Raw genomic sequence first — 127,183 nt, forward strand, 5'->3', positions numbered from 1 at the left:
ACACAGTGGTGTTTGCACTTTGGAATACCAGTGGGAATAATTAAGTTATTCTAGGGAGCATTCTTACCCTATTTTGCCCTATTCCACACCTCTGCCATCTTGTTTTAATGTCTGGAAATGTATAATGGGAAATTTCTTTTGGCTTTAATTATTATGGCCTTGTCTGCACTAAAATGAAACTATCTGAGGGAGGTAACTCAGGTACAATGTTATCAATTTACATCTTTATCTGAGTATATGAATCAGTAGTTAGTTTCATTTCAGACTTCTCTGAAAGCAGGTTTTTATAAGGAGAAGGGACTGGGTCCCTCAAGGGGTACAAAAGGCACAAGGTTATAAACTCAGAAAACAATTTCAAAATCTCATCGTGTGCTAGCACTACCTGCTTGGCTCAACACCAAGAGAAATGGCACTCAGGAGAGACATAAAAACGCATATCCCCCCTCTTTGTATCTCTTTACTGTGTCTTTTTACTATGCTTCTCATACACAACTGAACTGGTCAGACAGACATTATGAAATCAGGTTTATAAACTACTCTTTGGCTCCATAAATGAATGGTGTAACCAGTTATGGTGAAAGATGAAAGCAATATTGGGGTCCATTTTGCTGCAGCAGTTTTCATCTGGGACTTCACCACCACCAGCACTAGCCCGGAGAGAGTCTGGAAATGTGTTAGGGGTGGGCGTGTTTGTGACAATGATCAGTGATCAAGCCATGGTGATCTTTATCTCAGGCACCTCATTACTCTTTGCCTGCACTAGTTTTTGTCAGGGCCCCTCAGTCAACCCTCACAGGTATGACTAACTTTGAATCTTGGGAAGAAGATGTGGTATCTTGATCCATTTCCTTCCAGAAAGATCCCAAGCTCCTTAAACAAATGTGTCAACCCCTGCTCCAGCAAACTTCATGCTCCGTTTATCAATAGTTTCTTTTCTTTAAAAAAAAGAAAAGTTAAGTTCCTCCTCACTGAACACCCCAGAATATACATAAGCTATTATAACACACTGCAGTAAGTGCTGTAACATGTTTTGGTGCTCAGTACAGAAGTAATGATAACAAAACCAGAATAACAAGGATGGGTATGATGTAGTAGGGCTTACTATATTTTAATGTGCCTGGCATGCCACTCAGCACTTTATGTACTTCATCTATTTTAATACACATCCCAACCTTACATGGGGGTACTATTAGGATTCTCATTTTACAAACAAACAAACAAAACCTCAAGCTTAGACAAGATAAATAACTTGTGATACAGTGTCACAGGTTTTGTTCCCAAAGAAGCAGACTCTGAAATGGAGATTAGTACACAGGAGGTTATTAGGCAGTAGAGTATAAATACTCTGCAATTTACAATGGGGTTGTATCCCAATAAATCCATCATAAGTTAAAAATGCATTATATACACCTAACCTACCAAACATCATAGCTTAGCCTGGCCTGCCTTCAACATGCTCAGAACAATTAGCTTAGCCTACAAGTTGGGCAAAATCATCTAAAACAAAGCCTATTTTATAATAATAAAGTGTTCATGTCACATAAATCACTTAATTTATTGAATACTGTCCTGAAAGTGAAAAACAGGGTGGTTTTTGTATGGATTCTCAAAGTATAGTTTCTACTGAATGCATATTATTTTCACACCTCTGTAAAGGCAAGAAATCGTAAGTGGAACCATGGTAAGTCAGGAACCATCTGTACTCTGGGATCAGTCCCTGAGGAGGGGAGGGAGAGGGAGCACGGTGACAAAGAAGGAGAAGCTGGGCTCTCATGCAGCCTCGGCAAAGGCCTCAGCAGGCCCCATGTTCCTGGAACTCTGAAGCTGGGGCAGCGCTTCAGAATTGTCTGAGTTGGGGCGAGGGAGCACTTCAACAGTCACCAGGTGCAGGCTACCCCAGGAAGATGACACGGCCTCGATCAAGGTCACTCTCTTTAGCTGAAGCAGTTCTGAAAGAGACTGGCAGCTAAGAGCTGTTTCCACTCCCAGCAGCTGACAAAATAAGTCCTTCACTCTTGCAGCAGGATCTGCGTGGCACATCACAGCATCCACCACGTAGATTTATTTACTACGGTTTATGTCTATTGGCCCAGGATGTTAAAGAATTGCTGTTAGGAAGAAAATTATTTTATTTTGTTTAGAACAGCTTCTTTGGTTATAAAAGGAGAGGCCCCTCCAAATTCATATAAATGAAAATGAAGTAAGACAAAGAAAGCACTAAATTGCCCCACATAATACAGAAGCGGGACTGTGGGATTGTCCCCTGCAGCTTGGGAGGTTGTAAGGACCCTGGAGACTCATAGAGGAGGCGGAAAAGAAAGTTCCCCGCCACACAGCAGCAGGTGACAGCTGGGGTGTGGATTGCCTATGAGGATCCCACGTGCGGTTGACCACGAATCTAAAACGTCAAATATTTAACTTTAGATTGTTCACTATGCTAATGTACTGTTTGGTGATCCCCCTCCGTTATTCTGAAAACTTCAGGAAACATTCTCCACACAGCATATTTTTATTAGTGGTACTTTGGAGGACCATGGAAGAAGTGAGCCTCTGCCTACTGAGAAGCAAAGAATCAAGCCAGATCAATGAAAATTCAAAATGTGGGAAGTCGCAAGCCTCCTTGAAAACCCTTGGAAATGGTGGGAAGGGCATTGAGCCCCTCTGTTGGGATAGGAATCCATTCAATGTGTTTGGCTATGAAAGGAAAGGGTTAGCCTCAGAAATATTCAGCTTATACTTTCACAAAAGAAAATATGATAAGCTTTGCTTGGGAATATCAAGGAAGTATTCCAGAGAGGAAAAAGACAGATGACCCGGGTAGTGGAGGATGGGTAGGAGCTTTTTAGGCAAACAGAGACAGAACAGGTGGGATAAAAATGCATGCCAGGTGGTGGAAACAATATGTGTAAAGACCCGAGATATCGACACTATGTCAAAAACTCCAGTGAATCTGGAGCATAGACTATCAAAAAAGGAATAAGTGAAGCTCATCTTTCTGGAACATAAATTTTACATAAGGATTTGAGGGGAAGGACATTCTTTTTAGATTAAAACAAACATGGCAGTGTTTTTGCAGTAGAATATAAAAGTTGCATGATTTTTTAAATTAAAAGAATAAGGTTTCAAATCGATGTCCTGATTGATTCCGGCAGGTCTTGCCACATTCTCTGCCTTCTGCTATGAAACTCTAATGCAGATGCTGAGAAGTTTCAAACAGAAGAGTAAGATGATCAGCAATAACATTTAGTTTTGTATTATTCATAGTTCATGTGTTTTAATTTTATATTCCCCCCTCCTCCCAAAATTGTGTTTATAATTAGGAAGAGGGTGGAGAGAGAGAGAGACAATGACAAGAAAAAGAGGGAGACAGAGAACCATGTGGGCCTCATGGGACATCTTTCCCTTGGTAAAGTTTCCATTAGGTTTGTCTTTGGTTTGCTTGGCCCCCAACTTTGTTGCCTGACAATCTGGGTTTTATTGGGTCACCATTTCATCCATGGTTGAGTAGATCCTAGAGGACTGAATCATACTAACTAAACCAAAAGATTTTTTACAAACCTATTGACAATGCATATTAGCTGCTTGTGCTGCCATAAAAACTACCATAGACTGGGTGGCTTAAACAATAGAAATTGTTATTTTCTCACTGTTTTGGAGTCTGGAAGTCCAAGATCAGGGTTTTAGTATGGTCAGGTTCTGGTGAGGTCTCTCTTCCTGGCTTGCAGATAACCATTTTCTCGCTATGTCCTCATATGGCTTTTTTTTGGTGCATGCATTTGGAAAATGAGATCTCTCTCTCTCTCTCTCTCTCTCTCTCTCTCTCTCTCTCTCTCTCTCTCTCGCTTCTTATAAGACCACTGATCCACATCATGAGGGCTCCACCCTCATGACCTAATCTAACCCTAATTATCTGCCAAAGGCCTTATCTCAAAATATGATCAAATTGGGTGTTAAGACTTCAACATGTGAATTGAAGGGTGGGGGATACAAGCATACAGCCCACAACGCAATATATTCAACACGAAGGAGAAATACATTCTCCTACTAGCTGAGATTCTTGTATTTTTTCCTCTAAATATTTGGAGAGTCCTCCAAATGAGGATGTATAAAGATCGTTCCTTCATACCAACCGATGGAGATTGTTTCTTCCTCTCAAAACAAGGATTATTAATATTATAACTGCTGTTCTTAGGCAAAGTAGGCCCTTAGTCACATTGTCCTTTCCTGTAAGATGTTCATATGTTTGATCAGAAGGAAGATGAGTAACATACAAATTCCTGCCCGAATTGCCTTTGTTTAAAAATCCTAATTCCTCAAATATTTTGGAGAAGATTTACCATTTGGTTCAAATTCTAATGGACTCTGGATAGGGTCCATGGTAGCACTGCAATGGTGCAGTCTAATGGAAGTAGGAAGTGGAGAGATTGTAATAACTTCTCAGAGAAAAGTCCAAAAAAGAGTTGGGACTCTTCCTCCTTTTTCTGGAGATCTAGCTCAGAAATTCCCTACAAAAGCTTAGGTGTTGGTCTGGGCTTCCCTTCTGTTGTCTACCTGCAAATAAGAGTGGGCCTAGGCTAGTTCTAAGCTTCAGATACTGAGGACACTGAGACAACCTTTGGACAAAGGGTTGAAAGCATCATAGGTGTTATAGTTTGGGCATTGCATTCGAAAGGGAATATAGCCAGCTTCCAGTCAAGATGGCAGAATAGACAGTCCCCAGCATCACTCTCTCCCACATATCAACCAATTTACAACTATAAAAAAGAAACAACAGCCAAGCTGGGGCTGCTAGAGCTCAGGGGAAGAGGAGAAGAAACCTACAGAGTGCAAGTGCATGGAGGTGGGAGAAGCCACAATGAGAGAAAGAAAAAAATGCTTCAACCATTTCATGCCACAGCCACATTTAAGGCTAGAGCTGCTGAGTGCACAGAGCAGGAGCCAGCAAAAGCCACAGCTGTGCCCTTTGGATGGAGTTACTTGGAGACAGCAGGGGAGAAGAGGGCCTTGGTGGCCCCCAGGCCAGCAAGACCACTAATAGGGTTCCCATGGACCCATGCAGGAGTGAAGAGCAAGAACAGCTGAAAAATGGGAGCCATTCAGAGGCCAGTGAGTCATCGCAAGGGACCAGCACACAGCCTGTCCCATGGGAAGTGTTTGGAACACAGGCAGTGGGGGAGACAGGCCCACTGGGAAAACACTGGGGCACAGAAAGGACAACAGATCTGCCCCCCAATCAGCACAGGACCACTCAGAGGAGACTGGTCAGGAATATAGAATTGCATGGGGTGCAGTTTGATGAAAAGACTCTGGCCCAGATCAGAGTTTCTATACAACCCAAGTTTACCAGATCTCTGGAGAGCTAGAAGGACCTATAAAGTCAACCATTATAATCTGAGCAGCACAAAAAGCCCTCCCTAGGGAATCAGCAGCAAAGCAGCAATTTAGCTCAACCACAGAGATCAAGTACTGGTCCCAACAGGAAGTTCCCCCACTTTAGAAGTAAGCAAAGGACAAAAAATTAGCTCCTGCCAAGGCACACTGTCAGTGCCTCAGGGGCCTCCCAGGGACCTGAGGCATGGATCTTGGGACCAGACCCCCTTCCCACAACCAGGCACAGTGCCAGTGCCAAGGAGCATGCCAAAAACATCACCTCTGTGTGGGTGGCCCACCACAGCCACCACAGTAACCATGGATGCCACAAAAGTGGCTAGATGCCATAACTACCAGGCAGATGGTCCACCAGCCACTGGAGTGCATAGATATGAGAGTCACCAGCAGAGACCAAGGAAAAGAAGAGGATGTTTCTCTCCACAAAGTGCATTTCAGAGTGACAGAAGAAGCAGCTGCTCTACAATAATATTGAGGGACCTGATCACACCTCTCAGCATAGGACAGATCATCTAGGCAACAAATCAACAGAGTAACCATTACTCTTTCAGAAGGAGAGAAGAAATCTAGGGTAATTAGAGGGGGAGGGGGGTGGGAGAGAGGGATCGGGAGAGATTGGACGAGGGGCATGAAGAATAAGTACAATTTGTAACAATATATATGCTAGTAATATTGATTTGATCAACATTATCTCAATGTAGAAACCCCAAAATATGAATAATTATGATTCAATAATTTTTTTTTAAAGAAAGGGAATATAAAAGCATATGCAACCCTTCACTCGATTTCTGTCTCTTTATGTCCTAAATTTTCTCCTGTGGGAATTTAAAGAATCAAAGTATGCTTGAAGGCATGCATGGGAGGGATCTATAATTTGGGCAGATCCTGACACACCTTTGTTCCCCTGTCCTTAAGAAGACAAATTATGCATTCACATGTTTGTGTGGTGAACATAGAATCACAGCCAAGGGAATAGCATGGATATGTGACAAATTTCCCTCAAACTACAGCAGAGGGGATGACTATACCTGCTTCACTAAGTGGCTTACATTCTAGGTGTGCTAGATACAAGAAGGCTCTTCCCACAGCCCAATAAATGCTAACACTTCCCACTTTTTTGGCCTTCTCTTTCTAAACGGCATGGAAACTAGTGCCTTCTGTTATAAAATTTCTTTAGGGGAGTTAAAGTAAATTAGAGCACATATTCTTTCATATTAATGGCATTTTAATTTCAGCAGTGAGATTTAGGGAATTTCATAGCCCGGTGAACCATGAGGGTGCCATTTTCTGCCCTTTCCTTCAAATTCTGGAGGCTTCTCATGGAGCAACTACAGTTGACTGAACTCTTTGCCAAGCTTCTGACTAATGCTGTTTTACATAATAGATGAAAGTACACAAAACATGGTAGTTTCTCAATAATTAAATGCCTGTTGATTAATTGATACTTGATGGGTGATATGGCAAATGGAATTGTCTTTTAGATGAAACAACCTCTTAATAAGGTCCTTCAATAATTAAATCCCCTTGGCTAATGCCCAAGACCCTCCCAACACTGAGCAGAACACACAGCTTTTATTGAGGTCCTAGAATGTTCACACTGAGATGTCTTTGTCCTTCCCCACAATTAGCAGCTCTGTGAAGGGCAATGGAATAACTATCTGGGTGCCCCTTGACACTGAGAGACCTAAAAACTTTTTTTTCTTTCCTCTAAAATCTACTGTGATCAAAGAAGACTTAAGGGTGTCAAGAGGAAAAATAAGCTAACACAATTTGTATTGAATTTTGAAAAATCTTTCCCTGTAGCCATGGGTTACTGGATAAGAAAACACTAAACAAGTCCCTTCGGGGATATTACATGATGGTATTCAATTTTATATCCTGCCTCCTGCATTGGGGATTTCTTCAAGATATGGACAGGCTCTGAGAGACAGATTTACATAAATAGAAACATTGCTCAGTGATGAGATTACCCTTGGCTATAAGGCAAAATTATTTCTAAATATATCATGGCATTTTAAAAAAAATGATTTCTGGTTTCAGTGCTATAAGAAAGCAGCATAAGTATTTTCAAGATTACCTGTGATGCTCCAAAGAATCACATATGAAATTATTTCAGATACAGAAGGGAAATGTAATGATGAACACACTGTATTTACCTTTTTGACAAAACCACCAAATTCTCTCCCACACTCCCACCCTCACTCCCCTACCAGACCTAAGTGCAACACAAGGAATCTAGAAGAGGTAGTTTTGATTTCTTGCTGCAAGAGATGTGGAAGAGACACTTTACATGATTAGTTAAAAATTCCCTTCTTTGGGAAGTAGGCTTCTATGTAACTCTAAAAGCAGAACTCCCTCTGTTAGCAGGCTACGTACTTAATTAAGGTCTGAACTGTCAATGTTCAATATGCAAATTATACGCTTAAGAACACTGATTATAATTTTTAATCTATCACTCTGCTGGATATGGTACCTTCTGGATATATAATTACATAACCAAAGAATCTTAAAATACTCTCAGGTTGCCTTTTCCCTGTCATGTCACATCATTCATGTAGTTAACATAATTTGGGGCTGTATAACCACAAAAACATACTGGGACTTCTTCCCCATCTATGCCAGAAATATTCAGACACAACCCTAATTCTTCATCTGAAATAGTCATCTTTTTTTTTTTTTTTCTTTCATCTAAAGAGTTCTTTTTTTTTTTTTCCACAAGGCAGAATAATGTCCCCAGAGGCCTCAGAGCTATAAGATGAATTCCTCCCCTAGTGAGAACAGAAGAGAGGAAGACTGGCCCGGAGAGACGAGAACATCTTATCTCGAGTCTAGACTATGACCCCTGGAAATTTCAGAATGCCAGCTCTCACAGTGCCTAGGATTTAAAAACAAGCATAAATGTAAAAAGGACACTTAGCAGGTTTCACACTTCCCCCGGTCCCAGGCAATATATATTTCAGACAAGCCAGGATTCCTGTATTCATATTAACCATTTTGTATCACATCTCTTATGGAACCAGCAATACAGCTTTTTAACCAGAAATCAACATGCAGCTCAGCCATCACTACCCCTGTAACACTCTGACGCTTCAATCCTTCCATGAACATTTCACAGAAGGAAGGGACATTCTCTTGACTCAAAAAGCCACCCAGGGAGACCAGGCAGAAACCTGTGCCTCAGCAGGTGGGAGCAGCGGGGCCAGCCCGCCTCACCTCAGGCCTTCCTTGTGCTTCCCTGGTGGGCATGATGGAGGTCCACCTCCTGGGTGGTTTCAACTGAAGCTTCAGAGGGAGAGGGACTCAGTCTCCAGCTGCTTCACTGGCCACAATGGCAAAAGGGAGCAAGGACTCACACAGGCCCACCTATGACCCACCTTGGGACTCACAGAAATTCTTCCAGAGGGAAGCTGTGCAAGGAGACTCTTGTGTGAACACAGGAGGGAAGGAGACCCTTTGGGTGGGCTCTGGGCTCAAGGGGGTGCCTCTTTCCCCACACTGCTGAAGCCCAGAACACTTAGCTTCCATGGGTAAGTACAAAACAGGAGAGAGAAATGAGGTGGGGAGACCAGGAGGTTGAGGCAGTCAGGGGAGGCGTAAGAGGAGATGAGGTTAAGCTGGGGGAAGAAAGGCAAGGAGGGGTGGCTCGTCAGACTGACTCGGGGGACAGGGGTGCCAGGGAGAGAAAGCAGTTCACACAAAGGCCCAGAGGAACACAACCAGAGTCAGTTTGGAGAAGAGAAGATGGGTTCGTGTAGCTGGAGCCATGGTGGCCAAATAGAGGAGAGGGCATCTCCAGGGAGCCCTGAAAGCCATTGCACAGATGCTGGACTTTTCTGTCAGACCCAGGAAGACACTACCAGGTTTAAACAGTGACTCAGCCTCATAAGGTTTGCATTTGGGAAAGATCACAATGGCAGTATGGCGGAGCAGAGACTGGAGGAGGACCAACCTGGAGTCGGGGAGTCTGTTTAACTTTCCAGAGAAAAGAGGAAGGTGGTCTTTGCTAAGGCAGTGACAGTGGGGACAGAGAAAAGGAGGCTACTAAAGGAAAACTTCCTCCAAGCAGGAGAAATCAAAACCACATCTTACCTTGGTATAATACTTGATGCTTTCAGAACTCACATCCAGCTCAATTAATCTTCACACAAACCCACCAAGGCAAGCAGAGCCCACAGTGTTGACTCAGAGTAGAAAGTTCCCTCCCAAGGAGACTCCATATGCCCAAGTCAGTGCTCTGCCCACTATACACAATGAATGATACTAATGAGTCTGAGTTCTGTGAAGCTGATATCTGTACTCGGAGAGGATGCATGTGATTTGAGAGAAATCCCACTTGCAAGGAGATCAAGTCAAGGAAGAGGAATTCTCAAGGAAAGAAGAGTTCTTTCTGATGGCCAGAATATAATACCATTCTGAGAGCCATTTTTAGAATAGCTAAATAACCAAAAAAAAAAAAAAAAAAAATTACATGAGAAATGTATTTTTGAGTATTTTTAATTTTTACATATTATATTATTTTATGTTTTCTCTTCTATATTTTAACAGACAGGGGCTATTTTTACCCAAATATGTGATTTGGAGAATTATGTTTATATTTCACTACCCCTAAGAACATCTGGTAGATATATAAAAGGTGAATTAACTTCTTAAATACTGAAAGGGGGAATCTACATACCTGTGTCTCTTTGGAATAAGCAATATTAAGATAGTTAAATACAATAATATGTGGTCTATCTACCAAATATTTGCATATACTGTAATGGAATAGTTCTGTATTCAGCCAATTAAGTGAGTGTGTTTTACACTATAAATAGCCAGAGACAGCATGCCTTAGAGGAGTAAACAGTAAAGATTTTTATAGCAAATACATGATCTTTGAAGAAGAAAATCCCTACTCTCCTGGCAGTGACCAAAAAGGAAAAACATAAGGGCATTTTCTACAAAGGAGACCTCCAGGTGACTGCTCTAATGTGGTTACCAGAAACTCATTGAATCCTGGAAGGTTATCCAGCCACATCTGTGCTAACCAGTAACATGTTTCTTTATCCACAGTTTGAGATCCCCAAACATAAGACCATTAGTGAAAAAAGCAAGAGAAGATGCCAAGATAATGTTTGAGAGATAGTATCTGTGAGCAGCTGGTTGCTGTCAAACTAGAACCTGGATATAAGACAAATCCTTTCCCAAGGACCGGCCAAATTCTTTTATCTTGTCTGAACACTGTGGAATTGACAATCACAATATATAAAAGTGAATTTTTTGTACCCTGTTCTTCCTCAGACTTTCTCACCTTCATAAATGTCACTTTGGTCCTGGTGCTCATTTTCATAAGCATCCCTTCGTCTTCACATTCAATCCATTACCAAGTCTCAAATTCATCTAGGAATCTCAAACCACCCCTCTCGCCCTAGCTCATGACACCGTGCCATCATGTCAACTGGGGAGCTGCAGGAGCCCACTGCTAGTCCCCCCACTTCCACTTTCTCCTTCTCTACCTTTGTTCACACAGTAGCTAGAATAATCTTTAAATGCAAATCAGAAATTAAATTTGCAATTAATTTTTCTCAGTAGTGTCCCTTTGCTCCTAACCCGCACACGGTCTCATGCCCTATGCTGTCTTACATGTGATCTGGCCCCTGCTCCTTCTCCAACTGACCTCACATGCTCTTTCCTGCATGCATTTCTCTGCAGAGACACTACCTTTCATTCCATAAATACACCAATCAGTTTCTCTCCTTAGGGTCTTAGCACATGATGTTCCTTTTGCCTGAAATGCTCAGGTCCCTGGTCTTCACCATACTTCTACCTCTTATTGAAGGTAGCTAAACTAAAATATCCAGCTTTTCCTGACCCCTCAATCTAAACTTTGGCATTCTTTCTCAGTGCATGTGTTTCTCTTTCTTGGCACTCACAGCAATTTGAATGGACCACATTTGTTATGTGTTTACCTTTTGAATGTCAATGTTGTCCACTATACTGTAATATCCGTGGAGCAGACACCAGGTGTGTCTGGCTGGTTTACCTCTTTATCCCCAGCACCCAGCCCAATGTCTAATACATAGTAGGTACTCAGAAGCTACTTGTTGAATGTGTAGATGAATAGAGAAGCAGAAACTAAGGCTTAGGGATATATATTTTTTTTTTCTATACAGAGTTTTGATATAAAAAGCACTGGTACTTAATTCAACATTTTTAAGATTAGCAGAATATAGAGAAATATTATATAGTTGAGTTAAACAGGTTTGTATTCAAATATTCCTGTACCACTTAGTGACCATATAACTCGGGGAAGATTCTTCTCTCTCTGCATCTTGGGTTTCTAACCTGTGTAATATGAATGATGTGACTTATCTCATAGTTGAAGATGCTTTCTATTTTTTTCTTACAACTTTATTGTACTTTCTAATTTTTCTACTGTTAGAATCAGGAAAGAGCAATAGTATTATTTTAGAAAGTGCCTATCTTGCAAATTTATTGTGAAGATTATTGTCTACTAACATGTGATTCAGACACTGTATTGATTATGTATACTGAGTACCAAGCCACTCTCAAAACTTGGTGACTTAACAGTATTGATTATTTCTCTGTGGCTCTGGAATTCAAGAGTGGCACAGCTGGGTAGTTGTGGCTCAGGTCTTCCGTGAGGTTCAGTCAGATGCCCCAGGGCTGCAGTCATCTGACTGGGGCAAGAGGATACACTCCCAGGGCGGCACACTTACATGGCCGAGAAGTTGGTGCTGGCTATTGGTTAGGGGCCTCAGCTGCTCCTTTTGTAGAGATACTTGAGTATCCTCACAGACTAGCAGCTGGCTTTCCCCATGGCAAGAAATCCAAGAGACCAAAGCAGAAGCTGCAATGCCTCTTGTAAGCCAGCCTCAGAAGTCATACATTGTCACTTCCACTCTATTCTATTGGTCACATAGTCAGCCCTTGTTCACTGTGAGGGGAGACCACTAAAGGGCCCGAGCACTGGGAGGCACGGATCACTTAGGACATTTGAGAAGCTAACCATCACAGATCAGGGACTCTCACATTTTCACTTTTCTCCTCACATTATATGCATAAATTCCATCACTACGTATAGTATTGGCAGCTACTAATTGTGATACGTTTGTTTCTTTTTAGCCCTGGACTCTTGTCACTCTGCCTCTGATAGAGCAAAACATGTATTTTGTATATTTTCAAAGATGTGTCTAAATCAACGTCATATAATTTAGATAATGGTTTCTTCTTTAATTTGCTTTGTTTAACTCAGCATGCCACCATTTTTTTTTTTATTTTTTTTTTTATTTTTTTTTTTTATTTTTTTTTTTTAATTTTATTTTGTCGATATACATTGTAGCTGATTAATGCTCCCCATCACCAAAACCTCCCTCCCTTCTCCCTCCCCCCCTCCCCCCCAACAATGTCCTTTCTGTTTGTTTGTTGTATCAACTTCAAATAATTGTGGTTGTTATATCTTCTTCCTCCCCCCCCCCGTTTTGTGTGTGTATGTGTGTATGTGTGTGTGTGAATTTATATATTAATTTTTAGCTCCCTCCAATAAGTGAGAACATGTGGTATTTCTCTTTCTGTGCCTGACTTGTTTCACTTAATATAATTCTCTCAAGGTCCATCCATGTTGTTGCAAATAGCATGCCACCATTTTTGTTCACATTACAACGTAATGACTAAACCAAATTCATCATTTGGTGATGATGCTGATTATGATGATGGGCATGATTACTCCTCTCTGATCACTACTAACTGATTTCAGTCCAGACAAAGGTGATTTCACAAATAATACCTTTGTAACTGCTAATCTAATGCAGAAGCTGAAAAGGGGAATGCATGTGCCTGGGACAGAAAAGCCAACTGCAATCTAGAAGCCTAATGCCCAGTCCCACACCCAGTGACATGTCATTGACTAAAACACTCGAGCTTTCTACTTCTTCTTTATTCCTCTTACTAAATAACGTTGACAATAATGGTCCCCATCTCACAAGCACAAACAGAAGTGTCTGTAAGCTAAACACACAAAACACCAGATTGTCCCTGAGGAGGGGAACTATCTCTGAGAAATAAATGAGAAGGGCATTTGTAGTGTACATTCTTTTATATCATCTGGATTTTACACCATTGAATGTATATCTAGTCAACATCCAAAAAAAAGCTTAAAATTCTTGGACCAACTCAACTATCCATCAATAGAAGACTGGATAAATGGTCCACCCAGAAAATAGAGTCCTATTCAGCTAAAAAAGAAATGAGGTATGAATAGATATTTTATGTACTACTATGAAATGATCTCTGAGATATATTCTTAGGTGAAAAAGCAAGGTGTAGAAACGTGTGCTTAGGGGGAAGGAGGGCATAGGGTGACGGTGACAGGGATGGAAGCTAGACTTCTTTAAATACTTGCAGATTTGACTTTGAAACCACATAAATATTTTGCATAATTATAAAATAATTTTAATTTAAAAAGTGATTTCTGAAACTTTAAAGTGAACTAGAACAAATGAACCTAACTGTGTGTCCAATTGGTGGCACAACTATGTGATGAAGGACTCTTTCAAGTGATTTCCACACAGAAGAATTCCCAGCACTGGCTTTCATGAGCATCTCTTCCCAGCTCTGCCTCAGCGACATCAAGCTGGTAGCTTGAGAGTGGCCACAGTGGGGGTGTTTACACACAGGAAATCAGCAAATGCTACGATCAGCTTTTTGTCTGAATCAGTTTTGTTGTTGTATTATTAGTTTGTTTTCAGAGTACTGATTGTTAAACATTTACTAGAACACCACTGAATTTAACTGCACATACCTAAGGACAAAAATAATTACAAAACAAAATTACCACAAATTAGCTTCAGTAATCATAGTGTTGGTAGCTGTGCTGGAATTGTTCTGAGATTATTTTGTGCATAGTATGGGATAAACAAATGAGTAATTATGTTGCTATTGTTAAGAACTGGGAATTTAGAGAGTGAGAGAAAAAAGATACAAATGTAAGATGTACATTAAGTAAAAATCCTGAGTACTGAATTTCAATTGGAAGTGTCAGTATGAACACAAAATGGATTTTATTGTATCTAACATAATCGCAGGTATGGAATTAGCAAAAATCCAAACTGTGGGGATTCTAGGACAAACTACACAATTTCTTTTACAAAAACAACAACGTATCACAAGAAAAATAAAAAGTAATGGAAGAAGGTATCTGTTGATTAAAAGAGGCTTAAAAGATATTTAACCAATCTCATCACATGAACTTTTTTGGATCCTGATTCATTTAAAAAGGGGGGTGGAGGATGGGGAAGAGAGAAAGCCTGTGAGCAAGACAGAATTCCTAAGACAACTAAGGAAATATGAAGAATAACTGGATATCTGATATTATTACGGAATTTCAGTCGATTTTCAGGGGTGTGATTATTGTGTATTATTGTGTGTATTATAATTATTTTTAACAGCATAGTCTTTGTCTTCTATAAATGCACACTGAAACATGTACATATAAAATTATGTTAATAATATAACATGTCTATAATTTGTTTCAAAATAATCAGTAGTAGAGGAATGAGAGAAGTTACAGAAAAACAAAACTGGTCATGAACCAATCATTGTTCAAACTTAGTGATAGATACATGGGAGGTCAACACAATTATTTGTCTCTTTTTGTATACACTGGAAATTTTTTCTTAAAATTTTTTTAAAGATTAAGATTCCTATACCCCTATGTCTGCTAGATTTTGCATTCCTTGAGGTGTTTTTTAATAAAGAATTTTTTAAACTGACTTTTGTTACTGTGGGTGTCTTTTTTACTATCATCGTCATCTACAAAAAATCATTTACTAAGTATCTCATGTGTGGGCCTCAATTTAACAAAATTCACATATCACCAAAGCATAGACATGAAATCATATTGAATTAGTTAGGGGGGAAAAATCAACTTAATAGAGTCATTTTATAGACCAAAAGACTTTGGCAGCTTTTAGTGAAATGCTTAATTAGGAACCACAAACACTTCCCAAACAATAAGCAATCAGAACTTCTTAAAAAGTCAGAAGCCTCTAAAAGAGTTATTGCTGCCATATAACATTATATAGGCCCATATGGAAAGATTCTGAAGAACATCTGGAGTCCAAGTACATTGGTTACAGGTGAGCAAACAAAGCCTCAATAAAGCCACGGAACAGACAAAACACGTTGATTGACCAGAGGGGCCCTTTTATGAATAGCCCATTAGAAGCAGCGATAGACAGCACTCCTACCCACCACACATTTCTCAAGGAAAGGAAGACACATAGAAGTACAATGAGGTGTCAGCCAAACCATCACCATTTGCTGCTGGTGCAAAATATCCTTTCCCAATTCAGACAGACAGCAAATATTTAACAAGGAAAGAAGAGAAGCAGGTGCAGTATTTGAACCTTTGGTAACAACTCCTCACATTATTTTGAGTCATCGGTGGGACATTTAGGTCAGTGACCTCCAGACACAGCTGGTGTTTTTAATCTTTATAAAAAGTTGGAGGCATTTTAAGATGGGATCTATCCCTGGTTCCTGGCCCCAGAGTTCCAACCAAATAAAAATATATACACTGTGGCAAGTTGGCGGTGTGAAACCTCAGCCATCAGCCAAAGTAAGTACAATAAGTAAACCCTGAAAAGTGTCCTGAAGCCAGACTTCAGGTGAGATCAGCAAGGTGTTGACTTTGGATCTCCTACTTGGTGTCCTTAAAGCTTCAAGTCACTGAAGGAGCACAGTTTTCTGCGTGGCTCTAAGCCAGTGTCCTTGCAAATGTGTCCACTGGGCCCCCTGAACCAGAACCACTCTGAGGTGTTGCTAAATGCAGACCTCCTAAATCATCACGGTGACTGCAACTAGGGAATCTGCATTTTAAACAAACTCCCTAGCTTCTATTTATACCCACTCAAATTTGAGAACCACTGAACTAGGCCATGACTGAACAGTAAATGTTATCACAGACCTCAAAATGTCCAAAAGCAGAAGCAAACACTTATTATTTTTCCTTTATATAAAGTGTACATGAAATCATTTCCTAATCACATTTTGTATCTACAAAACTTGGTAAAGAGTTGGGGCTAAGAGAAGGGGGAATATTCAGAGTCAGAGATTCTAATTCTCTGTCCTCTAGCTAGAGTTTTTATTTTTCTACTCTTTGAGTCATCCAGATTAAGTGTTTGTATTAACAAAAATGTTAATTTCATCAGGACAGAGACCAACCCATCATTTTTGTTAATTATCTACGATATAGAGGATATCTAACCATCTAGGACAAGAGCACATTCATGTCACCTAGTGTGGAAAGAGTAAATCTCATTTAGAATAGTGGGCAAGAGCTGGGTTCAAGTTCCACTTATCAGCTGTGTGACTTTAGATCATTTACCTAACCTTTCGGAGCATGTCCTTCATGTTTAAATTGACAACAATGATAATATCTACCAGGATGTTGTGAGGACCAAATGAAGTACTGTGTCTTAGTTCATTCAGGCTGCTATAATAAAGTACTGTAGACTGGGTGGCTTATAAACAATAGAAATTCATCTCTCACAATTCTGGAAGCTGGGAAGTCCAAGATCAAGGCACTGGCAGATGCAATGTCTGGTATGGGCTCAATTCTTCATAGACAGCTTCTTCTCACTCAAACTCCACATGGCAGAAGGGGTGAGGGGTCTCTCTCAAGCCTCTTTTATAAGGACACCAATCCCATTCATGAGGGCTCTGCCTCCATGACCTCATCACCTCCCAAAGACCCCACCTCCTAATATCACCACTGTGGGGGTTGGGATTTCAACATATGAATTTGGCGGGGGACAGAAATATTCAGACCATAGCACACTATGTGTTAAAAAAAAAAAAAAAAAAGACCTTTTGAAATCTGCCAAACAAAAATTGAGCATAAATTGTCATAAATATTCATTCACCCAACAGCATTCAATCATATAACTAATACTGAGCATCTACTACGTGCAGACACTATGCTGGTAGACACTGGGCTAATTCCATCCAAATAGATCAAAAAGAAGACTTACATAACTGACAGGCAGGGAGGGATCCTCCCTCTAAAAGGGGTCTTTAGAAAGGGGATTGGAGAGAATTACTGAGTTGGGAGAGGCACAAACTAAATATTATTTGTTCTATGCATCCCACGGGGAGGACACTCAATATAGAATAAATTGTCCCCTGAAATTACTTATCTTTAGGACACTGAAAATTCTATGGGAAATTCTGGATCAAGGTCTCTACTTGTAGAGATTTGTAGGGATCCAGCTTTTTTAAATCAGCAAGCAGCTAGAAGAAGAAACTATGGAGTGTCTTTCCCGCACTGATTTAGTGATTTAAAAGAAGGCCAGCACTTTCTTCCCACCAGTTCTCAGTTAGCAGGTTTTCCCAACTTTTAAAAACCGACTGGGCTGTACTTCTGTTTGCAGGAACGGGTCAGTGCCAGTGTGTGGCTGCCCTCTTGCTCTCCTTCGGTAGGTGGATGTGACTTACCTGGGAGGACTCCGGGACCCAGTGCAGGCTGCTGCAGTCCCCGGCTCTCGCCGTTCCATATCTTTCCTTCACCCTCCTTCAACCCTCCCCTAGAGCCTGTATTCTGAGACTCTCTGGCAGAGGAAGAGAACTGATAAATCACCAACATGATTTTAATTTAGTATATGTTACCCCTCAAAAGAATGTATTCCTAATGACGGAGTTTCAGGAAGGAATTTCTAAGGGAAGGAGAGATGACTTGGGTTCCCCAATCACATCCATGAGCGACTAAACTCCCAACCCCACACCTACCAGCCACGCTTTTGGCCATCACACCCTTGGCCAAGTTTGGTGCACAGTCATCTAGCAGTGCTGTGCAGCCATGCATGGCTGTGTCATAGGTGACAACCGTTATAACAGCTGTGGTCATTTCTTTCTTCAGGAAGAGCCAAAATTCGCCATCTTCCCTGGGTGCCCCCCCCGCCCCACCCCCCACACTCCCCAATTGTTTCCTGATGAGGAATTACTTTGGGTTTCCTAAAATTAAGAATGTCATAATGGATTGGGCCTCTCACGAGGGAGGGAGGCACTGAGAGTGTAATATTTGTCCCAGGACAATGGCCAAAGTCTCTTTCCCTTGGGAATTTCTCCAAATTCCCTCACTTATTTCAAAGCCTTGCTGCTACCTCCCCTTCCCGGGGGGTCTATCCTGAGCCACCCTACTGAAAGCCACACCTGCTCCTCACCTCTTGCCCGAACTCCTAATCCCCTTCTTCTTCCTGCCATAACATTTATCACTGTTTAAGACACTACAAAATCTACTCACTTATTGTGTCTACTACTTATTGTGTGATCATATGTTTCTTCTCCCACTGGCTGTAAGCTTTGTGAGGGCAGAAATGCTTATTTTGCTCACCACTACAAGCCAAGTGCCTAGAAGTGTGCTTGACACATAGTGGGCACTCCATACGTGGTTGCTGGATGAATGTATGTTACTGGTGGCTAATAAGTACATTTAAAAGGCCCAGTTGTTGACTAAAGGAGAGGTGAAGAGAAGGGAGGATCTACTCTCTCCTGGGCACTGCACGGGCATTCACATATATCAATACACCATCCGTCACAGAGTTTCTAGAACAGGGCCCTGTAACCAACAAGTCCCAACCTAACAGTCAATTAGGTTGGCATCCAACAGGAGAGCTAGAACGTACCTTCTCACCAAGACTCCTGGGAATTCCTACAGAATTATTGAAATATTGCCTGAGAGAAATATTGCCTGACCACAGACTTATATCCTATGTGCTTCTGTCTACCATATTATCCCCAGTTCATTATGGAAATCTTTAGGGTTTTCAGAAACTAAAAGCAGCTCCTCATCAGGAAGCAACTGATGCCCAACCCCTGGCCTAGGACACAGTTCATGAGTCTATCACCACCTGTCATAAAGGCACATAAATCAAACGTGTGTCTGGCTATTAAAACTGCATTAGAAATAATATATGTGAGCAAATGTAGCCTGTGAGTCAGGAGCCCACTTTCTGGAAAAATCATTGGCGCAGAACAAGGGACTAGCTTTGGCCTCTGTATCTCACCAGGCTTTAGTCAACCCCAATCACTCAAATCGTGCTTGTCTCCCATAATCTAAAATGGTAGCATCAGCACTTTGTATGCTCCTGTCTGCTGAGTTGGAAGGGAAGCCTCTCGTGGAAAAAAATTCTGGAAGAGCACATGCCAACTCATTAACAGCAGTTACCTCTGGGGGATAAGATTGTAGAAAGGAAGCAGAGGATGCTTTTAAATTCATGCACTTCTGAATTTTATAAATTTGTCAAAACAAGCATGTGCTACCTTTGTGATTTAAAAAAATCAATCATGCATCTTTTTTGTTATGAGCTCTATGTTGGAGGATAAAAGTAAGTTTCTCAAACAGATGACTATGTGGAAATTCTCAGTCAGAGGCAATTCCAACTTGTTCCAGTGGGAAGCATGAAAAAATCTCATCGGGCTGGTAGACACCAATGCTACATCACCTCAGGAACCAGATGGGGCTGCACACTTGGGATTCTCTGTATTCCTCTAGCCTCTGTGGAGGAAGTGTTCACCCATGCTCTGGAAGGCAGTCTGTAGTGTCCTCTGTAAGTCTGCCTGCCCAAGACCTGGGCTACTCACAGGCTCTTTCAAATGATTCCTTGTTGAATCTCCCGGAATTCTGCTGAACAAACTGGTTTAAACCCTTGAGCCCTGTTCCAGTGGCATACAGCAAAGGGATTTATGAGAAGCTGTGTCTGGAGACAAGAGGAAAATATTGGGTAATTAGAGCAGCCTCACGCAGAGGCTGTCTGTGGTGTGTAACATCTCAGAGAGTTGGGCAAAGAGCTGGGCAGAGAGCCGGGTCATGTTACCCGGACTCAACAGAACCACAGTGTGCTCCATTCATAAAACCATGCCCATGGCCCAGAGCCAGGAGAGGCTCCATGCCAAGGGCACCTTTTCCAAAATGTGGCAACTCAGATGTATAACCAGAAAGAGTCCACATTTCCCTGTGGTCAGTGTCTGAGACACTGGAAAAGAAGCAAGGCTGGCATTACACAATGACTTTCAGAGTTGGAAGGGACTATGGGGTGTATTCAGAGGGTGATTTCAAACTGGCTTCACAGAGCCCCAGGGGACAGAGCCGGCATCTCAGGAGACAAGGGTGAAGCCCAGGGTGGCTGTGGGCCAGTGGCTCTGGCTTCATCAAGAGTTGTTTACCACTTATCCATTTTATATTTGGCTTCTTGCCTGTGGATGCCAGACAACCTGTGGTCCAATCTCAGCATGGAGTCAGGTTCAAAGAAACAGCTGTCCATCAAAAAAATATAATCAAAAGCAATTCAAATCTAAACTCAGTCTCAAAAGAAAAAGCCCAAGGGGTGGAGTATATATTTAATGCACATCAAGATATCTTTAAAATCCATTACTCCCAATCTCTGCCGTTCTCAATATCCTTCACACAGATGGCAGCTGCTTCCTGAAATCTTACTGTCCTTCCTCCTCTCACAGCCAGACCAAAAGCTTTGCAGGACATCCAGCTTGCGTGGCTCATCCACCTCTCCCCTCCCTTCTCTGGCTCAGTTCTCCATTATGTAGCTCAGCTGAGCCTCTCTGGCTTCATTGATGGGGTTTTCTTTTCCCCCTTGTTTGCTCCGAGTTTTCCCTACACAGGAAAGCCCAGACACTGGTGTAGAGAATCTGAATCCTTAGCAGGCAGGGAAAATGCAGAAGTCTGTGAATCCTAATCCAGTGGTCATTTCTTCCTTGTTGCATTGAGGTCCCACAAAAAAATTCACTTATAAAAGTTTGCCACTGATCTCGTCCATCCTAAATGTAGTCTCTTAGAAAATTCTAACTGGTAACCATTCTGCCTCTTCACATCTGGTGACAAGGAGTTTGTTACTTTACAAAGCAATATACATACATTGTAGCCAGGTTTCATTTGCAGACATTCTTCCTTAGTCAGAATTTTCATAGGGTTTGAGGTCTGGCCAAAAGTCCTTCTGCTTAAAAATATTTCTCTTCATCCACCAGCAGAAATGTCTCAATGTCTGCAACTCCCACATTGTGTTCCCAAGGACTGGCTAAATATAAACATATTCTCTAAAACAGGTAAACCCTTCAGTCACTAACACCAGCCTTATTCTTTGAATTCATTTCTCAAATTAGCTAGCCAGGCAACCAGTGATACCTTGAGACATTGCATTAGGAGTAAAGAGGGAAAACATTCCAAAGTACAAAGTGACCAGAAGGCAAGGTCCACAGAGGACACACAGCAAAGTAGTTTTCCAGAGGGGCTGGAGCAGCAGGAATGGCAGATCCAGAGACAGGCAGGGTCAGAGACCCACTGCCCAGCCCTCAACTCCCAGAGTAACAGGCCTTGAGCCTCCAGACACGACCATCCCAGAATCCTCGAGCTGTCTCTGTCAGTGAGCACTGTGGTTGCAGATGTGTTTTTGGAGTGGCACACCTCCTGAGGGCATGTACTCAGCAAACGCTCACGACACAACAAACTCACTAACTTTTCTCCATTCTGTAACAGCTCCACCTTGGTTGGTAGCACTTAACAGTTCTGTAACACCTCTCCTACCTGACATCACAAAGCCGCACTGCTGAATCCTTTCATTCAGGGCTTTCTAAATACCGGTAAATGAATGAATGAATGAATAACTTAATGTTTTTATGACCCAGCAGGGGACGTTGTGAGAATTTACAAATAGAGGTTCCCTTTGGTGACACGTGTTCAACAGCAGCAACAACAGCATAGCAACAGCTAATACATGGTGAAGTTAATGCTCATTAGATGCCTGTCCTAGAGCCCTTTCTGACCCCAGTAACAGGGGACATTCATTATTTTTGTCCCATCCACATCCATTTCCTTTCTTCTGGTTTTCCTCTGGGGATTGTCAATCAAGATACTTGGTCCTCTTCTGGCCAGGAGATGGGCTTATGGCCCAGTCGGGCCACTCATGCCTCCGTCCCCCAGGAATTTTCATCTTGAGCCAAGAGAGCCAAGAATAGACATAGCTGGAGCAAATGTCTCCAGAAGGCTGTGCCCTGCAGAACTTAAGCTGGCCAATTGTTTAAGAGGCAGCACACGGCCCGAGATTGGACACAGCTCTACCACTCATTATCCATGTGACTGTGGGCTACTTAACTGAAGGTTACTTATCTCTGCCTTGGTTTCCCTTTCTGTATAAAAGCAATATGCAGTGCCCATCAGGGGTCTTCCTAGGTTCAAATAAATATTCTGACTCACAAGACAGCTATAGGCCATGGATTTGGCATCAGTTTACTCAGAAACATATCAGACGTTCTTCTTCAACACAGGAGCCTTTATAGTGGTCCACATAGAAGGATTTACGCATAAGGAGCTAAGATCCACATCAGGTGGCAATTGCTCTGGCTTAGAAACCTCATGCCCTTTCCTCTCCCATGACAGCTAGCAGTTCTTACAGCAATTCCATAGGCATAGCTTTCCTGTTCCCCCATAAGGACATGCCAACTACAAGAGTCAGAGAAGCCCAAAACTATAGCTTCCTAACAGGCATTTATAGTTCTTCCAGTCTAGGAGAAACTTACCAATCAGGGGTCATTTTCTCCATAAGTGATGCTGCCTAGCATCATAGTTGACACATATCATCATAACTGGTTTCCAGAGTCACAGCTGGGCAGTTAACGGAAGGTCAGATTGTCATGCTGCAGGGAAATTAGGTTTTGTTAACTCTTTCACAGGATAATAATGATATCCAACTTATAGCATTGTTTTGAGGAGCACATGAATTAGTGCATGTCAAGGTCTTAGAACAAGGGCTGGAACATAGTAAGCACTCAATAAATATTAGCTAGCGTTATTGTAAATTTCTGGAGTTGCCTGAGTTTTCTCTTCTTTGATCTGATAATTCAGTTATTTCTTCAATTCTCTTAGCTACCTCTAATCCTTCTAGTAAATTGAAATTTTGCTTAAGTTCATCAGAGTACCTTTCTACTGCAGCATATCAGCTCTGATTACCCTGGAGTAGCCAGAGGAGGAGGAACCTGTCTGAACCAGGTAGTCTAACCCAACCTGACTCTTGGGGCCTCTGAATTCTAAAATTACCACATGAGAATCTGAAACTTCCAGTGTCCCGCTGGCCCAGAGTAACATGAGACCTGAAGCAGATGTGGCTTCCAGGCCAGAGCTACAGTGACTGGGTCGTCAAGGAAAAAGCCATGTTACTCCATGTCCCTTGGTTTATGATTTTACGTCACTGCATTTATTAGTGACTTAAGGAAAGAATGTCATCAGCGTGCACAGGTTTGAGCAGGGTGACATCAGAGAAGGTAAGTTGTTAAAACAGCTAACGATGGAGCAGGGAATAAAAACTCAACACGCTTTTATCCCTGTGTGATCTTGGCTAGAACAAAGACCTCAATCCAGGGAGGAGCAGGTTACAGCAAATCTGTCCCTAACGGAGAAGCACTAGACATGGCGTGTTCATTGCTTTCTGCATGTCACTTGGTGAAGAGGAATGACGGTATCAGCAAATCTTGTTCCCCTCCGTTTCACTGAGGTAACCGTCTGGTGTCAAGACAGGATGAATCACTTTCAGGCATTTCTCCTCTTGTTTCCTTTTTGTGGTCATGGTGTCTGGTTTTCTGAAGTGTTAATCCCTCCAGTTGTCCCAGCTTCCCCAAGTCCCTTACCTCCAGCACCCTGGGTCAGGTGTGGCCTCCAACTTCCTGCTTCTGATGCTCTAACACAAGCAGAATGAACACCAAGGTGGCTTTCCTGTCCTGGGGTGCAAGGAACACTGCCTTAGAAGACGACTTCTTTAGAAAAGCTGAAAGGAGATGGAGACACAGATACAAAGACAAATGTCCGTCTTAATGTGGGCTGATGCCTCCCGCCATCTTCCCTTCAGAAGGTGGGAAGGCAGCCCCTGCAGCCCCTGCCCGTGCCCCCCTGGGCTCCGCTTCCCTGTGCTGCTCTCCAGATGCCACTCGATTCCTTCACACGTGACACTACCCATGCTGCTCGTCACCTACTTTAAGTCAAGATTATTCCCTTCCCCTTTTCACATAAATGCCTATCTCACCCTCTCTAAATGCAAAACACTCATGCAATCATAAATCCGATGTGCTATTTTTATTATTTCCTTAACAAACACTTACAGAACTCCTAGAACGGACCAGACTCTAAGCTAAGGGCTTTGGAAATATTAACTAACTCCTCACAACACTATGAGGTAGGGGCTGCTATTATCCTTGTTTTACAGATTAGGAAACTGAGGCTTCGATTAATGAGTAAATAATCATAAAGTAAGCAGTAGAATTGGAATCGGAATCCAGGTACGATGGCTCTGGAACTTGAGTTTAACCTGAGCTAACCATTAGGCTATTCTGCCCACCCCATTTTTAAATTAGATTAAAATCAAAATCAAAATCAAAATATTAACATTTCCATTTTTATTAATAGACTACCTAAAATCATCCCATGCCCCACCAGTGGTATATACCACACTTTGAGAAACACCAGCTGAGTGGAAAGGAAGACTTAATTTGAAGACTTAATTTCAGTTCCTTTTCTACTATTTACTGACTATGTGACCTTCAGCAAATTTTTTGACCAGTTTCAGTATCCCAAGGTGTTGACTACAGACAAGAATCCCTACGTCTCTCACAGGTGTTTGGAGAGACTAAGGAAATCATACCATTGGAAGTGCTTTGGGAAATACCATTGCCGCAAGTCAACTTCATTCCCTCTGATGATGAATAAGTGTTTAGAATTAAGGAAGCAGTGCCCCTGGTTTTTCATTACAAGCAGCCCTTGCTGGTTGGAAAATCTTTCAAATAAAAAGTAGATCCTTATGTTCCTTTGTGCTAGAGGTTGTTGCTGCTGCCACCAATCCAAAATAAATTACTTCATGAAGTCAGATCTGTTTATATTATTCCACTACCTGATGACTTCCTGCGTATAACATTCAAATATGAGCATCTCAGCCAAAGGCCTAGAAAGCCATTTCCCCCCCACTTTACACTTAGCCATGCTAAACATCTGCTTTTCTTGGCCACCTGAGTTGATGAGTTTCACTCTGCACCACGGTGAGGTCCAGGTGTCAAGCGAGGACCCAGACAGCTTCTTCCCTCCATGCCTCAAGAGGGGTCTGGGTTTATAGCCCCCTTCCCCCTGCAAGAGCTCGTGGTGAGGAAACCACTGCAGCTGGCCTTTATTACACTCAATCAACAGCCATGACATTTTTTTGAAGGTAGCAGGCAGGGCTGAAAGTTGCATTCTCGAATTTTCAGCCAGGTTGAAGCTGTGGCCATCTGGAAGGATGGATATGAATATAAACCTTGATGAGGGATCTTTGGTTTCTCCTTCTTTGGGAGCTCCTGCAACCTGAAAATTCCTTGAGTCCTCACCCTGGGAGTAATGTGATTTCTAGACTGAGCCTGCGAGTGTGGGCAAGGATCTGATCTCAGCTCATTTCTGCTCCTCTTCACTATCAATATAAAACGAGAATAAATGATGTAATGCTTGTGGGGTTTTGATATCCTTGTAGGAACAGTAATCTATAATTAATTAGTGAAACTCATATCACAGATGCCTTTTAGGGGGTTTCCTACCTGATTCCAGCAACCCTTCAGTATCGAAAGATTTCTTTTGAGTGCTTTCCACTTTTTTACTTTGTAGAACACTTCTCAGTGTAAGAGATAACTTCATCTGATAACTGGCCATGGTGAGAGGAGAGGCAAGATCGAGAGGAAAGAAACACCTCTGATAAGAAGGAAACATCTAAATCTCACATGGCTCATCTCTGTACCTTTGTCGGCCAAACCAGACTCTCCCCACAAGTAAAGAAAGCAACTCTCCTGAAATGATACAATTTGTATTTTGGAGACCAAATCTTATTAAGGAAATGATTCAACACATGATGCTGCTGCACCCACACACTGATTCCCAGGTGCTGCCCTTTACAGCTTTTGTATTTAAAAACATGGGGGTCTTGGTGCCTCAGCAGCACCTCCCAGGATGGTAGTACAAATGGGAAGTGGACCAAGAGCACAAGATGACATTCTTTCCTGAAATAAGATTTGCACACAGGTTACTGTCTCCTGACATGTCTCCGTGCTCAGAGTCGGACCCCGCCAGCAGTTTTCCTAAGACATCTCCTAAGCTGTCTATCGAACAAGCACAGATCACTTTTTTTTTTTTTAATGGTCCTGGTTGACTACAAATAATTTAGCTGCTTGGGATTTTCCCTTCTGTTATCCCTTTATTGCAGGACTTATTTTAAAACTGCATTTTAAAGCCTGTCTCTCCCAACATTTCCAATGCCACTTGTTTTCAGTACTGCGTTCTGTGCTCCCAAGCTTACGGGACCAGACATCTTGCTGTGGCTCAAACCATCAGTCTGTATATTCAGATCCACTATAATTTACCAGAGATGACTGTTCCAGTCCCTGTGTTAAGTGCTTTCACATGCACTATCCCACTTGATTCCCAAAAGTCAGACAACCAGAACACCTCCATTTGACAAACAGGAAAGCCCAGACATGTAGAGGTCACAAACCTAGTGGCAGTTGATTTTACACCTGGGTCCTCTCCAAGTCCTGGACTCTTTCTATTAGATAAACCCCTTCAACTCCTCTTCCCTCTGCTCTGAGCTCTCTCAATCGGCCTCACTGATTACCCACTCTCCTCTTTCTCAGCAGTACACTCCCTTGCCACCCAGGGTCTGGAGCCCAACTCCAGGCTCCACCACAGCTTTTCCCCCTGCATCTTGTATTTTCTACTTTCCATTGACACCCTCCTCCTTTCTTATCACAGCCAAATTCCTGAAAAGCCAACTCCACTCTTCCTGTTGCTTAATTTTAATCTGCTCAGCATTCTCTTAAAGCTGCCCACCAAAAGGACAACTTCAATACACTGCTGGTCTATCCCTTTATTTTTACCACATTCTGATTCCATCTGGACCTCAGATAAACAAGCATATGCTAATGTTCATGCAACTGTGTATGCCCAAAGGATATCTGTATCCAAATACACATTTTCAACATCAAATCTTTCCAAGCACTCTACTAAACATTTTTCCAGGTTTTTGTTTTCCTTTTAATTGCTAAACAATTTGTGCTACCTGGAAGTAAGAACTATGTCCTCTTGTTTTCAAGAGCAAGACTTAAGATACTCATATAATCAAATTCAAATCACATACAAGATTGTATTCAAGCCATTTCTACCAAATGGAATCAACTGCATTCATTCTCTCAACACTGAAGCCCCCGTGACTTCAAGGAACAGGAGCAGCAGGTAAAAAAAACCCACATCATCTAGGCAGCAGCATCTTTTTTGAAAGTTGGTTAATATCACAAAAAAGCCCCACTTTCAATAGACGGAAGAGAGATGGAAAGAAGAAATTGTTCACTCTGTCAAAAGCCTGGGCCAACTGGGTCGGCAGGAGTGTAAGAGAAGAAACACTCTGATGCACTGCTGGTGTGAGTGTGAAGATACAGCCACCCGAAAACACGCCACGTTAGCATACGGATTATTTTGAACTAAGGGTAATTGAGAACCAGCAGACATAGGAAAAGCTCTTTACCGCCCCAAAACTGCCTAAAAATAGGATATAAATGTCTCCTTTTGTAAAGGAAATTTCCATTTGTAAAGATGTCTCAAAGCAGGTAGAGAGCTACTCCCAGAGACAGCTCTAATCACCTGAGAGTCTCGTATCTGCATAACAAAACAACCTTTATTTACCATACATTTTCTCCCAAGGCATCATCCCATAATTTGCCTTTCTTCCCAAGAGCCCAAAACCCTTTTTTCTTGTTTACCTAAGGATATGTAAACCTCACAAGCCACTTCTTTGAGCCAAGCTTTTCTTTGTGAACTCCTGTACGTAAGTATGTAATTAAAACTTTTTTCTCTTGTTAATCTGTCTTTTATCAGTTTGATTCATAGGCCCCAGCCATAGAACCTAGGAGGGCAGACAGAAAAGAATTATTTATCTCCCCAACAAGTGTCAATTTCTTTGGAGGATTTTTTGTCAATACATATCAAAATTTAAAATGTACATACTCTTTGACCCAGCAATTCTATTCTTTTGGAACTGTTTCCACACATTTATTCATATCTATACATGAAGAAATGTGTGTTAAAATATTTGTTGTGACATTAAAAATAAGGCAACTAAATACCATATAAAATGATATCCAAGAGAAGATATGCAAAAAAGCAAAATGCAGAACAGTACGTATAATGTGCTAATATTTATAGAGGTGGGGAAACACATGTACACACACACATATACTTACATGTGTGTTTCAAAAAGACAATAGAAACACAAACACACACACACATATATTTGGATTTGAAAAGACTGCCTCTGGCAGCTTATATCAAAAATTACTACTAGCTGTTGTCTTTGGAGAGAGGAATTAGTGGTTGTGGACCTGGGGTGAGAAGGAAACTTATTTCCCTCTATATGATTATGTATAAACTTTGCCCTGTGCAGTATAAGAAAGGAAAAAATAATTTTCTCTCTACCATCTCTAATTCTTAGCTGGGACTCCCTATAACAAAAGGCAGATTAACAAGAGGAAAACAAACAGAAGTTTAATGACTAGTACTGCTCCTACATACATAGGAGATACTCAAGGAAGTTTCAAAGAATAAATCTCAAAAGATCTCAAAGAGTTATCTCAGACTTCAGGCTTAAATACCCTTGTCCCTTGAAATAAAGAAAGAAAGATATGAGAAAGCCCTGATTATGAGGAGGTGGTCAAGAAAAGCACAGTAAATAAGAGCAAAGTTTGTTATACAGATTTAAGTCAATGCTTTTTCATCACTAAGAGTCTCCAGTGATTTAGTCAGTCCTCTGTTCCTGGTGCACAGAGAGAGGCACACTCACAAGTGAAGATTTCCTTTATAGAAGTAAATTTCTCTTACAGAGGGGCAACTGCTACCCTCCATCTCTTGTGTCTGCAGTTTATAAAAATAACCAGCTCAAAATAATCCTTATGCCAAAGAGGCATATTTTAGGGTGAGGCATATTTATTCTGTTCTCCAGGAGTTGTAATTTGGGGTGGCATGTCCTGAACCCCATCAATGTATTAAAAATTATAATTTTTTTTAAAATAGGGTTAATTTTAATACTTTTTTCCCCGTTCAAAGAATTGGCTCAAGATTTGAGAGGTATGGGTGGGCCAACTCTGAATTGATATGTTTCAGCCACTGGTCTAGGATAAAAGAGGATTTTCTCTTGCCTGTCACTGGTTTTGAGTTTCACTGTTTCCACAACTCTAAATGAAGTGTTACCATAAAAAAAAAAAAAGGCACAAGTGACTTAACCCACACACAAGAACCAGTCTCATTAGCTCATGTTCACACCTCTTAGGTCAAACCATGGTACCATGGTTATCAATTATAATGGGCAAGATTGCAAGGAACAATCTCACTACTCCGTGAAATATTTTTCTGTCATACAGGTCTCAGAATACAAGCAATAGGCTTCACCAGCTATGGCCCAGTCCATTTCTACACATGGTTAGGAGGAGGCATCTTTAGGTTGGTAACACTAAGCCAGTACTGCTCAGTTATTTCAGCTATCCCCTCAGCCTCTCTGCTGCAAGTTTATGTACCACTGCAAGTCTAGTCCTTCCATTCGCCTCTCAGAATACCTTTGCTGTCCTCTCTCAGGAGCCCCTCTGACCTGGCATCCTCTCAGCAGTCAACCTCACACCCCAGGCAAGAAGGGGAAATTCCAGTGATCATGATTCCCCCAGACATTTAGGAAGCACCCAGAAGACAGCCATTAGCAGACATTCTGGAGCTTCAGGCAGTTCTGATCTTTGTAACAATCGTCATTGGAGAGGTGATTTTACAGCAGCCACTGTTGTCAAGTGGAAATAAATTTTTCATAATAAGAATAACAGCAGTGGACTGACACTTTGGCTCTTCCAGAACAGACATCCCGGGATTTTCCAGCATTACAGTTCTATCTGTTCAAGCAAAAGTTGATGTTTCCACCTCACCAGGGAACACTTTAGCCCTTAATCTCTTTTACAAGCAACAGAGGACTTGAGGGCCAAATGATAGCTGAAGACCTGGCCATTGCCACGTAGCCTGTGAAAGAGCGACCACCAGGGAAATGAGACCCTTCTCCATGTCTCTGTTTTCCTCACTAGTCTTCCTTTCCAACTTTCCTATAGGTGTGGTGAATCTGAACACATAATTCTCAGAAACTACAACTCCCACTTTCTCCAGGTGCCAAACAATCTTAGAATGCTAAGATGCTTTCAATTATGCACTCTCCCATCTCCACTTCAGCTCCTGGCATTGATCAAGGAAAGGAGACAGTTCCACTTACTCTCCTCAGTCTTGTTCATGCACTATCGAGACTCCCCTATGGGACGAGAAATACTTCCCAGCACACAATGTGAATTTATATCTCTACACACCTAATATACTGACTACTCCTGAATCCTCATGCAGTTTGAAGGAGGACATAATGCAGGCAAAACCTGAAATGATTTTAGCCTGATTTTTTTCCATGAAACAGGGACTTATAAATCACTCCATGTGTCAAATGCTGCCCTTTTTCCTTGATTCAGTAATCACTCTCTTAGTAACGTGGGAGATCTAAACCAGACATTTGTATCTACCATGGGCACTGTCTGGGTTATTTATTTAATTCAGCTGAGAATTTGGAGTGTTATGTTCCATTAATTCACCAACGACCCGTTTTAAATTAATGATTCTGAGCCAACTTCTTTTTGAGATACTGGACTTGATATAAATACAATGCAGTAGGAAATAATTCTCTATTTTGGCTTAACTTTGTTATTGTGCTTACTAGTCCCATAAGAAAATAACTTCTCAAATGCTCTCAAGCTTCACAGACATATTTTTGTCTGTATGTTTCCTCGGAAAGGAAATCAAGTTTGTGGTTCATTTTCCTACTTTAAATTAATAGCAAGAAGATGATCCTAAGCCAATTCTAAAACCCCAGCTACTCTGAATTAAAGGTAAAATTATGAAATTACTTTTAATCACAAATTATGTTTGGCTTTTGAACTATCTCCAATGCACAGATATAATGCAGCAACATGTTGTGTTTAAAACTTTTTAATGGTTTTAAAAGATTTGTGTTGTCTTCCCTCCTTTCCTTCAGACCAAATTGTTCAGGTTCTATGATGCTAAGACCTGGAGTCAAACTAACTACTGTTATTTATCATTTGATTTTCAAAAATTCAAATGCAAGGACAGAATAAAAAGCTCCCCACCAATGTTTGCCTACTAGAAAAAGAGAAAAAAATGAGTAAGCAGATAGAGCTCTGTGGATCAAAGCAATAATCTGTGCTAAATGCCCCATATACAAGGTAAATTCTCAAGGGTCACCTTTCAACCCAAGCCTGGAAGTTGATTTTGTATATGACTACTAATGGGATTCATGACCTCATGACTCAGAAATACCGAGCTTCTTTGGGAACATTGGTTTTCCCAGCTAAGTATGTCTCCATCTCTAAAAAGCATACATTTCTTTTCTGTTTTTACCTCTTAATTTCAAATGGCCTCTTTTCATCGGAGCTATGACTTTGCAGATGTATTCATTTTTTCCCATCTTTGTGCGAATGCTCTGATGAAAATGTTAAAAGATAATCTTAGCCCACAATAAAATTTTTTAAAGTTTTTTTTTTTTTTTTTTTGAGCAGACAGTGAGTCATGAATTGGGCCGCTCCAGACTGCAGACAATGGGAATCCACCAAAGGGGCTCAAGGGGAAAGCTTTCATAGGCTGGGCTCAGAAGCAGGGCAAAGAAAGTATTTGGTTGGATAAAGCAGAGCAGTAGTCTTATTCGGATCATTCCAGTGGGAAGGCCCTACTTAGCAATTAGTTGGTGGTTCTCGTTGGTTCATCTTAACTTTCATTTTCTTAGAACATGACCTTTTACAGTCAGTTGGGTTTCGATTTGCTTACACAGGAGCCACCTCAGTCTAACGGTTTCCTAATTAGTTATTATAATACAAGGAAAGAAAGCATGCTCTCAGAAAACCATTGCTGTAGAGTTTCTGAGCATTCTTCTCTCATACTGCTCCTTTCACTTAGAAGACTCTCCTCTCCCCGTCCCCCATATTGAAGTTCCTCCCACTCTCCAATTCAGATGAAGGGCTGTTCTAATGACACTTCTTTTTTCCCTGGTACATAGCAAAGAGCCAACCTCATATGCACTCGAAGAACTGTGTAAGAGCGATGCTATGTTTTTGCTCTTGAAGGAGATCTAAGTTTTAACCTTTCAAGACTTTCATGTACCACAGGATGTAGCTCAGGGTATGGCAGAGGCTAAACAAGATGAAACTTAGGCTACTGCTTGGTCTAAATCTTAGCTATAGCTGTGATCTCAGGGGAGGTGCACGTACCCATGCAATGTGGCCAACATTTGCCTCCTTTTTCTCTCCCCTCATCCTAAATGCTACCCACAAACATTTCATCCTGGCTTGTTAAAGTTGTTTGAAAAAACAGTTAAAGACCAGTTTCTTTTCTTTAAAATATACTCTGTTGCCTGAAAAAAAAGTGCTACTATTAGATAATCAAACATATACAGGTATAGGCAAAAAAATACAAAAGTCTTTGAAATGGACCAAAAGATTACAAGGTGTCTTCAATGGAAAACTAAGCATTGTCTAATTCCAGGTTATTTGATTCTATGAGGCCTCTGTGCCTTCACTGGTTTCAAGCTGCTTTACAACTCTGTAAGTTGTAGATAACTGATAGCAATGCAAGCAATTTTTTTAAGTTTATTTATTTATTAATATATGTTTTTTACATTCTATGATGTTGTGGAGCAGTTGGGGGGGAAGGGGAGAAGGGAAGGGAGAAGGAAATAGGGTGGGAGGAGGAAGAAACATGGGTGGTGGGGTTGAGGTCTGTGGCACCCCCCTCATTCCTGCATGGGAGACCAGGGAGCTTCCAGTGGTGGCTTGGTCATTGCTGGGCTGGGTGCAGATGTCAGGGGGGTGCGGCTGAAGCCCTCATCCCTGACCACCCAGCCTGGGAGTCTGGGGTGCTTCTTGCAGCAGCTCTGTGGTCATCACTGGGTTGGTTGCGGGTGTCAAGGGGCATGGCTGATGTCCCCAGCCCTCCCACCTCCCTGGCTTGGTAGTAGCCCAGGGGAGTTCTGGTCCTTCTAGGTTTTACAGGTGTTCTTTGTTGACCTTTACTAGTTAATATCAAACTTTGTCTCTGGTCTGTGGATATTTTGTTTTTTCTTTCAGTTCTGTATTGGATTATTTGCTGTTCCTACCACTTAAACTCTGCTCTGGAACTAATTTGTTGTCCTTTGCTTAACTTCTAAAATGGTGGAACTTCCTGTTGAGACCAGCACTTGAGCTCTGTGGTTGAGCTAAATTGTTGCTTTGCTGTTTCCCTGGGGAAGGTTTTACATGCAGCTCTGTTTTTAATGGTTGACTTTATAGGTGCTTCCAGGTCTCATGAGATCTGGTACACCTGGGTTGTATAGAAACTCTGGTCTGGGCTTGAGTCTTTTCAGCAAACTGCACCCCCTGCAGTTCTATATCCCTGACCAGTCTCCTCTGAGTGGCCCTACACTGATTGGGGTGCAGATCAGCTGTCCTTGCTGTGCCCCACTGTTCTCCTAGTGAGCCCATATCCCCCACTGCCCGTGCTCCAAAAATTTTCCATGTCATGGGCCATGTGCAGGTCCCTTGCAATTTATTCACCGGCCCCTGAGTGGCTCCTTTTTTTCAGTCTTTATGGCTCCTTGTTCCTATATGGATCCACAGGAACCCTGTTAGTGATTTTGCTGGCCTGGGGGCCACCAAGGCCCTCTTCTCCCCTGCCACCTCCAAGCAACTCCATCTGAAGGGCACAGCTGCAGCTTTTGCCAGCTCCTGCTCTGTTTGTTCAGCAGCTCCAGCCCCAAAGTGGCCATGGCATGAAATGGTCAGAGCAGCTTTTTCTTTCTCTCATCGTGGCTTCTCCTGCCTTCATGCACTCCATAGGTCTCTCCTTCTCCTCCTCTGAGGTCTAGCAGCTCCAGCTTAGCTGTCATTGCTTTTTAACAGTTGTAAATTGGTTTATTTGTGGGAGAGAGTGATGCTGGGGACTGTCTATTCCACCATCTTGACTGGAAGCCAGTAATGCAAACCATTTTTGTCCATAGACATGCAAATGAATTTTTTCCCTGAAAACATAATTGGCTTTTGTCCCCCACTGTGGAATGAGCCACTTTTGCATCTACTTGTAAATTTATTGCAGCATTACTTGCTGGCTCTTTAAATTCTCCCTTGAACCAGTTGTAGCGTCTTACTGATTCCCTCATTAATTAATAATTTAAATAAACTCTCTGTGGCTCACTCGGGAGAGTGCAGTGCTGATAACACCAAGGCCACGGGTTCGGATCCTATATAGGGATGGCCTGTTCGCTCACTGGCTGAGCGTGGTGCTGACAACACCAAGTCAAGGGTTAGGATCCCCTTACCGGTCATCTTTTTAAAAATAAATAAATAAATAAAATCTCTTACACATATTCATCTTATATCTGAATTTATGATTATATTCTATTTTTAAAATTATCCTTTAACTTAAGAAATCCAGAGGACAGTACAAAATTGTTCTATCTTTTCCTCATTGAGGAATCTGCAGAGTAGTCCATCTCAGGTGGGCACCAAAGAGCCCCTCCCCTCTACTCTCTCTTCTCACCCCTAAAGTTTTCTCAGTCTTTTTAGCCATTTACCCTTATTACAGATTCTCAGCCAGCCAGTTCCATATGAAGGGAGGAGAGAAGAATATTCTGATGCTTTAGTTCCCTCACAATGTAAGCTACAAGAAAAATAAATCTTTCTGTTGCTGGTACTAATGACCCATCAGACTGAAACTCCATTGTGTTATACTAATTCTAATAATCACGGACCCCTTCAAGAAGGGGATTGGGGTGGGGGTAAAGGGTGGCTAAAACACCATTCTGCCACTCTGTATTGGCTTTCTTCTCTTATTAAAACAGTGTGTTGCTAAGCTGTCTTTCCATTGGTAAGGACTTTCCATCCCATATCTTTCATGGCTCAAAACCAGTTCAGTTCAGTTCATTAATTGAACATTTACTATATGGTAGGTATATAGTCCGTTTCTATTGCTTATAACAAAGTACCTGGAACTGCATAATTTGTAAAGAAACAATATTTATAGCTTACAGCTTTGGAGGCTGGGAAGTCCAAAGTCCAGGGAACACATCTGGTGAGGTGACTCTATAGCAATGCAGTGTGTCACATGGTGAGAATGGCAGAGCAGAGAGAGTGCAAATTCCTCACTCCTTCTCTCCTTTTAAAGCCCTCAGAAGCACACCCATGACCACCATTAAACTATCAACTTATTAACCCATTTACTAAGACATGGTCCTCACAATCTAATCACTTCTTCACAGTCCCACCCTCTTAACATTTCCACAGTGGGGACCAAGCCTCCAACACATGAAAGTCTGGGGGATACAATTCAATTCATAATAGTAGACATTGTTCTATTTGCTGGGAACTCATAGACCTCAAAGATCTCAGTTTTGAAATGATCACTTTTACATAAATGAATAGTTATAATATGCTGTAGCCATGAAACACTTAATAAACCTGTACATTTTCAGGACAACTGTCATAAAGGAAATTTCCAGTCTGTGGCTAGTTAACACAACTAAAGCCTCAACAGAACACTCAATCTGAGGGACATTCACTTGCCCCACCCCCACCCCTCTAAGCTGTCCTCTAAGCTCTTTTTTTTGTTTCTTATTTTTTGTTCTTATTGGCAGCTGGCTGTAGGATCAAACCCTAGACCTTGGTGTTATCAGCACCACGCTGTAACCAATTGAGCTAACCCGCCAGCTCATCCTTGACTTCTTTGTCATCAAGTTTGAATAAACCCAATCATCTCCAGACCAGAACCTATCTGAAAACAAAACAGTAGAGATCGGATATCTCAGATGGCTGGTTATCAGGTTACTACTGACAATCCAGAAAATGTCAATGCTTACTTTGGCTTTCAAGTTGACGATTCATGAAATACGGAGTTAAGAAAGCTATCTTGATGAGAATTCAAGTGATTGGGACACTCTTCATTCAGACTCAACAGTTGGGGTGCTGTTCTGCTTGGGGGTTCCTTCCTAAAGTGAAATAGGCCATTCATTTCCCTGACCTCCAGGAAGCTTCCAGAGTTTGTCATGTTTTATGAGTAATTTTTAAAGTGCATGCTAGAGCTCGCTCACTTTACAACTGCTGAGTCTCCTCTAAGCTTTTAAACTTTCTATTTCATTACAGTACAAACAACTCTACAAGCAGGCCTCCTGCTTCTCCCCTCAGGCTGTGCGGAATTATTCATACTCAAGGTCTGAAGAGGAACATCAGCATGAAGGAAAAACAGACTAAGGAGTGAAAACAAATTAGCAATCCAAACAGCCTCTCCCTGCCTGTCACTGGAAGACCTGTGGCGGCTCCTTCCAGAGTCAAGGGGTTTTTCTGAGTCAAAGATTAAAGGATACATTTTCAGGACCCAGAGAACTGAAACTCTGTGAAATGTATATTCACCCAAGGCGACCAGGACAAGGCACTCATTTGAAGAACCAGGGTGTGCCTTAAACCTCTCCTGAGTCTACAAAGCCAGATCAGCCTGGTGTGGATGTTTGGAATTCTGTACCCACTGGGTCTTTCATGTTTTCCTTTATGCTTGGGTAGGGGAGAACAAAAGGAAAAGAAAGGAAAGAAAGAAAGAAGAAAGATAAGTCATTAAGCTACCTTTGGGATTGTTGTAAGCCTTACTTGAAAGCAGTATTCTCAACTAGGGTGGTTTTGCCCCAGAATGAAACATTTGGCAATGTCTGAAGATATTTTTGATCATCACAAGTGGGAGTGGGAGGTGCTACTGGCATCTAGTGTGCGGGAAACGAGGAGAGACACTGCTAAACATCCTACAATGCACCAGACAGCCCCCACAACAAAGAATTGCCTGTTCCAAAGTGTCATTAGTGCTAAGGCTGAGAAACCCTGCCTTTGTGTGATTGAGCAGTGAAAATAAAAGTCTGAGAAAGCTTCTGTGTGTGTGTGTGTGTGTGTGTGTGTGTCCTTCTCTGTCTCACGACATACACTTACACATACACACACACACACCCACAGAGCTGGCTTCATGGGCGTGAAACCTGTGCATTTGCACAGGGCCGCACACTTTTGCTTGAAATAATCCTCTGCTGTTGCCATCTTGAAATTCTCAGTAATTTTGAACAAGAGGCCCCATATTTTCATTTTGCCCTGAGCCCTGCAAATTATGTAGCTGGGCCTCTGGGCAAATACATGTACACGAGAGCTTCAGCCATTTAGTGGAGCAGAACCATGTGTCCCTAACACTCCACTCCTCAGCCGTGGGTGTTCTTGTTCTGTCTTTGAAGCCCCCTTTTGGATTATGGCAGAGCTGAAGCTGGAAAATATACCCATGTCATGGATTTCAATGTGCCTGCAGATTTTCTTCTTGCCTATCAAAATGTCTAGAAAATTCACACAGCGCACCAAGTGGCAGTCAGTGGATTGTGTGACATAAACAAACATTTTCCCAAAGACCCTGGAAAGAAGCTGCAGAGGCTGCAGAGTGATTTTTTCCTGCAAGGGCAGTAGGGCTCCCCTCTGATAACACTTGCAGAGATGACAGAAATAATCCAGGGCAAGGATCTTAGCACCTGTAATCAGATAACATCCACTTTCACAACTGTCCTCTTCTTGCAAGTCTTTTTTCATATAATGTTCTGTCTTGTTAACAAACCTATGAATATGCTGAAAATCTCTTGATAAAAAGCCAGCGAGGTAGGAAACATCAGTCTGCTTCTTGTTAATCACTTTAAATCTACTAGCATAGGCCCATCAGCAACAATTTCTTGAGCAATTGTGAAGGGATGTAACACCCTATTCACAATCTTGTTCACATTTCCAAACGGATCCCTTAAAATGTCCTGTGTGTGGAGAGACACAGACCTCTCGGTGCACCAAAAGCAGCACATAAGTGAATTATCTGTGATGCTTACACGAAAAAAACAACAAGAACAACAAATACAGTTTATGAATACTGTATGAGGAACCCTGCCTAAAAGATCCAGGTCCCCTCGGTGGGGAACTGCATAAATGTGTCTCTGCTGCCATCTTCTGTCGGCCCATCAGCCCAGACATCCATAACATCTGCCGCTTGGGAATCTCCCTGAGCGTTTTAGAACTTCAATTACAAAATAAATAGGCTTTGGAAAAAAAAAATTAAAGCACACATCAGAGTCACTGCCGTGTTAGTAAACAGTTGAGAACATCGATAATAATTTTCAAGTTTGCAGGCAATTCAACCTAAAATGGTACACACAGGGCAGAATTTATCACTGTAGTCTTTGAGCAGAAAGACTTGACTGAAAGGTGCCCCTTCCGGGACCTATGCAAGGACTTGGGGAAGTTTAAGGGGGAGAGTCAACAAGCTCTGATCATAACAGCTCAAGTTCTTTAGAAGTCTTTGTTCCTATGAGGAAAAGAAGTCCAAAGCTCTGAGCCTGATTTTCCAGGTAAAGTAGAAATAGGGTCATCCTTTCTTAGGTATCATTTGAGATACGTCTGTTTCTCCTTTCCCTTTTGTTCATAGCAACACAAACCAGATTTGCAATAATTGTGATGATGGTGATGATGTAGATTCCACAAAGGCAGAGACATTATTCTATTCACTGCTGTATTCCCACGACTAAACAGTGGTTCATAGCAGATACTTGAAATAGATATGTTTAACAATAGAACAGTCATAGCTGTCATTTATTGATGACATATTTCATGCCAAGTCCCTAACAGTTCTTATCTCATTTAATCTTTACACTTAGGGCTGCCTGGTCAGCTGTGGGTTAACCAGCACCATGTTCTAACCAACAGCTGACCAGGCAGCCCCTAGATCTGTTTTGATGGAACACCAAGAGTCTTTCCGCCACCAATAATTAAAGAATTCATTGACGCTGACTGTATTTCTACTTTACCTGGATCTTTGATTTCCCCTTTTCCTGCACCACACCCAAAATCCAAATCCATCAGCAATACCTGTCCACTACATATGTAAAATATATCAAATTTTGCCCATTTTGACTCAGAAATACCAGATTAAAAAAACAAAAGCAAAAACAAACACAAACAAATGAAAAACATTTGCCCATTTATCCTCATCCTCACTGCTCCCACCCCAGTCCAAATCACCACCCTTTCTCATTCCTAACTGATCCTGATTCCATTCTTGCCATTCTCCAATCCATTCCAAATACATTGCAAGAGTTGTTGTTTTAAAATGTAAATGAGCTCGTGGCTGTCCCCGGCACACACCCCTTCGGTGGCTGCCCACCGCAGGGACAGAACGTCTGCACTTCACCATGGCCTCGGGCACACTGCTCATGGCCCATTACATACTCTGGACACAAGACTCTCCCTTCTGTCCCCCAGTTATGTATGCCCTACCACCTCTGGGCCCTGGCATTTGCTGTTCCCTCTGGCTGGGCCACTTCTCCTTCAAATCTTTGCGTGACTGGCTGTCACTCACCCTTAGGTCTCAACTCACATGGCCCCTCTCAGAGAAGACACCCCTGACCGCCCTGTACAGAGGGGCCCCATTCTCTTTCACTTTATCTTACCCGAGTGTTCATTTTAAAGCAAGTATCGTAAATTGTACTTACCTGGTTTATTCATCTACTCTTGTCTTGCCTGTCTTACCCATCAGAAACCGGATTTCGTGTTTTATTTTTTATTCAAACTGTAAACTTTTGCTTTCAATGGAAGAGTAAATAAAGATCCATAGAAATTTCTGTATTTTGTGATTGGTTAAAGAAGGAATCAGCAAAAGAGATTTTAAAAGAGCTGTGTTCCTGAAAATTTCCCTGGTAGAAAAATTCATGATCATGAGAAAAACATGATTATAGCATCCCAGTGAACCTATGAAAGACCTTACAAATATTTATATATTTACTGAACAACAACCAAAACAATGGCCTACAAAACAAAGACAATATCAGTAATATCTTATAGAACTTGAATTCATAATATTGGGTATAATGCAATTAATTTCCCCAATTATTATCCTATTTTGAATTCAACATTTTAAGATCCCCCTCATAAATAATTCTAAAGAGAAGCTTATAAATTTGCTCCGCTTTATGTGCAGATAATAAAATTAAAGAAGCATTTTTCTTCTGGTGTGGTTCTCCATCAAAAGTTGGATGTTTTTCCAAAACTAAATGTCTCAGAGTCCTTGAGTCACTTTTCCCAAGTCATGATTCAAAGAGGCTAGCAATTCATGTATATTTGTCCAAAATTTTTACTTTTGCAGAAAAAGAATATAGAGTATGGTAGAGTCAATTGATTCAGCATAACAATGAGAAATGTTACCCACACTTCAATGAAATGAGCTGCAGGCAATGAACGATGGGTGAAATGAAGAAGTTGGGCTGATGTCCTGGAGGATTCAGATCTATAACTGCCCAAGTCCTTGTTTTTCATCCCTCCACCATGCTAAGCCACGCTCTCTAGCTGCTGACTCAGGAGGTCTAGAGGGAGGCCTAGAGATCTGTACGTTTGCCACTCCAAAAGCATTCTGACATGAAGTCAGGGTTGAAAAACAGAGATGTAGGCTAGGCCAGGCACTGTGAAAAGATCAGGTCACAGGAATACAAAGATGACCAGCATCTGGTGCTACCCTAGAGGAGGTCTTCTTATCTGGGGACTGGGGGATCAGTAATATAAACATGTATTTCAATGCAATATGATAAATGCTCTGAGCACTTTGCTATAAGAGGACAGAGATAGAGATGTCTCCAAGTCTGAGTCATATCTATTCTGGAAGGATCAGGGAATTTTGAGGACTAAAATGGAGCAAGGGATCTCCAATTTTATTTGCAATTTTCTGTTTCCAAATAAATTTTTAGTGATCTGTTTTTGAAAGAGATATTTCCTTTACTACCCATTAACAAATCATTGAGAGTCTGAAATGGTCCTAAATGGCTCAAGTCTCTTTAGTGCTTGATTCACTAAAATAACAATAATAATGAAAGAAAGCTAAAAGGAACTCACAAGTTTTATAAAATGACAACTCAGACCTATATCCTATGAGAAGGGAGACCAACGTTCCATGGCTTTCTGTGGCCCAAGTTGTGGGGTTGCCTGCAGCTGCTACAGGAGGAATGTAAGACTTTAATAAAGGTTGTGGCTCTTTTGCATTATATCTTAAGTTTTCGGTTTTTTGTTTTGTTCTTTGGGATCTGAACCCTTGCCCAAGGTATTATCAGTACCACACTCTAACCAAGTTTGTTAACTGGCCAGCCCTAGGGACTTTAACAAAAGTGAGGAGTGTAGATAGTTTTGAAGATAAAATGTGACTAACACTAGAGAACATGAGTTAGTACAGTTTTGGTTTTAAAATATTCAGTTTCTCTGAATGTTTTGAGATGTTCAGGGAAATTCTTATGGGGTGTTTCCAAATTGGAAATGCAAGGTGGAAAGAACCTATACTCTCTTTGTCATTTACAATATCCAGTTGTGTGCCAGTTTATAGCATTCAAGGAATTTCAAATATATTCTGGTGGTTTTAAATTCCTCTGTAGAATAAAGTACCTTAATATGCACACACTTGCAATATACACAGCTATTATAAATCTAGCTATAACTACATATAACTAAAAAATTATTCTCTCTTTAGAAGATTCCTGCAAATATGTTTCAAAAGCTTTTGAAAATGTTCATGTAAGGCTGGTCTTCAAAAGAGAATATAGCTTTCAGATATGCACACAGATCTGGTGGAAATCAAGTGTCATAGAAACATTTTTTGTAAATAAAGATTTGAATTATATTATACAATTAGCAGTAGGGATTTGGGCAGCTGCTTAATCTCTCTGATCCTCAGTGTTACTATCTACGAAGTGGAGATGGTAAAATCTAAGAGGAAGATTGAGCAGTGATTATGTAAACTTTGGTAGTTTTTAAAGGGGTGGGCATATGGAGCTCGCTTTACTAGTCTTTCTAGTTTTCTGTTAAATTTATGCCAAAGTAAAAGGGTTTGTTTGTTTGTTTGTTTGTTTGTTTGTTTGTTTGTTTTTTAAAGTAAAAAACCAGTAACAACTCCAACAACCCGGAATGCAGTACAGGCAGCCATTGGGCATATCTCTTATTATAATATTCAAATAAATACCGAAGACAAAAACAGTTTGGTATGCGATAAAACTAAAGGAACAAGTTAGCCTGAGCGAAGCTTGAATTTTTCCTTGGACAGAACCTCACAGGTTCAAAAATTATCTTATTTACAGACCTCTAGTCTGAGCTGACCTTTCTCCTTCAAGAAATTTTCCTGCCCTATCCTGTTCCCATTTTCTGCCAATCGTCAAATGTTCTCAAAAAGACAACCTCTGAAATTTATCAAAAAACTTTTAAAAATTTTCTAAGGCAATCATTAAACGACAGAAATAGAACTTTGTATATTGACTCAGGCGTTTAAAAAATTGACCCACCTGACAAGAGACTGGGAGAAATCTGGAAACGGACGGACACCAGAGTGAGTCAACAGCGGCATCTGGTGTTCAGTCGGGAAACTGCAACGCCCCTCGATGGGGCTAGGAGGATGTTTGTGATTTTAAGATGCAAATCAGGAGCATTTATCAACCGACTGAGACAGTTAAGACGTATTTTCTTGAGTCTTTGTGGGGCTGCTTCCACAGACGTTCACAGGAAAGGACACAGGTTGTCCTAATTGCAGAGAGACCGAGCATCACGCAGCCTTGGAGCACATCACGACCCCCAGCTCCGCCTCCCCACCAGCCCAAGCTCAGGGCAGGACTAACTGCCTTAAGAGTTCCAGCAGGAGAGAAGCCCTCCGCGATTGTTACTTCTCTGGAAGGAAACTGAATAGATTGCATTAATTTGGGGAAACAATCCTGGTTTTGCATTAACTTTTTCCCAGACGTCCTGACTGTTCAATAAATAGTGAATTCTGGGGGAAACTACTTAAACCTACAGTCTGCTTCCCATTTCCTCCGGTTCCCCATTGGCGAATTCAACCAACAGCTGATGGAAAATATTTTTCAAAATAGAAAATAATAATATAACAATAAAAATGATACGAATTTTAAAACAATATAGTATAACAACTATTTACTCAGCATTTACATAGTATTAGGTACTATAAGTCATCTAGAGATGATTTAAAGTACATGGCAAGGAGGATATGAGTAGGTTATATGCAGATACCACGCAATTGTCTGTGAGGAATTTGAGCATCCTTGGATTTTGGTACCAGGGGCGGGGGTCCTGGAACCCATCAACACAGATACCCAGGGATGACTTCCTACAATCCATAAATGAGGGGGTGGCTTTTTATGCCAGTAATTTTCACCATTTTTTCCCCAGCAGTGGAACTCCTTAGAGGAAAAAATGAAGTATTTGGAATGACAATGTTTCAAAGAATAGATAAATATAGATAAGCCGTAGCTTCTCTATTTAAAGCAGGGCTAGTGTAGAAAAACTAGATCCCCAGCCACCCTTCTCTGGCCCCTCGTCCCCTCGCTTTCCCTCGGCCCTTCCCCGTGCCCCAACTCCACACCAAACCCAGCTCCCGAGGCTTTTCTGCTGAGCCCCAGGTCCTCCCAACACAAGGCTTTTAAACTTGCATCTGTTTTTTGTAGGTGACCATTGACAGAAAGGCACCCGTGGACCTGGGCAAAGGATATAAGGTACTTTAATGTAGATAAAGAGGTAGGTGCGCTAACCTGGAAAGCTGCAAGAAGCAGGAGGCTCTGCAGCATTTTTCCAGTTGGAAAGATAAGCTCCCCTTGATTTCTGTACTCATGATGGTGACCAACCCTCCTCCTCAGCCCTTTGCTGATAACACCACATTTTTGGAGAAGGATGCCACTGGATCCTTTGAAAGCTCTCTTGGTCGCTCTTCCAGAGATTTTATACCCCCTGGTCCCTCTTGAGGGCTACCCACCTGTCTGCCCATAGGTTAAAAAAAATAACTAGGGACAATGCCAGGAGCTCATGAAGGCTTACTGAAAGGAGTCACTGGTTAGTATCCCAAGGCCAATTTTTCAGGAGCAACATGCCCCTGACAGTCCTGTCCTTCAGGCCGGTCTGTGACATATTTCTAAAACTTTGGACCTTGGAGTGTTCTCTGTAATTATTCATTCATTCTCGTCTTCATTTACCAAGAAAGCATAATTGAGCATCTTCCAAGCCAACCGAGCCAAAAGACCAGCATCTTTATGGTTGGAAACTACTTCTTTCCCTAGATTATAAAAATAATGGCATTTTTCTGAACAAAAAATACTGGAAGCCACCCCTTATGGCTAAAATGTCATTTGTATGGTTTATCAGAAAATGAAATAAAGAAAATTCTTCTCAGTCTCCTTCACTTAGTAACTGTATGTGACAGATGTATTAGCATTCTTACTCAAAGCGTATTAATCATCGCTAACACTGAGCAATTGCTACAAAAAAGGCTTTCTTTTTAATACTTCATCTTAGGATTTCTCAACCTCAATGCATTGATATTTTAGGCTGGACAATTCTCTTGTTGTGGGAGCCTGTTCTGTGCATGGCAGGATGTTCAGCAGAATCTCTGGCCTCCACCCACTAGATGCCACCTGCTTCCTCCACCCCCCCACCCCACCCCCCGTTGTGACAACTGAAAACATCTCCAAACACAACCAAATGTCTCTGGCCAAAACTGTCCCCCTCTTCCTTGTCAAGAATCACTGCTTTATACAAATTAATTACATAATTCTTATAAAAATCCCTACAGATTAGTCTTATTTCTACTATTTTGCAGTTAAAGAAACCAAAGCACAAAGCATTGTGTAAATTCCTCAGTTTTATACAACTAAGCTCATTTTAGAGCCCTGCAGTCCAGCTCTGGGAGAATCTATGCTCTCAGCCACTCTGCTACATCCACCTCTTGATTCCTGGGCCCAGTTTATTGACCAGGATCAACAAAACTCCCAGAAGAACCGGTCATTTCCCTGGTACAGAAACTGCCTTCTGAGGACGTACTGCCTCTTCCAGAGGCCTGTATAGTAAAAAGAAAAACAAGAGTTAAGTTAGATCTTTTTCAACTTTGCCCTTGTGTGTGACGCTATATTTCTCAGGACATGTCAGTTTAGAGTTTACCATAAAGTTTCAAGAGCAGTCACAAAATAAAACCTCTCTAGCTTCATCTGAACTTGCTGTGGAATTCCACCCCTCCACCCTTAAATTCCTTCCAAAATCTTTGGGGTCCTGATGTACTCAGGGACTACAGCTGGAGCCACTACAAGTGGGATTTCAGTGGGTGTTGTCTATAGTGATCAGTTTCTATGTATCAGGTCATTTAAGCTTGATAACGAGTATTTTACCCATTTCACTACAGAGGAAACTGAAGGTTAAAGTGGTTAAATAACTTGTCCAAGGTCACTCACATCATTACTCAGGGTTGTCTAGAGAAATAGAACCAGTAGGACACAAACACACACACACACACACACCCACACACCCACACACACACACACGGTCTTCAAAAAGTTCATGGAAAGATTCATATTGCCTTTTAATTCTTTCTTTCCACAAACTTTTTGAAGTACACTCGTGTGTGGGGCGGGTGTGAGGGTGTGAAGGGAGAGAGAGACAGAGATCTTAAGGCATTGGCTCACATGATGGTGGGGGTGGCAAATTCAAAGTCCACAGGGCAAGCCAGCAAGCTGGAGACTTAGGTAAGAATTGGTGTTAGATTCTTGAGTGCAAATTCTGAAAGACAGCAGGCTAGAATATCAGGCAGGATTGCTATGTTGCAGTCTAGAGGAGAATCTCCTTTTTTTTGAGAAACCTTCTAAGGCCTTCAACTGATTAGACGAGGCCCACCACATTAGGAGGGTCTTCTGCTTTACTCAAAGTCTACTGATTAATATGTGAATCACATTTACAAAATATCTTCACAGCAACATCTAGACTAGTGTTTGACCAAACCACTGGGCACCATAGCCTAGCCCAGTTGACACATAAAATTAACATCATTACACCCACCTTGTTAGTGGCAAAGTTGAGAACTGAATGGCAAAGACTGTGCTTTTAACCACTAAGATAGACTCTCCCCCTTGGACACCCATGGTGTCACCAGTCTTTGGGGTACAACTGTAACTCTTTATGCCTGGAACAGCAACAAGCATGCCAAAGTGATGGCCCCTGCTGTAGAGGCACCAACAGTACACAGAGGGCTCATTCTTATGCCATGATCACCGCCACTGGTGCCAAGACTGAGCATCTCCCAGAGTCCCACAGGGGGCACAGGAAACAGCCTGTTTAGTCTTTTCCTGTTCTTTTTGCATCTCTTTACTTTCAGAGTCAAATGTGAGCCCTCAGTGGCAAAGGTGAAGGAAAATGTCAACGACAAACACAGTGCTCGGCTCAGAAGCCTCCGCTCCATCATTAGTCTCCTGTTCTTGAGTCAAGTTCCGTCTCCTCATTCTCTCACCCCTTAGACAACAAGCTTTCCCATTCACTCATTCTCTCAGCCAATGTGTACTTAATATCTTCCTTATGGCAGCCACTCCATTAGGCACTGGGAATAATAAAATAATGAGCAAAGATAGATGCAGTGCCTGCCTGCTTTGTGGAGCTTGCAATTTATGGAATAGACAACTATTCATCTACTAATCATACAAATAGGTGCAAGATCACAGGTTTGTCAAGAACCATGGAAGAAAACTGCATGAAACTATAAGATTACGTATATTATGGGGACAGGATTTGGGCCTTTTTCCTAGGAAAATTCCTGTAAGCAGGAAGGGACATGCATTTTTAGAAGATTACTTTTGCCATTAAAAAAAATAGACGGGAAGGATGAAGGAAGGGTATGACACTATTTGCGGAATATAAATCGTCGTCAGTGGCAGTGCTACTGACACAGCTGCAGCTGGTGCCTGCTCATAGCCATTTCCCCCCCTGCCTACTCATGGGATTCTGTTTTATTCAAGGTGGTTATGGGCCCAGTTAAAATTACTCACCTTCCCAGACTCCCTTTCAGTCATGGCTGGCCTAGTGACCCAGTTCTGGCCAAACACATCTGTAAGTAGAACTCTTTTTTAAAGTCACACAGGCACAGCTAACATATCCTTAGGTCCTTTGCCCTTCCCTGGATGTAGATGCTATGTCTGGAAGGATAGCAGCCCTGTTGGAGCCATGAGGGTAAAGTCACAAGCTGAGGAGGAGGAGCAGGAAGCAAGATCTCTCCCAGATTATACAGTTGATCCATGGACTGTCCAATTCCCAGACTTCTTATTGTATAAGATAAATAAGCCTCTTATGTGTAGGGTTTTCTGTTACTCACAGCTGAACCCAATCTTTACTTTACCCTGTAGTCTCTCAGACATCTTCAGACATGACTGAATACTATAGTGAACACAACATTTCATCTTTCTCCAAATGTGCTCCAGAGATCACCTGCACTGAAATCTCCTGGTGCGGGGTGTTAAAGCTGCAGAGTCTCTCAGCCAGGTGATTGAGGTCAATATCATCATACTAAGTCATGCTGATAACATGTACCTGTGATACAATGTGATGAAAATGACACTTTACTTCTGTGGTCTTCCTCCCAGTCTAATTATGAGAAAAATGTCAGACAAATCCCATCTGAGATACATCTGACAAAATACTTGACTAGTATTTCTCAAAAACATGGAAAGTCTGAGACACTATGATGTCCAGAAGGAGGCTAAGGAGACATGATAATTAAATGTAGTATAGTATTCTGGATGGGACCCTGGAACAGAAAAGGGACATTGGGTTAAAACTAAGGAAATATAAAAGAAACTATGGGTTTTAGTTAATAATGTGTCATATTAGTTCACTAGATGTGACAAACATACCATATTCATACAAGATGTTAGAATGTGGAAAACTAGGTGAGGGGTATATGAAAACTTTGTGTACTATCTCTGAAATTTTTCTATTTTAATTTGGGTTAAGGGAGGAATTCGTAAAGGGCTGCAAAAAACAATTGCATCGCATAATGTTGAATATACTGATTATCCTGATTTGAGCATTACGTATTGCACACAGGTATTGATATTCAACACTGTACCCCACAGATATGTGCAATCAACTGTTACAATAAAAATAAACAAAATAAAATAAAGTCTATTAAAATGCGTATTTCCAGGCCTTGTGATAGTACTACAGAATCAGAATATCTTGAGTGGGACTCAGGTACCTGCATATTTAACAAGACTCCCAGGTTCGAAAGCTACTAGTGTAGGCCTACCTGGAACTCCTGCTACACTGGGAAGGCCAGACCCTTCTGGCCATCTGCTCAGCTGCAACAAAGAAAGGTGCAAAACCTTCAACAGAGAGGAATGTTCAGAATACCTAAGAATGGATATTCAGCTTCTAGAATAAAGCAGGCAGTTCCTTTTTTTGTTTGTTTTTTTGTTGACACCAAATGCCTTTGGACAGAAATCACCAGTTCAATGTTTTGCTCCAAAATTGGATTTGAACCTCTGCAGTTTTGATGCTAATAAAGTTACCTCTAATAAAGTATCTGGACTGCATTTTTACTCTTCCATTATTAACAAAGACATTTGATGATTTAATTTTTCTTACATCTTGGCTTCCACTGTTACCACCATATCTCTTGGAGTAAAAGAGTAACAAAACCAATATTTACAAAATTTTTCCATGGCTCTATGGACATTTTTCATCAGGCTTAAAAGAGTGAAACAACTATTTTTGTGTAACAGATTTTTGCCATGATATGAAAAAAGCAGCCATTCATTACTTGAATTAAGATATATTAGGAAAAAATCATATTGCAAAATGGAACAATGACACACAGCACCAGAGAAAGAGAGCATGGTGACGTGGAAAGATTATACTAGAGATCAGAGTCACAGGTAGTGGACCCTACTGCAGTTACTTACTAGCTGTGTGACTTTGGACAGGTAACTTGAACTCAACATCCATATTAGCAAAATGAGTGGTTAGGAATAGATGACTTATAAGATTCATCCGAGCTCTGGAATTTTTTTTTTTTTTTTTTTTTTGTCGTTTTTTCGTGACCGGCACTCAGCCAGTGAGTGCACCGGTCATTCCTATATAGGATCCGAACCCGCGGCGGGAGCGTCGCCGCGCTCCCAGCGCAGCACTCTACCGAGTGCGCCACGGGCTCGGCCCCGAGCTCTGGAATTTTGACTACAGAATCTCAAAGCCAGGAGTTAGTCTTGGACCCCATATCATAGTATTAAGACTTATATTTGTAAACTCAAAATAATTCATAACTAATAATTTAGTAACTAATCATAAAATGTAAATGTACAACTTGAGCAGTCTTAATCCCTGAGAATTATATCCCACAATGTGAATTAAAGAGACTCGGCCAGTGTCAAAGTCTATTTAAAGATGCCTTTCAATCCATTTTACCTCTATTACAGATGCTCCCATGTGAGACAGTGAGAGACCCAAGAATAAAGCTGAAGACCAGCAGAGAAAAGAAAGGCCCCATAAAACAGATGTTTTAAACATGAAGCAGGTGTTGATGTTTATTAAATATCTGGCTGCTGCATAGACTGACATTGCTAAAATTTCAAAGTAAGTTTCTCTCCATAGGCAAGGGACAAAGAAAACAGACAAATCACAAAAGAAATAAAAGTGGTAAATAAGCATATGGAATAGTGTTCAACCTAACTAATAAACAGATATACAAATTAAATCAACAGGCAGGTACCATTTTTTTTCTTTGACAATTTTTTGACTGGTATATATCCCAATGATGACAAAGATACAGTGAAATTATATTCTCCATCACTTCTAGGTGATAGCACAAATTGGTACAAGCCTTTTGGAAAATATTTGAGGACATGCAAAAAGAATGATTTAAATATTCACGCCCTTTGATTCTGAAATTCCACTAAAAACACAGGTCAAAGCAAAGCAACATGCTTGAAGATGTTCATGGCAGAGAAAAATTGGAAACAACCTCTAAATGTCCAAAAATAGATAAGATCGTAAAATTTGCTATATCTACTCAATTAAATAGTATGCAGCTTTGTAAAAATGATGTTCTCACAGGCTGCTTAGTAACAGAAAATATTCATGACCTGTGAAATGTGGTAATCTGTCAGTTCATGTGTATGTCTTTAGCTTACGCAATGTTTTAAAATTTTTAATTTAGTAACCAACATTTTTAAATTGAAAACTTACATAAAAATCATGTTTGGCTCTACTCAAAAAATCAGAATAACTGGCAAAATTGAGCCCTGATGCATGACAATCATTTGCAGCTGAGTAGTAACCATTCCTCCTAAGACAAGAAACACGTAATCCTCTTAGAGCCACAGTCCTTACCTAGTGGCCCTTGGAGGTGTTTGAGTACATAACCTCTGACCTAAATTTGAAAATCAGGACATGAAATTCTACATATAAACTTCAAATATGCACATGAAAAGGAGTGATGTCTCCCAAACTACTATGAATGGCTGCATTTGAGTTCTAGTACTATAGTTGGTTTTCTTTTCTTTTTTCTGTTTTAAAGTGTTCTGCATTACTTTTATATTTTAAAAATGGGTTAGAAATTGACCTAAGCCTTCTCCAGAAAGCTGTACATGCTCTTAATCAGCACCCAATATATGGTACTGTTTCTCCCATAGCCAGGATTCACGAGTTGAGGAATCAAGGGGTGGAAATGGGAGTGGCACCACTCACCATTACCCCTAGTGACCCATGGGCAAAATTTTTGCTTCCTGTTCCTGCAACTTTATGCTCTGCCAGCCTAGAGGTCTTAGTTCCAGAGGGAAGAATGCTTCCACCAGGAGACACAACGATGATTCCATGGAAGTGCAAGTTAAGGCTGCCACCCAGCCACTTTGGGCTCTTTATTCCTCTGAATCAACAGGCTAAGAAGGAAGTTACAGTGTTGGCTGGGGTGAGTGATCTGGACTACCAAGGGGAAGTTGGACTACTAGTTCATAATGCAGGTAAAGAAGATGTATGTCTGAAGTACAGGGGATCCCGTAGGGCATCTCTTAGTACTACCATGCCCTGTGATTAAGGTCAACAGGAAATTACAACAACTCAATCCAGGCAAGAGTACTAATGGCCCACACTCTTCAGGGATGAGGGTTTGGGTCACCCACTGGGTAAAGAACCACAACTAGCCAAGGTGCTTGCTGAAGGCAAAGGGAATATAGAATGGGTAGTACAAGAGGGTGGTTATAAATACCAGCTATGGCCATGTGATCAGTTACAGAAACAAGGATTATAGTTTTCCTCCCTACTTTGTTAAGAATATGTCTGTGAGTGCATGTGCGTGTACTTACTGAATGTATGTTAAGCAATTATCTTTCTTTTTGTTCTTCTTATTCTTTATAACGTAACATAAGATTTATTGACTTTCTATCAGTATTTAAATATTGTTAACTTTACATCACAGTATTTGTATTTAAGTCATGGGGTGTCAGGAAAAGAGTAAACATCACCTAAGGACTTAACATCGCTCCTCTTCTGGGAAAGGAGTTAACGTGTTTTGGTTGTACTCAGCATAGTTGCATCATGTTAGGTGGGACTATTTCTTTGTTATTGTCTCATTTGGAGATAAGTATGGTTTAGGAGATATGTATGAACACCAAGTTGACAAGGGGTGGTTAATTTTCAGTGTCAGCTTGACTAAATTAAGGAATCCCTAGAAACCTGATAAAGCGTTATTTGGGGGAGTATCTGTGAGGGTATTTCTAGAAGAGATTAGCACGTGAGCTCGAGTAGATTAGTGGGAAAGATCCATCCTCAATGTGGGTGGATACATTCAATCTGCTGGAAGCCCAGAGAGAAAAAAAAAGGAAAGGCAAATCTTTTTCTCTCTATTCACTGGAGCTGGAACACACTCTTCTCTCCTGTCTGAGAACATCAGAATTTGAGACTCTTCAGCCCTTGGGTTCCAGGATTTACACGAGAGGCATCTCCAGGCTCTCAGGCCTTTGGCCTTGGACCGAAAATTGCACCATCTGCTTCCCTGAGCCTGAGGCTTTAGGACTTGGACTGAGCCACGCTACCAGCATTCAGTTTGCAGATGGCCTATTATGGGACTTCTCAGCCCTCATAATCATGTGAACCAATCCCCCAATAAATCCTCTCTCGTATATGGGAAAAAAAGAAATTCACCTGAGCCAATTGTACCTTTCAGCAAAGAGCCAGTCTTTTGGTAAATATTAGCAATCTTCAGCAACAGAAGGGGAAGGGGAAGGCCACATACTTCTTCCCCATATTCTTTCAACCAGATGATATGTTGCCATGAAAGCAAGCCTTAACCCAAATTCTTCTAAACATACAACACTTACTAGCCAGAAATTATACATTTGCTTCCTGTAATCCCTGATAAGTCCCCCTTTCTGTTCTCAGGCACACAATATCAAAATAAAAGTTCAAATGAAACTTGGAAGCTTTATTCTTAGGCAGACTCAACAATATTTCGATAACAAGATCAGGTAACATATTGTCAGGTCTGTGAAGCAGACAGATAAAGAACAAACGGAGCTCTGGGCCTTGAGCATTGCTGGGATTCTTCCTAAAAAATCAGTGGTGACCAGGTAATCTTTCTAGGTAACCACTTATCTTGACTACTACTCATTTCTTAAATGGAAAATTATTCCTAACACCCTTTATGTATTAATGAACTTTCTGGTGTAAATTTTGATAATGATAATTGAGACAATTAAACAATCATTTCTGGAAAGTGGATTCCTGATTAGGATACTTCAAATGCCAACCACATGTCTCTAGGATACATGATAAAGTTCAGTTACACATATGCGTATTTTACACTACTAATGCTGAGGAATTTTTAAAGTAAATTGCTACCTAAAAACTACAGCTGTAGGTTTTTGAAAAAGTAATAATGTATAGGTCTATGCTTTCTCTAGCTATTATAAATATCAATTTTATATTTGTTTTTCTAATACTGTTCTCAGCAAATAATATAGGAATATAGATAAATGATATCAAATGAACCCCACTTAGCTAATAAGTGATCAAAGTATGAGACCCAAACTAAGATCCGGTTCCCTGACTCCGTTCTCCCCAACCCAGTGTTCTACAACTGTATATTAAGAGACTTGGAAATTGGGAACCCAAGTGTCCATTTGCAGTATATTAAAACAAAAGATGGAAGAATAGTCTGGAAGCTAATATCACTTGTTGAAACATTGTAAATAAAAAGTTCAAAGTGGTGGGTCACTTTCATTCTGCGCATGGTAGTGATTTGGCAATTATGAGAGTGCACTCCTTTTAGTGCAACTTTATTAAATTTAAACGTATTTCTTGTGATGTTAGTAATAGACAATCAATGGTCTTAGGAAATGAATGAAAGGAAGCCAGGTTTGTGCCATGATCCCTCTCTGATCATTGGAAAGGGACCAGGTAAACTAGTTTCCACTGCTGTCAATACACTTCTCTTCCGACAGTTACTGCCTTTAAACAGGTAACTCTTAGGGAAACGTATAATTAATGTCTTAACTAAGGAAAAGAAACTTTAATGATGGTCTTTAGAAACCACTTCACCACTTACGTTAAATAAATTTACGGATAATAATACCTACCTAAGAAAACATTTTTTAAAATAATGTCCTAACTAACATAAAAGATAAATATATATTTTAAATGATTCACAATCAAATAATATTACTTCAATAGATAAATGCTCTGCAATAATTATGAATGTGATACTTATAAATGCAGACTTGGGTATTGTACTAGTGACTCAGATGCTGTCCCAATTGGGTTCCCTGGGGAAAAGATTCTGAAATGGAGATTGGCATGCAAGAAGTTTAGGAGCAAATACATATGGAGCAGAAAGGGAAGGCAGGCTTGGGGAAAGAGAGAAGTTTTACTGAGATGTAGTCACGACAAAGGCCTCAGCCAATCTAATGGGGAGCTCTGCAGCTGGGATAACCCTTTATACCCTGCATCAATGAACTAGTCAGTCGATGGAGGATGCCCCCAGGGAGGGGAGTAAGCTGGGACAAAGTGCTCTCATCAGCAAGCTGGGACAAAGTGCTCTCATCAGCCGATGGCAATTCCCAGAGAGGAACTCAGCTGAGAGGTCAGACACCAGTACTGCCAGTGGCTATGGGATGAGTACGTCCCCTCCCAAGGGGAACAGGCCTGAGCAGTGCACCACATCATCTGCTACAGTCCACCCCGTGTGCTGCTTATATCCATTGGCTTTTCACAGCTAGTTCTGGGAGAGGCCCCTCCAAGATTCTGGTACTTCTTTTCCAGAGGAGAATAACACAAAGAAGGTTAGTAGAACAACATACAGTCCCACTGCTGCAGCTCATCTCCAGGCCACACCTATCTCTCTTCCAGATTCCTGACCAGCACTCCTCAAAACTATCAAGGTCTTCGAAAGCGAGGAAAGCCTGAGAAACTCTCATAGTCAAGAGGAGCTCAAAGGAACGTGATGACGAAATGCAATGTGGTGTCCTGGATGGGATCCTGGAACAAAATAAAAATGCTAGGTAGAAACTAAGGATATCCACATAAACTACGAGCTTTAGCTAATAATAACGTATCACTATTGGTTCATTAGATATAACAAATGTACAATGATACTAAGGTAAGATGTTAATAATAGGGGAAATTTGGTGTGAGATATGTGGGAACTCTGTACTATCTTTTCAATTTTTCAATAAATCTAAAGCTATCCTAAAATTAAAAGTTTATTTAAAAAAAATAACAGGAGAAACATTGGGATTGTTGTTAGGTTAAACCTTATGATTTACTAGGTTTGACACAACCCAGCTCATGAGATACAGATTTTGCCATGTGGCAGTTTGGTCCTCCATGGTTAGATGCTCCATCTCTACTAAAGCCCAGTAGCAAGCCAAAAGCCTGGTTGTTTTTCTCCCAAAATGATGTGTAATTCTCCCCTGCAAATGGCATGGCCTTGCTCTAGAACCCTGGGGGTCTGTGTTGTCATTCTCCTATTGGGACTTTTATAAATTCCTACAGCATCTTTTCTCATCACCAAGACTTTTAATACCATAGTGCTACAGTTTGGATATATTTGCCCCTCCAAAACTCGTATTGACATTAGATCCCTAATGTGGCAGTGTTGGGGGAGGGGGGCCTAGTGAAAGGTGTTTGGGTCATGGAAGCAGATCCTTCATGAACAGATTAATTCCCTTCCTGGGGAGTGAGTGAGCTCTCATGAGAATGGATTAGTTCCCACAAGAACAGGTTGTTAATAAAAGCCTGGCACCCAGTCCCCTTCCTCTCTTGCTCCCTCTCTCACTATGTGATCTCCTTGCCCACAATTGGCTGCCCTTCCACTTTCTGCCATGAGTGGCAGCAGCTTGAGATTCACACCAGATGCAGTTGTGCCAGAATCATGAGCCAAATAAACCTCTTTTTTTAATTTAAATTACCCAGTTTCAGGTATTCTGTTATGGCAATACAAAAACGGACTAATACACATAGAGTCCGTAGGGTCCTGTGACCCAAGTGGCAGGCCACTTGGCCTTAGCCTGGAGAAGTTTTGGAACCCTTTCCTGCCCTGGACCTCACTTAGGACTGGCAGTTTTTCACGTCACCCAGTTTTATGGGATGCAACAGTATTTTCTGGTGAGAACATGAAAAGATATACCAAGCATTCTCCTAGTGTCTTAGTTGTATAAGATGCTCAACCTTCCCTTTGAAGGGCATGTTCCAGCATGTACCAGACTCCTGGACCCCTAAAATCTTCCATGAAGTGACATCCCTAAGACTTTGTAAGATTTATCTCTCATCCTCTAAAGTGCATCTTTGACAAAGGTCTCCAATGCATTTGCCACTGCACTCACTCATCTGATCTAATGTTATTGATATGGAGAACCAATGTGATATTCTGCAGAATGTTCTGATGGTCCACGTCTTTTTGGACTATATTATAACAGAGGGTGGAAGAATTTACATAGCTCAGGGCCAGCCCGTGGCTCACTTGGGAGAGCGTGCTGCTGACAACACCAAGTCAAAGGTTAAGATCCCCTTACTGGTCATCTTTAAAAAAAAAAAAAAAAGAATTTACATAGCTCTGTAGCATTGTAAATATATATACGTATCTACACCCATCATGAATATACTCTTGTCCCATCCCAAGTGAATACAAACAGTTTCTGATCTACCTTTCTAATAGGTATGGAAAGAACACATTTGTCAGATCGATGGCCACATGCGATGTAGCTGAGTCTATATTAATCTATTCTAGCCAAGATCCTTCACCTGGTACAGCAGCAACAATTAGGGTTACTACTTAGTAGTGTTTTTAATAGTCCACTTTTATCCCCTAGTATCTGTCTAGTTATTGTAAGGGTCAGAGTGGTGAATTAAATGGAATTATGACAGGGATCAACACCCCTGCATCGTTTAGGTCTTTAAGGGTAGTGCTAATCTCTGCCATCCCCCTTGGGATGAAATACTGATTTTGGTTTACTGTCTTAGCCAGGGGATGGACTAGTTTCAGAGGCATCCACCTGACTTTTCCTTTAAGATAGTTCTTAATCCAGAAATATTGGTTCTCTCAAACCCCAAGTATGTTCAGTCCAATTATTCATTCTGGAAGTGGAGAGACGACCATTGGGTAGACCCATGAATTCAGTAGACCTACTGTGAGTAAGACCCGTGGGAGAACTCTGTTTATTATCTGAGTCCCATATGCCCCCACTCTAAAAGATGAATGATAATGATACTTTTGTCTCTGAGTGTCAGTGTCAACCTGCACCTTGTATCCCATGGTCCTCAGAGTATTTGTGTACTCCCATTCCCCAGTGTACAGTTATCCCGGTAAATAACCAGGAGGGAATCACTGCCATATACACTTGCAGTGGTGTCTAATGTCCTTCTTGGAGAATCTAGCCTTTTCTTCAGTCGGTTGTTTCTGGGTTTGAAAAAGAGCCAAGGTCTGGATACTTGGCAAGAGATTATAACCTTTTATTAAGGTGGCTGTGCCCTATCTCCTAATCATCACCCTTAAGAGCTTCCGATGGCACAGCCTGAGCAATACTCTCATTGTTCACCCACCCACTTTGCCCTTGGGAATGCCAGGTTCCATTAACCACCTCCAAATCTCTCTGCAGGTATCCTTCACACCTGGCCCCTTCGTTACGATGGCTGTATCCACTTTGTTTCTGACAGTGAAGGGCTGCCACGGGGCCTGTCTTCTGCAACCGTTGCTATCATGAGCCAACTTCTGTCACAGCACCTGGCCTGCAGAGCTACCACTGGGCCTCTCAGAGATACAGATGCCCCTCACCAATGCATTTATTATCACTTTGGTAAATGTGTCCTCTGTTGCTTCCTGGGAGTCCTTCACCCTTAAGAAAACTAACATTTTTTTGATCTGTTCAATAATATCCATGAAATGGGAAATCAGGTGTTTGATCTGCTAAAGGGTTTTCCCCCTGGTGCACATTAAAATAAATAACTATTAATATAAAAACTTCCTTCCACCACCTGAAGTCATCCTGCATACCCAGATGAACCTCTGGGAAGTACTAACGTAGCCAACAGGGAGATGATTAAAAGTAGGAAAACCCTCGAGCCCCCTACATATCCATGGCTCCTGGTCTTGCTGAGCACATTGTGACTTCTGAATGGTCACTTCACAGTCCCACCCTTTGACTGGCTTTAGGATGATGTGAGATCCTTAAACCCACCCATCTCTCAGCTTCTCTCCCTTTAATTTACAGGGATTATGGATAGAATACCTGTTTTTTCATGTTTGCCAGAAATGTAACACACATTCAACTTAAAAGTAAATACAGAAGCCTTTTATTCCTTGGAAGAAAAATTTCCTGCATAATTCCATGTCTTTTAATAATCACAGAAATAACGTTATCCTTATTCATTACCAAAAATAAAGACTATGGTAACTTAGTAATTTATACTCCATAGATGCAAACAATATCATCTATTCTGACATCAAAAAAGGCATAAAAACAAAACACAAATTCTGAGTAAGAGATCAAAACAATACAACATTGAAGATTTTTTGTTTGTTTTATTGTTCATTTCACTGCCTGTATGTTTATCTTCCAAGAGCACACAGAAATAAGGAAAAATATCTGCAGGCTAATTTTAAACAACATGAGACAGGGATTAAGCACTAATATAAAAAATAAAACTTTCAGCCTACTTATTAAAGTAGAAAGAATTTTCCTGAAACATGTCAGTTAAATTGGTCTGCAATGCATTAATAAACGAAGAACACGTATCTCTTCTAGGACGTATTTTAAACATTGTGTACACTACTGAAAAGCTAATCAGGATATGAAAATTTTCAAGTCACAATCCCCTGGACAGACTAGATACAAGTTAGTTTTTAACTTGAAGTCAGAGTGCAAAATCTGTAAAAAATAAAAATATTGCCATTGTTATCAGCAATCTACTGATAAATCCCACAAGTCTTTAAAGTCTTTTCAGTAAAATAAACCATGATCTTGGGGCAAGCTCTTTGCTTACATGGCAAGTAACTTTTGAAGCCAGATTCCTCAATTTGTGGACAGAAGCAAGCTGCATGGGCAGCATTGCTGCATTTTAAAATTGTCCTCAGAATGGAAGAAAGTCCTGAATGATCTTCTTCACTCCAACACTGCCTGCACAGCTAGAAGTCTGCATGAGAGATCCCTGGGCAGGTGTAACTATCAGCTGATGAAGCCGGAAACAGATTTAAGACAAGAGAAGGAAGGAGAGGTCAAACGTTTCAATTTACAGATGCCATCCCGAAAAAATGTCAAGGGCTTTTGGACTAGAAATGGACAACATGCAAAAATGAGGTAACCAGATATCAATAATATTGAGAATTTAAGATGCATGTACCCCAAAGGAAGACAGAACTTTTTACACGTAGCTGCAGTAAGTTCTGCTTCAGGTGATTTTATTTGGAACTCACTTGAGAGCAGCAGTCCTAGACATGCCTATTGTGTATTACATCTATTCTTCTAAATAATCATCACCGATACTCAGAAGGATGCCCCTGACATCCTCCGAGGTCCTGCAGGTTCTTCCAAATCAAAAAGAGGTCACGTAATGCTAATATTATTTGGGGGTTAGCCTATATTTAATAATAATTATTTTTAAATGGGTAATCCATTTTGGGGCTCAATGATTACTCTATTAACCATATTGTTTTATTAACTAAACCATCCAACTCTCCCAATAGGGTTAGTGATTGGAGCTTATTGTACAATCACAACCAAAATTGGGACAATGGGCTCTTGGAATTTAATTGCCTAGATGAACTATCCCACTGACCATCTTTTTAACTTTTTTTCTAGATGTGAGATCACTAGGGTGTTTCAGTGCAACTTGAACATTTCATAGAGTAAGGTCCTCATGAAGACCTTGATTTTGTAGGAGTCAGAATCATTTTTCACTTAGCAAGCCCTCTCTTCTTCTCGCTCCCTCTCTTCTACACGCAACTGTCTAACTTTGGTTGGCTGTGGAGTCCCAATGGAAGAATTCTGGTTCTGCCTCGCAGCCTCTCCTCTATGGACTTGGAAATGGAAGGTAGTGTGGTTCTTTGTGGTCATCTGCCAGGCATGGGACACCAGGCTTCTTGGGATAGGTCTGACTAGCAATTTTAAAGAACTCTTCTGCAGCATCAAGAGCAATGAGACGGTCCTGCCAAAAAAATTTCAAAAGTTGCTAAGTTGGAAACCAATCCTAGTAGATGGGAAAATCAATGTAACAACAACAAATCCACCCTAGAAATAATAATGAGTGAGTAAAACATTTATTAAATTTTGCTCAACAAATTTAGAGATATGCCTTAATCTTTTACTTACATTATCTAAAAAACATTCTACCACTTTTGGACGGCTTTCAAATTACTTTTCAATCTTAGTTTATAAACAATATTTCTCATAGCTCTTTGGCCTACAAATGGTTCAAAAAGCTGACTGCACAGCAGAATCAGCTGAAAACTACAGACTCTTGAGCCATAAACCAAGCCTCAATAGGTTTAGGCGTGATCCAGAAATCTGAATCTTTAAAGCTCTTCAGGTGATTCTGACGCTGTTGGCTGCTGGAAGCCAGTGCCTATAATGACAGCATCTGCCACCTCCTACTGCTGTGGTGTTGGAATGAGGAGTATATGGAATAATAGCAAAGGCAAGACAATTGAAGCAAAATTAGGGCAGATGAAGAAAGGTGTCCACTTACCACAACAAAGAGATATCTCTCTGAGAGCTCCCAACTTGTTGGAAAAATATTGGTCTCTTCAGCAAGTTTTAACAACATCTCTCGAGCTTTCCTTGTGTTTTTAGAATCACTGATGGTGCTGAGTTTAGTCACTGACAACAAAGAGTCCGCTTCCTTTTGAAAACCTAAGGTATAAAAATTTACCCGTCATGTAAAGTAGACACAAGTTAATGACTGTCCTGCAGTATGGTCCCTACAGGAGATTAAGAAGGGACCCAAATGCAGATTCTGTACAAACCTCAGAAAACTGGAGCCAAAGGCCCTACTGCATGTACTGCTTCCCAGCTCAGTGTGATGGGCAGGGTCTTTAACTAATATTCCTTTGATGTTTCTTCTTACTGATTGTCTTTGTTTACTTTCCTTCAGAGCGTCAGATACTGGCTGACTGCTTGCTGTCCTTTTTTTGGTTTGCAACCCTCCTTACTGTCCTCCCTACTCTTTGCCTTCTCCCCTGTCCCCAGAATTCCTCCTACTTGCCCCCCAGCCTGCAAAGGGGTCACCTGCAGGCCCTACTTCTCCAAGCCCAGGTTTCCCTCCTCGGGCTATATGGTTGACTGGTGAAAATTACTTACCCAAAGGTATAAAAGACTCAAAGACTTAAACTTGCTGGGAATAATTTACATAGTAAAAAGGAGACTATTAACTCACAACAATATTGGGTGAGTAAATAGGCCCCATCACATCCCACCGTATCCCAACTAAAGCAACAGGGGCTAGCAAGGTAGCACCCCACCTTTTAAACAGCTATGATGCCAGGGCATCGTATTATCTTAAAGCAGAAATATCAAGGACTTCAAAATTGATAAATTAGTACATAGTAGTTTTAATTAAAACAAGCTTATTTTATGATGTGGGGGCCATTTTTTATTGCATCACGATTCTTGTAGAATTAAGAAAAACCATTACCCAATAATGCCACATGTATTTTTTCCAACTTTGAAGCTTTTCTTTCATTTCTTCTGAAAATCTACACTGAGTTTTGCTATCTCTCTAACAAACAATATCTCTCCTAACCTGCCTCTTCTTATACAACTATTGCTAATTGGTTAATCACTCCCATCTAATTCAATGTACAATGCCAAAAAAGTAAATGGTGGTGCCCATCTGACTCCACTGCCCTGTGCTACCCTATGCTGAGGACAGATGGAGTGACACATGGTAGAGTATGTCCTCAAGACAGGGGCTGGCAACAACAGAAACATCAGATGTCTATGCTTGAGGACACAAGAGCAGGACTGGGAACATAATTAGTACACAGTGGCTTTAATTAATCCATTACTGACATTCATTATATAAAAACCAGGATCGAGAAAGTGAAAAGCAGTGATCACACTGGTTATTTTTACCATGTCATAATCTCTTCCAGACTCACCTAAATCTTCTAAAATGTGTTTCCATCTGTTTCTCACTTCCCTTCGAATCTGCCGCAGAGTATAGATATCATAGTTGAGTTTTTGCCACTCCTGTAGGAAAATAAAAATTCGGTTTTATTTAAATCCTTTGGCCTAAATCTCTATCGCATTCCTGAACTTCATGTTGATTAAACATGTGGCTCTCTGCTTCACTAATCTTCAAAGCATGCTTGAAAGAAGAAAAGGGTTGGATGAAATGGAGTCGACAGGAATACCATCAGCTACCATTTCTGGAGAATCTGCTCTGTACCAGGTGATACGGCACTTTATGTAAACTATCTTGCTTCAACTCTTCAATTACCTACTCTCTCGGCTTCAGTAATCTAACCTGTATAAAGGGGTTGACAATAGTAAATATTCCATTTAAAATTGTTATAAAGATTGGCAGTATACACAAGTACAATAGCTGCGCATAGTGAATAAAAAAAAAAAGTGTACTATCAGAGCCGTTTTATAAATGAAGAAACTGAGGCCCAAAGAGCTTAATCGACTAATCCAATATCATCCAGCTAGTAGGCGTCATCATTGGTATCTGACGACAAAAGCGAGGAGCTCTTCCAGGGATCCCCAGACTGTGGGTCGCTGGGTAGCCCAGAGGTTTCTGCTGTCCCCAGATGTCCCCTCCAGAAGCCAAGTCTCCTCCTCACCTCCTAGCAGCCACTTGTAAATTGAGGCTCCCTGCATATTTCCAGTATTTTCCTAATCTCATTAAGGAAGAACCAGCTCTGAATAAGAGAGTTGGGACATCATAACAGTGATGATACAAAGATGATAACAATAAGAAGAAGAATTGGAATTTGGACCCAAGTCCAGTTCGAAAGTTCATGAGAAAACTGACACACAAAGCATCTGTGTCTCCTTTGTTATCAGAATAAAGTAGACCTGGAAAACCTGAGTTTCTTGATTCTTAGCCAATGTTTCTTTCATCACATCTCAGCACTGCTCTAATCACCCTTGATAGGATGAATCCATCAAGAATTCAGCAAAACTATTAAAAGAATATCATCTGGGAAGGTTCCTTATAAGTCTTGAGTGTAATAGGCTATCAGATTGGTCCCAATACAGAACTTGAATCTTCAAGGAGTGTTACAATCTTCACTGGGTTAAGCGTTCCTTTAAAATGTCATGGAAATTTGCTTTTGAGGAGGCTTATCAATACAGAACAACCATTTTATAGAGTATATCTTTTCCTCATTCTAAGCAAAGACATTAACCCCACAACTATCCTAATGCACAACTTAAAAGAACATCATTCTATATGCTCAATTTAAGACTCAATTTGTACGAGATTTTGACTCCTCTAAGTGAAAATGTTTCAGTGATGTTATTACTATTTCCTTACTAAGTTCCTTTCAAGGCTTGCTTTGCTCATTGCTAATCAACTCATGATTGATTAAGAAACACCAATTTAGCTGCCATTCACAAATGTTCATAGATATAACTTTGAAAAAGGAAAGCTAGCAAAATAAAGTGTGTTTTGTAGTGAGTGCATTTTAGATCTTGTATCTGAGGATAAGTCATCAAAAAGGCATATGCTTTCAGCTATTTCCTAGCAGTCAGGAGTGGCAAATTTGAGTACTCTTTCCTGGTCCTCTTTTTTTGACCAAAGGCATGTAAGTACGTGTGTGCAAAGTGTGTGGTAACTGGGGTCGGGGACTAAGTCTGTGACTTTGGAGGAGAACAAACTAAGCCATCTCAAAACTATGCAACTTTGGCCTCATCTTTAGTAGCATCCTACAGGGAAAAACTCAAGTACTGTCATTTTCATTGGGTGGGCCTCATTGTACTTAGTTGTCCATTCAGTACAGCATATTGGAAAAAGACCATGGGTACTGAGAGCCAGGTAGGGGTTTGCATCCAGCTCCACTATTTATTTATTAACAGCCTGACTTGGGTAAAGTTCTTAACCACACTGTGACTCAATTGCCTCATCTGGAATACAGGGATAATAATACTACCTACACTTCATTGGCTTACTGTGGGGATAAAATGAGTTAATACAAGCCTTTAACATGGAGGTAGATGGGCATCCTCCCCTAAATCAGTGTAGACACAAGTAAGAAATAATCCTCTAAGACTCAGAATTACTTCTACTATGTGGCTGGAAGACCTTCTACATTACTTGTATAGTATCCCATTTATGAGGACCTCCAGAAGAAAATGTTTTCTGCTCTCAGCCTCAGGTACAGTTTTACTTTTCCTAACACTGCTCCATCTTTCTGGACTGTGAATTTCATAACTGATCAGCTTCCATTCTTACCTGAACACCTAGAGCTCCCACATGGAAAATATGTAAGATTTAGTAAGCATTTTAGAATTCCACCATTTTGGCTACTTTTTATGTCTTTATTCATCTATTTTTCCTCTTTTGTTCTCATCACCTTCTGCTTTGTGCTATTTCATTGTACCTTCATGTAAGGTGCCTTAAATCCTTTTTGATAAAAAGACTATACATAAACAAAGTGTTAAACAGAGCCACTCTATGCTTATCTGCAATGAAACTAGTCCTGCTTTCCGGACTTAATGAAAGGCAGTCAGACTCTGCCTGGATCGCACTTGAGTCTAGAGACCCACACAACCCAGCTGCAGAGAAGATGCTTCGTAAGTTCACACAGCCCTAACTTATGTAACAAACCACTAGGTGGCTTCATTAGCTTGCGATTAAAGGTCTCTGTTAATGTTTCTTTATTATTTTGAATTTTTAAAAAATTTATTCAAAATATTTTAACACTTACTTGTACATATTTGTGGCACATGGTGTATTGTTTCAATACTAACAATTTTTCTTTTAGCTCCATAGCCTAATGCCTCAGACTTTGTTCTAAGTGTAGCCAAATCTTTATTATTCCAAGATCCATTCATCATTGGATCATCCAGGCTTCAGACGTTTTTGTTAAACTTTCCCTTCCTGCTGTCCATCCAGCAGTCATTTTGCTGTTCCTAAATATCACCACTGAATGTTATAGAAGCTCATTCAGTTTCAGTGTCTGTTACTCTGATAAAGCATTTGATGGATAAGCAACAAACACATAACTAGTAATCAATATGAGATTTAAAAATCTGCTAAGGATGGGTCCATACCTGGTATATCTTTGGATCTTCCCCCTCCCTCCTGCTGTGGCAAATGGACTAACTAGCACATGATAGGTGCTTGTTAAGGTAGTGGAATGAAACTATGTGTCTCATACATTCATGCTATTACTGTCTTGTTCAGACAGAATAGTCATGGATAATCATACATGAAAGTATCAGGAAGTTTTGTGCAAAATTGAAATTTCTAAAACCAATAGAAGCTTGGGTAGGATTTTAATTAAGAACTGGCATTTGATAAAGTAAATGGTAAGAAAGGAATCTGAACTCCTCTTAAACATATGACCCCAAAGAATAGAATCTAAGTGCAGTGAATGAGAAATAGTGATGTACAAAATCTCATCAACTTATGTTTCTCCACAGCTAAAGAAACTAACTCACCTATTCCCTGGTATTAGAGAACAGCAAGTCTTTTGACATCCTTCTACAATTTTTAAATTGCAATGATTTAAACTTGAGACAAATAATTTGAAAACAATAGTTAAGGATCAGTCAAATATTCTTCACATGTCACTTCAATTCAGTTCTACTGGACATCAGAAATTGAGGTCTTATTTTCTAAAATAATCTTTTGTTTGTTTTCCCATGATTTTTGAAATAATATATTGTGGTCAATGCGGTACTGTGGCCCTAAACTTTAACAATGAGTAAATTAACAAAGGTGTAGCAAATAATACAGAAGAAATAATACGGAGTTAATTTCATAAGACACCTGGGAACGAAGTCAAATTGAAAACCATAATTGAAAATGAATAACTGAAGATATTTACAGCTGAATTCCTGAGGGTTTTCTCCACTCCAGTTGGTGGCCAAATCGGATTAGGGCTGCTAGGTAAGAGAGTTGAAGCAACAACATGAAAGGAAGAAAACACTCCACCTCCTGCCACCATCAGCAGCTAGTTCTCTAGCTTTTGGTCCCCATGAGCTGGCCTTGACCTTGAGCCCTGATTTAAGCTCCTCAGATCACCTTCTCATACACAAAATTGAAACAACGTCTGATTCCTTGACCAACATCTCCCCTTTCCTCAACTCCCCACAGTCCCTGGTAATCAGTATGTTACTCTCTGCCTCTATGAGTCTGACTTTTTTTAGATTCCACATATAAGTGAGAACATGCAGTGTTTTTCTTTCTGAGCCTGGCTTATTTCATTAGCATAATGTCATCCAGGTTCATTCATGTTGTTGCAAGTGACAAGATTTCCTTCTTTTTTGTGGCTGAATAATATTCCACTGTGTGTATCACATTTTTTTAACCCATTCATTCATCGATAGACATTTAGGTTGTTTCCACATCTTGGCTATTGTAAATAATGTTGCAACGAACATGGGAGTGCACATATACAAAATAATATTGTATTGTTTACTTGAAATTTGATAAGAGAGTAGATTTTAAATGTCCTCACTGCATGTACACACACACAAACATACAAAAATGGTAATTATGGGTGGTGATAGACGTGTTAATTTGACTATGATAATCATCAGACAATGTATACATATATCAAATCATCATGTACGTTTGGATATATACGATTTATATTCGTCTGTTAAATATTTTAAAATTTAAAAAAATTTGATTCTTATCTATATTACATTACTGTGAAGTTGTAGATAAATGGGACAGTTAAAAAGTACTTCATATTTCTTATTAAAAAGGTGATATAAGGATAACTGCGTGAGGTAATACATATGTTAATTAGCTCAATTGAGCCATTTCACAATGTATGTGATGTTTCAAAACTTCATATTGAACAGATATATTATACACAATTTTTACTTGTCAATTAAAAAGATTTTTTAATGAAAAAAGGTAATTTTATACACTTAAAGAAATGTGTTCTAATAACAGCTTAAATATATTTTAAATCATTTTAACTCTTAGGAACAACTTCAGAAGAGACCGATTTATTTTTAATTATAAAAATAATGCAATCACATAGAAAAAAAATTCAAACAGGAAAAAAGGATATAAAATGAAAACTAAAGGTTTGCTTTCTCAGCCTCTTCTTCTAGTCTCATTCCTTAGAGTTAGCTGCTTTTGAACATTCCTTTTTTTGTTTTTTCTAGTGGTCTCTTCTATAATTCTATAGGAGTTATATTCCAAGGCTTACACTTCCAATTTCTCATACATTAACTTTAAACTTCCTTTGTACTCCCTACTAGGGACAAAGAGTAAATAGCTCCTCTTCTGCTAGCTCTCTCTATCTCTCTGTTTTTACCTGTCTCATTACAAGGGAGGCTGGAAAAGTGGAGAAACAGATTATCAGTAGGAATGTGGACCAATAACGATCCATTGCTAGGGTTGGCACATTGCTGTCCCAAACAAAAGCTGGGTTCTGGTAGCAAGAAAGAAAGGAAGGGTATGAATACTGGGGCAACTAAAAAGTCTGCAACTAACATGTCTGCTCCAAGTACATATTTGATGTGTGCTTCCCCATCATTTCTTCCCCTTCTCTCATCATTCTATCAAAATATATGCCCAGATTTACCTTTGGAGAACAGTTACTCACATTCTTATCTCTAAAAGTGGACACTGATTGGGTTAAGCCAATAAACTCAACTTTAGCTGTATATTAGAATCATCCAGGGAGCATTTAAAAATACCAACGCTGAGATCTCAGACCAATTAAATCAGATCCCCTTAAAAGGGGTACCAGGTTTGAGACCCTATGACTTAAGCCAACTGGCATATCCCATTGGTTCAGGGATGGGCACATAACCCAATTCAAGCCAAGGAGATGCAGTGAAATACATGGAGCTTTTGGAGCAGTCAGGAGTGGTGTTCTCTCTTCCCCTGGACAAAGTGGTGTGAAGGTGCAGAATCTGGACCTGCTCTCATCACTTTTACTAGCCTGGAAAGAGCCAGACTAAGGAAGGAGTCAACACTCAGAGGAGGACTAAGTCGATAGAATCACAGAGATATAGAGCCTACGGATATCCTGGGCCTCTGGATCAAATCTCATCTGAAGTCAGGCCAACTTCTGAAACTTGTTGTTATCTGAGCGAATTCCGTTTGGGTTTAGACAACTGGAGTTCTTCTTCCTGAGCCTGGCATCTGAAAGATTCATGTTACAAAGCCCACTCATTGCGTATACAAACAGAAAAGAAAATATAGATACTACACAATATATTAGTCTTGTATTTTCCCACCTCTAATCCCTAGCAAAAAATTTCAGGACATAGACCTATTACTTAGGGACGAATATGGCTTACAGGGGATGCAGTGTTAATGGTTCTGTCTCCCGCATCTCAATCATTTTGTTCTAAGAGTGACATTGGCAATGAAATAGATATAACCACAGCCCTTATCTGTGTTCAAGGCTTACTTTACGGTGCCTCTCCTGAATTCTGTCCAGCAGAGCAGAGCCTCTCCCTCACACAAGACTATTGTTATAACAGAGGAGAAGAGAGGCTTATATCTAATTTGCTAATTTCTTCCAAAGATCCAGGGTACAGGGGTCTGACTGTTACTGACTTAACCACTCAACTCTCTTACGAAGACATGTTGAATCCTTTTGGCTGGATCTAATGATCAGTTCAAAGTTAACTATTGATTCGTAGTAACTTTGACCCAAAATCTATTCACCAACTGAAACCCAAGCATTGAGATGACCTTGTCTGTTTTCTTTCCTGGATGGTGAAAAACCATCTTCAGAACAGGATATTCATACCCAGGTTGAAATCTGCTTCATCTTCTTCATTCCATAGCCCAAGATAAGTCATCACAAGATGTACTTTAAGAAATGGTTCTTATTATATTTGATCTGCACAAAAACCCAGTCAAGAAGGTCTTTCCCACATTTTATAGATGATGCTTTGGTGAAGTTATATAACTTGCCCCAAGCCCAGCTGCCCATAGCAATCAAGCCGGAATTCAAATCTAAGTGCATCTATTTCTAAAGCCCACACATCCTTGAAAATAAAAAAAAAAAGAAAAGAAAAAAAGAAACAAAAGAATGACTATGTGTGTTGCTTCCTCAAACTCAGGTCTTTTTTCTTACGCATTTTTTTTTAAGCTAGGTAATATATTCATATAGTTCACAATTTAAAAAGTACTAACGGCTCTGTTTCCTAGTCACCAATAGTTATGGGTAATTAATGTTATCAATTTCTTCTGTCTCCATCCATTTTTTCCCCGTAAATGGTAGCATATTATACCCTGCACTTTTCACTTAATAATATATTTTAGCAGTCATTCTGCAGCATAATATATGGTTTTATATTTTCTTTAATTTGACTTTTTGACTATCTGGTATAGACAGAAACAGAATTATAATAAACCTTTTTTTCCTTTTCAAAGAAGTCAAAAACTTTATTAGCAATCTTCCAAACATTAAGGAATTACATCAGTATTAAATTTGAGTATTATAATTGTCACCTGTTGATCACCAACATTGATTTAGTATCAAGTTCTAGTTCAAGGTAGAGAAACCAAACCCAAAATGCTGTTTTAATCATTCAGTTTATTTATTTATTTGTTTATTTATTTTATTGAAACATAGTTAATTGTACATATCTGTGGGGAACAGAGTTGAATATCAATATCTGTGTGCAATAGGTGATGCTCAAATCAGGATAATTAGTATATTCAACATTATACAATGTCATAGTTTTCATTGCCCTTTACCAATTCCTACCTTACCCCTCTTCCACCTTTCCCACCTCTGGTAACCTCAATTCTGTTCTCTCCTTTTGAAAGTTCAATGTATCATTTTGATTGTTATATCTTTCTTTTAAGCGTATTCATTTTATAAAAATGGATTCCCCCCCAAATTATAATATTTTCCTAAACATACCTTAAAACTAGAAAATTCCTTAAGACTTTTTTGCTTCCTCATCATTCTTTCCAACACCACCATTAAAAAGCATTAAGCTCCTACTTGTATCATACACTACACAAAACTCTTTGGCAATTTCCACATACTCAAACAACATCAACATTAAAAGACGACACCATACAACTGTGACTATAACAACACTACATTACAAAGAATAAACACATCTAAATCAGGGAACTACAATTGTATAGTAGCCAAATACTTTCACATGAAAGCGGTAGCTTCTTGGAAAATGAATTCTTTGAACATGGTAACAGTGATCTCTTTCCTTTCAATTTTCACCAATTCACATCATCTTATGTGACTTTCTACTTAAAATGAAGGGGGATTCTCTAAAAGATAGAAAACACATATTGACTGCTTCTCCAGTTCAGTTTCTTTCATTTTGTAGGTAGTGGGAAATATCAGATAAATAGGAGAAAGATATGTAATACACAGTGGGTATCTGGATTTTAACAAGCATCTAACAAATCCTCTCATGTTCGCCTTTCACAGAGAAACAGAGATAGATAACACAGATAATGGTAGTTTTGCAGCTACCAAAGAATGCTCAAAACTATCAATGTTAATCTGAATAAAGGCCTTTCAGTAATGCACCATGGGGCTCAGTTTTGGGGCAAAGTCAACATTTTTTTTTTTTTTTTTAATTTTATTTTGTCAATATACATTGTGGCTGATTATTGCTCCCCATCACCAAAACCTCCCTCCCATCTCCCTCCCCCCCTCCTCCCCAACAATGTCCTTTCTGTTTGCTTGTCGTATCAACTTCAAATAATTGTGGTTGTTATATCTTCTCCCCCCCCCCCCCGGTTTGTGTGTGTGTGTGAATTTATATATTAATTTTTAGCTCCCACCAATAAGTGAGAACATGTGGTATTTCTCTTTCTGTGCCTGACTTGTTTCACTTAATATAATTCTCTCAAGGTCCATCCATGTTGTTGCAAATGGCAGTATTTCATTCGTTTTTATAGCTGAGTAGTATTCCATTGTGTAGATGTACCACATTTTCCGTATCCACTCATCTGATGATGGGCATTTGGGCTGGTTCCAACTCTTGGCTATTGTAAAGACTGCTGCGATAAACATTGGGGAACAGGTATACCTTCGACTTGATGATTTCCATTCCTCTGGGTATATTCCCAACAGTGGGATAGCTGGGTTGTATGGTAGATCTATCTGCAGTTGTTTGAGGAACCTCCATACCATTTTCCATAGAGGCTGCACCATTTTGCAGTCTCACCAACAATGTATGAGAGTTCCTTTTTCTCCGCAGCCTCGCCAGCATTTATCGTTCATAGTCTTTTGGATTTTAGCCATCCTAACTGGGGTTAGATGGTATCTCAATGTGGTTTTGATTTGCATTTCCCGGATGCTGAGTGATGTTGAGCATTTTTTCATATGTCTGTTGGCCATTTGTATATCTTCCTTAGAGAAATGCCTACTTAGCTCTTTTGCCCATTTTTTAATTGGGTTGCTTGTTTTCTTCTTGTAAAGTTGTTTGAGTTCCTTATATATTCTGGATATTAATCCTTTGTCAGATGTATATTTTGCAAATATTTTCTCCCACTCTGTTGGTTGTCTTTTAACTCTGTTAATTGTTTCTTTTGCTATCAAGTCAACATTTTTATCAGTGACTAGGTCAGGTCAAAGATCACAAACGCAGGAAGGATTACTAACAAATGGAATGAAAGAATCACAATGTGAAACATACAGGACAAAATTTAGTAAGAATAAGTAAAGGAGGGTTTTGTCAAACAGCCATGCAGGCGGGAGGAAAGCAGCTAAGATAGCAATGTGCTCAGAAACCACGTCTTGGTGGCCTAGCTGACAAATCTGGAATTAGAGGACTTAGAAGGATGTGATAAACATTCTTCAAACTTAAACAGCTGCTATATGAAAGAAGGAGTCCTTACGTTCTTTCTAAAAAGCTCCAAAATGCAGAACTAAGACTAACTGGTAAAAGTCACAAGAGATCAGTATAAGGAGGAACTTTCCACTTAGAACACTAAAGCATAATTTCTACAATTCATATAGAAATATACTATGTAACTTATAACATCTAGAAATATAATGTCTATAGGCTCTTTCAATACACAGTAATATATTTTTCTGTATTACCAAACAATATCCAGAATGGATTTAAAGGCATCTGCAAAAAGGGATAAAAAGATAGGTAAATATAGCTCATATTTACAGAGCATTTACTACTTCCCAGGCACTGCTCTAAGCTCCTTACATGTATATACTCAGCTAATCCTTATAACATGATGTGTTACCCTATGAGATGGACCATGGTACAGTCCACCCTAAGAATGAGACAACTGAGGCCCAGGGTGTTAAGTACCTTGCCCAAGTGCATACAATAGTGAGTGACGAGCTGGGATTTCAAACCCAGGTGGGGACACACTCAGCCACTGTCCACACTGCCTCGAAAAACAGGAATGGAGCCGGTTGGGCAAGGGAGGAAGGAGGGAAAAGGAGAGGAGGAGAGAAAGCTGCTGATTAGAGAGGAGCCCAACCTGAAGCCACAGCTGTGCCTGAGGAGGGACTAGGAAAACACGACTGAAATCTGGAGAGAAAACAGAACTTGTCTAGAGGAGCAGTATTCCCAGTCTCTGCTAAGAATGCAGCCAAACCCAAGAGCACGTTCTCTCCTAAAGGGCCGATTCAGGGGGACACAGCGCTCGGGCACTTCCCTGGGGGACTGCAGATCTGCTTTTCCCTCCTCAAAGGCGGTGGAAAGGACCGTGAGCCCCCCCACCCCCCGTTTCCCAGCCCTTCCTCCCCCCACACCCCTCTCTCCATGAGACAAAGGCAAACCATTCCCTGCAAGACTGCAAGGCTCTTCAGTATTCTAAGGACCGAGCAGAAAAGGTATGTATTTGAGGCCGAGCTGTGCTTTGCAGCAGAGCGCGGGGACACTCCACGTGCTTTCCAACCTGTGCTCTTCCCCCTCGATGCCCCACCTCTCATCCCAAAAGGAAACGTCCTTGGGAAACTCCCTGGAGAGCCGGCAGCTTCTTCTCCCAGGCCGGTGAGATGACAGCGTCACCAGGACGCCCCTCTGGGAACCCCCCTGCAGAGCCCACAGGACAAACCGCAGTGTCACTCGCTCACAGGCCAGCCTTCCTCCTCCCAGAGTTCATCAGCTGGCACTTGTGAGCACACACTCAAATGCTTGACCTCATAGGCCAAATCCAGGAGAAAATGGATTTTGCAAGGAACCAGCTCGCTTTTCTTAACATGACAGCCGCTTTCACCCACGCGAGCAGCCCTAGCTGCTTCTGCTTTGACCCCTGACCTCCTCACGCTCAGACCCATCTTCCATCCCTCCCTTCACTGTCAAGTGGCTGTTCTCACCTTCTCCTCATGCCCTTATCACCGGCCCCAGGCGATCTGCCAGCTTCAGGGTCCACTCTCCACAGAAAGTGCTAAGTCCTCTCCCACTCCTCCCATCCCACAAGTGACCCAGGCCAGGGACGTCTTCTCTTGAAGGCTCTCCTCACCTTCTACGGAGCATTTAATCCTGACTGCTATTCTTTCCTTACGGGAAAGGGAAAAATGAATAGGCATTTATTAAGTGCCCACTCAGTACCGTAAGCAGTGAATCCTCCGCCACACTATGAGATGGGAAGGGTCAATATCCCAGCTAGGGTCAAAGTCAGGAGGAGGCCTGAGATTTGGGATCTGCTGCCTGTACAGTACATCCTCCAGCTGACCCCCTCACTTTTTTCTTCTCTTCCCTTTGCAGGTTCTTCTTCCTTCTTCTCTTCCTTCATGCAATTCTTTCCCAAGGTTTCACTTTGGGCCCTCTTCTCACCTCTATCTCCCTAGATAATTCCCACTAACGCCTCAACTTCTGTTATCACTACTTGCCTGTCAATAACTCCCAAGTCTCCTTTAGTCCTGACCCCAAGCCTCAGCTCCAGGTGTCAATTTCCACCTTTCCGTGGGGGTCTCCACATGGACGGCTGCTGACATGTGAGCTGCCCAATTAGACTCCACCACCCAGCCAGCTCCTTCCCTCTAATGTTCTCCTTGGTTAATCCCACCTTCCAAATGCAGATCAGTCACCTAACTTGTTGATTGTTCCTGTCACAGAGTCCCCTCTTTTCTATTCCCACTGCCTCAGTGCTGATCGGCTGAATGGCTGCAAAACTGGTCCCTCTGATTCCCCAAGCTAACTTCTCCCATCTCCCCTCCCACAACCAGCTGTCCTCCTAAAGCTGAAAGTGGGCCACTTCTCTCCTTGAAAACTACAGTGGTTCCCCAACACTTACTGAATAAAGTTTCAATCCTGAGCAGGCTACCCACAATCTGCCACCACCCCAGAAGTCTCTGCCTTCCTGCCTTCCTTCTTTCCTTTCTTTCTATTTCTTCTTTCTTTCCTTCCCTCCTTTTCTTTTTTAAAAAATTTTTTAATTGAAACATATTGATTGTACATATTTATGGGGTGCAGAATGATATTTCAATACATGTATATAATGTGTAGTGTTCAAATCAAAGTAGTTAGCAAATTAATCATTGCAAAAATTTATCATTTATGGTGAGAACATTTAAGTTCCTCTCTTCTAGCCATTGGAGAAAGGCAACAAGTTATTGTTAATTATAGACGCCTAGCACTACTGAACATCACTAGAACTCATTTTTCCTATCAAGCTGTAATTTTGTGTCATTGACCAACCTCTCACTATCCCCCTCCGTTTGCCTTTCTTACTAGCTGAAAATAATTTACTTCGTCCTTTGACCTTCCTCAGACCCTTTATGAAAACTATTGTGGAGTTACTCACTGTATAAATATTGTTATTTAGGCATTTCTGGTGTCTCCTCTGTTACTAGAGTGCAGGGGATTGGACTCTAGAACTGGATTCGTCCGGGTCCTACACAATCTTTTGTATACAGCAGGTCCTCCAATGAGTTTCATGAACTCAACTGCATGTAACAATCCACATGAAGGCCAGGTTCTGCCAGTGACTGACTGCCTATTTTGAATCTAGAATGCAACACTAAATCTTATCACTTGGGCTACAATCCACATCTATTCTGAACAAGGCAGGTTTATTTAATCAAGATATGTTGATTCCCATATTTGGGGGAAACAGAATAAATTCATAAAAGGTGATATAAAACACAATGATCTATTTGCCTCTTCCACTCTGTGCCTGATCAAGCATTTGATATTTGAAAAGTACTTTTGATCTGTGCCCATTTAAATAATAGTAAATGTTGAGGATACATCACGTGGAAGGCACCGTCCCAGGCACTCTCCGCATGTCCTTACATTCATCGTGAAATCCGGTAAGAAGTGTTTATGAATCCCTTTCTAGAAACATGTTAAAAGGAGGCTCTGTGAGGTTAAATGACTCAGCCAAGATCTCACAGCTACTAAATGAGAACCTACAATTTAATCTGGTCTGTCTGACTCCAAAACCCAAGCCCCTCTTGGTACTCTAAGCTGCCACTCAATTAGGCCCAAATTTGGCCCACTATATTGTCCTGCCCTGTCACCAATGTGGCAACTAGGACACAAAGAGAGAAATGGGACATAATGTGCAGGGACGTCCTTTCCAAAAACGGCTTCTGGCATGGTGACTCAGGTCCAGAAGACACACAGGCATCTCTCCTCTATTCTCCAGCTGCCCCTCAACACCACAATCCTCACTGCCCAGCCGTGGGAGGAAGGTCAATGCAACCAACGAGATTCCAGTGCTGGGGAAACTCGGTAGGGAAGGGGGTGACAGTCGATTATTCAGAGAAAGCTCTGAGCTTCCTTTAAACACATTTGGGCAAGGACAGTGTCAAGGCCACCTGCCCAGGAGAGGCATTATTTCTCAGCACTATAAAAGCCCATGCTCTCCATGCATCAGACGTGGCGTGTGAGTAGAAAAGATTGGATTGTATTTCACTGTTCTTAGACTGCCGGTCCACTCGTTAACCATCTGCCCCAACTCGGCCCAAATATCACAGGATCAAATGACAGAGCAAAGCAGCCCACTGTATTAGAGGACATGCAACAGACTAGCTGAACCTTGCAGAGTGGGTGGCAAGGAGTGGCGGCCAGGAGGGGCCAGTGCCCAGGGACCCGGCACTTGGGTCTGTGGGGGCTCCAGTATTTGGAAGATCCTCAATAGCTCCCAACAACAGCTGGCTTTATTGCTTCAGCTTGGACATCTCGTCACCTTACAGCAGTCAGTGTAAGAAAGGTTTGTCTGCTGGGACCAGAGCTGATGGAAATAAGCATTTTCCTTGGGTAGGTCAAACTCTGATGTGGGCATCTCTCTCCACACCTCATCAGACCTATCTACTTGGTGAGATGAGAATCAGCTTCTGGATGACAAATTTGAATCTGCGTTTCCTCCTTCCTGTCCTTTCAGAGCTATCTACTTGCCCTTTCTCTGAATCTCAGGGGAAACTAGGTCTTAGTGAAATCAAGGTACCCCCAGGCCTTGGACCAACCTGCTGCTCGCCCATTAGGCCCCAAGGCCCCACCGTGGATGCTGTGATACTTAAAACACTGATAAAATGAAACTTTTGGGCAGTTCATCTCTACATACCATGCAGTCTCAAGCCCCACATATCATCCTACTTGGAGGCCCTGAGAAAGGCACAGCTGTACCCTGGCTGCTAATGCAGTCAGTGCCATTTCCTTTTGCAATGCTCCTCTGTTTTGTCCTAGAATTAGAGCTAGAGTTTTGACCTGGAATAGGTCAAATGCCAATGCCAAGCAATGCTTTTCCAACTCTCCCTATTTATTTTTACTCCATAGTTCCGTTGGAGTTCTGGAAACAGACGCTTTGCAGTCAGAGGCCCCTGACCTAATTCTTTATCTGGTTTTATCCAGATTAAGCCAAGGGATAGCTCTCAGCTCCTGCAGAGAAGTGTGCCAGCAAAGCCATGGAAAGGGACTGGTGAACATGAGATTCCGGTTAGTTTTGTCTAATTTGGGTACCCCAGCCCACACATGGCTTTAGGGCTAGGAGAAGGGCAAAACTCAGGATGTCATTTGGCTAATGCTGCCAGTGGGAGGAACTGGGGCTTGGTGTTTTCCATGTGACACTGTTTTTCCTAATCAACTAGTTAAAACCAGCTTAGAGTAGTGGGATTCCAGTGGCTGCAGAGAAGGACACCAAAGGCAAATGACTAGATTCCTGCTTATGGAGAGGAAGAGAAGACTTCAATTTCTAGCAAGGTAGAAATAGCCAATTCATTCAATTACTTCAAGTATGTACCATCGAGGAAGGACGCTTCTTCCGAGTCCTGACCCAGGTTTAGATTTAACAATGGCTTCTCTGAATCCAGAGTCTAGACAACATCTCAACGATCTAGCTATCCGTCAGCATCTAACCTGTGTTGCCCAATATGGCAGCCACTGGCCACACGTGGCTATTGAACACCTGTGGTATGGCTAGTCCGAATTGACATGTTCTGTAAGTGTAAAATACACATGGGATTTTTGAAGAAGTTAAAAAAAAAAGGGAATGTAAAATCTCTCATTAAGAGTTTTTATGTTGATTACGTGTTGAAATGATAACATTTTGGATATGGTTGGTTAAATAAAATAAATTATTAAATTTGATTTCACCTATTTATTTTACTTTTTTAAATGTGGCTACTGGAAAATTTAATATTGCTAGGTGGCTTGCATTGTATCTTCATTGGACAGAGCTGATCTAGACAGTGTCATACTCAATGGTTTGAATTCAAAGTGTGGCAAAATTTGCAAAGGGACACCTCTTCAGCCCAACGCCAACAGAAAACACTCCCATGTGGGTCCTTCTGGATTGCAGGTTCTCTCCAAGCAACAGTGGGGGGGATGATTCACCTCCCTTGTATTCTCCCTTTATTTGGAGTGTGTCTTTCAGCTTTCAAAAATGCTTTCAGACTGACTGTTTGGCTCAGTTGGTTAGAGCACGGTGTTATAACACCAAGGTCATAGGGGTTCAGATCCCCACACCAGCCAGCCACTAAAAACAAAACAAAAGGCCTGTCAAAAATGCTTTCACCCTCGTAATCTCATTTAACTGATAGCTACACCTAGGCAAATATCATAACTTTTAAAAGACCTCCACAACCATGGAAAAGATAAACAGATTTGAGTAACTAAAAATTTAAAACTTTTATATATGTGAAGGGGAGAAAATAATATTTCTTTCAGTTTACAAAAAGATTTTCATACCCCTAATCTCATTTAACTGATGACTACACTCAGACAGATACCTTATTACTTCTAAAAGAGTTCCAAAACAATAGAAAAGATAAATTTGATTGAATAAAATTTTGACATTTTTATACACTTACGAAAGAAAATAGTAACAAAAAGGCAAGCAACATATACTGGAAAGTGTTTGATACAAATAGCAAGGGGTTAATTTAAAATAATGTATAAAAATCATTTATAAAATAATATAAAATCATACTAATGAGCAAAAGACATCAAGATGATTCACAAAAGGATCGATGAGGAAATAACTTCCACCCTTCAATAAGCAAAGAAATTCTCATAAAACAGTAAACTTTGTGTTGCTGTTGTTGTCTAGCCATGTTATCTATTAAAAATAAAAGAAAGTGGGCCGAGCCAGTGGCGCACTCGGGAGAGTGCGGTGCTGGGAGTGCAGCGACGCTCCCGCCTCCGGTTCGGATCCTATATGGGAATGGCCTGTGCACTCACTGGCTGAGTACCGGTCACGAAAAAGAAAAAAAAATAAAATAAATAAAAATAAAAGAAAGTGAGAATGTACAATGCTGGAGAGGGGCTAGTTTGTTTTAAGGTTGAGTTACAAAATTGGTGTCACTTTCTGTGAAAACTATTTGGCAGTATATATCAAAATATATAAAAATGGGTAAAATCTTTAATCCAAGAATTCCAGTTCTAAGAATCTATTCTAAGGAAATAATCTCAGAACAAGTCAATGGAAAAAAATACACATTGAAGTATTAATTTTAAATGTGAAAAGGTGAAGGGAAAAGACCTAAATAATACATTAGTGATCAATGTTAAAGAAATATGTGTGAGTATACGTATATATGTATATATACACAGACACATATATATCTTTTAAAAATACCAGAAGAAAAATGCAGTAAGATTGTATAATAGTGTATAATAGTGTTTATCTCAGGGCAAGATTATGTATGAGTGATTTTTTTTTCTGCTATACTTTCCAAATTTTTCACAATGGTCATATACTTCTTTTATAATCAGAACAGAAAGTTTAAAATTCCTAAGAAGTATTATTTTTACAGCTTCCTTTGTTAACCTAATCTAGTGTCTAATTACCTCAAAAATGGAAAAGTCCAGGTATGGGTAATTTGGACTTATTTAGAGAAGTATTTACTCTCACAGGCCTTAGCTCATCTGATTCCAATGAATTCTGTTAAGCTGAAAATCCTGTCCATAAATTTGGAAGTTCCTGTGCATGTTTCAGTATTTAGCTGAAAACACAGCGGCTTCTGTGGGGCATTTACTCTGTGTTCTAGGATCTCGCCAGCTTCAAAGAGGAAGAGGCAGACGGGGACAGGGAGACAGAGCAAGGGCAAGGTGATGACAGGGCAGGATTCCCAGCAGAGCTGAGGTCATCTTGGGGCAGGGATTTAGCAGAGCCAGGCCAGGGACATAGGGGGAGGAAGGAAGGGAAGAGAGAAATTAGGAAGTTATAATGTGCTTTTTAAACCAGCAACACCAGAAATCTGATAGTTTAACCCAAATGACCTGTAGGGAAATACAGAAAAATGGTCAGGGCCCCTCAGATGTTCAGAATCTTGCCGAGCGTTTGATGTAAATATGCACGTGCGCCCAGGTGGTCCTTGTTTATTATCTAATGTAATTGCATATGGACACCCAGGTGTCCTGGATTATGGACTTAAGTATAAAGGACTAATGGCTCTGATACCCAAGGCCGCAGCCCCCTCAGAATACTTCAGGAATTCACTAGGGCGGCTGTTCCAAGCTCTGAATAAAGCCTATTAATTGTTTTACCCACAGCTCTCAGGATTTTTCCTTATTACCTAATTCATGGACCTGCCTGTGAGAGGTTTGTGACCCAGTCTGTACAACGGGCTTGAAGGGTTTGTGAACCCTAAGCCCTAGCTTGACATGCCCCTTTTTGAAATGACTCTTCTGGGATACCTTATCACCATACCTACAATTGCTCTTCCTTTAATTGAAAGCGGTCACGTTTATTTCTGCTTGACACTGAAGAATTCCCGTCCTTTTCACCTTCACCCCACAGAAGGAAGGACTTTAAGCAGCTGGCCTGTGATCCATTCATTTACCTAAAGGGAATGTGTGGGAGGGGAGGCGGTGCTATGGATTGGATGTCGTTTGTCTCCACCAAAACTCATGTTGAAATGTGATCCCCAGTATGGCAGTGTTGGGAAGTGGGGCTGAATGGGAGGTGTTTGGGTCATGGGGGCTGATCCCACGTGAATGGTGTCCTCCCTTGGGGATGAGTGAGTTCTCTCACAGAAATGGATTAGTTCCCTTGAAAGTGGATTGTTAAAAAGAGCCTGGCTCCCTCGGTTTCTCTATCTTGCTTCTTCTCTAGCCATGTGATCTCTTACACATCCTCTCTTCCCCCTTCCACTTTCCACCATGAGTTGAAGCATCATGAGCCCTCTACCAGATGCAGCTGCCCAGTCTTGGAACTTCCAGCCACCATAATGGTGAGGCAAATAAATCTCTTTATAAATTACCTAGCCTCAGGTATTGTTACAGCAAGCAAAACAGACTGGGAGGCAGGATGGGTCTTTAGGGAAAAGAAAAGAAGGCAGATGACCCTACCCAATTTTCTTATTGACTGAACCTCCAGGTAAATAAACTAATGATGTTGCTAAACTAATGATGTTTGCTAGGAGGATAAAACCTGATCTACAGAATGCCCTTAGCAGGACATCTCTGGCCAAAGGATTTCTTAGAATCATGACACCTGAAATCTTTGAGGCATGGTTCCCTGGAGAATGTCATGCATGTTACAAAATAACGAGGGGTATAAAATGGACCTCTTTTGTAATTTAAGTGTTTTCCACTGTGTACCTTACTTAAACCTATCTAGTATTCTGAGTTAGAGTCCAGTGAGTGAAGGAGGGTGTATTGCTAGGGCTAGGGCCGAGTGACCCTACAGACCCGTTGTATAGACTGGGTCACAAACTCCTCACCTGCAGGTCCATGAGCTAGGTAATAGGAAAAGATCCTGGGTGTTGTGGGTAAAAATAAATAGGCTTTGTTCACATGCAAGCTCAGGTAGCTAGCAGCAGCCGCCCTAGTGGCATCCTGAGTGGAGGGGGCCCTATGGATCAGAGCCGTTAGTCCTTTATACTTACGTCTAATAACCCAGGACACCTGGGTGCACATGCGCAATTACATTAGACAATAACCAAGGAACACCTGGGCACACGTGCATATTTACATCAAATGCTTAACAAGATTCCGAACATCTGAGGGGCCCTGACCATTTTCCTATATTTTCCCTACAGAGGGTCCTAGGGAGACATCTATGATGTCCCAAACCTTCCTCTGCTTCATCTGAGCCTCTCAACTGCCGGGATCTTTTAAATTATTAGTAAAGCTTGATACTGGGTAAGATTTATGATCCATATGAATCTGATCTGATGATGTGTTTTGCTCACTCCACCCACCCCCCTCACTTGATTCCTACTTTCTAATTGTTCCATATTTTTCTACCCTAGCTCTTCTGTAAATTACCTCTATCCTTTTTCAAAACATGCAGCTGCAAACTAAACCATTTCCTCATCACTCCAAGCACATCTAGAGCATATTGTGACCCTACAAACAAACCCAGTCATACTGACCCTTTCATAAGAGGGACAGGACGCTTATGTCACCTGCTCTCTGTCACCTGTCAATGGCAGTAGGGTTCTTTTAACAGCCGGGAGTTATTATTTAAATTCAAGCCCTGTAAAGCATTTTTCTTTACAATTCTAATATCTCATTCACTGTCCGTTTTTACTCCTCCATATTCTCCAGCTGAGCCTGCACATGCTGCCTCCCTGCTCAGGTGTTTGGGGTTTACTCTACAAAACCCTTAAAGCATGATGTGATGCTGCAAGCCTCAAGGCAAAATAATCACTTAGGCTGAAGCGGTCCTGGAATTGCCTGGAAACAAACTGCTTAACGCATTTGTTTATAATTACCCCAGTCTTTCCTGGCTACTATAGACACATTAATGATTCCCTGCCAAGCCAATCAGGAAGCTGCCTTACAAATCCTAAAGTCAGCAGCATTCCCAGTTTTCGTGACCTTTGCCTTGTCAGTCATCTGCCTACCTCCTTATTAACAGATAGGCTTTAATTGATTCAAACAAAGCCCTTAAAACAATTGCTGTGGATTTAAAATCACAGAATGTGGAGAAAAAACAGTGGCTGGCACTAATCCAAGACAGGGCACATTTTAACATATTTGGAAACTACAGTGTACATTAAACTTGTAACGTAGACTAATTTCACGTAACAGATCACTGTATATTATTTTTTAAGGGAAAAAAATCATCAGTAAATAAAAAACATTTTACACCTGTAAGTGAAAAAGCTAGAAGATTCTCACAGTTTAGAAGAGGATTTCTTCTTCTAAAGTATCACAAATTAGTGGGTGTAGGAAGCCCTCCTCAAAGGGGTTACTTATGTGTCCTTTTTGTGTGAAAAATTATATCCACACAATCATCTGGGCCAAGTCTACTGCTGCAGACTGGATGCCCCCCAACCTCATGGAAGCTTAAATCCCCACTGTAACTGTTGAGGGTGGGAAATCCTAGTACGGTCATTGAAAGGTCGGGCCTTGAAGAGGTGATTAGATTGTAGGACCGTGCTGTAGTGAATGGATTAAAATGGTGGTCAGGGGTGTGGTTCTGAGGGCTTGAAAAGGAGAGTGAATGGAGTTAGTCTCTCTGCTGTCTCTGCTCCACCATTTCAGTGTGATGCCCTGCTGTCACTGAAGCCACCACCAAAGAAAGCCTTCACCAGCTGTGTTCCCTGGACTTTGGACTTCTGAGCCTCTGAAACTGTAAGCAATAAATTTTGTTTTCTTTATGAAATACCCAGTTCCGTGTATTTTGTTATAAACAACAGAAATGAACTAATACATCTACTAAGCACCAAACAAAAGGCTTGGGTGACCTTGAGCAGGAGTCAAAAAACTTTTTATGGAGAGAGCCAGATAATGAACGTTTTAAGTCTCCGTCACAGCTACTCAGCTCTGTCAGTGTGGCACAAAAGCAACCATGGACAAGATGTAAACATGTGGGCAGGACTGTGTTCCAATAAAACTTTACTTACAAACACAGGCAGCAAACTGGATTTAGCTCATGGGTCACAGTTTGCCTTGAAGGTAAAAGGAAATATGTAGCATGAAAGAATCAAACCCACCTCAAAAATGCCCCCAACTTCCACTCCAGGCCCAATGCATACATCTCGTTCAAAGGGCACAAATGAGGTCTGGCTTCTTAAAATGCAAACACATAGGAATACAATATTTAATGTTTCTTTGGTTAAAAGCCACATCACTATTCCACAGTTCATAGGCCTTTAAATGTGGGACTTTTAAGATTATGTCCTGCACACCTCCCTCTGTCAGATGAGAAAACAGGCCCAGAGAGGTTGAGTGGCTTGCCAAAGGTCACACAGGAAGTTAGCAGTAGAGACAGGAGATAGTAGTGGGCTTGGGCCTGAACCCCAAGGAATCCTTTCTGCAGAGCTACCCTCCTCCTTGTGCTCAAGTATCTGTTTCACTTTTCACACACATTGCCAAGCCCCAGGTACCAGAGTAAAGAAGATGAGTTTCAACCTCGCTTCAGCAGGAGGGTTATTTTTTTAAACGATGTCTCACACAGAACCCCAAATAGAAAATACACATGAAAGGAAGGATGCCTCTCTCCCTCTTCCTGGCCCCACTCGAAACCCATGGAGCACCTGGAAGGGATCCTACAGATCAAGGGAACCAAGTAGTTCGAAGTGTCTTTAGTTACCGTCTGTTACCCTCTCAGTCTCTCATTTCTAGAGCTTCCCTCCTCTACTTCTCAGCCCTGTCAAAGGCCCAGGGTCCACCCTAGCAGTGCCCCCGTCTCCCAGCCTTCCTCTCCACATCCTTCACTCAAAAGTTGTTAGTCTTGGATCCCATTCCTCTGAAAAACTAATTTGTGCTGACTGATTAATAATTGGTAAATTAATTTATTTTTGCCAAAACATAATCAATCTGTTTCTGATAAGAGTGTGATGTGTTATTCTTCCCCAATATGAGGCTTGAATTTTAAAGGTGCCTTTAATAACTCAACACAGTGTTTTTGAAACTATGTCAGAGGCTTCTCCAAAGATACCTAGGGTTCTGCCTAAGATGGGAAAATCTGGGCTCCTACCTCTATTGTGACCAGAGTAGCTTTAATTCAATCAATTTCCTGGTAGATTTCATGTGGGGGAAAAGAGACAACAGAAAATGTTTAAAAACTACAGACATAGCCAAAGCATTGACCCATGATCAAGATCTCAGTCTACAATGCCAGTGTGGAAGCTATTTTAAGGGTGTCAACAACTGGGAAGCATCTGAGATTTTTACCCCCTTATAAATCAACAACTTCTGCCAGTTTCATGGGTGCTGGCAAAAAACCATGAGACTCCTGGATCAGCATTTTTTATGCCATTTGTCTGAGTCCCAGTTTCCAAAGTGTAATGCAAAGAGGGACAAATGATGCCTGCACATGCAGTAGGCTGCATTACAGGAGAGGAACCCTGAATTTAGGGAACCTGAATCTTTTGTAATGGGCAACAAGCCTGCCTGCCCTGTGCACCAGAAGGAGACACTATCTCCACCTCCTAAGGCTGTGCATTACATAAACATCCTTGAAAAGGTACAAAACAAAGAGCAAACGGTGCCTCTGCTCAGAGATACGCAGAGACTGGCAGACCTGTGCAGGATTGTCTCCCAGTGGGGAATGTTGGAGGGGTGGAGTGCAGTGGTTAAGGCTAGGCCTGCTCAGGACTCCCAGGGAACGTAAACTTCCCAGACTGGGAGCAACAGGGGCCAGAGGGAAAGAAAAAATCTTGCAAAGGGACAAATGAACATTTTCTGCTTGCTTAGTTTGAAAGCACTTCCTGTCCCTCTTAGGACAAATTTTAAAACAGGCCTTTCATAACCTGGTCCTTGCTAGCATGTCCAGTGTCACTCAGGCCCTCTGCTGCAGCCATGCTGGCCCTCCTGCTGTTCCTTGTACACACTTTGCTCATTCCTGCCTCAGAGCCTTCGCATCTGCTGTTTCTTCTGCCTGGAAGGCCCTGGACAAGACTTACTCCTCCACCTCGTTCAGGACTCCACTCCCCAGCCCAGACTCACTCTCTGCCTCCTTACATTGTCTTATTTTTCTTCAAAGTACTTATCACTACCTGACATTATATTATATGTATTTGTTTACTTGTTGCCAATTTCCTCTCAGTAGAATGTAAGCTCCCTGAAGGCAGACCCTTTGCTTACTTTACTGCTATACCCACAGTTTCTATGCCTGACTAACAAAAGAAATATTATTTTATCTTGTCAACGGCATGTCAACCATTATGAGTTGCATCGTGTCCCTCCAAAATTCATATGTTGAAGTCCTAGCCCCCAGTATTTCAGACCTTATTTGAAGATAGTGTCTTTACAAAAGTTAATCAAGTTAAAACAAGGTTTTACCCTAAGCCCTCATCCAGTGTAACTAGCGTCCTCAAAAGAAGGGGAAGTTTGGACACAGACATGCATAGAAAGAAGACAATGTGAAGATATGGGAGAAGGTGGCCTTCTACAAGCCAGGGAGAGAGGCCTGGAGCAGATCCTTCTGTCTTGGCCCTTGGAAGGAACCAACTCTTGATCTCAAACTTCCAGTCTTCATACTGTGAGAGAACTAATTTCTATTGTTTAAGCGACCTAGTTCCTTGGTACATTGGTATGGCAGCCCTAGCAAACTAACACACCCATTGAACTCACAAAATGAATCAAATAGCATGGTGCTGATAACACCAATGTCCAGGGTCCGATCCCTATGCCGGTCAGCCACCAAAACAACAACAACAACAAAAATGAATCAAATAAACAAATCCATCTGTGAAGTATGAGTTTTTCTATTTTAGAACTTTTGAATAAAACGAGTACGACCCAAGCCTCTTATAACAAAAGTTTGTTACTCATTTGTACATCCATAAATGCAAAATGGCAGAGTAGAAAGCGCACGGGCTGAGTCCGGGTTCCACCCCTGACTACAAGTCATTCAACTTCTGTGACCTCAGTTTCACCAACTGTAAAATGGTAGACACTAGCACTGCCAATGAACAGGGCTTGTGAACCTCAAATGTTCCATAGTCATGCACCATGTATCAATGTTTTGGTCAATGATGAACCATATATACTCTGACAGTCCCATGAGATTATAATGACAACACCACATAAGCCTAGGTGTGTAGTTGGCTGTTCCATCTGGGTTTGTGTAAGCACATCCCATGATGTTCACACAATGATGAAATTGCCCAACGAGGCATTTCTCAGAACATATCCCTGTCGTTAAGCAACACATGACTGTATGTGAAAGCGCTCTGTAAAGTGCTGTGCAAATATTAATTATTAGGACAGACAAGCATGGAATCAGCTGTCAAACTGCTTAAAAAGCCATAGTGTCGACTGCCATCCACGCTCAGAGGCAGACGTTTCATAGAAAACCATCACTCTGAAACATTTCAGTATGTGCTCTTTCTAGTTTCTATATAACCAAAGGTACTTTTTACTCCCCAAATATCACTTCAAAACAGGTAAAAGTACAATGTCATGGATTAAAATATTAAGGCGAGGACTGAGGAGTCAATGAAATGCTATGTTTTTGGACACTTGGCAATCAAAAGCCCAGATATATCTGGTCCTGAGACCGTTCCTCCCGATGCCCGGATCATACTCTGTGTCAGATGAGAATGTCAAATAAAGACAGGCACAGACAGACAGAGGCAAAAGTGCCCTGAGCAAGTAAAATGAAGACATGGATGAACGAAACGAGCCGAGGCTCTGCTTGCTTCCCTTCTTGGCTGTTCTACATAGCCCTGCTCTCGACTTTCTGTAGCTGGGAGGTGAGTCAAAGGGATGGGAAACAGCAGAAATAAGAGAACAGGAAACGGCCTTTTGAAACTAGGGCAGGGGAACAGGTAGAGTGAGCGGTATGAGGGACAGTCAGGATTACAACATCAGCCGAGCATCTGCCAGCGGGAAGGGAGATCATTTCTCAAATGCCCTGCCTTACCGGACCAGTCAGATGGGAAGGACAGTCCAGGCACCCCCAGGGAGTGGTCCACATGCTCCTATTGTGCAACTCAAGGACGTGTTAGATGCTGACTGCCAGCTCATGCCAGGGTTCATCCTCGAACAATCAGCCCTTGGGCCCCACAGGATCATTTGGGACAGCGGTGGTCTGGCTTGTCCAGTGCCTGGGCCTCCACCCTCAGGACCCTGGATCCCCAGCTTCTGGCAGTGTTTCCAAGTTGACAAAGCTGCTCCCACTCCAATTCAGGAAAGACCCAAATCTGCAGCAACATTACCTATGGATATATTTGGAAACCTAGCCCCCCCCCCCCAAAAAAAAAACCCACTGAACTGGGCTGGCCTCTCTGCTCAGAAAACCACTCCTCTCCCTCACATTTCACCAATTGTGATGAACTTGCGTCCACAGGTTCCTCTTTCAAAATTTCAAAGCAGGTTAAATTCATCAGCCATTCACACCCCTCATCGAATTCCTCTGGTTTTCTGCTAATACCCACATTTTTCCTGAAACTGCCAGTTGAGCTGAACCTACACAAAGTAAATGGACATTTAATTGGGTAGGAAGATGGGAGGAAAAAATGTTAGGGTTGGGGTACTTGCGGGGAGAAGCAGACGTGGTAAAGAGTCAACCAAAGCAGACATGGCCAGAGGGTAACATGACAAGACCCCTGGAGAGGGGCCATCCAGAAGTTAAGAGGGGAGCCCAGGATGGAAGGGGACTGTTACTGCATGCAAAGGACGCCTGCCTTGCTAGTCACAATTACTGCTTTGGGTAGCTCAGTCCTATTCCAAAGGGTCTACTTCATTTTAACACATTACTCAATCCCTCCAAACTTCCACCTGGAGAAGCAAAGGGATAATGGCTTAAGAATATAAACTAGATGCCACAGGAATCGCCCCAGGCTCTCCCAAGCCAGGGCAGTGGGGGCCCACAGGCCTCGGTCATACTCCCCCAACACGAGCAACCAGCCCAGTGATGACCACTGACCAAACGAGCTGCCACAGGTAGAGCCCCGGGCTCTCCTGAGCCGGGGCAGTTTGAGGCCAAGAACCTTGGCCACGCTCCCCCCAACACACATGCAGCCAGCACAGTGACAACCACCAAGCCACAGCAAGAATGGCCTTGGGTTCCCAAGCTGAGGAGGTAGGAGGCAAGGGCTTTTGCCACACCTCCTGACATCTGCACCCAGCCCAGCAATGACCAAGCCACCACTGGAAGCCGCCAGTCTCGCCTGTGGAAATGTGGGGGGTGCCACAGGCCCCAATCCCACCCCTCCTCCTTCCTCCTTCTTCCATCCCATTTTCTTCCCCTTTTCCCTCTTCCTCTCCCTCCCAACTGCTCTGCAACAACATCATAGAATGTAAAAAATAATATGAATAAAATTTTTTTAAAAGATTAAAAAATAATAATAATAATATGTATTAGTCATTCCCCATTAGAAAAAATAAAGAAACCTCACTGACTTTAGACAGATCATACTACATGCAGCATAAGATGACAAAGAGAATTCCTAAATTTATTTTTGCAGACTGCCACGGCTGCATTGGAAAAGCCATGGGCGGGAGGCCTCTCCCTTCTCACAAGCTGCTGTCATTCCCAATCCTAGTTCTTCTCGGAGTCCCCAAAACTTTAAGTGATTGCAGGGAAAGAGACCAGAGCAAATAGACAAAAGGCACATCCCAGAAGCATGTCCTGGGCTGTATCAGTAAACTCAACTGTACTGGATTTTTTATCTCCACTACTTGTACCTGTTTTCTAAATTTACTGGTCAACTCACCCAGGCTGGCAAAATAAAAATAAAAATAAAAAACAAGCTAGAACAGATTGAAGTATATTTAGTTGTAGAAATGAACAAAAACTGTTTTGGTTGTGTTACAAAAGGCTGATTCCCACCACACCCTCCTTTGATGGCTTGCCTGACATCTGCGATTGCACAGGCAGGGCACAACCTGCGGTCCCAATGCACACTTCCCCCATGTCACACACTCTACCACAAAAAATGTTATTTATGGAAGAAGGAACTGGGTTAATTTTGATTCAGGTCCTTTCAAAATTGCCCCAAGTTAAGAGCTTTAATAAGAACAATGACAACAGCAAATTGGTAAAAGAGCTTGAGTGTGACTTTACCTCACCTAATTTGTGATTAAACATGACAACTATTTCAAGAGGGTGTGCCTAGTTTGTATTCATTAGCTATGTGGCCTGCCTCTTAGATTGCAAAACCATCAAATGGCACAGCTCACTCCTAGGCTGTAAATAGCAGGGTCATGTGTAACAATTATGTAACAACAGGTACACAGGACCTTGGCATTCAAATGGAAGGGTTGTTTCATGTCAAGAAAAATATGGTCTCCTTCCAGAACACTCTGCGGATTAAGCCCAAGAAGTAGCAGATCTGGGCCCCCATCAGAACAGGGCAGGTGCTCCCATTACCCCCACATGTTCAATCAAAGCCAGAAAGCAAGCCAAGCTGTCCCTATGGGGTGCTCTTCAGAACCCTCCCACTATCCCCAGCTGAGTTCCACCACCTCAGGAAGTCCCAGCATGTCAGTATCAAGGGCTCTCATGGCTCTGAGCAATTAAGAGCCTTCTTGTTTATTCCAAGAGGAGCATGACCAACCAAAGGAAGGGGTGGGGGCCGGGGGCACTGGTAGGGAGGAGTGCTGAAAAAGCCAACAAATAAAGCTCTGTTCATTAGCATGTGAATGCACTGGCAGTCGGAGGGGAAGAGAGCTCCAGAGAAAAAGCCTGACTTGGAGGAAGAGTCTCCTAATGCTGAAAAGATAAATGCTGACTGCTGGCTTCATGCCCTTTCTGACACGCACGCACACGCACACGCACACGCACACACACGCACACACACACCCCCTTCTCTCTCTCTCTCTCTCCCCCTCCTCCCACCATCACTCCCTCCCAACCCTCCTTTCTCCAGCACACCCACAGCAAAACAAAGCAAAAGCATTTAGAAAGACCCAGGGAAACAGCCACCACAAAATGTGTTATGAAATAATGAGAGAATTTTATCTTATATGAAAAATATGTATGTGTACAAAACAGTCATCTGAATTATATTCAACCGTACAGAAAACTACAAGATAAAGTAAAAGCCTCCTTCCCTCCACCCACTTCTAACAAGTTCATAGATAACTTGCCATAAATCTTATCACTGTGTGTTAGCATATATATGCTTTTACACAAACGGGATACGTTTCACACAAATGAATAATAGTACATATACCCACTTAGCAATAGATCATAACCATCTTTCCACGTCAATACATATAAATCTTGCCTCATTATTTTTCAAGCTATCTAGCATTTATTAATATAGCTATTTATGATATATTTAATGGGTACTTTCATTGGATAGTTTTATTTCCAGACTTTTACTTTTCAAAACAATACTGCAAAGAACATAGATCTTTGTTTCACACCACGAGAATATCAATAGGATAGATTGAGAACAGCAAAACTGCTGGGTGAATTGATTTAATTTAGATTCAATATTTAGGCTACTCTACCTTAAAAAGAACCTTAAACTGATGAGTTCAGTCTAAATGACTGATGTGGAAGCAAAGGAGCTATTCTGATCACAAAGAAAACCATTCTGGGGCACACTTCCCATGGGCTCAGCCAAGAGAAACATATGGATCTTTACTGAAAGCTGCCACAGGCCATTCAGGCAGAGATTTCTTAAAGCATAATAAACTCAGAAGCTTCTGTGCCCTCAGTTGGCTTTATACGTTAAATAGTAAATCAAGGAAATGAATGAGCCTTCAATAGGAAAAGAGTATATCTATGGGCAACAGATGACATCATTATTTGATTGGGAAGATAGTTTATTATTAATTATTTGATTAGAAGATAAAAAGTCTCACGGGAAAAAAATGGGATAGTAGGACGTCATTTCCTTGCTGAGCCTTGGTAGTGTATTAAGATTCATTTGCAACAATCTGTGTGTTCCCTTAGTCTACAATTTCTACAGATCCCATGCTCCACTGTATCCCACGTCTCTTGCTTTCCAGTCCTAATCTATTGGCTCTGTTTGGGTATCTGCCTCTTCGCCTCTTCAAGCCTTTATTTGAAATCCATCTTTTGTTCTCATGCCCAGGCTCATCTAATATTACATTATTCTAGATTTCCCTTGATTCCACATTCAGTTGTCTGCCCTCCCATACCCCTGCCTGTGTCCAGTGCCCATGTCCACGGCTACTGCTCATTTGGGGACAATGTTCAGAAATCTCCATTGACCACCATCAAGGGACAAGAGGTCCTAACCAAACGACATGAATAACTTCATACTAGAGATAAAATCACCAAATAATCACACCTTGAAGACAATAGTAGATGGCATAGTATACATAAAGTCCTTAGAGCAGCACCTACAACACAAAGAGCGCTCCGCAAGTGTCAGTTCCTTTGTTCTTTGTCACCAAGCCACCTTCCTATATGGTCACTGGCTTCCCTTACAGATTTTGTTATAGGGGAGAGACTGCACTGACTAGTCAAGTTTATAGCCCGCCAGATGGTTGTATGCATTTGGGTTTATATGGCAGTATTTTTGAATATTTGGTTAGTGTTGTAAAAACCCTCTGTGATGGTTACTTTTATGTGTTAATTTGGCTGGGCCATGGTGCCCAAATATGTGGTTGAATTTTATTCTGGATGTTTCTACAAAGGTGCTTTTTTGAATGAGATTAACATATAAATCAGTAGACTTTTTTTTTTTTTTTTTTTTTAAGATGACCAGTAAAGGGATCTTAACCCTTGACTTGGTGTTGTCAGCACCACACTCTCCCAAGTGAGCTAACTGGCCATCCTTATATAGGGATCTGAACCCATGGCCTTGGTGTTATCAGCACCACACTTTCACAAGTGAGCCATGGGCTGGCCCTAAATCAGTAGACTTTGAGTGAAGCAGATTACCCTCCATGATGTGGGTGGGCCTTATCCAATCAGTTGAAGGCCTTTATAGAACAAAGACTATCTCTTTACCTCCCCCCACCCCAGGCAAAAAGGAATTCTGCCAGCAGACTACCTTTGGACTTGAACTGCAACTCTTCCTAGGGTCTCCAGCCTGCCGACCTTCCCCATCAGATTTTGAACTTGCCAAGTCTCCGTAATCATGTAAGCCAATTCCTTAAAAATACATCTCTATCTATGTTTCTATCTATCCACACATGCTGTTGGTTTTGTTTCTCTGGAGAACCCTGACTAACACACCCACTAAGTTCAAATAGCTCTAGCAGTGAAAAAAATCAAATTCAAAGCTGATCACCAGGGCTGGCCCGTGGCTCACTTGGGAGAGCATGGTGCTGACAACACCAAGTCAAGGGTTAAGATCCCCTTACCGGTCATCTTTTTCTTTTTAAAAAGAAAAAAGCTGATCACCGGATCTTGGACAGAAGTCACACCACCCACGGTACTGCAAGCCTATGAGCTTTGCATGAATAATTAACCAGCCTTCCTCACTGATACATCTATCATATTGACCAAATAATAGTTGTGAAACTGGAAGTGAGTCCACACTATGATGAAAGAAAAACTAACTTATGGCAATATCGACCAGGTAGCTCTCATACTGAGTTGGGAGATGGGGGACCTAGGAAAAAATAGGAAAGAATTTCCTACGTTGCTAACACAAAATTAACATCAAGACTAAAAGACATTAGTCTTTTGGGTGTGTGAAGATCTGACAACACTCAATTCCAAATCAAATCTGCCTGACTTAACATTAGACACGTCGTTTTTAATAGAAAATTAAACTATTAATAGGCACATCAGGCAGAATTTGAGCTTTTGTTGAAACATATCCTATATATGAGAATAGCCTAGGTACCTTTGAAATAAAAATCACACATCAGAATTTTCTTAAGAGGGAAATAAGCTGGGCAGTATCTTATATTTTTTTCATATAAAGCTTTATGCCTTTGAGCTTCATTTGCCTCCTGATTGTTCCCGTTCACATTTAAAATAAAGGACAAACAAAATTATTCAGCTCTCTGCCCTAAATCCCATTTCTCCCACTCATTTCTTCCAGTACCTTGTACAGATGATTTAAAGTCTCTAATTGTATACGTCAAAGTATCTCCTTCATAGGGTTCCTGTGAGGATTTGCATTTGTCTAAATAGCATGTAGCATGCTGCTTAGCACACAGCATAATAGTTAATAAATATCATTACCTAGAAAACAGAGGGCAAGATCCCTTGATTCTCAGATTCTAAATAGCTTTTTTATTCCTCCCACCCCCCCAAATCCTCTAAACCCAAATAGTCACCAGCAAAGTAAAATAAAGAATGGGTGCATTCAATAATCCAGATAATCTGGACCCCAAAGAAAGATGCCTCTGGAGAAACCCAGGATTATCTTGAGAATTTAATTTTCCACTGGTATTTTGCTCCTCCATGACTGCTGTGAAACTTGTAGTTCTATTTCCAACAGTAGCTAATGTTCACCCATGAGTAGAGAGATCAGACAGCCCCAAAAGAGTGGGTCCTGTACAATTCCCAGAGGCCTGTAGAGACAGAGTAACACAGGGCTGACCTGGAATATCTGGACCTAGGAGTGCTTAAGAGTTACATGGCTGGTACATGAGCAATTCAACCCTTTCTCCACCTTTCTCACATTCTCCCACCGAACAGTCCAGTCAACTCTGCTGTGTAGCTTCTTTTGGTATCAGGGATATGACAGACTAAGTATGTAATCCAGACATTGGAAACAGCCCCCGGGAATGTCTGTTGCTACTTTAAACTTTTACAGGAACTGTTTATGCTGCCTGGCATCAGTCTGGCAGCAGGTAGTCCTGATGTGCAGGAAGAAGCTAATAAACTGTGAACCAGGAATATGTTATGTTTCTGCCTCTGTAGTTTTAAAAAATAGTATTTAGCTGTTCCCGGGGGTTCAGCAGAGTGTGGTTTTCATGGGATCGCTCAGCCATGCAAGCTTCTGGTGATCTTGTGGCCCCTGCCGATGTGTAAATATTGCCTCACTCAGTGACAAGTAGGCAGGTACTTGTCATGAGAACTACATACGTTTTTGAGCACATAACTACTTAATAGCTTTAGAAAGGAGCATAGAATTGCTATCACCCATTATGCCAAAGAAACAGCACATATTTTTGAACCAAAACAGTGCTTAAGAGTGTTTATGAGAATGATCTGATATTTAGCATATATTTTCTTAATCAAAAGTATAAAAGGATTTTTTCGCAGAATAAAAATGTGGAAGCTATGTATAAACTCCTAAAGGAACAGTTACCGAACCATCAGAAGGGGCACCAAATAACATAGTCCAGAGAACACTAAACAAAGTGAAGAAAGGAGCAGAATGAAACATTTTGGAGCTAATGCCACAGAAGCCTGGGGAATGAGTCTTAACTAACTGCAACCACCAAGGAAAAGCATAACTTGGGAAATGTGTGTTGTGTCTGGGAACACTTCCTGAAACGTGGTCACCATCCTCAAACCAAACATAGCTCTCAACCACCAATGTGAAAACGCCTTTCATATTCAGTGGCACCAGCAAGGCACAGAGACAGGCTTTGGACAGCCTTTGCTCATGCATCTTGAAATCCATATTTAATCACTGACATTATCTGTTCCTCCCTGATGATTTCAATCATGATATTCAATATATATTGTCTTTGGATTCATAAAGCCCAGATTCAAATCCTGGCTCCCAAGTCAACAGCTGTGTAACCTTGGATAAGTTGCTTAAAATGGAAATAATAATAATGAGTTGTTGTTTAAAAGAACATAGTTAACAAATGCAAAGTGGTTAGAACAGAGTCTGGCACCGTTTTCATTATCATTAATATCCTAGAGGACAAGATTGTTCAGTAGGATTACAATTACTTATATAAACAAATAAATAAGGTGCATCCATATTTCATCAACAATCATTAAGCTCCCCAGAACAGAGTGTATTATGTAAAGTACAACTAGTTTAACGAGAATGGACATAAGGATGATGGTTTAGTGACAGGATTTTGAGGTTGTTTACCATTTCCTCCTTAAATGCTAAGTCCTTTATATCATCATTCAAAGACAAGAGCAATAATTTTTCCACTACTTGGAGGCCTGCAAATGCATCATGTCTTCTGCTGAGTGTTTTCCATCAGCCCTTGAAAGCTTCTGTACATGAAAGTAGATTCTGTGTACAAGATTTAAACAATGTTACTTTTTATATTTTTTGACACTTCAAATTACTTTAATTTCACATCTTTACTTCATTGTTTGATCTATATATCTTCTTTTCTGACTTTTTCTCAATTTTGACAGTGTAAATTTAGCCTTAACTACTTGTAGTTCTTCCTCTACCAGCTTCAGAATTCGTAAGGGAATGTAGGTAGTACCCAGGCTGTCTTGAAATTATTTTTCACTATCTAGAGAATTCCAAATATGAACATTTTGAGGTCTTTCATGCTATTGCTACTCAAAGAAAAACATTATGTTCTGTTTTCCTTATAAAATGCTTGAGCTTCTAAAATTGTTATCATGTAAAAATATCTAGGGTTCCTTGCTCCTCAGTAGGTGGAATCTGATTTTCTTTCAAAACCCAAATCCTTTGTTTTACTAAAATCTGTACCACTTTTATCCTGTGTGGAAAAGAAAATAAGCAATAGTAACAGATATAGAACTTGCTCAGACTTAAAACATCCCCCATCGACTTCCTGCCTTCACCTTCTAAATCAATGGCCAGTTCATTATTCAATCATACTGAACAAAATAACAATAATAATAAGTAGTACAAGTCTCACTATAAACATCCTTATATATCAGTACTCCATAAACATACTTTGTTTAGGTGACACATTTTTTAATATGCGGTATCATTTTAAGATCTGACCATTTTATACAAAAATTTGAATTTTCAGCTTCTCTTTAAAGATCGAAAGTTACAGCATTTGTGGGTCTACATTCTCAACACACCAAACAGCTATCTGGAGCTTAGCAGCTGCTCCCCTTAAACACAGTATGAGTTTCCAATGTCATTCAATAGGTGGGGGGTAAAGGGGGTGTCCAATATACCCATTGATGTTACTGCCTAGTCCCTGGAGGGATCCAAGATTATAACCTCTGTTCTGCACCCTGAAGTATTTTTCCTAGTTTCCTTCAAGAATGGATCACTGTCATAATTTTGACATTTTAAATGTACACACTTTGACCGAGCATTTCTACCCCTAAAAAAACTACAGAAAATCATACCAGTATATGTGGATGTCTGCTGTAGCATTTCTTCTAATAGCAAAAAAAAAAACGGAATCAACCTAACCATCAACAAGGACTGGTTGAATAAACAATGGCAAATCTATTCAAGAGAATACTAGACAATCCCCCAAAGCAATGAGGTAAATCTAAGCATGTTGAAATGGAAATGTCCAAAATATGTTAAGTGGAAAAAAGCAAAGTTCAAAACAGTACATAATATATGATCCAATCTACGGGGAAAATGAATTGCATTTCAAATTTTGGGGAGAGAATAAAAGCAACTTTTTAAAAACCATGTTACTTTTATACTTAAAAACACAAAAAAGAAAGCACCATAAATAGGGATATTTCAAATCATTTCATGTATAATTACATCACATCTTTATGTTATTTATTTGATGTCTCAGTAATAGAGTTTCCCTACAGTCAAGCTTGACTTCATTTCTTAGGCAAAAAGAAGAAAAAGCTTTCTGGACGGCCCTTCATACAGGCCCAAGGACCAGCACAGAAAGACAAATGGGCCAATGTGGAAGCTGAGCTTATTGAGAGTGTTTTTTAGCTCATGTTGCCTGCATTGTCTTTTTTTTTGTCACTGTTTTGGGCAGGATCAGAGAAGATGAGGAGGAAAGAAGAACTGGTTCTATTCTTACTAGCAGAAACCCTAACTGGTCAACCCCATACAGTAGTGTAAGGACTGCTCTTCCCATCAAAGGGAAAACAAGGCCATGGGTTCCCATTCATATGCTCAGGAAGGGCAGCCAGGGCAGGCTGTTCTTGGCAGCAGCAGGCTCCAAGAGATGTTTTCAGTGTTACCAGTCAAAGAGGGGATTTTGCTGGGGACATGGGAAGCCAGAGATTGCATGATGCTAGTGCACCAGTGGGATGCTACACAGTGACAGCCACTGTGGGACTCTCCAGCCCACCATTCCCCAGGCCTCAAGAACCAGAGGCAGCTTTCGGCTTTCCCCCACCCTGTGATCCCCACCTCTCACCCCACAAAGGCATCCAAATCACACCAGAATAAAAGGACCAGGATACATAGCACTTCTAAAAGTTATCTCTCCTTCTGAAATATGTTTTCTGGGGAAAAAATAGTTAGCAACAAATTAGCAAAAATAAAGAAAACTAGATAAGGAACAGATGACTCACAAACATCCTCCTCCCCACTACACGCTCACTACATGGTGCTTTTCTTCAGAGCCAGAGCCTGGGGTTCTAATTCTCCCTGTTCATCTCAATCACCATAAGATACGAAGAAACGTGTAGTGTATATTTAATACAGGTGTCAACTCAGACCTAACCAATGAACACAGAAGTCAGAAAACCTAAGTTGCATTAGTCAGAAAATGATGTCATACAGTATTCTATATAGTACTGTAACACTACATTTGAAAGAAAGAAGAAAAAACATGATCCACTTTGCTGTTTTCTCTTAACTTACAGAGTCCTCTCCTTTTGAGTACTCTAACCTTCCCATGTAAGTAACTTTGGATTTAGAATCATTAGGAGTGGTTTCAAGCCTTATCACAAAAATCATCCCAGATATGGCAGATCCCCTGCTGTCTGATTAATACGCACAGTTTAAGAAGCTCTAAATAGAAAACAAGCAAACAAACAAAAAATCAATTTGGGCCGCACTTATTCAGAATTAGCAATAATGCGAAGCACCCTTCAAACTTCAGTCTGAATCATCTAACCATGGCTTGCTGAAACTGTGGAAAGATGAGGAAGGGCTGTGTAAGCCATTTAAGACAGTAAACTATCTTCAGGCTCTTGAACAGCAGTGCCTTGCAGGTAATTTGTCTCATTAAGGTAATAATTAGAAATAAGTCATATCTATTTATCAAGCAGGTCTATCAAGAGTAGCTATAATTAGCAACTAGTGATAATATATGCTGCTAAAATACCTGCCCTTCATTTCAAATATCTCATCCTTCATCCTTTTCATTATTTCAAACTGGTCTTCTCAGTGATTGCTATTTTGTACTACGCAGCATCACCTGCACACAGCAAGATATCAGAAGGTACTTACCTCTGAGTCTCTGGCCTGCTGATTACGAACGACTATCAAATTGTACAGGATTCTGTCGTCATCTGCCTCCGTGTGGGACACATCGTGAGGTATATTCCACAAATTCTTTTCATCATCCCTCTCCAGAGTTGCTCCAAATGAGGAATACAGATGGTTACCACTGTGGTATTTAAAAAAAGGGAGGATAAGGGTTTGTAATATACATATAACATATTATTATCTTATCTATGCAACATACAATATAAGTTTTAAATATATATTATATAATACCTAATGTAATATATAAATATATATTTATAAACAAAAAGGTCTGAATTCTTTAATAATTAGGCATACCACAATAGAACAATAAAAACAAAGAAATAAATAAGTCACTTTAAAAAGAGCAGAAGACAGATGTAACCACATACCTCAGCAGAGGTAATTACTACAGTTAAACATGAAATTCAGCACTGGGTACTCCAGCAGCTAAGACAAAAAAGGAAATCCAATGGGGAATAGAATTCTTGTGTGATTAAAAGAAGAAAACAAGAAGAGACGAACTTTTCACCAGCTCCGAGTTCAAGGAAGCACATACACTTAAAAGTTTGATGATATATAATATCTATCAAAGTCTTAACACCAAGAAAATTAATTAATAAATATGCATGTCCATATGCTTTCCATAATAATGTGGGATGTGGAATGAGAATTTCTGTAGCCCCATTTTGTACATCTGCTTTATGATTTAACCTTTTCACGGTGGGACCCGTGTTTGGGTCTACAGAGATTAGTGACACAGCATCACGTCTAGGTCATGCCTGTACATAGCCCCGTTTAGCTTCTATGGGACAGAACAGGTAGAGTCCTGCTGGGGCTACTCACTTCATATAATAATATGCATGAAGCACAGACTACACCTTAATCACGGGGCTCAGTAAAACTGTGAACAACAGACACAGTCCCTGTCCTTGGACTCACTAGAGTATAGTATGGGAAACACATTAATGAATGATCACCTGATCATATGACTAAAAACTGTGATTCGTGCTATAAAGGAGGAGTTTAGGGAGCCATGAAAGCATATGCAGAAAATCCCAGTGGAGGGCCGGCCCCGTGGCTCACTCGGGAGGGTGCGGTGCTGGTAGTGCCAAGGCTGCAGGTTCGGATCCTGTATAGGGATGGCCGGAGTGCTCACTGGCTGAGCATGGTGCGGACCACACCATACCGAGGGTTGCGATCCCCTTACCAGTCAAAAAAAAAAAAAGAAAGAAAATCCCAGTGGAGAGGCGAGCAAAGGAGCCAGCTGCCCAGGGTCCTGAAACAGGAGACCAGGGCCAGCCCCGCCCCCTACCCTGCAACAACATCTTAGAATGTACTTATCAGACATGAGTGTTTCTTTGAGGTGTGTGACTTATCTGCTCATGTCCTTCACCAAATTTCTGCTTAGATTTTTCTAATTCATTTTTAAGAGTTCTTTTTGCATTAAGGATGCTAATCTTCAACTGTTAAATTTGTTCCTTATAAATTGATCTTAAATTTAATTTGTGATGTTTTCCTCTGTTTCTATGTTGAGAAAATAATTTTCTATCTAAGCAATAAAAAAGAAAAAGGAAAAGAAAATCCCAGTGGAGGTGGGCATCAGGTAGGCATCATGAAGAAGGGATGCTTGAGCTTTACATTTAAAGACTAGAATGGAGTTGCGGGCAAAGGAAACAGAATGTTCAGAGGCCAGGGTGGGAGGAAACAGGGTGTAGGCATTAGAAGAAGGGGGCATTGGCCAGAGAATGAAAGGGAACTGGGAGGTAGCTGGAGCTAGACAAAGGGCTTTGCAGGCATGTTTCCTAAGACTCCTCTATTACGGTCTTTGTTCCTAAAAGCAAGGCAAGACTTGAGAGGGGTTTAAGCAACACTGTAATGGGACATGAACAACATTACATCTTTAAAAGCATTACATCTGGCTAAAGTATGGAGAATGTTTTAGAGGGGTCAGGAGCTGATTTGGGAGAGTCATCAAGATGCAATTGAGGTAACAGGTGAGAAACAACGGTATAAATATTAGAATGATGGTGTGGAGCTGAAGAAAAGTGCACTGTTCAGGACTATGTAAGGTAGAATTAAGGGAATTTGGAGACAAACTCCTGGGGGCAGAGGGAGGGAGCAAGTAGCGCGTGGTGGTAGGAGTTAAAGATCACTCCGAGCTCTCTGGCTTATTCACCTGGACAGGGAATGATGCCATTCTCTGCAGCACAGCTAGAATGCCCCTGGTCTTGGGCGGGTGAACAACGCAGCTGTGACACGAGTGAATGGCACATGAGGACAGGAAGTCACCCAGATAAGCAGAGGGCACCCAGGAAGCAGAGATAAGAGTAACTGACAGGTGGGCTGAAGGTACAAACGAACATGAGATACTCAGAAGTTGGCACTAAGAAAATGTCACAGCAAAGTATCAGTCACCAGATTTAGGTTCAGTTGCAGGAACCCACCCAGCAAGGGAGGGGCTACATTGCTAGAGTGACATGGTACAGGCCCAGCTGCCAATCAAGGTCTCAGACTTGGGAAAGACAACCCACTTAGGAAAACTAGGGCAAGAGGTGGAGACAGGATGTTGGAACCCAGATTGGCAGGAGGCCGGCTACCTCGATCAGCACAGGGCCCAGTGAAAGGGAGGCAAATGATGCCTTGGTGCCCTGCCCACTCGGGCTTTATAAGTATGTCAAATTTATTCATTCATTTATTCAGTTGTTTATTAAATAAACATGGAAAGGATGCCTGCTATATACTGGGTACTGGGGCTGGGTGCTTTGGGGACGTGACAGTAAACAGGACGTTATGTTTCTGACATGTATAGTCTTAACATGACTATAGTGCAATGAGATACATGCAATTAAAAAAAAAGTCTACACAGAATGTAGTCAGAGCAGAGAGGAAGAAGTGATAAACCATGTGTGGTGAGAAAGGGGGTCAATGAAGGTTTCATGGAGGCGACAACCTTTAGCCAGGCCTGAGAAATGCACAGCTGTTCACCAGGAAGATAGGCCAGGACAAAGGATTCCTAGCAGAAGGAAGGGCTCAAGCAGGAGTTGGCTTCACGCCACCACAGGGTTGGGAGTTCCAAGAATTCCTGCATGACTGCATGACATGGTGCACAGAGCAAGGGAATGGCAGGACAGCAAGAAGAAAGGTAATTTGGAGTCAGACTGAAGACAGCCCTAGAGTTCAGGCTTTATTCTGTGAACTGTGACAAGTTATCAAAGGAATGCTGAGTTTTGTCAGGTCTGGGTTTTAGAGAGATGACTCTGGAGGAAGAAGGAACAGGAGATGGCTTCGAGGCTGTCATAATCAACCACTACACGAGGGCAAGAGCGGATTTCATGCCACGTTCTTTGAGGTCCTAGAGTTGGGGCTGGGGCCGAGGCGGGCAGGAGTGAAGGAAGAGATGGGCAGGGTGTCTCTGGCAGAGAGAGAAAGAAGCGCACAGACCCACACCACCAGAGTGGCCAGTCCATTCAAGTCTTCTCTGCTAGGGTCACAAGAAAGATTCTTTGAGGCATAGGAAAGGTGGGGTTCTGTTGCTAAACAAATGAACATTAATTTTAAACATTTGGAAATGGTGATCGAGGTGAAAGTGAATGAGGGCATGAGCTAGGGCAACAGCAGTGAGTGGAAATGAGATGCCAGCAGCGTTTGAGAGGCAACGGCAGCCCCAGGCGGGCAGCAGAGAGGTGACAGTGAGAGGAGTCCAAGGCCACCCGTGAGGGTGTGGACGTGAACTGGGGCACGGGGGCAGAAGTCAAAGCTGACTTCATGAACCCACGGGACATGCAGGGTGATGTCAAGGATCTGGGCTTAGGAGGGAGGACAGGGCAGAGATCTAGATGTGGAAGAAATACAAATGCACCTCATGTCACCACCGAAGCCACGGGATCAGAGGAACAGCCAAGAATGGGGGTGAGGCAAGACCTAGGGGAGTAGAGGACTGCAGAGAACAGGTGAGCCAAGGAAGAGAGACCGCTGGACACAGAGGAATTCCAAAGAGTGGACAGACACCCGAGAGGTGTCAATAACATGAAGGGCACTGACTCCAATTTCTTTTTGCCTAACGAGTTCTTGCAGCTGATGACAAGCCACTACTGCATTATATATTCAGTGCTTGAACCAAGGGCTCCCGAATTCCATCCCTCCCTTTACACAACCACCTGAGGTAGGACAGGTGGGTGGCATTGCCCCACTCGACAGATAGGGACAAGAATACTGAGTTGCCTGACTTCTCCAGGCCAGAGAGCCAGCTGACAATCCCCCCAGTGTGAGGTCCCTGACGGGGCGTCTCTGAGCCCATGTGTCATACAACTGGACATTCAAATGCTGTGACTGGCATGTGCCCACGAACAGAGCAGCTCAGATAACAACTGCGTGTGTGGATGTTCCCTGCGCAACCAGCAAACTCCCTTGGGGCTCCTCCCAGGGACAGCATCTCCACGAGTCGCCCAGACCTGTGGCACAGCTTCCAGCAGGAGCTGTGCAGCTGCCAACACTGTGGCAAACACACCTCTGGGGCAATGAAACCCTAGAACTTTCCTGACTCCGCCACATTTGTTTCATTTTTATAAGTCTTGACTACTCAATGACTTGATAAGTTCTTCAAAGGCAGGGATTGTATCCAGTGTTTCTTCTATACCCCAAGTCACCTGGCAGGGTCTGGCACAGAGTAGTTGCTTTACTTGCTGAACGAAACAAACTGAGCTGTGAGCCAATCCACTAAACGAAGTCCCAGACATAACTCATTGTTATCACCTTTTTAAAACTTCCTAACGCAGGAGGTTTAGAAAGTAGCCAGTATCTACCTGAATAATCAGTAAAATTACATTTAACCATAAATAATCTAGCCACCTTTTGCTTTACTAAGCCACGGTTTCTTTTCCTGTTTTGAGAAGATTACCCCGCTGCCTCCCTGGCCAGTCCCCCCACCCTCTCACGACCTTGCTCTGTTTCTCTCTCTCTGTCTCTCCCTTCTCTAGCTGTCTCTGTATCTCTCTGTCTCTGTTTAGAAGTGCTCACAGGTATGTAATCGCCTCCTGAGTTCTCCCTTCCTCCAGCCCCGCCCTAATTAGGAGCGATGTTCCCCTGGTGTCCCCTGACTCTGCCTAGTCACTGATACTCCGGGGACAGTGTAAAGCAGGCCTCTCTGCCTCTGGCTGGGCACCGGCCCTCAGCACAGCAGCGGTGTTTGCTCCGAGCTCCTGCAGCCTGCTCGCTGCTACAGAGCAGCCTCCCCTTACCCATTGCCTCCCTCCACCTGCACCTCTGTCCTGCACCTTCTTACTCAGTCGTTATGAGTCAGGTTTCTTTGAGGCATAGAAAATGTGGGGTTCTACCGCTAAATAAATAAGCTCTTTTTTTTTTTTCTTCAAAATGCTGGCCAAGGTGAACATGAATGAGGGTCGTGACCTCACTGAGCAGCATCAGAAGCCTCCCAGGACCTCAGGTTCTGCCCTCTGCATACTAATCCCCACTCCTTGTACTCCCTCACTGCCACCGGTCAAGGCATCAATCCTCTTTGTTTTAAAACCATGGACCCTTACGGCAGAAAGAACAGAAAAGAGAAAAGCCTAAAGAAACAGCCTAAGGCAAAGCAGCTTGGAAACCTCTGTATCCCAGACCAGGAAGGGCTCTGGGGAGTGTGTAGAGAGAATTCAGTGCAAAGTCCCTGAGGTCTGGACCCGAGAAGCCACGGGAAGACAGGAGACAGAAGGAAGGGAGCTGCAGGTCAGGAGCTGCACTTTCTCTCCCTCCCCCATATAATGATTTCTAAACGGTTCTAAAGAAAGTGAGAGCAGCTATTTTGCCCCCGGCCACCATCTGCTGGTGATAAATATTTTATTAATTTCAGGAATTTGAGAGGTTGCTCTGATGTTACATACTGAACAGAAGCTGCTTTCACTCCCGAAAGGTAGGATAAGAAACGTCTCGAATTCCACTTCTAACCCCACCTAGGGGCACAAGACCCAATCGATCTGGAGTTTTTTCTTTCAACATGATATATAACAAAAAGGAGACTTAAGGTTTAGAAGTACTAAACTCCCTCTGCCTAGGGACATGGCTGCAAAGTGCTAGTCAGGATTAAAGCTATTTACCAAGAGTTCCCTGCAATTCCTCACTAATATCAAGAACCATGTGTAAAAGATCTTGGAAGGCCCTACAAAAAATACGGTGCACACAGGCTACCAACGCCAGAACTTCCAGTGACTTCATGGCTCTCCCCACAGGCCCTGTGTCGGTGACTGCTGGTTTAAAACAGAAGGTCTGAAAACAGTGAAGAGATAAATCTCCAGTAAACAGTAACAAAGGTCTACTCAAACATCTCAGGAGGCTGCTGGTCCACCCCCCTGGACTACTCAAAGCCTCTTTGTCTGATTCCCCACTAGGAACTGGCTGGCCTATTAGCCCCCTGGCTTCTAGAACTTTCCCTTCCTCCCTCTACTGAAATCTCCCTGTGAAGGAACAGGTGCATCTAAGATCCCTTATCTCTCCATCCTTCTTTCCTCACCTCCACCCTCTCTTCCTTCCTTCCATTTTAACATCTAGGCTCATGACTTCCTTCAACACCAAGGATATGACCTACCTCAATGTGAAGAGAGAAAAACACCGGGCACCTCTTTTCTGGTACTCCTTCCTGATGTGCTCCTACCCGTTAGACTTCCCAGAGCCCCATGTGATTGTGTTCCATTCATCTGTATCATGCTTTCAAGGCTTGAAGAGACAAGACCCGATGAAGTAGGCAGGGCAAGCTTTATGTTTATTTCCTCCAGCTGAGGAAATGCTGGGGCTTGGGAAGATAAGGCTCAGTCCTTAATCTCTTCTCTCTTCCACTTCTTGTCAGTTCATCCAGTCTCATGCCTTTAAATAACATCTACATGAGGAAGAGTCCCAAATCCACAACTGTATCTCCACTCAGACCTTTCTCCCAAATTTCAGACTTCCAGCTCCACTTGGGTGTTTAATAGACAGCACAAGCTCAGCATGGTCAAAATCGAGCACTTGATTTCCCCACTAAACCTAACCACCAGCAGGCTCCCCACTCCAGTGACGGCAGCTCCATCCTTCTGCTTGCTCAGGCGCTTGAAATCAACCCTAGTCCCTCATCCCCTACACCCAATCCATCAAAAAATCCTATTGGCTCTATATTCAAAAAATATCCATCTCTACCACTACAGCCTGAGCCAAGGCTTCTTACACCTTGTATAAGAATTGCTGCAATAGTGTTTTTATCTTCTACTTCTTTCCATAGCTGCCTTCTACCAACTCTATTTTTCACATAACAGCCAAAGTGATTCTTTTAATATGTAAATCATATCATGCCATCCCTCAACTCAAAACCCACCAGTGGCTCCCATCTGACTTAGAATATAAGCCAAAGCCCTACAATGATCCACAGGCCTGGCATGACACCCCCACTCACTCTGGCCTCTTTGCTGTTCCCTCCACCCATCAGTCACCCTCTGACCTCACGGCCTTTACACAATGTTTTCCTCCAGATTTCCACATACCTTCCCCTCTGTCAATTTTTTGTTTAAACATCACCCCCTCAATGAGGCCTGCCCTGATCAATCTATTTAAAATTGCAAACATGCCCCCTTCCCCTGCTCTTCCTTTTCTTTTTCCTACACTTATTTATCTCCTAGTTTACTTATTATGTTTACTGTTTATTGTGCCCCTACCACCACCACAATGAGAATAAAAGCCCCATGAGAACAGGGATCTATATCTATTTTGCTCAGTGATGTATCTCGAGTGCTTAGAACCGCACCTGGCACATAGTAGATGCTCAATAAATAGTTGATGAATGAATGAACTCTTCTTTCCCAAGATCACAGGGCTCTCTGAATAGTAGAGATAAGGCTGGAACCTGTGTCTTCAGGTTCATAGACAAACTCTTAACATTTTTTCAGGTGTTTAAATATATGAAGGTCAGGCTTAGAGTCTTGTGGGAGGAAGCAGATGATAAGCACATAGTTTTATGTCAGATGATGATTAGGACTATGGAGAAATGTACAGTGAATAAGAGACAGAGAGGGGTTGGGGCACTGTTTTAAAGAGGGTGGTCAGGCAAGAATTTTCTGATAAAATGACTTTAAGCAGAAACCTGAATAAAGTGAGGGACTTAACCATGCAGGTAACCAGAGGAAGAATATTCTAGGCAAAGAGGGCAGGAAGTAGAAAGGCCCTGAGACAGGTGTATGTTTGATATATTTGAGGAAACAGGAGAAGGCTGGTATGTTTGAAGAATGAACAATGAATTCCACCTATGTGCTGACTTTAAAATCTAAACCATGTTCAATAGCCCCAAACTGGAAACCACACTAAAGTCCACAATAGCTGAACGGGTGTACAAAATGGAATATACTACAAAGCAATAGGAACCATGAACTTAGCAACACACATGGATACATCTCACAAAGTTGAACAAAGTGAGTCGGATGAGAACACACAAGTTGGACTCCATTTATGTAAAGTTTAAAAGCAGACAAAACTACAGTACACCTTTAAGGTGCATACATAGGAGGGAAAGTTATAAAGAAAAAGAAGGGAATGACTCTCACAGAAGTCTAGATATGAGCAGGGAGGAGACATGGGGACAACTATAGCTGTCTCTTGTCCTGGGTGGCGGTCACAGGAGTGTTCACTTTATAGTTGTTCTCTATACTCTACCGACTTTTATATGTGTTTTGTCTGTGATGTCACACACAGCAGCACAAGTTCTTAAAAGTTTAAAGAAAAAGACTAAGAGGCAATTCAGGACACTGTCAAATAGTACGGGTGTTCTTTAGATACATACTTTCTCACCAAAATTATCTCCTAAAAGGGCACAAAAGAATAGAGTGCACGATACATAAATGGCACAAAACAAATGTTTATTAATCAACTAAAAAGGACTTCAGTAGCTAACAGAATAAACTGTGTTAGCCAACATTTAAGCAGAACTTATCTTTTAAATAAAAGTGAGTGAAACAATCACTTCCAGATATCTAGAGAATAAAAAGTTCCAGGAAACCTAGATCACATGATATGTAAGAGAAAGAAATTTCATCTTTTTGGGAACTTCCAATGTCACTAAAACTGACTAATGCAAGTCACAAAAAGAGAAGAGGGATGCTGTGGGGTTGCCTGGGAAGAAACCTTTAAAAGTCATCCTCATGAATTTGGAATGTCTGACTTCCTGTAAAGTGGGTACCTCCTATTTATTGGACCTGAGGCTCTGTTCCAGGAACAGCACAATGACCCTCTCCTGTCTCTCCTTTGTCTTTCAAGAAGGTAAAATGGCCAGCACTGGAAAGGGATTCTTAAACCAAGGGCACCTTCCTATAGCAGGAATCCTTTGCGCCCCCGCAGGAACTTCCTGTGAATCTCTGTCTGGCCCCAGGGCTTTGTAAACTGCAGGTTTTTGCAGGAAGCCATGGATGAGATGTGTCAACTCTTCCCAGTCTGCTCAGAGACCTGGCTCTGGTAAACCCAACAGAATGTCATGAGGAAGAAAGACCATCTGGGCTCTGGTCTGAGAGGTCTCACTGACACTGGCACATTCGCCAACCTGTTTTTAAAGCCCTTCCAAGAGTAGAAGATGATTTTGATCAGCACAAAGGTTATGTGAGTCCACGATGTAAAATGAAAAACTCTACAAATGTAAAAAATTATTGTACTTGTAGAGTTGGTGGTGATGCCCTTTTAAATGTCATGAGCTCTCCCTTACCCTCATCCCTCTTTCCTATGGCACCTAGTCTCGCTAGACTCAACACAGGAAAATGGGACCAGTGTTTCTGGACCCTGATCTATGACAATTCGGGGAAAGTCTTATACTCTAAACACTATTTCTAGTGCACACCACATAAGCAGCTAGTTACACACCTCTCTGCACACTAGAAGGGCTCTGCTCATTCTGTGGCATTGAAATATAACAGGACATGAATCCCCACTTAGCCATGTGTACCTCTGAGTAAGTTACTGAAGCTCTCTGTGCCTCAAGCGGAGATTATAGATATAATTACAGCTGATCCACATTATGTGCAGATTCCATATTTGCAAATTCTCCCACCCACTAAAATTTATCTGTAACTCCAAAAATCAATACTAGTGATGCTTTCTTTCTTTTTTTTTTTTTTTGTCATTTTTTCGTGACCGGCACTCAGCCAGTGAGTGCACCGGTCATTCCTATATAGGATCCGAACCCGCGGCGGGAGCGTCGCCGCGCTCCCAGCGCAGCACTCTACCGAGTGTGCCACGGGCTCGGCCCACGAGTGATGCTTTCAAGGTCATTCATGGACATGTACCAAGGCCCACATTCCCAGCCAAGGTCAAAGAGGCAACGCTCTGCCTTCTTGTTTCAGCTCTCCTATTGGAAACAAATGTCTTTTTTGTGGTCTATTTAGTGCCACATTTTTTTGGCACTTTTGTTGGTGATTTTACGGTTTAGAGCATAGATGTGAGATGTAGTGCTGTTGGCCCTATGTTCAACGTCAATGAATCAACAATATATACTAAATAAGGTGCCTTTAAGCAGAAACACATAAAACAAGGTTATGTGTTGATCTGTTGACAGGAATCTAATCCTGCAATCAGCTCACAGGAACTTAACCCTGTATTTCCTCTAGGAACAATGGCCCAGTATTTACTCATTCAGTGTTCAAGGTGACATTATAGAAAACGACCACAGGTTAAGGTTAGGATTTAGTGAACAGACACAAAACCCTTATGACAGTGACTGGTACTCCGTAAATACAACTGATAGAGGATCAGGAGAGGGGGTCAGGGAAGACGATTTGTGAGAGACATTCTCCTCCTCAACCTTTCATGCTCCTCTGCACCCTGAAGCCGTGCGACTCAAAATAAACTACTTCCTTATGGCCTGTGGGCCATTCGGGGAAATTCATTTCTCTTTTCAATCTGTCCCACACCCATAGGCCCAGATCAGTTCCTTCTTAGAACGACTGCTTGTATGGGCACAAAACAATCATCTAGAGTCAAATGAAATTTTATTAGATTTTTCTCTAATGGGAATTCCAGGCACTGTAGAAAAATATAACACTAACGTCTGTTCTCTGTTCATTGCCCACAGATATGGGCATAAATTCTGTTATCATGAACGGAAGCTGCAGATGGGTATTGAGAAGAGCAGGGACCAAAACAGATTTGGAAGCTCATTACATGGTCCACTTGGGTGCCTTAAGAGAGAGTCATGAATAAAAACATAACTACAGTTTTGTTTTAATTCTTTCCATTTCTTGCTTTGTTTTTGAACAACTGGACAGTCATGATAATGCTGATCAGTTACTAACAACAGTCAATACAAATTTGAGAGTAGGAGTTATACTTCCCGGAAAATGTTCAAAGTAACCCTCGTGAAAGATGCTGTAGTGCAAGATATTCACACTGCAGCCAGCTCTCTGTGTTCCAGTTTAGTCTCTTCCAGGCCTCTGAAGTCTGTATTGGATGTTATGTGGCAGTAGATTCTATGGTTCCAGAAGACTTAGGCATCTCTCTGCTTAACGGTAACTGCAGCTGAGCCTCCAGGGCCACACCTCATGCTCATGTGGATTTTCATATTGCAAGAGCATGCTTTTATCACTGATGGAAGAAAGTTATGCTACCAAAGTGAAATAAAAACCAATGCTTTGTGCTCGCACACTTTTCCAAAATTACTCTGTAATGGGTTGAATAGTGTTCCCCCAAAAGATACGTTCAAGTCCTAATCCCTGGTACCTATGAATGTGAATTTATCTGGAAATAGGGGATTTGCAGACATAACTAAGTTAGGGATCTTGAGATGAGATCATCATGGATTTTAGGGTGGACCCTAAATCCAATGACTCATAAGAGAAAGGAGAGAGAAGTTTAAGACACAGAGACACAGAGGCAAAGACTGAAGCTGTGCTGCCACAGCCGAGGGACACAGGCACCAGCAGAAGCTGGAATCTGCAAGACATGATTCTCCCCTAGAGCCTTCAGAGGGAGCGTGGCCCTGCTGACACATTGATTTCAGACTAATGGCTTCCAGAACTGTGAAAAAAATTTTTCTGTTATTTTAGGCCACCAAATTTGTGGTACTTTCTTGTGGTGGCCCTAGAAAACTAATAATACATACCTCAAACGTTTCTTTTAATTAGTAACATAAAATCTTGAACCAAAATATCATTCACTATTTTACAGACAGACGATTAATAATCTAGCTACACCAAAACAATGCTTTCACGTTTATTATCCTCTCGTCAATGCATACTGGTTTGCTGTCGATGTTTTGACTCTTATTTACCCTACTTTAGAAATGTGGTCAGTGTAGGGAAGAGTGGTGCACACAACCTCAAACCTTATATAGATGGTTGACAAGATGAATCTTACATGACTCAGCCCTAAAATTGGGGTGAAGGTGAGAAAACTGAGTGTATGATTCAAAGACTGAACAAAACCTTTGGCTTTCTTTAGGGTTGAAACCTGGGATAGGATCAGGCAGGTGTCCCTTCTCCAGGCCCAGACTTGTTCTTAAACTTCCTTGAGTAAAAAATGCTTACTCAGCTACTTGCTGGTGATGCAACTCTGGGCATCAAGAGTTGGACAAATGGTCAGGATTCACATCTGCTGGGCCTTCAGGCTCCTTCCCAGTATTACAGACAGCCTAACTGCTCCCGTATTCCACGTTGGGTCCAACGGAATGTCAGCTAACACAGAAAGAGGACCATCAAGCCTGGAACGGCCCTTCCAGATCACCACTAAAGTCAGATCTCCCCATTTTACAGAAGAAGAAACTAAGGTCCAAGGAAGTTAAGAAACTTCCCCCAAATCCCACGGCAGGTTAATAGCTGGAACGAGGTCCCTGGTCTCCTAACTCCTACTGGGGCTTTGTTCACAGGGACAGGCTGCTTCCACATCTAGATGGAAGGATCCTCTAAGCCTGGGGTTCCTCATTAATAAATGGTGATAATGAACACTTATCTCATTTGGTCATAGTGATGATTAAACGACAGAATTATGTTAAGAAATCTCACTTATGCAAGAGCCTACATGCAGTATGCATCACGTACATAAAGTTTAAGAATGCTAAACACAGATTCAGTTTAGAGGTCACCTTTGGAGGTGGAAGGGGAAGGAAGCTATGGAGTTGATAGAATATCAACACTATTGTTAATGTTTTCTCTCTTAAGGTGGGAGCTGCGTATACAAGTGTTTGCTCTATTATTCTTCAGGTTTTGTTTAAAATACTTTCTTTAAAAAAATGTACACTTAGCAAGCAATTAATACATTAAGTTTTATTATTATAATTATTATTAATCAAAAAGTATTTATTCAGATGCTAGTCTGTGTCAGGCACTGTGCTGGTCACTACAGGGGATGCTAAGGTGAGTACAATTCAGCCCCCTCCAGTTTCACTGGGGTTACACACCCCCCTTGTAACTATAATACCAGGCAGAATGCAATAAGTAACCTGAGGGGTAGAAAGAAAGAAAAGAGACGCCATAACTTCTTGCGGAAAATTTCTAAGGTTTCATCAGAAAGGTGGCAATTGAAATGAGCCTTAAAAACTGAGCATTGGAAAAGTCACTAGGTGGGAAACTAGCTAGATTAGGCTGATCACAAGCAAAAAGGCTAAAGAATGCAAAATCAGAGAAGCCAGGGGAGGGGAAAATGTGAGAGAAGAGATGAATGGTCAGCACAGAGGTATTCCATGTCCACTGAGAAATGAACACCCAATTTCTTTCTCCTGTAACCCTCTTTTCTTTCTTTTTTTTCGTGGATGACCGATATGGGAATCCTAACCCTTGATCTTGGTGTTCTAGCACCACTCTCTAACCAAACGAGCTAACCAGCCAGCCTTTTTCTCCTGTAACTTTCAAGAGAACAATTTTCATGTAATTATACAGGGAGCAGAAACCAGATTTCAGTGCTAAGCAAATAGTAAGAGCCCAATAATTACTCACTTAATAAATGGATGCTACCCAAATGGGCTTGCCCCACTTAGAGGTCAGCAATCCCTCAATCCCATCTCAAGCATAAACTTTTAGAACCATGTTTCTTGAAGGGAATCTCCAGATCACCTCCAGCAAAACCACCTGGCATATTTACTAAAAATGCAGATTCCCAGGCCCCATCCAGTGAATCATGATCTTTGGGGATGGGTCCCAGAAGTTTCATTTTTAGCAAGTTTATCAGGCGATTCTAGACAAAAAAAAAACAAAAAGAGTGGTGAAGAAAGAGGTGGGGGTACAGTTGACTACTCCTTAAAGACATTTGTGCATGACACAAAAGACAGCAGATGGCAACATCAAGATGAATTTTCAGTCAAGGGAGGTCTCAGCATATTTCTAGAGAAAGAGGAAAGAAAAAAAAAAACCAATGGGACAGAGAGAAATACAAATGCAAATCAGAGAAGGCACCGGCATTCCCTCTTAGGTACAAGGTTCCAGAAAAAGCAAAAGAAGCAAGGTCAAAAAGGTAAGTGGCATTGTTAGACTGGCATGCCAGCTGAGACCAAGAATTGTTTTTCCCGAACTAACAAGAGTCCCTGGTGCATTCTGGAAAAGGACTGTAGGTGATCATGCACACAGATGGCAAATGTCGTCTTCCCTGACTGCACCTCTTCCACGCACTGTGGTCTCAGGGAGTAAAATAAGACTTGAAAACCATTCTTTTAGATAATAAAAGATTTGCCCAGAAGATGTCTGAACAAAATGTTTTTTTGGAGATGGAAAAAAATAACATGAAGAATAAAGTCTCAATACAATAATAAATTCAGACCACCTGACTACATGATTTCACCACATCAAGATTTCAAACCAGGGCCGGCTGATTAGCTCAGTTGGTTAGAGTGCAGTGTTGTAACACTAAGGTCAAGGGTTCAGATCCCCTTACCAGCCAGCTGCCAAAAAAAAAAAAAAAAAAAGATTTCAAACCAGTCACTTTGGGAAACAAGGCAGTTCCTCAAAAGTCTAATTATGCAGTTACCATGTGATCTAGTAATTCCACTCCTAGGTAATTACCCAAAAGAATTAAAGCATATGTCTGCAAAGAAACCTGTACATGAATGATCATATAGCAGCACTATTCATAATAGCCAAAAAGTGGAAACAACCCAAATGTCAATCAGCTGAATGGATGAACACAATGTGGTATATCCATACAATGGACTATTATCCAGCCATAAAAAGGAATGAAGTGCTGATATGTACACGCTACAACACAATGAACCTTGAAACCATTATGCTACGTGAAAGAAGCCAGACTCAAAAGACCACATATTATATGAATCTATTTACACAAAATATCCAAAATAAGCAAATCTATAAAGCCAGAAAATAGATTAGTGGTTGCCTGGGTGAGGGTTAGGGGGAGTGGGAAGAGTGATTGCTAATGAATGGGTATGGTGTTCCTCTTTTGGGTAAAGAGAATGTGCTGGAGTTAGATAGTGGTGATGGTTGCACAACTTTGTGAATATACTAAAAACCACTGAAAAAAATAAAGATTTCAAACCTGACCTTCAGATGACTTGGGTAGGAAAGAACATGCAGGTACCCATATAGACCATACCACATGTCCATTAATAACCTGCTCTTCCCAAATTATATATTGAAATGGTGCCAGTATGACACTAAACCACATGAAACCAGTCCACTCATATTCACATGCTCAGAAGAATAACAATGATAATTAATAATAACTAAAATTTATTGAGTGGTTGCTATGTATCAGACACTATACTAAGCACTTTTCATGTATTATCTCCTTTCATCTCTCACTGCAACCCTTTGAAGTACATACTATTACCATCCCCATTTTATAGATGAGGAAATTGAGGCACAAATAATTTTAATAACTCATGCCAGGTCACCGGGTTGGATGAGTTGATTCATCCTGGGCAATCTAATTCATAAGCACTGTGCTATTGACCCTGTCCTAAAATCACTTGCAAAATTCACTGGATATAAGCCAAGGCAGGAGATGGTCTAGATTTTAAAACAACCAAAACTATTTACTGAAATAGCAGTCCTGGACAGAAAATTGGAAATACCCAGGGTTCTGACTATGAAACTAAGTCAAAGGCTGTATTTCATGTTACTAAAGCACTGACAAGTGGAGTGTATAACCCAAGCATGACATTCTAGATTGGTACCTACTGCCTTCTAGACTAGGGGTAGGTTACTTAGTTTCTCCCTGCCAACAATAATCTAAAAATCTAAGTAGAGTACCATCAGCAAGAGCAATCAAAAACAATTGTGCATATGACTGTTTTTTATATATAATAAACATGACAAACAGCCAACATGTGTGCCCACTAAGCAGTGAGAAGCAGATGGTAAATTCTAAGTCTTAAATCATAGGAGGCAAAGATGAATAAGGGCAAAGTAATCAAAAAAGACTGCTTGAAGAGGCCTTGAAAAACAGCATTTAGGAGGGGCAGCAAGGATAAAGGTCACCACTTGAGGCAAGCTAAGAGTGGATCCTTCCTCCAGCAGCAAGTAGTATACAGTGTTTAATGTACTGGAAAATAAGAGTGGACAGGCAGAAAGGGGTTATGTAAGATCTCCAAAGTCAAGGGAATTCTTTGAACTTGACAGAATAAGAAAAAGTAAATCATGCTTTGGAAAAAGTGGTGAAAACTTTATATTAGTTGCATACTTCATAAGATAGAAACCATGGCTTTAGTACTTGCTTACCCAACCCTGGAATTCCGCCTTACATACTTTTTCCTAATTTCATCTTAAATATTCTATTTCTGTCATATCTACCCCTGAGGCATGACCTAGTGGAACCTTAATTTCAGCAAGCTCAAAATATAAAATCATTGCTTAAAATCACAGCCCTGAACAAAACTGTGTTTTACGGCCTCTTCACAAAGCCTCTTAGCATATTGCTAATGAGCGCTGAATTTCCTCACACTTCATAGCTTAACCTATACTGAATCCACATCCTAGTGAATAGGCTGTCCCTTGATAAAATATGCATTTTTTTTATGTGAAAAATATTTCCTTGTGCTCAGCCACTAAAATTGTCTTCTTGTGATAATAAAATTTAATGACGAAGTATCCAACTTTCTTGCTGAGTGACATAGAAATCCTCAGTTGCCTATTGCACTGTAATATGCCTATCAAATACCCAGACACAGTTGTATTTTATCAGATCCCTACGGAAACTTCTCTCTCCTACTTGCCTGCCCAGGCACTGCACCCGAATTTTTGGCCCCTTCCACAGGCATCCCCCTGGGTGTCAGGTGCCCCCGAGGATATGTGCTTTGGGGCAAAAGTCTTACCCAAGGAACAAACCCACGACATCCTGTAAAGGATCAAGGGGCTGAATCTGCGCCTCAATGGGACCTTACAGCCAGGCCACTTCCCCACCTCAGAGAAGCACACAGGTCTCCACACGCCGCCTCCTGCGGCCAGGTAACCCCAGATCGGGGCCAGGGCGGCGCACCCACCTGACCAGGGGCTCCTTCTCGGGCAGGGCAGGCTCCTCCAGGCACTTGCACCGGCAGCAGCAGCACACGGTTCTCAGCCAGTCCCTCAGCCCCATGGAGAGCGAGGGCCCCCACCGGCGCCGGGACACTCGGAGCAAGCCGCTGCGGCGAGCGATCGCGGCGGGGCGCGGCCACCGGGCCGGCGTCCAGGTGCGGGCACAGTGGCGGCCCGGGCGTCGCGGGCCGGTCCGTGCGCATCACGCTGCGGCCGGGGGCGCGGGCGAGGGCGGGGGCGCCTCCACCGCCCCGGGGCTCAGGGCCGCGCGCCTTTCTCCGTCTGGGTTTTGTTTGGAGCTTGTGTTTGGTTGGGGCTTCCCCCCGCCCCACCGCCCCACCCCCGTCTTTCTTTTAATTCCCTGGGCGCAAATTGGGGCGCATGCGTCCCCGAGACGCCCCGCTGCTGCCCTCTAAGGAGGAAGCAGGGACTCCCGCCAGATGGCAAAATCCGAGGGCACTGACGGGCTGGCAACGGGGCTGGGGGAGGGCAGCGAGGAGAAAGCCCTCGAGCCACTGAGCCACGGAGCACGAGGTTGGGCTGAATCCAGTCATACTTTTTATTGGCTTCACTGCGGGAGGAAATAAAAGGTCCTCTCCCCACCCTCGCACGCCTTCAAAGCAGCGTTTAGGGCATATTTTAAATACGTCAGTCACGCACCAAGTAAAAGTTCGCAAAAAAGTATGGATTGACGCATGATAGAGGTGGGGTTTTTGTTGTTGTTTGTTTTTTAGTAATATATTCACAATGTTGTAAAAACTTGCTTTCAAACCTCCCATTCCTTGAATAGCCCCCTCAAAAAAGGCACGCTTGTGAGTTTTCAGAGCTATTTATGTGTTGATTTATATGTTAATGCATACATAGATGCGTTTGTGTTTGCACAAACTTGTAAGTACATGTACACATATCCTCCTCCTCTTTTCCCCAAACAGCAGCATACTCCACACATTTCTGCACCTGGCTCGTTTCACTCAGTGTATCATGGAGACTGTGCCATGTGAGTACATGTTTATTTTCCTCTGTCGTCTTAACAGTTGCATGTTATGCAGTCTTACGGATGCCCATATGTTATTTAACCAGACCCTTTTTGGTGGGCATTTAAGGTTAATTTCAGCCTCTTGTTATTAAAATAATGCTGCAGTGAACATCCTTGAATCAATATATTTGGACATATCTGCAAGAATATCTATTGAATAAATGTCTGGCAGTTGGATTGCTAAGTCATAGATAAGATGTCTTTTGAATTGTGATGGATCTTGCCAAATTTTTTCCAAAAAGATCATCCCAATTTACACTCTGACCAGCAACATATGAAAGTATCTTTTCCCCTATATTCCCACCATTACGAGATGCAGCCTAATTTTTCATCTTTGCCAATCTGATTTATTCGACACTTATTTATTGAGCATCTGTTATGTACCAGGCATGTTTTAGGAGCTGAGGGATACAGCAATGAACAAAACAAACAAAAATCCCTCCTTTTGTAGGGAATGTGGAGCAAACATTCTTGTGGGGAGTTAGACAGAGGAAAGAAATATTTAGTATGTTAGAAGATGATATGTACTATGGAGAAAAATAAGGCAGGCAAAGGAATAAGAAGTGCCAGAGAGGGGTGTGTGTGTGTTGCAGAGGGTGGGGGGGGGGGGTGCCTGCAGTTTTAAATGGGGTGGTCAGGCAAGGCCTCCCTGAGACTGTGGCATTTAAGCAAAGGCTTGAAGGAGATGAGCAAGCTAGCCATGACATAAGGGAGAAGGGTATTTCAGGTACTGTGCAGACTATGTGCAAAACCCCAGAGAAGAGAGAATAAGCAATAGGGTGCCTGAGAAAGAGTATGGACTCCAGGGGCGCTAGAGAGAAGGGGCTCAGAGGGAAGAGTAGGAGGATTGCAAGGACTCTGGATTTTGCTCCATGTGAACTGAGCAAACCTGTGGAGGTTTTTGAGCAGAGGGAATGATATGGTCTGAGCTAGATGGCAATAGGATCCATTGGCTGCTGTATTGAGAAGAAACCAGGTGCTGCTTTAGGGAGATGCATATGGAGGCTGTGCTACTGATCCAGGTGACAGATGACAGTGGTGTAGACCAGGGTGGTAGCAGCAGAGTTGGTAAGAAATGGTTGGACTCTGGATGGAATTGAAGGCACAATCAACAAGATTTGCTAAAGGATTGTAAGTAGGGTGTGAAAAAAAGAAAGGAATGACTCTAAAGTTTTGGGATTACAAACTGGGAAGGTTGAATCGCCACTGACTGAGAGGAGTGTGGGAGGAGCAGGTGTGGAGGGGTGAGGAGGAAGAGCCAGAGTTTATTTTCAGAAGTGTCCATTCTCACGGGTGGTGTATTGTTTTTTAAAGTGTGTTACCACACATAAGCTTGTCTGTTCTGGCTACATTATGAGGCTACAGGGTCTTATCCAGTGCATATTCACTGAGAGGCCATTCGGGAATAAGGAAAAATAACAGAAGGTCCCTATGGCCTCTGACTTAGCTGGGAAGACAAGGCATGGACCCGTCATGAAACATCAACAGGACGTGATAGAGTGCCAGCTGCCACCAGACAGCACAGGACTGTGGTATCAAGCCCAGCACCATGTTATCACTTGCAACTGGTGCCAGGGTGGAGGCAAAGTGTTGTTCTTGAAAGTAAACTTCCTATGGGCTGGAAAATCCCTTGGCAGAAACAACTATGACTTGAAATTGGATTTTGGATTTTGAGTTAGTCAGTCTCCCTTTAAGTAGAAAGTGGGTAAAGGAGGCTGCCAAAATGGGAACTCAGCTAGCAAGAAGATGAAATCTAGGGTTTGACAGCTGCTTTCACTATTGGGGCTGGATTTGTTGAGAATAGAGAAATTAGAGAAAGCACTCAGCTCCTGGAAAATATAAAGGCTCTGCTCCTTTACTAACTTTGATTTTTAGACAAATCACTTAATTTTTTGAACCTCAATTTTGTAATCCATGAAATCAAAATGTCAAGTCTGGCCCTACTAGGCACAGTTGTGAGACTCGAATGATATACTTTAAAAACCACAAAGCCCTGTAGAAATATCAGAACTCAACACTATTGATCAAATCCAAATAATATAGGCCTGTTAGGAAAAGTATCTGTTCCACTACTACTTAGCTTGAATATGACAATATTCCTTTTCACATTTGAATATGACATGAATATGACACACTTGTATATGACAATATTCCTTTTCACATTTTCACATTTTTCACACAATGTGTGGGCATCTTTTATGTGGTCTGTTTCAAACAGGATATTTATAGAAAGTCATAAAACCATGTCTGTTTAACAAACTTAAGAGGTTAATACCCTGACTTATTTAGGATCATGTCTAGTATTTGCCAACTCTAACAGTTACTAATATTTTTTAAAAATTAATTTTAAGTTTTAAAACTTATAAATGAAACTTTCCTTTAAAACATATTACAGTTCAAGTTCTTTTAACTACCGTCCACAATCCAAATCCCTCTTCTTCCCTCTCCAGAGTAATAATTATTATCAGCATGGTACAAACCTTTTTATGGTCACATATACATATATGTGCCCTTATTATGTAGCATCATTATGTGTGTTGGTATTACTGGTCTTGAGTATTGTTTTGTTTTCATATAAAAGATATACATGCATCTATCTGCAAGCTTTTTCCACTTAATATATATCTTGGAGTTCTGTCTTTGTTAGTACACGTAATACTACTTCATTCTTGTTAACTGATGTGAGTTCTCTATTTACTACTTTTTTGTTCACCTTCCCAGAAGTTGAATGCTTTCATGATTTCCCTTTTGATAAATTAGATCTTTGATAGGAATAACAATGCTACCAAACCCTCCAGTTTCAGTTTCTAGGTAGCTGAGACCACATTTTAGCAACCCCATTTCCTATTTTAGACATCACTGGCAGAAGAGCAGTGGGCTTCCCTTTTTTTAGAGTGGTGCTAGGTATTTCCCACTGCCTGAGTTGACGCCAGCACCACCAACCACACGCAGCAGCATCTGACATTTACCAAAAGCCCCTGGCACCTAATGTCAGGAGAGTAGGCAGTCCCCTGGGGCAACTGGTGACTCACAGGCTCATCAGCTGCTTGTTTTCAAGGCAGAACTGCTGGTCTCTATTTTCAGACTCTCTAGGGCAGAGAAAACTCTAGAGTTTTGGGGGGGGGGAAATAGCGTAGTTTGGAGTCCCCTCTCTTTAAGAATTTACTGACGACTTCTGGGAGTTGCTAGAAAAGCATATATGCAGGGAAGTAAAATTAGAAAATCAAAATATTTAAGCTTCAATGCCACATCATTAATCCATCCCACCGACAAGTTGTGCTTGGAAAAACAGAGCATGAGCTGGTGTCATTCAGTTATCCATTCAGCAAATATTTACTGAGTCATGTACTGGGGATACAATGGTCAACTAGCATGTAGGTTCCATTCATGATGGCGGAGACTTTGTTTCGTTCTTTTCACTATCCCCAACACCTAAAATAGTGCAGACCCATAGTAGGGACTCAATAAATAGAAGGATGTGCTGTACCGCAACATCTAGAACAGTAAAGACACACAGTGGGCACTTAATAAATGGATTGAATAAATGTTAGAAAACAGAAAAAGAGCTATTTAGTGTTTGTGTGGAAAGTTATGTTTAGTTTCTGAAGGGTTGCCCAAATCCAGTAGAGAAAAACTAAAGAGAAAACAGAGATCTTCTGAAACACACCAATACTCCAAACCAACCTCAGCATCATCCCTCACTCCAAGTGACCCAAGATAGACAGCCATATGCCTCACATCTATAAAGTCACATCGGAGAGGAGCATGACTGATATCACCAAAGTAAAAGCCAGCCAAGGGTCTCTGTAGGGTCTCTTGTTTCTGCCTCTGCTGTATCCCTTACCCCTCCTTCTGGTAACAGAACTTTGTGTTCCTTTGAGGAACATCCCTGCCCCAATTCCATGGATTGGGCATGACAAAGAAGGCACCCCCCCATCCCTCACCCCCTAATCCCCAACAAGGGATGGGCATGTGGCCAAGATGGGCCAAGCAAACGCTCTGCAGTTTGCATCTTAAGGGCAGGGACCCAAAGATGGAAAATGGCTGGAGTTGAGACGTAAATTATTTTAGGGACAGTTTCTTGAAGAGCAGGCCCAACCGCAATTGCTATTTAGATGCCTAGAGCTTTGCAGCTCCTGTATTTCCCAAGGTCTAGTGGTTCTAGCTGTTCAGTTTCCCATGATTCTGTGGGTGACTCCATGATTTGTCAATCAATACTTTTGTTTTTTTTTAACCGAAGTTAAGCAGGGTCAGATTCTGTTGCTTTCATAGCTAACCCCATTCAGTCCCACTGAAGTGGGTTAAGAGGCAGGAAAAGGGTAATTATAACAAGAGAGAGAAAGCTAATTATGAAAGAACAGTATTTCTTTTAGGGGGGGTATGATGTATCAAAGTTTTATTTAGTCAGCTGAGATCTTAATTTTATTCCTGTTTCTCTGTTTGGTTTCTCCTCCCTGAAGAGAAATAGATAATATCTGCCATCTGAGAATCCCTCAGTCCTATCACTGTGTGGTTTCCCATAATGCAAACTACTTTCTAAATTTTCAAACTATTTTTATTTGGTGCAATCTGCTGGTCAATTTCACTTCCCTCCTTCCTCCCAGATATATACTCTGAGAAAATCTTAATGATCACTGTCTTTGCTCATTCTTCAAATTTCAAGCAACAAACATCTTAGCTGAAGCAGAGTTTTTCAAAGGGTGACAATCCTTTTTTTTTTTAAAGATGACCAGTAAGGGGATCTTAACCCTTGACGTGGTGTTGTCAGCACCACGCTCTCCCGAGTGAGCAACCGGCGAGCCGTAAAGGGTGACAATCCTAAACCCCTGCTTTAGAATCCCTAGGGATGCTTGCTGAAACTTTGGGGAGGAGGCCACAGAATCTGCAATTTTAAAAGGCTTCTACTTCTAGGGCTAGGATGAGACAAATGAGAAGCCTCAGGTGCAAGATGTAAGGGGGCACTCACTTTTGGAGCCCACCCTGCAACTGAACAACCGTGAAAACGAGTGTCTCCTGAAATGTTGCACCCAAGACCCCTCACTCCCTTCACCCTAGTCCCGGGAACTATGAGACACATCAGGTTTGAGAACCACTGGCAGGACGGTTAAGAGTATGGGCTTTGGAGTGACAGTTGCCTCCAAGTGGCTGCCGTCAGGATTAGGTGAAATAATACCCGTAAAGCACTTAGTACAGTTTCCTGGGAAATCAAAATCGCTCTGTAAATGTTGGCTGCAATTGTTGTGCACACTTTAGTCAGATCCTGCCCCATCACCTTACATAGCCAACTGTGGCCACCTAAAATTATTCAACTCAACAAATATTTATTGAGTGTCAATTCTGTAAGCATGGCACTGTGCTCAACCTCTTGTGGAATACAAAGATGAAAAATAAACGTTACTCACCTCAGAAGACTACCCAGAGCAAGTCTACCTAGAGCCAAAACTGGAAAATTATGAAACATCATGAAATGTTCTGTGTCTATCTGTGCTTCAAAGCTCCCATCCTTTTGCTTCCAGCAGCATGCCCTTCCTTACCTCACACTACCTTTCTCTTGTTTAACTACACTCCCATAGCTAACTACCCTGCTGCATCTAACAATGTTCCCATTCTGATTACATCCCCGTATCTAACTGTACTCCCAGATCTATCTCTACTGTCATAGCTAACTATCCTACCATAATGCCTAGAACAGTCTCAATTCTCAGCCCTGGAGATAAGATCTAGAAATCAACCTCTTCCCACCTTTGGAAGACCAGCCTCCCTCCAATCCCAAGCATTCAAGGCTCTCCAGAATCTCTCCATATTATACCTAACTAAAATTAAACATAAGCCTGGGCTCACCCAACATGTCATATCTGTTCCTAATTCAATTAAACTATAAAAAAACATTTATTAAAGCCCTGCTATATGTAAGGTGACAGGGAGTTACAAAATAGGAGAAAACACGTATCAAAAACTATAATAGGAGAAAACAGGAGCATCATTCATCTTTGCTATGAAAAGCCCATAAAGGCTTGCCTCAACTTTAAGCCCAGGTGTTATCAATCTGAGTGTTAGTAGATAACCAAATTTATGCCTGTATTTAGTCTGACATTACTTCTTTGTCCACAACACTCACAGAGATATGTAAACAGGCCAGAACCCTGCAACTCTTCCAGGCAAGTTCTACAGTAGTAAAGGTACCAAGTGAACTTCCTCACAAAGGTTATATATAAACCTTCCTCTAATTCTCCATGCTGCCACCTCCTGGCCTTCAATTGTAAATGAACTGCAGTCTCTTCGCAGAAGGAGCCAAGTATCTGAAATGGATAGAAAGCTTTCTTTCACTCAACAGATGGAAAGTTGCCGCAGCTACAATGCCTGTGTGGGCTTAGATCTTAAAGGGTCATAGTAATATTTAAGAGGGAGATTTAAACTAGCTGTAGACTGAACACAAAACCTGTTAGGGCACTGCTAAATTGAGCAGTAAGTCCTCTCTTCTGGCTACCAAGTGCCAAATATCATTGATTATTGTGTTACTATTTCATTCGATCTTATTAAGCATTTACATTAGACTAGCCGGGAAACTATGGAAAAGTGCATAGGCTATTATGCGTATTTCTTAAATGATATAAAGGAAGTTATTTAAATAAACAATTCTTTCGGTTTTATTTTTAAATTTTACTTATTTATTTATAATTGAAATGAATCTATCTTGGCAACAGCTTGATAACATAGATTAAAAGGTCGTAAGGTCATAGTACAATTCTCCAGAGAAACACCTTCTTTTGTTTGGTGGATGCATTGATGGACCATTTGGGCTGTGTCAAAATCCCCTCAGATAAATGGGTTAGGAGGAAGAAGTAGAGAACTGTGTCGTTTTGTGTAGTAATGGAAGAAAAGTATGAGTTGGGGTGAGCAGCAGGGAACAGGGAGAAGCTGGAACGGAGGAGATGCAGCAGGAAGGAGAGAGGCTGGTACCAGAAGAGCATTGACAGTGAGCCTTTTCTGGAGGAAGGTGGTCAGTCCCTCCAGAACAGCACAGCACTGCAAGCCAGACCTTAGACGGGGGAAAGTCAAGTTCTCAAAGTGATCGGTGCTTCCCGTGTTACTTGACCAAAGTGGAGGCCCCTTTCAAGTAGATATCATGAGTACCTCTTTTGATGGCTTTGTCAAGTTTTTAAACTTACTTCTATAAGCTCCCCTCTCCCTTTGCATGCTGATCCTCATAGGTCTTCTCTCCGTGAGCTTTGTCTCAGAGCTGTTTTCAATGCAAAAAGGCCTTGTCACTTCAGTGGGGATTTTAACCTGAGCCTGCTCCCTCCCCTCTTACATCTTTCCTATATACCCTGTCAGAAGACAATGTGCCCTATTTTCTGTCCCCAGGCTACTCGTGATGAGCACTTCTCAGTCCAAGGGAGACCCATCCCAGTCTAGCTGATATTAAACAAATATGGTTTCTTGCTTACAGGAAATGTATCATAAAGATGAAGAATCAGTATAACAGTGTGACCCCAAATTTGAGTATATCCCTTTCATGGTTCTTGGCACCGTGATGTCCTTGAAAATTAAGAGAACACTTGAAAATGCACATCTTGGCCAGATGAGAGAATGGTTTTTGTAGAAAAGTAAGAATTACAAATACAGATGCTTCTCAACTTATGATGGGGTTACGTCTCGACAAGCACACCATAAGCTGCAAATATCATTAAGTTGAAAATGCATTTAATGCTGGCAACAAAGCAGGCAGTCCCCCCAACTACAATAGTTCATTCGATTTAGGATTTTTCGACTTTACGGAGGTGCAAAAGTGATATGCATTCACTAGAAACCATAATGTAGAAGCGTCCAGATAAACCCACCAAAATCATAAATCAAATGATCATAAGACAGGGACTGTCTGTAAAGGCAAAATTTTTAATTACCACCCCACAGATACCCAGAAGAGGTTGCTTTAAAGATCTTGACAAGAAAAAGTTTTAAAACTAGGAGAGAAGACTTCTAGTACCCACAGACAGCCTCAGTAGCAAAAAAGCAAAGCTTCTCAGTGGGAGGAGGAGCAGGCCTGCCTTCCTCCACGGACATCTCACGTAACCATGCAAAACCTCTGGCATGGTAGCTTGGGTTCCCAGGAAATCTGACTCTGAGACAGAGCTAGCTTACAGTAGATTTTTTTCAGGAGTGCTCATGGGACCAACACCTGTAGAAACAGAAGGGATGAAAAGAAAGCAGGATTGGGCCTCGGCCAATCCTGGAGTTCTGGAGGAGTTCTGGAGATACAATGATGACTGAAAGCCATTCTGAGTTGGTGCAAGAGAATTGGCCCTATATAGTCCTCTGCGATAATCAATCTCTGAGTGAGGGTCACTTGGGAAGGGAGCAGGACCTCGGCTGAGGCAGCCCTCTGCAGCTGAGGTCGTCCCCGAAGGGGGCTGACAGCTGAGGGCTGTGTGCGGGCAGCATTTGCAGCAGCTGGCCTAATAATGCCCTGCTTCCTGAGGAGGATCTGTGTGGCACATCACAGCATCCGTGGACTGGCAAACCCTGGACCTAAACCCATCACTGTGGTGAGTTCCATAAGCTCGGGATTTCCTCCCTCTAGAAATGCCAGGAATTCTTTCCTCAGATTTCTTCAACATAAGATTAAGTCCGCCAGGCATTATCACTAAAGTCTTTTGCTCTTCCGGAGGGAACGTCCTAGAAATAAGGTTCAGGACATTCTGTCCACAGGTAAACGCAGTCCCACCCACATTAAAATGATTAAAAACTCTTCACTAGACGTGCTGATGTATGCTACAACGTGGATGAACCTCAAAAACATCATTGTAAGGGAAAATGCCAGACACAAAAGGTCACATATTATATGACTCAATTTACACGAAATACCCAGAATAGGAAAATCCAGACAAAGAGAACACCTACTGGTGGCTGCCGGGGCTGGGAAGATGGAAATAGGGAGCAACTGCTTAATGTACATGGAGTTTCCTTTTGGGGTGATGAAAATGTTTTGGAACTAGACAGATGATGGTTGTACAACATTGTGAATGTACTGTACTAAATGCCACTGAATCATTCATCTAAAATGGTTAATTTTATGTTGTGTCAAGTTCACCTCAATTCAATAAAATGGGGTTAAAAAAGCAACCAAAAAAATTCTTCCCTGGGAGCAGCCCATTAGAGTAAAATTAACCCCTTAGTGTAATAGCTTTAATTTTTGAATAACTAGAAATGAACAAAATGTTCTTACTCTGTCCTCAAAGTAAACTTAGATTGCACAAGGCAGGTCAGGTTGAACTATCTGTATTTTAAAATCGATTATCCTATTCAAGTAGTAGACATTGAACAAATAGTGAAATTACGTAAAACTATAATTTTAATGCAGGAGATAATTTCTGTTTACAAGTACATAATATTTTTCTTCAAAATGAGTTTGGAGCGTTGTGATTCATACACCCTCAAAAGTTTGTTGAAATAAAAATAATGCTCAGAGATTTCAGGGTCTCCAAAATCATTATCTGTTTGGAAGGGCTGCTCCAAACGAATAATAAAAAATACTTGATGAAAATCACTCATCTCTTCTTGGTCAAATGTGAAGAATTGAATGCGAACATTTTGCTTTGTGTTCAGTGACAGAACGACAGAACAACAGTGTGAATATATTTGTTTGGAGCTAGAAACTATGTGAATTAAATTATATTTAAACAAACAATGCCCTGCCATTGAAACTCACACTATTACCCAGCATAATCTGAAGCTCCAAAAGAGAAATTTAACTTTGAGGTTAAAAAAAAATGGTCCAAAATCCATGAAGTAGTTAAGAGACGAGGACCTTGAAAGAAGGAAAGAAAAAGAGAACCTAAGTTTAAAATTTGCCTAATATCAAAAATCCCTGTTCTAAACAAGTCAGTCAAGCCAACTCTCCCCACCTCCCACCCCCTGTGATGAAAAAATCATTTATGTTTCAGTTTTTCAAAAGCATTCCAAATTTGAGGATTCTGTAAAAAATTATTTCTAAATTTCAAAACATACTTAAAGCCTATTAAATAATGAAATTTGAAATTTTAATATGTAATTCTCAAGATTGTAATATTCTGGGGTTTTTTTTTTTTCCCTTCAGTATAGTTACTTCAGAATGAAAAATTTAGAATTTGAGGTATGGCATTTTGACTTCCATACAAGAGTTTGGAT

General features: G+C 41.5%; 1 protein-coding gene across 1 annotated transcript; it reads right to left on the reverse strand.

Annotated features, from left to right (window-relative positions):
* Positions 1-58,261: 58,261 nt before the first annotated feature.
* Positions 58,262-116,167, reverse strand: MREG (melanoregulin). Its single transcript, XM_063107700.1, has 5 exons — positions 115,947-116,167; positions 98,510-98,669; positions 62,027-62,117; positions 60,616-60,779; positions 58,262-60,075 (listed from the first exon to the last, which is right to left on the reverse strand). The coding sequence occupies exons 1-5, from the start codon at positions 116,039-116,041 to the stop codon at positions 59,941-59,943; spliced, it is 645 nt and encodes a 214-aa protein (XP_062963770.1). The 5' UTR covers positions 116,042-116,167; the 3' UTR covers positions 58,262-59,940.
* Positions 116,168-127,183: the final 11,016 nt, after the last annotated feature.

The sequence above is a fragment of the Cynocephalus volans genome, chromosome 1 (genome assembly GCF_027409185.1).
Source record: "Cynocephalus volans isolate mCynVol1 chromosome 1, mCynVol1.pri, whole genome shotgun sequence".
In the NCBI taxonomy this organism is placed as follows: Eukaryota; Metazoa; Chordata; class Mammalia; order Dermoptera; family Cynocephalidae; genus Cynocephalus; species Cynocephalus volans.

Excerpts from the sequence above, each read along its gene's own strand:
- MREG (XM_063107700.1), bottom strand. The coding sequence starts at position 116,041 with ATGGGGCTGAGGGACTGGCTGAGAACCGTGTGCTGCTGCTGCCGGTGC. Across the intron at positions 98,670-115,946 it reads GAGAAGGAGCCCCTGGTCAG|TGGTAACCATCTGTATTCCT; the intron begins GTGGGTGCGCCG and ends TAAATACCACAG. Across the intron at positions 60,076-60,615 it reads AGAGATATCTCTTTGTTGTG|GACCGTCTCATTGCTCTTGA; the intron begins GTAAGTGGACAC and ends TTTTTTTGGCAG.